This window comes from Lepidochelys olivacea, assembly GCF_965140295.1.
Source record: "Lepidochelys olivacea isolate rLepOli2 genome assembly, chromosome: 19".
In the NCBI taxonomy this organism is placed as follows: domain Eukaryota; kingdom Metazoa; phylum Chordata; order Testudines; family Cheloniidae; genus Lepidochelys; species Lepidochelys olivacea.
The window spans coordinates 11,542,483-11,664,378 of NC_140429.1; the positions used below are offsets into that span (position 1 = coordinate 11,542,483).

The window sequence follows — 121,896 nt, forward strand, 5'->3', positions numbered from 1 at the left end:
ATCCATTGATAAATCCATCATGTTATTTATAGGCCCTCCTTAACCATAGCCTGTGAGCATTCCCCAGCTCCCATTGACTTTCTCTGGAGTCGCAGGTGCTCAGACCGTGTGAAAATCAGGCCAAAGTCTTCTGAGGCAGGTAGGCACCCTAAACCAGTGGCCCCATATGATCACCTGGGCCTTAACCTCTCTGCATCTCCCTTACCTTTCTTGTGAGCTGCCTCCCCACCTTGGAGAAGCCCTCTCAGAGCAACGGGGATGGAGAAGTAGGAGGTGTTACGTTTTGGATCTGCAATATCAAGGGCAGGATTGAAATGACTGGAACTTCCCGGGTGCCAGCTAGCCCCGAGGGGTTGAACTTCTGACCCACCAGAAGTGGAGCCTGCTGATTCCTAGCCCATTTTTCCCCCTTGAAGATTTTTTTTTTTAATGGAAATTATTTACATTGGTTTGTTTAACTTGCTGTCGTCTGTGCAGTAAATTACACGACAATGGGATAAAATTGTATGCACCCTGGCAGGAACCTGAGAGACGCAGCTGCAGTTTTCTAGATCCTAGAACAAACGTCGCTGCCTTTTCCTCCGACCCCACCCCTTGGGGCTAATTCCCAGCTCTTCCCATGACCCTTCAGTCACACATTCCAAAGCCGGACGGGACCATTGTGATCATCTAGTCGTGATGGGGGTCAGAGTGCCCCCACCCCAGCCTGGGAGAGCTCAGCATTGGAGGTGAAGCTGTCGAGCTGCAGCGGTTCTGAAATTCACCATCCGAGCCGTTCTGCCACCCCTGGCCTCTTCGCCACTAACAGGGAGCCCTCTGTGGGCCTCCAACCAGCCAGCGGTTCTCACCCATGCCCCATGCCGCCTTTTTCTTCTAGCAGGCAAACTCCTGAGCTCCCTGCCCCTCAGCCAGCACCCCATCACCTTCTCTTCAGCAACATGGGTGGTGGGTCTGCAGGGCTGGGGCACTGAGATTATTACTCATTCTGACAATCCAGTGTTCCCTTTCCTTGGTGTGAATGCTTCCCTCTCCATTATGTGGACGGACACCCTAAAAGGAGCAGATCCACCAGTGGGGATGGAAAGGGAGCTGTATGCCTCTCCCCGATTTAAGAGATGTGGGGGCAAGGGCAACCCCATAGCCCAGGCATCTGGTGCCCTATAGAGCATGGCAGGATGCCAAGTGTGGCCACACTCCCTCCTGTGATCTAGGTTCAGTTCCTTGTTCTGCCACAGACTCCTTGTGCAGCCTGGAGTAAGTCACTTTATCGCCTTCTGCCTCAGATCCCCCTTCTGTAATATGGGGGTAATAAAGCACCCCTTGTCTATTGGATTGTAAGATCTTCAGGACATGGATTGTCTAAGTGTGTCTGGCACTGAGCACAATGGGGCCCTGATCTCAGTTAGGGGCTTCTGTTAGATCTTCCACTCATGTCATCACACGTGAAACCAACGCAGGGTGTGAGGAAGGTGTAGGGAAGCCACTGAGTTGGGTGACATCCACATGGACTTAAACGATGTTTTCTGAGCCCATCTTGGAGCCGCTGGGAAAAAAATCATATTGATCAGTGCTTGGGAGAGCAGTGATGGGTCAGCCCAGGCTGTTACGCCAGAAACAATTTATGGCCACGGTTGTTAAAAGTGGCACTTTGATTTAGTCAGAGGTTGCATGTTTGACAAAGACAGAATATTTCATCCTCTTCGCCCCCCCCCCCTCCGGAATTTATTGGCTTTAATGAAAATACTCAGAAACTAAGATATAGCAATAATTAATACACCACTCAGGGATTTCAGTCAAGTTCCAGGAGCAACCTCTAAATGTTCATAAGAAGGGAAACATAATGAGAGTTGATTTCTCTCCAAAGATTTCCTTTGCCCTTAATAATTTATCTTAATAACAGTAATAATACTCTGCACTTATAAAGCACCTATTATCTAAGTATATTACTGATGAATGAAGCCTCACATCAGCGCTAGGAAATAGCTATGTAAGCTCATTTACTATATGGGGAAACTGAGGCACCAAGGATTTAAATGACTCTCCCAAGGTCACCCAATAAGTCAGTAACTAAGGTCCTGATCTTACACCCATTGAAATCAATGGGCCAGTTCTCAGATCTGCTGCGTTCCCTTGTCACTGCGTCAGTATGGAGCAAAATGGCCATATGCCAGCATAACTGGCTACCTGGGAATTTCTTTCATCGTAAGGGGAATCCCTGGGGTGATGTAGAGCTGGCATAGAGGGAATAGTCAGTGGGAAAGGGACATGGCCAGCACATCTTTGAGCTCCTGCTTTTGCTGGCTTCCCAGCCATCCCCTGGGGACCCTAGTCAGTGGGGTGGAGCTCAGGGTTGCTGTAATTTACATTGGGTGGCAGGGGACCAAACCAATCCCTGGCTAGCCCAAAAACCAGAGCTGGGTGCAGTCACCTTTATTCCTCACGCCTTCCGATCCTGCTCTGAGGACAGTTCAGCCCCACTCGCAAATCAGGGCCAACGGCAAAGCCCTCACTGATGTCTGTAGTGCAGGAGCAGGCCCCGGGCCGTGGCTAAACCAAACCCAATCCTGACCCACAGGTGCCCATTGCTCAGCCCCTACACAGCTCCCTGGGGATGCGTTGGGAACACTGCTGCGAGATGGGCTCTTTGGGCTCTCTAGGACTGCTCCTCTTTCTGGCTGATGGCTAGAAATCGGCACCCGGAACTAGGAGTCTCCTTGACAGGACCTGAGGGAGGCGGGTACCAGGCAGTCTCAAAGGGGTTGCCCTGGACCAGTGGTTCTCAACCCCCGGGCAGCTTGCGGCCCAATCAGCACACAGCTGCGGCCCATGTGACATCCTCAGGGCCGTACAGGTAGCCTATATGCTGTGTGGCTGCAGCCCACGTAACACATAGAGAGCTGCATATGCGGCCCACGATGGTAAATGGGTTGAGAACCACTGGCCTGGACTAAGCAATTCACACACACACACACACACGGTCCTACCATACTCCAGTTTACTGAGCTTCAATGCAGAGCCCGAGTGCTACCCTGGGCATTTGTCAGGAGGGGCTGGAAGTATGTTGCGGGCTAGGGAGCTGCTGTTTCCGTCAGATGGTTTATTCTTTAATCTCGGTTCTGCAATGTCTGAAACCTGCCCAAGGGCTGCATCGGCTGCATCTTTTCTGTGCTGCTAGGTGCAGAATGTGCTGTAAATACCTCAAGCTGTAGATTGTCCGGTGTATCAACCTGGCACTGACCAGACCATTGCTTCACATTGCATCAGTGAATCAACACCTACTGGGACTCTTAATCAAGGAAGTGATGGGAAGTAGGGCTGGCGACGTTACTTGCCAGGGAGGCAGCCTGCTTTTGACCCAGCTGTAACAATATGCTACAGTAATATATACAGGGGGAGCTGCCGTTTCTTCCACTGGTCTGTGATGCGCTTTGGATTTTTACTGAGAAATACCTCCCTGACTGGACGTAGCTTTTTTAAGAGCGACCCAAAGCCAGTTGGATAGAGTGGCCTTTAAAATAACTGGAAGTTGTCTGGGTAAAGAGAGAGACAAGTGCTATCATCACATGCTCCCTTTACGGTAGGCAAACACATTTTGTCTGCCTGGTGGTTGGTTTCTAAAGCAAATGCCACTCAGACATGAAGCGCAGCATAAGAGATCAAAGCCAGAGAGACTTGAAAGACAGAATCCATGCGCTGCTGAAAAACACAGGGTCGCACTGAGCACAAAGCAAAACAAGCAAAGCAAGAGATGGGCCAGCTTGATAGATGGAAACCTCTAGGGAAGAGCAGGTGGACGGGAGACCCCAGACTGGAGGCTGCTGCAGAAAGTGGTGCTGGTCCGCACAGAACCAGGGCCCCTGCAGGGCGTCAGGGGGTGCGCCGATGCTGGAGGAACTGGGCCTGATTCTCCTTTTGCCCTGCACCTTGTGGAGTGATTTATACCTGTACAAGGTGGGTGTAAAACACGCCCATTTGATGTGGCAGCACTTGACACCCGCTTTGCACAGGTGTGAGATTCAGGCTCCACTTCTTTCCATAAAAGCGAGCTCCTGGTCTCTTACCGCTATGGAGTTTGCTAGCTCCTGGAACGCTGAATGGAGCTTCTCGGGGTCCTACTCTTTGGACTATGGCTCCAGAGCCTCTGGACACCATTTCCCAGCCTGTTTAGGGTTTGGGGCAGGGACAGACTAGTCTGGCAATGCTTCCACAAGCCAGTGGGGAGCTGGATGGAGCGACTTACATAGACAGGTTGCTAGGCCAACGAGGAGCCAGTTCGGAGTGGTGAGAGCAGCAGCACAGGTTGGGGAGTCTGTAATCAACTCTCCCACTCCAAGGGGGACTTCGAATGATGGGGGTGGACAGTTGAGTGTGGGATCGGGGCCAGCCCTGCGGAGACCTGCGATCAGCAAGGCAGAGAACCCACCCAGTGCTGGTTACCTAGAGTCAGCCAAGACCTCCTCAGGACTATACAGCAGGGAGCCAGCAGGGGACCCTGCCCCACTCAGGGGTGAAGACACTGTATGGGATCCCCCTTTTTCTGTGTGTAAGCCAGCCAGCATTCACAGCACTGCAGCTCTCATCACAGGACTTATCCTCAGCATCACTTCCACCTGGAATGGTGTTAGGGAGTAAGCTGGGGCTTGTGTATAGTGGTGAACGCAGGAAGGTCGGGGGGGATTTGTTATAGAATTGTGTTTTAGTGTTTCCGTTGATCTTAACCCTTTCCTTCCAATAGAGCCTTTGTTTCCTGTCCCCAGTAATGTCCCTGGTGTTATACTGCTCTTTCTGAGGATGGCATTTCATTGGTTGGGGTTTGTATTAATGTATTGTGGTGTTGGGGTAGTGGGTTATATTCCTGGTGACCAGAGTAGCTGCATTAGTCATTTTCCCAAGGGACAGCACCTCTTGTGCTCCCAGCACAGAGAGGAGGAGTCACCTTGCGTGGAGGCACCAGGCACCAAAAGAAAGGCCCCAGCCCATGTAAGGAGCACAGAGAAGCCACTTTGATTATCAGGCACTGGGGAGGAAGTTTGAGCCATGTATCAGGGGAGGGCTACACCATTATTCCAGGTCCCAGAGAACTCTTTGCAAGAGTAGGGATGTTAGCCCTGGTCAGAATGCATCTTGTTCGACCTTCTGCCTATGTAGATCCTGCCCTGCATCGCACAGTTTTCTGTTTTGCTCCCTGTGCTAAGCTAGTACTAAGCTTCAGTCAGTCACCTGTAAAAGTCAGGAAGGGAATTTCTTTCCTCTGTGTATTGGGCTTTTTTTGCTCCTTCCTCTGAAGCATCAGAGATGGCCGTGGCTGGAGATGGGACACTGGTCAGGGTGGGCCGGTGCTCTAGGGTGGTGCTGATCATTCTCTTTCTAAGGTGCTTGACTGGTAAGTCTTGCTCAGGGTCTTAGTGATCGCCATGTTTGGGGCTGAGAAGGAATTTCCCCCAGTTCAGATTGGCAGGGACCTTGGGGTTTTTTTGCCTTCCTCATGGGGTGCAGGTCACTTGCCAGGCTCATCTAGGTATATCCCACCAAATCAATGCCCTGCCACTGCAGGGCCTCAGGCATTGGTGCACCTCCATCCCTTCTGTTCTCTGCTGTAACATGTAACAGTCTAGTCTCCTGAGGGCTGTAATACCTTGGTCTAATTCTGGTGGTTGGCTTGGTGTAGGGGTGGCTGGGTGGTGTTTAGTGGCCTGCAATACACAGGAGGTCAGACTAGGTTTCATGGTCCCTTCTGGCCTTAAACTCTATGACTCTGACTAGTGTGTAGCATTTCCATGCTCTGATAAACAGCTGCTGCATTGTGGCTCAGAGGTGACTGCATTTTGGTGGTGGACAGTGTGATTCCTCTACCCGGGGGTCAGTTACACAGTGAAGTCAGTGGAGTTAATTTGGATTTATACCCATGTAATGAAGATTGGAATCTGACTTATGGTCTGTACAGTCAGTAATATTTGTACAATGCTTTGGGCTGTAAAACCATGAGCCCTGCTCACCTGACCATAATGTCAGCTTTTCCCCCTTGACGAGCCTGTTGACTAATATATGCTGGGCCAGCATATCTGTATGGCACATTCCCAGTAAGTATTATCTGCACCACACATATATCAGTATGTATTAAGCATATAATAGCCGTTATATACCCTAAATTGGCCTATGCTTTCCATATAATCCTGCTCACTTATGCTAAATATCCCATAACCTCTTGCATTCACAGAAGCATGTTTTGGCTTGAACAAATAGGGAACTGTCAAGATCAGGACAGATGAGTGCTTTTCCATAGCAACAGAGAGGGAGTTATTCTCACAGGCCAGCACTGGAATGCCCCAAAGGAAGATGACAAGACATATGATTGTTCTACCCTAGTACAGCTTTCACACCCCTGGGTACCTGGAATGCATGTGTCCAGACCAGAAAGATAAGGGGTAGTCCTTGATAACAGGAAAAAAACGGTGGAAAGCTGATTGGTTAAATCAAGTTTCAGATGACGTACACTGTGCCTCTTAATTGTAAATAGGTCGGGTATAAAAAGATAGCTTGAGGAGTGGAGCTTTGGGAGCACACCTTCTTTGTCAGGTGCATGCGACCACACGGCATGAGGCAGCTTCCCAGAGACTGGTATCATATTGAAACTTTTCCTTGTACTATATTCATATTGGCTCTTAGCAATAAGTTTGACTGATGCTGGTTCTTTGGTCTCTTGACTATATTTCATAATGAACCAAAGCGTGGTCAAGCAACTGATGATACAACTTACCAACCGACCCCAGGGACATGGCCTCTTTGGGGCCTCTGACATGACATTGGGTTGTATCATGATGACATTGCATGACCTTCCCACGAGCGCACCGGGTTGCGGAACAGGTCCCGGTTTGCCAGACGGTGGGGCAGGACGTGCAAGCTCTCAGTCACACCAGTGAGCCCTTTACTCCCACAAGTAGTCTCACAGGGCTGGATCCTCAGCTGGTGTAAACTTGTGTAGCTCCATTGGCTTCGATGGCCTTTTCACCAGCTGATGACCCGGTCCCTTCGATGGGACAACTCATATGAGGAAGAGCTTGGCCATGTGCCCAAATCAGACTCTCATACCCTGAATGTGAACCTGATTCGATGCTTCTTCAGGCTTTTCCAAGCCACCTGCCAGCCCCATCTCCTTGAGGACGGGTGACATCCCTCCCATGGTCCCAGTCCTGCCATCTTTAGACAGATCTCTGGAGGCCCAAGCAGCAAATGTGGGCCCGATCTCTTTGTCTTGTGTAACCTCTTAATCAAATCATGTGCCTTTCGGTAATGTGTATTCATTAGGACATCAGCAAGGATGTGAAACACATCTTGCTACAGCCTTTGTCTCAGGCTCTTCACAGGCAATCCCATTTGCCTGCGAATGGACCGTGTTGTGTTTTGTAACGATGCCCTTGTTGGACATAGCGGAGTGCAGCTGCCTGGTTGCATTGGGAGAATGGGGAAGGCGGCGTGGGGGGATAACCTCATTGTGGCAGTAAGTGAATGTAAAAAATAACAAGCCACTTGGGAAGCTTGCTGAATCTTTAATCCTCCCCCTGCAGAGAAAGGAGCTTTATTTGAGTGCATTTCCTTCCTCCAGCAAACACATCTTCTCTTGTGAGGAAGGAGTCAAATGTGGCACCCACAAGAAAGCTGTATGTCAAACCCGCCAGTTCTTTCCCCTTCAGGTCATAGGAATCCATCTCTCCTGATGGGTCCTTCAACCTATCATTAGGTTCTGTAAGGAAAGGCCATAAATAGAAGTAAGCATAATAAGCAAACATGACAGTGGAAGAGACAGGAGGAGAGTTTGGTCAAATGAGAAGACAGACTGGGTAATTAAGGCAGAAAGCAACCTATGCACAAAGGAACAGGCTAGAAAAACTCCAGTGATGTTCTGGGATGTTTCAAAGCATCACTCCCAGGATCGGCCATAGGAGAATGTGGAGATTTCCAGACTGGATCAGACCAATGGCCCATCTAGTCCAGGATCCTGTCTCCAAGAGGGGCCGGCATCACATGCCACAGTGGAAGATGCAAGGTGGTGGGCTAACCTATCCCTCCTCCCCTCCAGGGAATGTCTCTTCCCGCCCTTTCTCCCTTTCTTTTCCTTAATTGCATTGCCATAAACATCACCTCTTCCCTTGGACCTGGGACCTTCTTCATGTCTCACCCAAGAGGCCCCGTTGCACAGGGTGCATCAGAAAGCAAAGGATAGACTCTGCGTGTGCTGATGCAGCACCCTGTGCAACGTGCCTTAAAGTCCGTGGGCTCAGTCCTGCAGTCCTTGTTCTAGCAGCGGGATTGCACCAGGCGCTTTGCCTGATCCAGGGCTGATTTACACCAGGGGAGGAGCTGAGCCAGCTGGGAACTTTGTTTCTATGTTTCCAGTCTTCCCCAGGGGGTGAAATTGTAGCGGGTGCAGTTTGTTTCCCAGCCTGCCCACCTCAAATAAAAACCTCCTGACGTGCTTACATCCCGTGCTTGCTATCGCATCTCTCTCGGGGAGGACAATGACTCCCGTGCAAAATCCTCCTCCGGGCAGAAGTGCAGGCAAGCCATTACTATCATGCCAGCGTCTGCAAGCTGGACATGATCAGAATGAACACCTGGCCTGTTCCCACAGAGGCTGTTATGCTTGTACCCGCTAGCTAGAGCTCACAGTAGCTGGTGGCCATGGCACTGCAGGCTGTGACCTTGTCAGTGCTCGGATGGGGCACAAAAGAGCCCAGGTGCTACAGGAAGTGGGGTGGTGACTCAGTACGTTGCACGCTCCATGCAGGTCGGTGCCTGGGGGCTCCTCGCTGTGGGACATGCTTCCTTCCTGCTAGGGGCTCAAGCTGAAGTCCTGACTTGCTAAAGATCCGGGGGCAGTTCTTGTAAAACAAGGGGTGTTCCTGGGGCCTAGCGGATGAGTCAGGAGAGCTGGGTTCTCTCTGCTCTGCTGGGAGACCATGGGCAAGTCCCTTCATCTGCTTGTGTCTCTGTTTTCCCCCTCACTCTTTTCTCTTATTGTGAGAGCTACAGGACAGTGACAGTCTCTTCCTATGTGTCTGTACAGAGCCTAGCGCAATGCGGCCCTGAGCTCAGTTGGAATCTCTAGGTACTACTGTACTAATTAATAATTACCCAGTGTGGATAAGTGGTCAGTTTGGATGAGCTATTGCCAGCAGGAGAGTGAGTTTGTGTGTGTGTGTGTCCCCGGGGGGGAAAAAAAGGGGAGGGGGGTGAGAAAACCTGGATTTGTGCTGGACATGGCCCACCTTGATTACCATGCACATTGTAGGGAGAGTGGTCACTTTGGATGAGCTATTACCAGCAGGAGAGTGAGTTTGTGTGTGTATGGGGGTGGGGGGGTGAGAAAACCTGGAATTGTGCTGGAAATGGCCCACCTTGATTATCATGCACATTGTAGGGAGAGTGGTCACTTTGGATGAGCTATTACCAGCAGGAGAGTGAGTTTGTGTGTGTGGTTTTTGGAGGGGGGTGAGGGGGTGAGAGAACCTGGATTTGTGCAGGAAATGGCCCGCCTTGATTATCATGCACATTGTGAAGAGTTGTCACTTTGGATGGGCTATTACCAGCAGGAGAGTGAGTTTGTGTGTGGGGGGTGGAGGGTGAGAAAACCTGGATTTGTGCTGGAAATGGCCCAACTTGATGATCACTTTAGATAAGCTATTACCAGCAGGACAGTGGGGTGGGAGGAGGTATTGTTTCATGATCTGTGTGTGTATATGATGTCTGCTGCAGTTTCCACGGTATGCATCCGATGAAGTGAGCTGTAGCTCACGAAAGCTCATGCTCAAATAAATTGGTTAGTCTCTAAGGTGCCACAAGTACTCCTTTTCTTTTTGCGAATACAGACTAACACGGCTGTTACTCTGAAACCTACCCAGTGTGGGTAATTCCCATCTTCCTCCCTGCAGTTTTCTTTGGTTACCTCAAGACTGATTCTGCTCTTAAGCCAGCTGTGCACGGGAGTGATACACTGATGTCACTGAAGTTATCCCTGATTGACATGAGTATTTCTGCTTACTGTCTGTTGAGCAGTGTTGCTGTATACTGTTCAAGGGCTGCAGTGCTTCACCCCAGAGGTGACTGCATTCCAGCAGTGTGTGAAAGTGATCTTTGTCTATGTATAGTTTCACAAAGTGCTTTAGGAAGCCTCTACATTATAAGGTGCAATAGAAATGAAATTCGCTGCTATTATAACCCATCACCAGCATGTCTGTTGTAACTTCAAAGGGAAGGGTGTAGCTAAGTGAATTACACACTTGCCCATTCTGTCCAAGACTCAATTCTGAGTTCAGCTTAAGGTGCTAAATGACACACATTTGATCTTCCCTCTGACAACAGCAGTTCGTGGGATAGCATGGTCCAATGGGTACAGCCCTGACCTGGGTGTTAAGAGACCTGTGTCTTAGTCTCAGCTCTGCCACTGACCTGTTCTGTGCCCTTGGGCAAGTCACTTTGCCTTTGTTCCCCCTTCCATCCTTTTAGGGGAGTGCATGGTCTAGTTAGATTGCTAACTCTCTAGGGCAGGGGTTGCCTGTCTCCCACTGGGTGTACTTGGAGCTCCTAGCGTAACAGGGCCTCAATCTTAGCTGAGGCCTCTAGGCCGACTGTAATAAAAGTCAAAATAAATGAAGAGTTAACTCATCCTCACTAAGGCTCTGATTTTCAGCTCAGTCCTTTTTGCATCAACAGGTTTGCAGGTACAAACCACTGCTAATTTAGGCCACACAGAGATCTAAGGACCTGGGTGCAGGGAGGTGTTTTTAAACACCGGCATGGCTTCAGAATGCCCCCACAAATCATTGCAGGTTGAAATTGGCCCTCAGAATTATTTGCGGGTGCCAAAGGGAAAGCTGGGGCCCTTGAGATCTGCTCCTAAATCCTCTTCCGTCTGCAGACACAGGGCCAAACGCGCCTCTGTAACATCACTGACTTCACTAGTGTTACAGCAGGGATGGGTTTGGCCCATGACCGTTCTGTTACCAACAGGTTCACATGGAAAGCACCAGGCACCTATGGGAGCACCCAGAGGCCCCATCTGGGATCAGAGCCCCATTGCGCCAGGCGCTGTAGGAATAGATGCATAGTGAGAGATGGTCCCTACTCCAGAATGCTCAACCAGACAAAGAGTGGGAAGCAAAGCAACTTGCTCAAGTCACACATTAGGTCGGGAAAAGAACCAGACATATGTCCTAGCCATTAGACCGAGACCACCGCTATTGCCTGCCTGACACCTCTAACTAAACAGAGGGTGACAGCAGGTTAAAATGATGACATGAGAACTAATGCTGAATTGCAGCTGAATTTCCATATAATCCCTAGCCCTTGTTAATGCCATATTAATTCCCTATGATTAATGAAACTCCTGGGAGCACGGTTTAGCATCCAGCCCTTCTCATGGCAGTGCTATAAATCTGCACGTTGACTGCAGGCTATCGAGCAGCCCGGGCTGGTGCTCAGCTCGACAGCAAATTCAGCACCTGCTAAGATACTTGCCGGGACCATAGCAAACTCTTCTAGTCACAACGGGAAGGAAATACCATCCGGCCAGACTTCTCTGGTTCTTTGTACCCAAGCCAGATTCAGGCAAACCAAGACCCTGGGCACAGACCCATAGCCCTGCCCCTGTGCCTTGCCTGGGGGTGTTAGTGGCAGGAGTCACCCACGCAAGAACTGTCTGCTAGGCTGTTGGGGACCCCTCCCTCAATTCCCCATGCTACCATGGCCTTTCCTCGAGCAGAAGGGAGGACTCTTATTCCCCACCCACCTCCTGGGAGGGTGTAGGCAGATAAGAGGGGAAGGCTTGTCCAATGGTAAGGGCTGTAGCTGAGATCTAGGTTCATTTCCCTGCCCTGCTACTGACTCTTTGCATGATCTTGGGCATATCATTTAGACTTTCTGTGCCTCGGTTCCTCTTTTGTGCACTGGGGATAATAGCCCAGCCCTCCCTCCCAGGGGGGCGGTGAGGGTACATACATGGCAGATTGTGAGGTCCTCAAATCCAATGATAAAGGGGGCCAGATAAGTACCTTAGATGGGTGTTGTCCCTTTTATATCTACCTGGCTGGACCCAAGATGCAGGGAAGCTGAATGGAAGTAGAAGGGGTTTTTATTCCCCTACATAGGCCCATCTATAGCCCAAGTCATGGTTTAGCCCTCTGCATGTTTCAAATTCCACACCAGGGAAGGAGAGAGGGGACCGAGGCAGTAGAGATTACATTTGCCTCTCACACAGCATTGTGTGACTAACTCAGCCATTGAAAGGCGGGGTCTGGGCCCCGCATCTGGGGCTTTCTGCTTTGAAATATTGTCCCAAAAAGTTCTGTGGCACCTTGGAGTTCTCTGGCTTCCCAGACCCACCTGGGAACTTGTCGAGCTTGCATCTTCTTATAGGGAATAGCCGAGCCCTGGAGTGTGGTCCTGACTGTTAAAATGCTCCTTTCTGTAGCACATATTCACTCCCCATGGGGAAAACTCCCCACCGGTGCAAATCAGCAAAACTCCTCAGAAGTTAATGGAGCTTCACCCCTGACTCCAGCAGAAAATTTCATGCCATATGTTTTCTGAGTCACAGCTGCCTAGTTTACTGCCAGAGCCCCAAAGGCCCTGCTTAGTCGAGCTGCTAAGCGCCCAGACTTCCTACTGGCATCTGTGTGCTTGGCACCTTCACAACCAGGCCAGAAGGGTTTGGGGCTTTATTCCCCCTTCCGGCCAACTCCTCACACCTGATTTATGGCAGCTGCAGAAGAGGGAGCAGAATTTTAGTCTGTCCCATGCACCATGAGCTGTCAGCTGTGGCTCCAGAATCTTTACTGATGGTGATGGTATATGAATCCGAAAGGACATCCATCTACCCATCAATCATATGGAGCTTGTCATCATGTTGAGCATGCAGCTAAAAAGCTTGGGACAAACTTGAGCAGGAAGTCACAGCTGATTTTTCATACGGTCGGCTTTCTGCTCAGAACCGTTTTAAAGGCAAGAGGCCATTAACGTCTGTGCATTGGTACCTCTCACGATGCTTTAACTCTCTCCGGCCTTGCTTCTCGTTGTGAGACCTGGGTTCAGGCAGGACGGGAACTGCATCACTTACTGCCCAGTTCCTTACACGTCGTTTTGTGTTTCACCGGGAAAGCGAAGGCTTTGGCTGCCATCGCTGTTAGATCTCGGAAGCGATTTCGCAGGGAAGTCCGGCTGCGGTTGGTGGTTCAGAAGGCAGCACATTCTCTCGTGAGTCAGAACGGCCCCAGTGACCAGTGAGGCGCTTTTTCAGCTGCAAAACTCACCTGTGGTCATTAAAGATCCCCCTGGGCCATTTGCAAGAATAGGAATGTCAGTGTCCTCGCTGCATTCCCATATGATTCATTACGTTCCATCTCCCCATTGCCGTACCTGGCAAGGGCATTCGTCACGTCTTTCCCAATCGTTGTGTAGTGTCTGCTGTGCACTGTTGCGTGGCCTGACACAGCCCACCCCAGAGGTGGGTGAAAAGATCCCTATTGTGCTTAGAGGGCAACACCATGGAAGTCCATGGGCCCGATTCTGATTTCCCTTGGCCTGGTGTTAGACCTGTGCAACGTCCCTTGATTTGAGTTACTCCCGATTTATGCCAGTCTCAGTTCGGAATCGGGGCCGGCTGAAATTGCACTGGTAGAACTCCGAGCGGAATTTGTCCCCCACGTTTTGCACCTCTAGAGGGCACTTGGGGGCCGGGCGGTAAATCAGTACGGAAAGGGCTCGATGCTCAGCCGGGGTAAATCAGCTTCCTCGAAGTCAGTGCAGCTCCGCCAGCGTGTACCAGCTTTGGCGCGGGCCCAGTGGCTTTCAAATGAATAATGCGGTTGACTTGTGCGATGCCTTCCTCCTCGCTATTTCCACCATTCTCCTCAGCAAATTTTAAGTGGTTCCTTGCTTTGATTCCTTTCTCTTATTGCCAACAATGCCTGGCCAGTAAATCAGCCTTGAGGATGAAAATAGGCTTATTTTTTATTTTGTTTTCATGCGTCAGATGAATGTTAGAGTTCTCGTCCCTCATGCTGCAGCCACAGCACGAACAATACGTTTCCCACACCGGCGTTACCCTGAAAATAGATTCGACTATCCGTCACCATTATACTTGGCTGAATGGAGGGAATTTTTCAGCTTTATTTCCCCTTTGTTATGTGCTAGAACGCTATCTCTGAGTGGAGTTTAACTAGACATTTGCATAGTGGTGGATGAGATATGTGATCTGACTGGCTTACGATATAACTCAGAAAGTAAATAATAATTAGCCCTTTTCATCCGTAGGGCTCCAGTGCTTTACAAGGGGATACAGTAACATTCCTCATTGTACAGATGGGGAAACTGAGGCCCCAGGGAGGGGAAGTGACTAGACCAAGGTCTCACAATAAGTGAATGACAGATACAATCTAAGGGGTAGTTTTTTAAAGGCACTTTACATGCCGAACTCCCATTGAAATCCATGAGAGTTAGGTACCTAAATACCTTTAAAAATCTGGCCCGACTCTCACCTATGACAAAGGTGATGTGGAAGGAAGTATGTGATACCATTGGCTGGGATTGTGAAAGGAGCCCAGGGGAGTTAGGTACCCAGAATGTCAATGGGGTTTGGGCACCAAAATCTTGTCATTTCACTTGAAAAGCCCAACAGAAAGACAGTTTAGAAGATTAGCTCTCCACTGGTACCTCAGTCTTTCATAGGCTCTGACTCTGCTCCCATGAACATCAATAGGAAGCTGCCATCAGCTCCCAAGGGAACAGGAGCAGGCTGACAAATACATTCCTAATATAAATGTTCTCTATAAGGAAGTTCTGGGCCTGCCACAGGAAAGTTACTCGATCACCAGTGGGAACCAAGGTGGGGCTGCATTATCACCAAGGGGGGAGCCACACAAACACCAGTGGGAGGGGCGGGGTGTTCTCCTTATCTCTGATTGGGCGGGAGAGGTCTATGTGGTCACCAGTGGAAGGGGGAAGAGTTGGGAACTGGGTGATCACCAGTGGGAGAAGAGGTAGGAGATCGGTGATCACCAATGGGCGAAAGGGGGCGGGTCTGGGTGATCACCAGTGGGAGAAGAGGTGGGGGCTGGATGATCACCAGTGGGAGAAGGGGGGGGGGGCTGGGTGATCACCAGTGGGAAAAGAGGTAGGAGATCGGTGATCACCAATGGGCAAAGGCGTGGGGAGTCTGGGTGATCACCAGTGGGAGAAGAGGTGGGGGCTGGATGATCACCAGTGGGAGAAGGGGGGGGCTGGGTGATCACCAATGGCAGGGGAGGTGTCCACAAGAAACTCTCTATAAAGATGTGTTCCACACGACACAATTTGGGACCCCTGTCCTAGGCTGATTCCCCGGGAGTGGTTTTGACCATCAGGTTTCTTACAGTGTAGTTCAGGGTTCTCAAACTGGGGGTCAGAACCCCTCAGGGAGTCGTGAGGTTATTACATGGGGGGTCGCAAGCTGTCAGCCTCCACCCCAAACCCCGCTTTGCATCCAGCATTTATAATGGTGTTAAATATATAAAAAAGTGTTTTTAATTGATAAGGGGGGTCACACTCCGAGGCTTGCTATTTGAAAGGGGTCACCAGTACAAAAGTTTGAGAACGACTGGTGTAGTTGGAGACCAAGGAGATGCAAGAGGCAGGAACATTCCTTTGTAAGGAAAAGATGTGGGTGGTTTGGGTTTTTTTTCTTTCTTTCTTTTTCCCCTTTTCCATTGTCGATGAGCCTGGTGCTCATGACAACGTGGGCCTGACAGCGTTAACTCGAGCCCCAGGCTGAATGTGGGCAGGTGGCTCCCAAGCACGGCTCCAGCTCTGCACCTTGGTCCTGACCCACAACACCCCTCCCACGCCGCTCCGACAGTGCAGCTCCGTCCTTAACTGCAGCCCCCCCCCCGAACCCCTTGCTCCTCTGGTCCTCCCCCAGCACTGCTAACGCCCCTGAAGCCTGACGTACTATTCTACACCCCAGGCGGGTGGCCCTCAGTCCCAGCACACGGCACCCACTGCTGTTCTGGGAGAGGCGCCCACAAAGTATCTCAATCTTAGCACCTCCCTGCTATCCTCTCTCTTGGCCATTCTCAAGCAGGGGCTGCCCGTTATGTGCCGGTCCTGTGATGTGGGCTGCACAGCGGACGTAAGCCCATCAGGCATCAGGACCGAGGGCAGCTTTAGCTGCAGGAGAAGAAAGGATGGTGCATAATTCAACACCCCGCCCCCACTCCATGCCTGACCTACAGTGAGAAAAAATGTCATTGCGACATGGGCCGAGTGCCGGGAATTAGATGTGAAACTGAATCTTTTTATGCTCGCTTATTTATTTATTTATTTATTTAAGACACCCTGGGTTGATTTCTGCTCTTTCTTCTCTTTCCCTCACAATGAGACATTGATTGGACCTTGGCAGAGCTCCTCCAGACCTGGGGGCAGAGAAGAAAGGGGTGATCGGCTGCACCTGGAAGGTGGATTTGGACAAAGGAAGGCTCACATATCACCCCTCCTTGCCCCCACCACACGCAACCCCCACACCCTCTTTGCATCCCTTTCGGAAGCCACATTCCTGCTCTGCAGCTGAGGTGGAAGTCAGAGCACATCATGAGCATTAACAGCCCATGAGTCATCTCGTCAATGAAACAGCTGAAAAAAAGAAATCAACACAATACTGTATATATTTATTCCCGCACAGAGCCGGGCCGGTCGGTAATGGATCAGTGCGGCATACCCTGTACGCAAGGTGGATAGATTCTGCCCTGGTACAAGGGGGTGACCCCAGCGTGGTCAGTGGGCCAAATTGACCCCGGGTGTAAATGCACTGGCTTCAGTAGAAGCAGTGCGGTGCAATGGACCGGAAGAAGGAATGGGCGTCAGGGGACCAGCTCTGCCAGTGCCTCCCAATCTGACCTTGAGCAAGTCACTTTGCCTCGCTGAGTCTGTAAAGTGCTTTGAGTTCCACTGCTGGAAATGACAGGTTTCGGAGTAACAGCCGTGTTAGTCCGTATTCGCAAAAAGAAAAGGAGGACTCGTGGCACCTTAGAGACTAACCAAAATAAATTGGTTAGTCTCTAAGGTGCCACAAGTACTGCTGGAAATGCTACTTCAGTATGCTGAGCATCTCGCTCTTGCTTCCCACGGCTGGCACTGGGCCCTACAATTTCTTCAGGGGGCTTTGGATCATGGGCTTTGCTGCATCGGGGTCTAACTGAGCAAGGCCCAGGCTCATTTCACTGTACTTTGGATCCTTTTCACCTGGACTGAAAGGGTGGAAGCCCTGGAGCCCAGAGCAGGCCATAGGACCAGCTGCAGACTGGCGGAGCCTGGTTGGACGCAGACCGGGCTGGTGGAGAAGGGAGCAGCCCCTGAGTCCGCTTGCTTTCCTCGATGCCTCAGGCCAGTCCTGGTTTTGATTAAGCTGATGCTGTTTATCAGGCAGCACCAGGCACTTTTTTGAGAAAATGCCAAGTCCTCAGGTTGCTGGAATGCCTGATTTATTGCCCTGCTTACATAGCGCCGTGTTTCGCCAGCCAAACAGCAGCTCGGAGATGCCCGTAGTGCCATTTGTTATTCATTTTATTTTTAAATGCCACCATAACTTAAGCTCCGCCAGGAAGAACAGTTTGCGTTTCAGCTGCATACGTGAACTGAAACATGCAGCGCTGGCCTGTGAGCTCACCAGTCTTCGTTCCTCTGCCTATATGTTGTCCGGATCCACACCCTGGCCATCAGACAGGAGAGAGCCAGGGTGATCGAGATTGGATTGGAAAGGAGGGGACCTGGCTTTTATTCCCTGCTCTGGCACTGACCTGCCGTGCGATCGTCAGCACCTCGCTTAACCTCTCTGACCCAGGCTCTCAACAGCAATTTGGCGCCTACATTTGAGCAGCTGAGCCTTCCTCTTGTTTGGTTAGACTGGAAACGCTTCGGGACAGGGACTCTTCATTTATGATGTGTTTGGTCAGCACTTATCACAGAGGGGCTGCGATCTCAGCCGGGGCCTCTGGGCACTAGGATAATTCAAATAATAATAAACGCCTCAGCCCATTAACAGATCTCTTGTTCCGTCTTCTTGAGTCTATTCCCTGTGGAAAGCTTGGTCACAAATGCCCAAACTAGGCAAAACTCGCCTGGATTTGTGTCCTGGGAGAATCCCCCAGATTCAGCAAGGTTTGCGTACTGTGGGCCATTCCGTGATGCTGGAACTGAAAGAGACTCTGGGATAAATAAAAGGAAACACCAGCTGCAGCTCGGCATAACTGTGCCCCTTGCTGGGTCATCCTTAACTGGGATTAAACCTGGGACCTCTGCATGAGCCTTTGCTACTTGAGCTGAAAGATCTAAGCCTGTGGCTGCTTCAGCAGCCTCTAAATGTGGCTCACAGCAGCGCATGGAGTGGGTGTGGGGTTACATTGGCAGCAAACCCTTGTTCCTTCTAACAAGAGAGAGAGACTGATTTAAGATGTCATTCCATCATTTTCAACACACCCTGTTAATATGGACTATTTGTACTGGCACAAATCTAAGGGTATGTCTACACTACAAAATTAGGCCAAATTTATAGAAGTCAGTTTTTTTAGAAATCGGTTTTATATATTCGAGTGTGTGTGTCCCCACACAAAATGCTCTAAGTGCATTAAGTGCATTAACTCGGCGGAGTGCTTCCACAGTATCGAGGCTAGAGTCGACTTCCAGAGCGTTGCACTGTGGGTAGCTATCCCACAGTTCCCGCAGTCTCCGCTGCCCATTGGAATTCTGGGTTGAGATCCCAATGCCTGATGGGGCTAAAACATTGTCGTGGGTGGTTCTGGGTACATGTCATCAGGCCCTCCCTCCCTCCTTTCCTCCATGAAAGCAACGGCAGACAATTGTTTCACGCCTTTTTTCCTGAGTTACCTGTGCAGACGCCATACCACGGCAAGCATGGAGCCCGCTCAGCTCACTGTCACCGTACGTCTCCTGGGTGCTGGCAGATGCGGTACTGCATTGCTACACAGCAGCAGCAACCCATTGCCTTGTGGCAGCAAATGGTGCAATAGGCCTGATAACCATCGTCATCGTGTCCGAGTTGCTCCTGGCCGCCTTGGTAAGGTCAGTCAGGAGCGCCTGGGCAGACATGGGCGCAGGAACTGAAATAGGAGTGACTCGACCAGGTCATTCTCTTTAGTCCTGCCGGCAGTCCTATTGCACCACCTTCTGCCGAGCAGCCAGGAGATGAGGATGGCTTGCAGTCCTACTGCACCATCTGCTGCCAGCCAAAGATGTAAAAGATAGATGGAGAGGATCAAAACAAGAAATACACCAGATTTGTTTTGTATTCATTTGCTCCCCCATCCCTCCCTCCATGAAATCAATGGCTGACAATCATTTTGGTGAGGTATGTTAGGGCACCTTGAAAAGTTTAATGGCGATTCAGTCCTGCCTGGACTAGGGGGAGAGGGATAGCTCAGTGGGTTGAGCATTGGCCTGCTAAACCTAGGGTTTTGAGTTCAATCCTTGAGGGGGCCATTCTGTGTGACAATTGTTTTTGTTTCTCCTTGATGTAAAACCACCCCCTTTGTTGATTTTAATTCCCTGTAAGCCATGTTGTCAGTCGCCCCTCCCTCTGTCAGAGCAATGGCAGACAATCGTTCCGCGCCTTTTTTCTGTGCAGACGCCACAACACGGCAAGCATGGAGCCCGCTCAGATCACTTTGACAATTAGGAGCACATTAAACACCACGCGCATTATCCAGCAGTATATGCAGCACCAGAACCTGGCAAAGCGAAACTGGGCGAGTAGGCAACGTCAGCGCGGTGACGTGAGTGATGAAGACATGGACACAGACTTTTCTCAAAGCATGGGCCCTGGCAATATGGGCATCATGGTGCTAATGGGGCAGGTTCATGAGGTGGAAGGCCGATTCTGGGCCCGGGAAACAAGCACAGACTGGTGGGACCGCATAGTGTTGCAGGTCTGGGATGATTCCCAGTGGCTCCGAAACTTTCGCATGCGTAAGGGCATTTTCATGGAACTTTGTGACTTGCTTTCCCCTGCCCTGAGGTGCAAGAATTCCAAGATGAGAGCAGCTTTCACAGTTGAGAAGCAAGTGGCAATAGCCCTCTGGAAGCTTGCAACACCAGACAGCTACCGGTCAGTCAGGAATCAATTTGGAGTGGGCAAATCTACTGTGGGTGCTGCTGTGATGCAAGTAGCCCACGCAATCAAAGATCTGCTGATATCAAGGGTAGTGACCCTGGGAAATGTGCAGGTCATAGTGGATGGCTTTGCTGCAATGGGTTTCCCTAACTGTGGTGGGGCCACAGACGGAACCCATATCCCTATCTTGGCATCGGAGCACGAAGCCGGCGAGTACATAAACCGCAAGGGGTACTTTTCAATAGTGCTTCAAGCACTGGTGGATCACAAGGGACGTTTCACCAACATCAACTTGGGATGGCTGGGAAAGGTACATGACACTCACGTCTTCAGGAACTCTGGTCTGTTTCAAAAGCTGCAGAAAGGGACTTTATTCCCAGACCAGAAAATAACCGTTGGGGATGTTGAAATGTCTATAATTATCCTTGGGGATCCAGCCTACCCCTTAATGCCATGGCTTATGAAGCCGTACACAGGCAGCCTGGACAGTAGTCAGGAGCTGTTCAGCTACAGGCTGAGCAAGTGCAGAATGGTGGTAGAATGTGCATTTGGACATTTAAAAGCGCGCTGGCGCAGTTTACTGACTTGCTTAGACTTCAGCATATTCCCATTGTTATTACTGCTTGCTGTGCGCTCCACAATATCTGTGAGAGTAAGGGGGAGATGTTTATGGCAGGGTGGGAGGTTGAGGCAAATTGCCTGGCCGTTGGTTACGCGCAGCCAGACACCAGGGCGGTTAGAAGAGCACAGGAGTGCGTGGCGTGCATCAGAGAAGCTTTGAAGACCAGTTTCATGACTGGCCAGGCTACGGTGTGAAAGTTCTGTTTTGTTTCTCCTTGATGGAAACCCCCCACCCCTTGGTTCACTCTACTTCTCTGTAAGCTAACCACCCTCCCCTCCCCCCTTAGATCACCACTTGCAGAGGCAATACAGTCATTGTTGCTTCACATTCATGCATTCTTTATTAATTCATCACACAAATAACTGCCAAGGTAGCCTGGGAGGGATGGTGGAGGAGGGAAGGACAAGGCCCACACAGCACTTTAAAAGTTTAAAACTTTAAAACTTATTGAATGCCAGCCTTCTGTTGCCTGGGCAATCCTCTGGGGTGGAGTGGCTGGGTGGCCGGAGGTGCCCCCACCGCGTTCTTGGGTGTCTGGGTGAGGAGGCTATGGAACTTGGGGAGGAGGGCGGTTGGTTACACAGGGGCTGTAGCGGTGGTCTGTGCTTTTGCTTTTCCTGCAGCTCAACCATACGCTGGAGCATATTAGTTTGATCCTCCAGCAGCCTCATCATTGAATCCTGCCTCCTCTCATCATGCTGCTGCCACCTATCATCTTCAGCCCTCTCTTCAGCCTGCCACCTGTCCTCCCGGTCATTTTGTGCTTTCCTGCACTCTGACATTGTCTGCCTCCATGCATTCATCTGTGCTCTGTCAGTGTGGGAGGACAGCATGAGCTCAGAGAACATTTCATCGCGAATGCGTTTTTTTCGTCTACTAATCTTCGCTAGCCTCTGGGAAGGAGAAGATCCTGTGATCCTTGAAACACTTGCAGCTGGTGGAGAAAAAAAGGGACAGTGGTATTTAAAAAGACACATTTTATAGAACAATGGGCACACTCTTTCAGGGTAAACCTTGCTGTTAACATTACATATATAGCACATGTGCTTTCGTTACAAGGTCGCATTTTGCCTCCCCCCACCACGTGGCTAGCCCCTCCCTCCTCCCCATGGCTAACAGCGGGGAACACTTCTGTTCAGCCACAGGCAAACAGCCCAGCAGGAATGGACACCTCTGAATGTCCCCTTAAGAAAAGTATCGTATTTCAACCAGGTGACCATGAATGATATCACTCTCCTGAGGATAACACAGAGAGATAAAGAACAGATGTTGTTTGAACACCAGCAAACATACACTGCAATGCTTTATTCTGCAATGATTCCCGAGTACGTGCTACTGGCCTGGCGTGGTAAAATGTCCTACCATGGTGGACGGAATAAAGCAGCCCTCCCCAGAAATCTTTTGCAAAGGCTTTGGGAGTACATCCAGGAGAGCTTTATGGAGATGTCCCTGGAGGATTTCCGTTCCATCCCCAGACACGTTAACAGACTTTTCCAGTAGCTGTACTGGCCGCGAATGCCAGGGCAAATTAATCATTAAACACGCTTGCTTTTAAACCATGTATACTATTTAAAAAGGTACACTCACCAGAGGTCCCTTCTCCTCCTGGCAGGTCCGGGAGGCAGCCTTGGGTGGGTTCAGGGGGTACTGGCTCCAGGTCCTGGGTGAGAAACAGTTCCTGGCTGTCGGGAAAACTGGTTTCTCCGCTTGCTTGCTGTGAGCTATCTAGAACCTCATCATCATCATCTTCCTCTTTCCCCAAACCTGCTTCCATGTTGCCTCCCTCTCCGTTGAAGGAGTCAAAGCACACGGTTGGGGTAGTGGTGGCTGAACCCCCTAAAATGGCATGCAGCTCATCATAGAAGCAGCATGTTTGGGGCTCTGACCCGAAGCGGCCGCTTGCCTCTCTGGTTTTCTGGTAGGCTTGCCTCAGCGCCTTAAGTTTCATGTGGCACTGTTTCGGGTCCCTCTTATGGCCTCTGTCCTTCATGCCCTGGGAGATTTTGACAAATATTTTGGCATTTCGAAAATTGGAACGGAGTTCTGATAGCACGGATTCCTCTCCCCATACAGCGATCAGATCCCATACCTCCCATTAGGTCCGTGCTGGAGCTCTTTTGCGATTCTGGGACTCCATCATGGTCACCTCTGCTGATGAGCTCTGCACTCACCTGCAGCTTGCCACGCTGGCCAAACAGGAAATGAAATTCAAAAGTTCGCGGGCCTTTTCCTGTCTACCTGGCCAGTGCATCTGAGTTGAGAGTGCTGTCCAGAGCAGTCACAATGGAGCGCTCCGGGATAGCTCCCCCCAGAGGCCAATACTGTCTAATTGTGTCCACAGTCCCCAAATTTGACCCGGCAAGGCCGATTTCAGCGTTAATCCCCTTGTTGGGGGTGGAGTAAAGAAATCGATTTTAAGAGCCCTTTAAGTTGAAAAAAAGGGCTTCGTCATATGGACGGGTGCAGGGTTAAATCAATTTAACGCTATTAAAGTCAACCTCAACTCCTAGTGTAGACCAGGGCTAAGAGCTCTTCCTCCACCGTTGAATTGGAAGATGCAGGAGGAAGGGATGGGGAATGTTGAAAAGCTTTGTTCCCCCTCTTTACACCATTAAAAACAGGTTGTAAGTCAATTCCTGACTCCTTAAGATGCTATGGGATTCGTGGGTGAAATTCAGCCATCGTATGCTTCCTTGTGCAAGCCCTGTGGCGAAGGGTGGGACACAGGAGCTCTAGGTTCAATTCGCAGAGCTGCCATAAACTTCTTGTGTGACCTTGGGCAAATCTTTAGCCAGACTTTTATGAGAGCTGAGCAACGCTGGGATCTTGAGCTCTTCAGAGAAGCCTGCCCTTAGTTAGGTGCCTGCACAGAAAAGGTGAACAAAGCTGGTGGAATTGTTTTCATTCAAAATCAAAAACAGACATTTCCTCTTCTTCCCCCCCACCAAGTTTTGGTTGAAAAAAACAAAACAAACAAACAAAAAAAACCCCACTGTAATGGGGTGACTGCCCCACTCCCGGAGAGCAGGGGTTAAAAGCAGCCCTTGGAGAGGGCTGTGGCTGGGACCCAATTAAGAGCAGCTGAGGGAGGCTGGCTGCGTAGCTGGTCACAGGTGTGGCCGGCTCAGTCAGGGCACAGCTGGCCCTGATAAGAGGGGCTGTGAGCTAGGAGACAGGCAGTCTCACCCCTGACTTGGCATGGGAAGGACCAAGCTGTCTGGGAGTACAGGGTACCTGAAGCAGAGCAGAGCAGAGCAGTGCAGTGCAGTGCTGGGGAAGGGAGGCAGAGCTGGGGAGCTCTGGCCAGGTGTGTCCCCAGGTTAAGGCTTTGCTGAAGGCCAAAGGAGGTACTGGGGTTGCAGGGAGTTGGGTTGGGCCAGGCCAGCCCCCTTGCCAATGATGAGTGGCAATTTCAGACCACAGTCTGAAAGGGGGCTAGATGATGACTGGCAGTAGCCATTGGGGCAAGGGGGACATAGTGGGTTGGAGGTTCCCCTGGTAGGGGAGACTCAGAGAGTGGGGGTACTGCTGTGGGCAGAACACCAAGGTGAAGGGCACTGGGGTTTGGGAGGGACATGGGGGACCTGAGGCAGAAGAGACACTGCCCAACAGGGGGTGCTCTAAGTGCTGGAATGGAGCTAATTCCCAGATGACCAGCAGGAGGCGCTGTGGCAGTGAGTGTGTAATCGGCTCCACCCACCCCCAAAGCAACGCTTTTGGCAACTGAAAAACAATTTTATTAAAACCCCAAAACTTTGGAGGAAAACTTTCCTGGGCTTGCTGAAAATTTTCATGGGAACAGATCTGATTTCCCAACCAGCTCCGGAGTTGAGATCTTCTGAAAAATCAGATTTCAGGGGAAGGTGCTGGCCACTTGACGGTCTAGGCCTGCGTGACTTGGAAATTGTATTCCTCTCTGCCCTAGACTCCTGCCTGCAAATTGGGGCTAAGAAGACATCCCTGCCTCACTGGGGTGTTGTCATACATTAATGTAACACTTGTCAGCGACTGTAGTGATGGGAGCCATAGCAAAGCTAAGACATATATTTAGAGCTAAGATCATAGGTTTTTCTTTGTCACAGAAACCACTCTAAGCGGAAGGACTCACACTATGGTTAATTCTCTTAGTCACTCACTTCACTGAGGACAAGGATCACCCACGCATTTTTAAGGATATTGAAATATGAGGCCCCATTTCCAGCAGTATCCGCACCAGGTGCTTCTGTACAAAAATGGATTTGCTGCTGAGTCATCCTGTTATCAGATGCTTGAAGTATCAGCACTGAGTCATAGCAGCTGGTGGATTCTGTTCACTCCAGCCAGGCTATTAAGCGGTCAGGGTGTTTCTCGAGACCAGAGGGAATTATGATCTGGACCATGCATGGGAAAACTTTAGGAAGAGCTAAATTGGGAGGAAGTTTAGGCTGAAGTTTCTGTTGCGCCGTTATCAGAGTGACCAAGAGGGTAAGTTTGGACTGTAGAGAGTATGCACTCTGTTCAGAGCAATGTGGGTTCCTTACCTGTGAATGTACCCAGATCCACCCTTGCTCCCCAAAACCAGCGGCCAGAGTACATACGGTGCCTTTCAGGAGCAAAGGAGAGAGACTGCCACCTTTCTGCCTCCTGATTCTGGGCTGCTCTGGGGGTCAGTGTGACTCCTGGTGTAAGTCAGGGTATGTCTTCACTGCAGAGTTAACCTGAGGTCTTACATGGGTGTTGCCCCAAGAAGCGTGTAACCTGCCTGCTGTCCACACCCAAAGCCCTCTCACCCGAGTGTGGGGGAGCTTTGAACCCAGGCTAGCTGGCCCAGCTGGGGTGGGTTATTGGAGCCTGGGTGTTGCTTTCACTGTGAGGACACAGGCTAAATCACTCGAGAGCTGAGTGTCCTCCAGTGCCTTCCCACAATTCCCCCCGTGCGCCCAGAAGGACAGACAAGTTCTCTTACAACTCACTGGAGAAGAATCATAAATTGGCTCAGCTCAGTGCAGCCCTGAGCACTATGGGAGGTGCCCCACAAACGGGGGCGCAGCACCAGTGCGGGCCCAGTAACTCAGGCAGGGCTGTGCAGTGTGGCTGCTCTCATTCAGCCCAGGCTAACCTGGGTGCCAATCACCTGGGCTAACTCGGCAGCGTAGACATAGCCTTAGAGCAGAGGTGGGCAAACTATGGCTTGCCGGCCACATCCCGCCCCCAGGACCGTCCTGCCCAGCCCATGAGCCCCTGGCCGGGGAGGGTTGCCCCCAGCCTCTCCCCCGCAGCCTCAACTCGCTGCGCTGCCAGCGCTCTGGTCCGATGCTCCTGCTGGGCAGCGCGGCTGGCTCTGGCCATGCAGCAAGGCTGCGAGCTCCTGCTGCTCTGAGCAGCATGGTAAGGGGATGGGGGGGAGTTGGATAAGGGGCAGGAGCTCTTGGGGGGCAGTCAGGGAACAGGGAGCAGGAATGGGGCTGAGGTTCCTGGGAGGGGGGGCGGTTGGGACAGGGAGCAGGGGGTTTGGATAGGGGCAGGAGTGTGGATAGGGGTTGGGGCAGTGAGGGGACAGGGAGCGGGGGGTGGGGGGTCCTGGGGCAGGGGTCCTGGGAGGGAGTGATCAGGGGACAAGGAGCAGGGGCTGGTAGGATGGGTTGGGAGTTCTGAGGGGAGGCAATCAGGGGCGGGAAGTGGGAGGGGGCAGCTAGGGGGCAGGGTCCAGGCTGTTTGGGGAGGCACAGCCTTTCCGGCCCTCCATAAAGTTTGGCAACCGTGCTGTGGTCAAAAAGTTTGCCCACCCATGCCTTCGAGCTACCTAGGGGCTGCTCTAACTTATGGCAGCCTCCTCACAGCTGCCTATGGGCTGCTCTGCAACTCAGAATGGCAGAGGATTCCAATTATTCCCTCATCCTTCCCCGCACCCACCCCGAATGTTCCCATATCCGAAGGGGGCAATGTAGTGTCATGAACATCCCTGCACCTGGGAACACTGTAGGGACCACTTCACCCTTTTGCAGTGCTGGGGTTGTGTCCAGGGGCTGCAGTGGTTGTGTGAGGGGGAATCTGTCTATTTTCCTGCCATCAAGCCAGGGGGCTTTTGCGGGGAAGCAGCCATCAGTACATGCTGCCCATTTGAATATCGTCTAACCACTCCCTGCCAAAACACATAGTTTTCCTGAGGATCACACTATGGGTGCTGTGAGAAAGCAGGGAATCCATCCTGATCTCATTTGTCTGACTGATGCTCATTATAGCTCCCAACAAAGAGGAGAAACAGTTCATCCCTCTTTTTCTCCTCTTGTTCTTTGGTCCATTGCCTTTGCTCCCCCACCTCCTGTGTGACAGTCTCTGGTCCCCTTCTGCCCAGGGAGGGCTGTGTAGAGAACATCTGGTGCATAAATATCCACTTATCCATGTGGCAGCCTTGCAGAAGCCACCTCCCATCCTTGCAGTGCAGGCGGCGGGGTTAACAAGCTGCTCAGAACCATCACGCTCTGCCTGCGCGGGGCCAATCCTCATGGCCTGGCTCCCTTTGCATCCAGGCCTGCAAACCTCCCCCGGAGGTCAGGGCCCCTGGGTAGCCATCTCACAGGGCTTAAAGCCATGCAAATGACCTGGCAGGGGGGAGAGAGGGGCTTCAGTGGTGGTGTAGCCGTGTTGGTCCCAGGATATTAGAAGACAAAGTGGAGGAGGTTCTGATGAAGAGCTCTGCGTAGCTCGAAAGCTTAGAATCATAGAATATCAGGGTTGGAAGGGACCTCAGGAGGTCATCTAGTCCAACCCCCTGCTCAAAGCAGGACCAATCCCCAACTAAATCATCCCAGCCAGGGCTTTGTCAAGCCTGACCTTAAAAATATCTAAGGAAGGAGATTCTACCACCTCCCTAGGTAATGCATTCCAGTGTTTCGTCACTCTCCTAGAGAAAAAGTTTTTCCTAATATCCAACCTAAACCTCCCCCACTGCAACTTGAGACCATTACTCCTTGTTCTGTCATCTGCTACCACTGAGAACAGTCTAGATCCATCCTCTTTGGAACCCCCGTTCAGGTAGTTGAAAGCAGCTATCAAATCCCCCCTCATTCTTCTCTTCTGCAGACTAAATCCCAGTTCCCTCAGCCTCTCCTCATAAGTCATGTGTTCCAGTCCCCTAATCATTTTTGTTGCCCTCTGCTGGACTCTTTCCAATTTTTCCACATCCTTCTTGTACTGTGGGGCCCAAAACTGGACACAGTACTCCAGGTGAGGCCTCACCAATGTCGAATAGAGGGGAACGAGCTTCTCTATCTTTCCAGCAGAAGTTGGTGCAGTAACAGATATGACCTCACCCTCCCTGTCTCTGTGGCGGGGTCAGCAGTCCCACTCCTGACTGGGGCACTGTGGTCCAGATACTCAATTCCCCTGTCCCTGTGTTTGGGGCAGGAACAGAGCTGGGGTCTCTGAGGCCGGCAAAGGACGCTTTAAGTCACTGGCCGTATTCAGAGACAGCTGGAGTGGCTGCTCGATTCTATGTCCCATAACTCTGACCACGTCTCTTCCTTGCCCCAGACCTCAGGGCTGGGAGAGGGACTGATGTAGCCCTGCCTGGGGTATTTTCAGGGGCATTGCTTTATGCTGTCTGAGAATTGTCCCCCGGGTGGGCACTAGGCAGCACAGGCTATGGTAGAGCCCTCGAGAGAGGCACGGGGTCCAGTAGCATAGCTGGGGGGGAGCAGGGCAGTGGCCGCTCCCCCACAGAGCACAAGTGGTGCCGTTTTCATGTATTGGAGCTCTGGGTCTTCGGCAGCCGGTCACGCGGCACTCTGGGGTCCGCCTGCATCCAACAGCCTCAATAAAGAATTCCCTTTATGTCATTACAGCAGACTCCCCTCTCTTTCTTACTACGTGAGACACCACGGGTATGTCTACAGGGCATTGTGGAGCCCGCCGGAGTGAGCCTCCCAGCCCAGGTCTGCACGCTCGGGGTAGCAGGGCTCACGCTAGCAGTAGCTGTAGAGACAGGCTTTGAATTTGTGGCTTGCACTGAAGCTTGGGGTTTGAAGCTTAAGTTTGCATGCCTATCTGTGCCTCAATCACACCTCAACCTGCAGCATGGCCATACCCTCTGGGGTATGAAACTCATCCCTGCTGGGGAGGAGCATGTCTCAGGGGGTATTTCTACCAGCAGTCAGGAGGTCTGATCGCAGCACACATGGGCAGAGCTGAGCTAGCTTTGATTTAGAATACAGGCGGTGGCATAGGCTAGCCACGACCTACACCGCCTGCTGCATTCACTCCTCCTGATCGCTGTGTCCACAATCCTCAGAGGCAGTGCTCCTCCCCAGCAGGGGTGCATTTACCCAGCCTTCCAGAGAAGCCTCTGTATGCCGAGGGTGGTTCATGCATGAACCAGATTCTGGAAGGGGGACAGAAGTTGCGTTTTGAACCATATTCAAAAGAGACCTAGCCCAGCATTAAAAGCGTAAAGCGGCTCTAGCGAGAGGCCCAGCAATTTATACAATTAGCACGAAGCCTTGAATGCCAGAGACCTGATTCCTGCTCTGAGCAAAAGTCTGTGGCTCCAGGCAGGCTGGAATTAATGCCCCATCATCCACTCTCTGGGGTGAGTCAAAGCCGTTAGGAGCCGGTATCCTCACGTGAGGCACTGAAATGCCGCACCATGAACTATCGGAGACTCCAGGCCTGGAGAGCCTCCCCAACGAATCACATCGCTCCTTTTCTCCAGCCTCATTTATCCTCCTGGTTTTTTTCTTTGTTTGTTTTTGGTTTGCAAAACCAGTCAGGATTTACCCTAAAAGTGTAAGTTTTTCAGTGAAATGATCTTTTCTTTAAAAGGGGAATAAACGCAAACCTAACCGCCTCCCCACCGCACCCCGGGCCTACTTTCCAGTCGCACTGGGCCTGATCTTCAGCGACACTGGTTGGATGTTCACACGGACATCTGGGGAGCTGTGGAAAAGCACTGCTTCCAAGGATACCACGCGGGTGGGCATGTTACTGCTTATTGATCTAGTGTCGATTTGTTGTTGCTATGTTTTCTCGCGTGGATGCTGCGTCCCCTTTTCCCTCCATCCCTTCTTTCGGACACTAGTAAGTGGGGAAGTATTGCCTAGTAAGGGCAACCAGGGAAGATATTTCGTTTGCCCAGGTTTCTGACCCGCCGACCTGCCGCCAGCAGCGGCCGGAGCAGCAGCCTTGTGCTTCCATATCCAGAGTTGGGAACGTGAAGCCCCAGTGAGTCCCCTCGTGGAGAGCAGCTGTCAGCACCGAGCATGCTGGCTCCTAGAAGCCTGTGCGACAGCCCTGCCCTGCTGCTGGTGTCACACTCTGTCCCTCCACATGGCCTAGCCTCATGCGATCTGATGCCTGTGCCAGGTGGGTGTCCCATCAGACGTGGATAAAGCTTGGGGGCTGGTTTCCCCAGCAAGCATCTTGCCTCTTGCTTGGACATCAACCCTGCTGCTGCTGCAGCTCCGGTTACTTCCCCACGCGCTGGGGACTCGAGCCCTGAGTAGGGCTCGCCAGGCTGATGGCAGATCCAGGACAACTCCCCATCGCCACGGTGACATAGCAACTGGAATGGTCCTGCTACGGCTCTTCCTTGTGGGTACCCCCACCCCTCGCTCCTGGGGCCCTCAGAGCCACTTGGCGGCTTTGAGAGCCAGAATCAGTGCCGGATTCTGCAGCGCTCCAGAGAATGGCCAGATACCTCTGTGAGTGGGTATGGCTCAATATGCCCCCCTCCGCCCTCTCCCATCTCCTCTTTGGGATTCAGGAGCGGGACAGCAGCTTCCCTTCTTGTTCACGTAGCACAGAGAAGTGAAGTCCTGTCTTCTGTCTCCCTCTAGGCAGCATGGGCGGTGATGGAGAGCCAGAGAGAACCCCAGCCTCCATCTGTGTCCCGCAGCCTCAAGAATGAATCCCCTTTGCATTCAGTATCACAGAATCCTGCCCGCTCTCCTTGCACCCCATTCAGCAAGAGGCGATCCTGGCTGGTGGGCTGGGCCTCAGGGCTGGCCCTTTTACCGCTCCTGCTGGGCTCTGGTTTCTTGGGTAAATACCTGGTAGGAGCAGCACCTGGGCAGGAGAGAGACCCCCAGCGCTTGGGCTGCCCCTTTCTCACGTAGCCCTCACCTCTTGTGCTCAGCACTGGGGCTTAAGTTAAGCCTTGCCCAAAGCGCAGGTGTTTCCACCGGTGGCCGAACCAGCCCCTAATCCTGGCCTGTCGCTGACAGAAGCGCAGCAACCTCCTGCCATATTGTTGGCAAATAGGGTCGCCTCGGGGGTGCTGCCCTCCTAAAGACGCCCAGATGGTGCCACCTTCTTGGGATCAGCGCCTGTCCTCCCTCTCTGCTCATCCTGCAGGGCGACCGGCTCCGAGTGGGGCAGTGGTGCCTTTGCTGGGGCAGGGACAGTCTTTCATTTGGGCTTCAGAAGAGTCCAGAGAACACACACAACTCAGCAATAAAGTAACGTTTAGCTCAGTACAGCATCCTGCAGGCTCCCCTGGGGAGAAGCAATATATGCTGTAGAGGGGGTGTAATCCGGAGGTTGGAGCAGCAGGCTGGGAGTCAGGACTCGTGGTTTCTGTATGCAGCTGTGGGAGGGGAAGGTGACCTAGTGGCTACAGCAATGGACTGTGGGAGGGAGTGGGCAGAAGTCAGGGCTCGTGCACTAAATTTCTAGCTCTGCCACTGACTTGCTGTTTCACCTTGAGAATGATCTGTAGGGTCTGAGGCCTGGACTACACCAGATAATTATATTGCCATAGCAATGTCAGTCAAGGGTGTGAAAGAACCACATCCCCCAGTGCTGTAGCTATGTGTCCAGATTAACCAGAGGGATTGAACAGGGTTTAACTCTTTCCGCGCTGGGCCGGAATAGAGGCTTTGAACTGTCATGATCAGGCACCATTGTGCTAGGAGCTGTCCAAACATAGGCCCAGTGCCAAAGAGCTGACAGTTTACCCAGATAAAAGGTAGGAGGGGAAACAGAGGCACAGAGAGAGGACATGACACATCCAGCAACTCCGTGGTAGAAACAGGAGCCGAACTCAGCTCTACTTACGTCCAGCCCAATGTCCCACTCGCTAGCCCATGCTGCTGCTGCAGACCACCCGCCCTCCCACGGGACATCAGCTCTGCAGCCCCTGATCCTGCAATGGCACACACGCAGCTCTGTGGGTGCAGGGGTCCACCCACGTGGATGCAGTACAGGGTCGGGGCCAGTTTGTGGCGTAAGGGGACGCTGTTCAGCTAGCCACCCCCTCCCAAGGGCTGGTGTCTGCTGCCCAGATCCTTAACAGCTCATCAGAGGATTGGTAAGATCTTAATGAGGAGCCCTGCTGGGCCATTGTTTGCGGGGGTGGCTTGTGTTTGAATGCTGGCTGCTTTTGAGGCTTTCCGTGCTGGAGCTCCTACTCGCTCCCTTCTCCATCTGTGTCCCGTAAGGCTTCCAAGGTGTTTAATGGGGCCCCGTGTTTTTCATTTTAACAATCCCAGCAAGCTTCAATCTGCGTGGCCCGGAGTGGTCCCTCTCCCACCATTGTTGCATCTGGGGTTGCAAAGGTTCAGCTCTTACTCTCCGCAGTCCTGGGCCCCTGTGGGGAAGGTGCTTGTCCTAGACCACTCAGTGGACCCTGAGGTCTATTCATGCCCAGAGGCGTTTGGCTTCCAGTGCAGGATGAGACATGCCCAGCCCAGCGACGGGAATCAATTTGCAGTATTGTGAGCAGCCGTAAAGAACGTTCTCCTGGCATTTCCCTGTTTGTGTCTTCACTCCGCTAGCTCAGGACAGCTCCCCGTGGGGGAATAACAACCCTGAGAGCTCTACCCCAGTCTGGGCAACTCCTAGCTAGCAACCTGATCCAACATCCCTTGAAAGGTTCCAAAGGGGATGGAGCTCGGCTGTTCTCAGGGGTGGCAGATGACAGAACAGGGAGAAATGGTCTCAAGTTGCAGTGAGGGGAGGTCTAGGTTGGATATTAGGAAAAACTGTTTCACTAGGAGGGTGGTGAAGCACTGGAATGGGTTTCCTAGGGAGGTGGTGGAATCTCCATCCTTAGAGGTTTTTAAGGCCTGGCTTGACAAAGCCCTGGCTGGGATGATTTAGTTGGGGTTGGTCCTGCTTTGAGCAGGGGGTTGGACTAGATGACCACCTGAGGTCTCTTTCATAGAAGATTAGGGTTGGAAGTCTCTCACTGACAGCACTGGGCACTGAATCAGACCCTGGGAATGCAGCCACAGAAGGACCCACCTAATCATATTCCAGGTCCATTGCAAAGTTATCTTTAAAGCCTAAAGGGGATAGGGGTCAGCGAGCTCAGAGACCACATATCTCCATGCCCTGCTCAGCAGGACATTGGGGCAGATGTGGCTCAGGTTTCAACTCCTAAAGGTTGGGACAGGTTGGAATCATAAAGTCCGGAAGGCACAGAATCCTCATGCCAGTCTCTGGCTATTAGCATGAAACTTTCATGGGGACAGATTATCCCACATCAACCTGTGTGTGGTTCTGGTGCTTTCCTCTGAGACATCTGGTGCTGGCCGCTGATGGAGGTAGTATACTGGGCTAGATAGAGCTTGGCTGTGATCCAGTCTGTATATTCCTCTGGACAGGGTGTTCTCTGGCCATCATCTCCCTTGGGCAGAGTCACACACCTGCCTCCCTCCCTTATGGGGGGTTTTCCAGGCTGCAGTTCCTGGCCTTCACTGTAATGTCCCCAGCAAGCCAGACTGTCTAGACAGGTCAGCATCTGCGTTTTGCGTTCTATTCAGAGGGTTTAACCATCTGTAGTTGCCAGCAGTCACAAGTTACCATACAGCCCTTTCTAAGCAAGAGTGGCAAAGAGTCCTGTGGCACAGATCCAGACTAACATGGCTACCCCTCTGAAGCTTTCTAAGCAAGCACATTTATTCTTAAGGTCAAAGCATGACAGAGAAAACATATCAAAACAATACAAGAAGCTACATGCATGCTAATAAGCTTAGCAGAGATCACCCCCAACTCCAACAGGGGCCCCAGTAGGAGTCAGCCCTACACGGGATTTTTCTGCAGCGATAGGGTGACCAGACAGCAAGTATGAAAAATCAGGACAGAGTGTGGGGGGTAATAGGTGCCCAAATAATAAAAAGCCCCGAATATCAGGACTGTCCCTATAAAATCGGGACATCTGGTCACCCTATGCAGTGATGAGTTCCTTACAGCCTTAGCTGAGAAGTAGCACCCCCTGAATGAGTCACTTTCCTTTATACAGCTTGAGCCTTTGTTCTTGAGATGCTGGGAACAGGTCATCAGCAGACAGTGCTCCTCTCCTTGGGGTGTAGCTTCCAAAGGCTGGATTTTGCATAACCGCAGGTGGGGAATTTGCATTTGAGGGGTGACATGCAAGCCCGGCCCACCATAATACATAAACCTTTCATGTAATACAATGGACTCCAAAGCTACTTAAACCTAACTCAATGTGGTCTCCCAAGGATATGGTAGGAAATTGTCCTATCTCTCCCAAAGGCCATAGAGAGCAAAACCCACCGGTTTCTACAGGTGTTTCCCCTTTGTGATGTTGCACTCTATATGATTTTATAAAAATATGCTAATGAGTGAATATAATATAACTGGAATATGCTTCATGCAAAAGGACTCTTGTAAGGTATCATTACAAAGATTATAATCTACTGAGTGTGGACATCCTAGTTATATAAATATATCTCTCTTGTATCTGAAACTAGAAATATGAAATATAACTCTAAGGGCCTATTGTAATTATGCAGAGTGTGGGCCATTAATGGTGGTTTGGAATCCTGATGGCTCCCATGAGCCAGGACAATTGACTGTGAATGGCTGTTTGCTTGCAGGCCTTCCTGTGAGTCAAGCTGGAAGGAATGAAGGCTTGGGAGTCTTACAGTGACATCACTCCTTCCTTAGAAGTTTTTAAGGTCAGGCTTGACAAAGCCCTGGCTGGGATGATTTAATTGGGGATTAGTCCTGCTTTGAGCAGGGGGTTGGACTAGATGACCTCCTGAGGTCCCTTCCAACCCTGATATTCTATGATCATGTCACCTGAATGGGAATCCATCCATCTGGTGCTTTTCCATTGAGAAGGAGGGGTGGGAACCCAGAGGGACAAAGGATTCCTGCCTTATGCAAAAGATACATAAGTGGGTGGAACAGAAAAAAGGAGGCAAGCATCATGAGAAATCCCCAAGCTACCACCTGAGCTGGAACAAGGGCTATACCAGGGGAAAGGATTGGACCCAGTCTAGGAAGGCGTCCAGTCTGTGAAAGAAACTTATTGAAACATCTCTGAGGGTGAGATTTTATCTGTATTCAGTTTTATAACTGTACTAGACTTAAACTTGCGTGTTTTATTATATTTTGCTTGGTAATTCACTTTGTTCTGTCTGTTACTACCTGGAACCACTTAAATCCTACTTTCTGTAGTTAATAAAATCATTTTTTACTTATTAATTAACCCAGAGTATGTATTAATACCAGGGGAGGGGGCAAACAGCTGTGCATGTCTCTCTATCAGTGTTATAGAGGGCAAACAATTTATGAGTTTACCCTGTATAAGCTTTATACAGGGTAAAACGGATTTATTCAGGGTTTGGACCCCATTGGGAGTTGGGCATCTGAGTGTCAAAGACAGGAATGCTTCTTAAGTTGCTTTCAGCTAAGTCTGCAGCTTTGGGGTACGCGGCTCAGACCCTGGGTCTGTGTTGGAGCAGACGGGCGTGTCTGGCTCGGCCAGACAGGGTGCTGGAGTCCCAGGCTGGCAGGGAAAGCAGGGGCAGAAGTAGTCTTGGCACATCAGGTGGCAGCTTCCAAGGGGGTTTCTGTGACCCAACCCATCACAGTCTTGATGCTGCTCACCTGAATGCCAAAGATTAGTGTCTGGTTAGCATGTGTGTGGCTCAAAGAGTTTATAATCAAAGGCAGACAAAGGGATAGGGGGGAAAACTGGCACCGAGAGGTGGAGGGATGTGCCCAAGGTCACACAACAGGTCAGTGGTAAAGCCAGGAGTAGACCTCAAGGTTCGTGAATCCCAATTCACTGCCCTACCCACTGGGCCTGACTGCCGCATCTGCAGTGGGAAAATTTTGCCCCAAACTCTAAGCAGTTTGGAGTCACGGCGTCGGCAGGTGATTTTGGATCTGGTTCAGCCTGGATCTGCGACAGCTCCAACACCTTTTAAAGTGGGCTAGAAAAGTTTGGGGTCAATTTCCCCGGTGCAGACCAGGTCTGTAAGAAGCCGATCAAGAGCATCCATGGCTGGGATTCCTTCCTCCCTCACCATCAGGAGAGAGGCTTTGCCCCAGGGCATCTGTTCAAGGAAGATTGATTGGGCTCTCTGGGAGCAAAGCCATCGTTTTTTTTATTTTCATTAGTCTCAGAATCCCATCATGCAAGATCCAGAACAAACAGAAATGCAGGCTTGAGGCCAGGTCTCATTTACAACTGTGGGAATCCAGAGTAAAGCCAATGTGTTTACTTGGGATTTGTGCTGACTGACAGCAGAATCCAGCCCACGTCCTTTGTATTAGGTTTTTAATTTCTTATGCTGCTAAACCTATAAAGCTATGGGTAAGTACAGCTTCCCCCCATGTAGTTGTGGGGGAAGGGATAGCTCAGTGGTTTGAGCATTGGCCTGCTAAACCCAGGGTTGTGAATTCAATCATTGAGGGGGACATTTAGGGATCTGGGCAAAAATTGGGGATTGGTCCTGCTTTGAGCAGGGGGTGGGACTAGATGACCTCCTGAGGTCCCTTCCAACCCTGATATTCTGTGATTCTTATGCAGCTCCCATTACAGTGGGGGGGACCTGTGAATGAACAGTGCTTCATTGACCTCATCCTGAGAGGTGCAGATGATCCCAAATGCCCATTGATTCCAGCATCTCCCAGGCTGAGATTCTGCTCTAGGACCATCCCTTTCTGGAGCATTGAGCATGCAGCAAGTAAGTGAAAGGCAAATGAATTAAAATGGGTGTGAACCTCAAGTGACAATGGAGTCACTCCAGATTTAGATTTCCCCCAATGATGGCTTCCCCCCAGTATAAAAGCTCTTCTTGAAAGCCAGCCACAGATACTGTCCCTGAGTCTAATTCTTCTCTCACTTATACTAGTGTCACACTGACTGAGTTCAATGCAGCTACTCCAGATTTACCTTGCTATGAGTGAGAGGAGAATCAAGCCCGTTGTGTTTACACATCTCCTTCCTCTCTTCTGTTCAGATTCAATGGGCCAGGTTCTGATTTCATGTGTGCTATTCTAGATCTGTAGGTGCCAGATCCTCAACCCGTGTAAACGAGGGCAGCACCATTCAAGTCAATGAAACAGCACCAGTTTACACTAGCTGATGATCCAGCCTATTGACTTCACTGGTGTTCTGAATTTACACAGCATTTGGCCCAGTGTGAAAACAACTCACCGCAAATGCTCCCTTCCCAGCAGTATCTACAACCAAGCCTTTGCACATGGGACAATGGGTCAGCGTCGAACACAGCCCACTTCAAAATCACCCATGCTGCAGACTCATTAGTACAAGGACCCTCCTGGCATGACTCTACTGTGTGCAGCTCCATCTGCCTGGTAATAAAGTGCTTGCAATGTGGCATAGATTGCACGTTATTAGATAATACAGAGCAGGAGCGAATAAACTGAGGGATTTAATAAAAGCCTCCTCCCGACACAAGTGAACTGAGTCGCCATTATCCAACCACGAAAACAGCCGGAGGAAATTGGGTTGCTTGGAAAAAATAATAAAAAGCAAGAGATGTCGTAAGGCTCAAAAAGGATTTCTCTCCTGTCTGCTCAGGGGAAGTAAATTTGGGTTTGGTGCTTCTGTTTAATGGTGAGCTGAGAAGGTTTCTCTTCTAAGCCTCATGAAGTCCCCTCGCCCTCCGACTTCAGCCAGGCACGTGTGCAGGTCCGTCCTTAGGATTTATGGTGCCCTAGGCGGGATTATTAAACTTGTGCCCCCATGCCTGACTTGCTCTTAGCAACAACAACATAAGCTTACAGTACTGGAAAACTTGCCACATGCACTTTATTAAAAACAGTTTAACTCAATTAAGCTCACTGCAATACTGATGGACTAGCACTAAAGAAGTAGCACTATAGAAAAAATTCTGATTTATTGACAGAATGATGCAAATAATATATTTTTTTAAATTTGTCAACATTTCATTGGAAATTTCTCAGAAGAAGTATTGAAACAAGGATTTGTTTTTAATTAAAAGCGATCTTTCTGGCTTTTTTTGGCTGCAAAATCAGTAATGATGTCATCGTATGACAAAGACAAAGTGATGTCTTGTTCAACTGCAAGAACAGCAAGACCAGTCAATCGTTCCTGACTCATTGGAGAATGGAGATAGTTTTTAATGAGCTTTAGTTTTGAGAAACTCCGTTCTCCTGATGCTACTGTTACAGGAATTGTCAGTAGAATACGAGCGGCAATGTACACAGTAGGATATATGTCAACAAGTTTGCTAATATGAATAACTGTACAATGTCTGTCACTGATTTTGCATGTGGCAACATTGATGACAATGTACTCAATTCTTCGTCCAGTTCAAGTCCATTTAAATCAACACTATCACTGTCTTCAGGAGGCTCTCTAGGTTCTTGCACTTCGTCATTTGCTGCTCTTGTTTTCCTATTTTGTTGAATTTAGTTATGTCATACAAAAATCCAAACTGTTCATGGCATACTTGCAAGGTATTAAACCTTTCATCAACGGCAGATATTGCTTTATCCATCACAACATTAAAAAATTCTACCTCACATTTCTTTTCTGGATCGTCTATGGGCTCAATGCTCACCGTTTTTCCCTTGAAACTTGTTTCACGTTTGGACATGGAAATTTTGGTTCTACACCGACTGCCTATGCAAGCTTTCTTGCTGTAACCTGTGCTTCTTTGAATCCGTTTTCTCTGTATTTCACTAAAAAGTCTCGTGTCGTTTAGTAAGGTAAATGTTGAATCAAGCTGCATCGCTGGACTCTGCAGTATTTTGCTTACACTTGAGATTTTTAACAAGAATGTCATAGCAGATTATGACAGATGTTAGAAACTTGAAGCTGGATATTTCAGAGGCCAATGACTGTGCTTCACTTTTAGCTTTTGGATCTCTGGCTTCTTCCAAAATAGCAACCAGTGCTTCGTAAACTTCCTCAGATTGATATCTCAATGTTTTTGCACTTTCTGCTCTGCTTTCCCAGAGTGTCTCAGATAGAGGCTTAACAGTAATACCATTGACATGTGCTTTGAATATTTGCCATCAGTGAGTGGAAGCTGAAAAGAGTATGTAAATGCTTTGCAGCAAACCAAAAAAAGAAATGGCTTCTACAGAACACTTGGCCATATCACACAAAATCAAATTAAGGCTGTGACATGCACACGGAACAAAAAAGGCTCGTGGATTTTCTGCCAGCAATCTAGCTTGCACGCCAGAAATGCATCCTCTCATATTGGCACCATTATCATAGCCTTGTCCTCTAATGTTCATTACGGACAATCCCATTCGATTTAGTTCATCAAGGAGAGCTTGAAGAAGTCCAAAACCTGTAGTGTCCTCTACTTCTAAAAATGTGATAAATGATTCCTTAACTGTAATTTGTGCTGAATCACTAATGTCGACAAATCTCACTACTAACGCCATCTGTTCTTGATGACTTATGTCCGGAGTGCAATCTAGAATTACGGCAAAATATTTTGCCAAAGTAACCAATGAAACAATTTTGTCTCTCACTTTATCACTCATTAGCATGATCAGTTCATTTTGAATTCTTGGTCATAAATAGTGGTCATGTATTTCATTTTCAGTTACTCTTCGGAGATGTTCACTCATCACTGTGTCAAATTTTCCCAGCAGTTGTACAAGGCCCAAAAATTTGCCATTTTTGGCCTGGAATAATGTCTCAACGCTTCCTCTAAAAGCAAGATTGTTTGTTGATAGTTATTCAACAATAGATAATAGACGTTCAAGAACACAACGCTAATGCTGCTTCTCTGACTCCAGCAATCTTTGATTTTGGACATCAATACTTGTCTGATTTTTTAACCTTACACTCAGCTCAAACCATCTGTGCAAACTTTCAGTGTGGTGTTGTGTCTTTTCATTTTGCAATAATATGTGACTGAGATTTTTCCAATCATTAACACCCATGGTTGCTATCTTAAAATTGCAACTACTGAAAAGCTTGCAGGGGAAACAAAGTATAGCATCCTTGCATTTAGAGTACACAAGCCACCATTTGTTGACAATTTCACCATAAGAAAGTCTTTTGTACTAATTGTTTTCTGTGAATTTCCTAACTCTAATGTCTTTAGGATATTCAAGATCTTTTATTCTCCCAGGGCCTTTCTCAAGTATAATGGCACGGAATTCGTTGTTTAAAGATTGCGGCCATGTGCCAATGTCATCTATATCCCATGCTAATACGGTTTCAACGGTTGTAATTTCTTGTTTTGTGTCTGCATCTGTTTCAGATGATTGTTCTGTGTGTTGTTGCATTTCTTGAGCTTCGTCTGCATAAAAATTTTCTTCGGCAGTTACTTGATGATCTTGATCAACTTCGTTGTTTTCATGACATACAAACTTAAGTATAGAACCCTTCTGTGCTTGTACAGCTAATCCTATTTCATCTTTCCATTTTCTTTTTTGTGACCTGGAAAATTGTTTTCGATACGACATAACTTATAAGGGTATTTTTTTAAAGAAATAACTGTTTAAATGATCAGATTATCAGAAATATTATTTAAAATAACGAATATAGGATGGTCGTGAGTCTGTGACCTTGAGCTAGAGTGAAGACCCCTCACAAGGCGCTCCGCCCTGACTGAGACACAGCAGAGTTGGAAACCCATGTCATTTTTACAAAGCCACATTTTAGTTTTAAATGTAGGGTGGGCATCAGTCTTAATGTTAGTTACAACTCTCTATCCACCTTACACTGTAACTAGAGCAATGGCATTACCCAGTTTAATAAGCTGGGTTTCTAAACAGTGGCAAAATAGAACATTAGTTTTACTCCTAGGTAAAGCACAAAGTGACCAAAATGAAGTCAGCACAGAATCCTCTCATCTAGGTTAAGGCAGCACAGAAATGCTACAGAAGTCCTGTTGTGCCTTGTTTTTGTTTGGCAAGTGTCAAGGTTCCTCCCCCACTCTGAACTCTAGGGTACAGATGTGGGGACCTGCATGAAAAACCTCCTAAGCTTATCTTTACCAGCTTAGGTCAAAACTTCCCCAAGGTAACAAATATTACCCCCGTTATCCTTGGAATGGCCGCTACCACCACCAAACTAATACTGGTTACTGGGGAAGAGCTGTTTGGACGCGTCCTTCCCCCCAAAATACTTCCCAAAACCTTGCACCCCACTTCCTGGACAAGGTTTGGTAAAAAGCCTCACCAATTTGCCTAGGTGACTACAGACCCAGACCCTTGGATCTTAAGAACAATGAACAATCCTCCCAACACTTGCACCCCCCCCTTTCCTGGGAAATGTTGGATAAAAAGCCTCACCAATTTGCATAGGTGACCACAAACCCAAACCCTTGGATCTGAGAACAATGAAAAAGCATTCAGTGTTTTACAAGAAGACTTTTAATAAAAAATAGAAGTAAATAGAAATAAAGAAATTCCCCCTGTAAAATCAGGATGGTATATATCTTACAGGGTAATTAGATTAAAAAAACATAGAGAACCCCTCTAGGCAAAACCTTAAGTTACAAAAAAGATACACAGACAGAAATAGTTATTCTATTCAGCACAATTCTTTTCTCAGCCATTTAAAGAAATCATAATCTAACACATACCTAGCTAGATTACTTACTAAAAGTTCTAAGACTCCATTCCTGTTCTGTCCCCGGCCAAGACGACTACAGACAGACACACAAACCCTTTGTTTCTCTCCCTCCTCCCAGCTTTTGAAAGTATCTTGTCTCCTCATTGGTCATTTTGGTCAGGTGCCAGCGAGGTTACCTTTAGCTTCTTAACCCTTTACAGGTGAGAGGAGCTTTCCCCTGGCCAGGAGGGATTTCAAAGGGGTTTACCCTTCCCTTTATATTTATGACACGCCCCCCAAATCTCAGCTAGGGTGAAACACTGGCTGGGATTTCTTCCTGGAGCTCTAGGAAAACAGAGTTAATAAGACACATGCATCTCTAAATATACTACCAAGTACATAAAGACTAACAATATTTTCCACATCTCAAGGACGATTTTAACCAGTTGATTCTGGGAAACTTTCACGGGAGAGTGCATCAGCCACTTTGTTAGAAGCTCCTGAGATGTGTTGGATGTCGAAATCAAAATCTTGGAGAGCTAAACTCCACCGAAGAAGTTTTTTGTTAGTTTCTTTGACGGTGTGAAGCCACTTTAGTGCAGCATGGTCGGTTTGCAGGTGGAAACGCCGTCCCCAAACATATGGGCGTAGCTTTTCCAGAGCGTAGACAATGGCATAACATTCTTTTTCAGTGACTGACCAGTTGCTTTCCCTCTCAGACAGTTTTTTGCTGAGAAACACTACAGGGTGGAATTCTTGATCAGGTCCTTTCTGCATTAAAACTGCTCCCACACCACGCTCGGATGCATCTGTGGTTACTAGGAACGGTTTGTCAAAGTCTGGGGCCCTTAGTACAGGGTCAGACATGAGTGTCGCTTTAAGCTTGTTAAAGGCCTTCTGACACTTTCCGGTCCACTGAACAGCATTTGGCTGTTTCTTTTTGGTTAGGTCTGTCAGTGGGGCAGCGATTTGGCTGTAGTGCGGTACAAATCGTCTGTAATAACCGGCCAAGCCTAAGAAGGATTGAACCTGTTTCTTTGACTTTGGGACAGGCCACTTTTGGATAGCATCCACTTTGGCCTGTAGGGGGCTGATAGTTCCTTGACCCACCTGGTGTCCAAGGTAAGTCACTCTGTTTAGGCCTATTTGACACTTCTTAGCCTTAACAGTTAGTCCTGCCTCCCTTATGCGCTCAAGGACTTTTTGTAGATGTTCCAGGTGGTCTGCCCAGGAATCCGAAAATATGGCCACATCGTCAAGGTAGGCGACTGCATATTCTCCTAATCCCGCTAGGAGACCATCTACAAGTCTTTGGAAAGTGGCGGGTGCATTTCGCAGCCCGAAAGGGAGTACATTAAATTCATACAGCCCGAGATGTGTGATGAAGGCTGACCTTTCCTTGGCAGATTCATCTAGCGGTACCTGCCAGTACCCCTTGGTTAAGTCCAAGGTAGAGATGAACTGGGCCCGTCCCAGTTTCTCTAATAGTTCATCTGTGCGTGGCATGGGATAGTTGTCTGGGCGAGTTACAGCATTTAGCTTACAGTAGTCCACGCAAAAACGTATTTCCCCATCTGGTTTGGGAACTAGAACCACTGGAGATGCCCATGCACTTTCAGAGGGGCGGATTACACCCATCTGTAACATATCCTGGATCTCCCGTTCTATAGCAGTTTTAGCTTGAGGAGACACCCGGTAAGGTTGGACCCTAATTGGGTGAGCATTACCTGTGTCAATGGAGTGGTATGCCCGTTCAGTCAGTCCTGGGGTGGCTGAGAACGTTGGCGCGTAGCTAGTGCACAGCTCCTGGATCTGCTGTCGCTGCATACGCCCAAGGGTCATGGAGAGGTTCACCTCTTCCACACCACCAGCACATTTCCCTTCGTAGTAGACACCTTCAGGCCACTCAGCGTCGTCTCCTCCCTGGGCTGTAAACTGACAAACCTTTAATTCTCTGGAATAAAAGGGCTTTAGAGAATTAATATGATACACCTTAGGCTTTCGGTTGGAGGTGGGGAATGCTATGAGATAATTAACAGCTCCCAGGCGCTCCTGGACCACGAATGGCCCTTCCCACGATGCTTCCATTTTATGGGCCTGGAGCGCCTTTAAGACCATGACCTGGTCTCCTACTTTGAAGGAACGCTCTCTGGCATGTTTATCATACCAGGCTTTTTGCTCTTTTTGAGCATCCTGTAAGTTTTCTCTAGCAAGGGCTAAAGAGGTTCGGAGGGTGTTTTGTAGGTTGGTTACAAAGTCCAGAATGTTAGTTCCTGGAGAAGGTGTAAATCCCTCCCATTGCTGCTTCACCAACTGCAATGGCCCCTTAACCTCACGGCCATATACAAGTTCAAATGGGGAAAACCCTAAACTGGGATGTGGTACAGCTCTGTAGGCAAAGAGCAACTGCTGCAATACTAGGTCCCAATCATTGGAGTGCTCATTTACGAATTTACGTATCATGGCCCCCAAAGTTCCATTAAACTTCTCCACCATGCCATTTGTTTGATGATGGTAAGGAGTGGCAACCAAGTGATTTACCCCATGAGCTTCCCAAAGGTTTTTCATAGTTCCTGCCAGGAAATTAGTCCCTGCATCTGTGAGGATGTCGGAGGGCCAACCTACCCTGGCAAAAATGTCTGCTAGTGCCTGGCACACACTTTTAGCCCTGGTGTTGCTTAGAGCTACTGCTTCCGGCCATCGGGTGGCAAAATCCATGAAAGTCAGTATGTACTGCTTTCCTCTGGGTGTCTTTTTCGGAAAAGGACCCAGAATATCCACAGCTACTCGCTGAAATGGAACTTTAATGATGGGGAGTGGCTGGAGAGGAGCTTTGACCTGGTCTTGGGGTTTTCCCACTCTTTGGCACACCTCACAAGACTGGACATAGGTAGAAACATCCTTGCCCATTCCCTCCCAGTGGAATGACCCCCCCAAACGGTCTTTGGTCCTGTTCACCCCAGCATGGCCACTAGGGTGATCATGGGCTAAGCTCAAGAGCTTGGCCCGGTATTTAGTTGGAACTACCAACTGTCTCTGAGGATGCCAGTCTTCCTGGTGTCCCCCAGAAAGAGTTTCCTTGTATAAAAGTCCTCTTTCTACAACAAACCTGGATCGATTAGAAGAGCTGAGAGGCGGTGGGTTGCTCCGTGCCGCCGTCCAAGCTCTCTGGAGGCTTTCATCTGCTTCCTGTTCGGTCTGGAACTGTTCCCTTGATGCTGGAGACATCAGTTCCTCATGGGATTGTGGACCTAGGCTTGGTCCCTCTGGAAGCGATATAGGGGATGGAGCTGGTTCTGTTGACTGTGAACCGCTCTCCGCTGGTGCACTATGTTGGGATTCAGGCTCCGGCTGAGCCTCTTGTGTAGGGTTATCGGCTGCTGCCAGTTCAGGTTCGGTGGGGCCCTCTGGTGTTGAGGTTGCAAGTACTGGATTCAGTGCTGACACGGGGTCTGGTGTTGGTTGTTCGGCTGGTTCCGGTTCTGGGACTGGTTCCGTCTGGGTCTCTGGGACTGGATCCACTACTGCTGTTGCAGACATTGGCCTGGGGTCCAGGTCCATCACCTCTGACTGGGTCCTGATAGAAGTTTCCGGAACAGAGCTAGGCCTCACGGCTTGTTTAGCCTGGTTGCGGGTGACCGTTCCCACCCTCTTGGCCTGCTTCACATGATTGGCCAAGTCTTCCCCCAACAGCATGGGGATGGGATAATCATCATAGACTGCAAAAGTCCACATTCCTGACCAGCCCTTGTACTGGACAGGCAACTTGGCTGTAGGCAAATTGAAAGAGTTGGACTTGAAGGGTTGAATCGTCACTTGGATCTCTGGGTTGATTAAATTGGGGTCCACTAAGGAAGCATGGATAGCTGACACTTGTGCTCCGGTGTCCCTCCACGCGGTGACCTTCTTCCCGCCCACACTCACAGTTTCCCTCCGCTCCAAGGGTATCTGGGAGGTATCTGGGCCTGTGGACCTCTGGTGTGATTCCGGTGCAATGAACTGTAATCTGTTGGGGTTCTTGGGGCAGTTGGCCTTTACATGCCCCAGCTCGTTACACTTAAAACATCGTCCAGCTGACGGGTCACTGGGGCGAGGAGGGTTGCTGGAGAACGGGGTGGTGGGACGATAAGGGGTCTGGAGGGTTCTTTGGGAGGTAGGTGGGGCTTTGGGCGGCCCCCGGTAATAGGGTGTGGTCTGGGGTGGTCCCTTCTGGTCTCCGCTCCAACTGCGACCAGTTTTCTTCTTCTCTGCCACCTCCACCCATCTGGCTCCAATCTCTCCTGCCTCAATTACAGTTTTGGGTTTCCCATCTAGGATGTATCTTTCTATTTCCTCAGGAACACCCTCTAAGAATTGTTCCATTTGCATTAGGAAGGGCAAATTTACTGGAGATTCAACACTTGCTCCTGATATCCAGGCATCCCAATGTTTTACAATGTGGTAGGCATGTCGGGTAAATGACATGTCTGGTTTCCACCTTAGGGCTCTGAACCTCCGACGAGACTGCTCGGGTGTTATCCCCATTCTGACTCTCGCCTTGGATTTAAACAGTTCATACTTGTTCATGTGTTCTTTAGGCATTTCAGCTGCCACCTCAGCTAAGGGTCCACTGAGCTGCGGCCTCAGCTCTACCATGTATTGGTCAGTAGAGATGTTGTACCCAAGGCAGGCCCTTTCGAAGTTTTCTAAGAAGGCCTCAGTATCATCACCTGCCTTGTAGGTGGGGAACTTTCTGGGATGGGAAGTGGTACCTGGAGAAGGATTGCTAGGGTTTGTTGGTATATTCTGCTGGGCCTTTATCCTCTCCATCTCCTCCACATGCTTCCTCTCTTTTTCCTTCTCCTCCTCCTTCAGCCGCATGAGTTCTATCTGTCTTTCATGTTCCCTTTGTTTTTCCTCAGCCTGCAATTTGGCTAATTCCAGCTGTAGTCGAGCTGAGGATTTGGCCATTCTAACCTCTCTGTTTTTAACTAACTTTACACCCGAGGTTTAGAAATAAACAAACAAAACTTGGCTGTAAAATTTTGCTGTGCTGGAATAGAATACCTATTCTCTGATAGTGATTGTCAGCCTACAGAAAAAGACAATTCCCTTGTCTCTGCTCTGGGCCCAAATTAAAGCAAAAAACCTCCAACTACTTGGAAAACTGCTTACCCAGCCCAAAGAAAAAAAAAATTTCTTTTCAAACCTGTGCTCCTTGTAAAACAAAAAAAAAATCAAAATCCTAAAAAAACCCTGCCACTTTTGTCTCCAGGCAAATGGGTAGAGCACACACCCCCTATTTACTTTTAGGAAGAAAAGAAAAAAAAAAAAACCTCTGGGTTGGAAGACTGTGAATTTCCCTGCAGGAGTTAAGTACCCTGCCTCCAGGCAAAGAAAACCTGCAATTCACAAGATAATCCCCTTTTGTCTCTGCTTGGCCACAAAGCAGAGAGAAACCAAGCTGCTTTCAGTTTCAAAGCTGCCTTCTGGACTTCCTAAAAATTCCTTTTTAAAATCTGTATTTCTAGTTCAAAAAATCTCAACTGGATCTCAAAATGATTTCAGGTTAATCCCACCACTGTGCCACCATGTCAAGGTTCCTCCCCCACTCTGAACTCTAGGGTACAGATGTGGGGACCTGCATGAAAAACCTCCTAAGCTTATCTTTACCAGCTTAGGTCAAAACTTCCCCAAGGTAACAAATATTACCCCCGTTATCCTTGGAATGGCCGCTACCACCACCAAACTAATACTGGTTACTGGGGAAGAGCTGTTTGGACGCGTCCTTCCCCCCAAAATACTTCCCAAAACCTTGCACCCCACTTCCTGGACAAGGTTTGGTAAAAAGCCTCACCAATTTGCCTAGGTGACTACAGACCCAGACCCTTGGATCTTAAGAACAATGAACAATCCTCCCAACACTTGCACCCCCCCCTTTCCTGGGAAATGTTGGATAAAAAGCCTCACCAATTTGCATAGGTGACCACAAACCCAAACCCTTGGATCTGAGAACAATGAAAAAGCATTCAGTGTTTTACAAGAAGACTTTTAATAAAAAATAGAAGTAAATAGAAATAAAGAAATTCCCCCTGTAAAATCAGGATGGTATATATCTTACAGGGTAATTAGATTAAAAAAACATAGAGAACCCCTCTAGGCAAAACCTTAAGTTACAAAAAAGATACACAGACAGAAATAGTTATTCTATTCAGCACAATTCTTTTCTCAGCCATTTAAAGAAATCATAATCTAACACATACCTAGCTAGATTACTTACTAAAAGTTCTAAGACTCCATTCCTGTTCTGTCCCCGGCCAAGACGACTACAGACAGACACACAAACCCTTTGTTTCTCTCCCTCCTCCCAGCTTTTGAAAGTATCTTGTCTCCTCATTGGTCATTTTGGTCAGGTGCCAGCGAGGTTACCTTTAGCTTCTTAACCCTTTACAGGTGAGAGGAGCTTTCCCCTGGCCAGGAGGGATTTCAAAGGGGTTTACCCTTCCCTTTATATTTATGACAGCAAGACATTAGCAATAGCAGCCCATTTGGGGCCCGGCCAGAAATACATGATAAATCACTGCCTCTAAAGTTCATCAAAACCAGACATTTTCACAGCTCTAGCATGATCTGCTGCACAGATTCTTCACAAGGACGTGTCCTTGGCCTTTTTAACTCCTATTAACCGTGTATTTACTTTATGAAAGTTGGACAAAACACTGTGAAAACGTAAGACATTGGCTGCCCAACCTCTGGGCTGGCAAAAGCTAAAGTGACTCACGGGAAAAAAAAGCAAGAGAATCTTCGTACAACATACAGTCACTCTATACACGAGTCAGGAGATGGGCATATTCCAGTTGTTGGAGGGCTCTATTTAGCAGTAACAGGGCTTTCGGAAAGCCAGTCAACATTGTTTGTTTCTCTGATGAAAACTGGCCCACTCCCTGCCCCCAACCAAACTTGTCACAAATAATTGTCAACAACTTAATTTTCTGCTTTTGGCTAAGATATTGATTTTTTTTAAAAAAAAAAAAAAAGATTGAAATTGGATTCAGGATTGTTAGCAAGGATTTTTGGCAAACAAAGTTGTTAAATGACAATCTAAATGGCAACACAGTCCTGCTTTCATGCTTGGCTCACTCACCCCCCCAGCCTGCTGGTCCAACAGCTGCAATAGAGGAGAAGATAGGTGGAAAACTGCAGGACCCCCAAATCCACCTCTTGGGGTGCAGCGTGGCAACAGCAGCAGCAAACCCTCAGGTCCGATCACACGCCACTGGGCACCACCACCTGCCCCACGGGCCATGATGAAGTTAGCCCAGCATCTGATCTCAGGGACAGGGCACCCACGGAGCCACAGCAGCTCATCCTGCCCTGCGCAGCTCCCCCTGGATGAGATGGATCGCTGCCAATCCGGGGGAGAGACGCGCTGCCCTGCTAGGGTGACCAGATGCCCTGATTTTATAGGGCCAGTCCCGATATTTGGGGCTTTGTCTTATATAGGCACCAATTACCCCCACCTAGGGTGACCAGACAGCAAGTGTGAGAAATCAGGACCCGGGGGTGGGGGGTAATAGGAGCCTATATAAGAAAAAGACCCAAAAATTGGGACTGTCCCTATAAAAGTGGGACATCTGGTCACCCTACCCCAACTCCCATCCTGATTGCTCACACATGCTATCTGGCCCAGCCAGTTGCGTGTGACCATTCCAATCATAGAATCATAGAATATCAGGGTTGGAAGGGACCCCTGAAGGTCATCTAGTCCAACCCCCTGCTCGAAGCAGGACCAATTCCCAGTTAAATCATCCCAGCCAGGGCTTTGTCAAGCCTGACCTTAAAAACCTCTAAGGAAGGAGATTCTACCACCTCCCTAGGTAACGCATTCCAGTGTTTCACCACCCTCTTAGTGAAAAAGTTTTTCCTAATATCCAACCTAAACCTCCCCCACTGCAACTTGAGACCATTACTCCTCGTTCTGTCATCTGCTACCATTGAGAACAGTCTAGAGCCATCCTCTTTGGAACCCCCTTTCAGGTAGTTGAAAGCAGCTATCAAATCCCCCCTCATTCTTCTCTTCTGCAGGCTAAACAATCCCAGCTCCCTCAGCCTCTCCTCATAAGTCATGTGTTCTAGACCCCTAATCATTTTTGTTGCCCTTCGCTGGACTCTCTCCAATTTATCCACATCCTTCTTGTAGTGTGGGGCCCAAAACTGGACACAGTACTCCAGATGAGGCCTCACCAATGTCGAATAGAGGGGAACGATCACGTCCCTCGATCTGCTCGCTATGCCCCTACTTATACATCCCAAAATGCCATTGGCCTTCTTGGCAACAATCCTGGGGGCCGCCGAGGAAGCGAGTCACTTTCACTTTCATTCCTCAGCACGCAGCCAGTTAGCCCCCTGCTTCCCCTCATGCAACGCAGCCCTGCCAGAGGGGAGTGGGGGGGAGAAGAATGGACATTATCGGGGGCGGGCAACAAAGGATACTGCAGCCGCCGAGCCTGCCTCACCTCACACCGGGGGAGAGAGTCACACTCACAGGTGAGTGCCTCCTTCCCCCACCCCAACCCCTCCCCTTCCCAGAGAGCCCAGCCGCCAAGCTCCTCCCTCAGACTGTGCTGCGTTCGGCTCTCTCTAGGACCCAGCAGCCCTGCCCTAGGCAGAGGGGTGCCCTACGCGGCTGCCTATTCCGCCTATGGCTAAGGACAGCCCTGCACCTGTGATTAGGCGGCTGGCGCCGTCAGTGGGTCAATGCCTCACGCCTCTAACCATACACGTGACTGAGTTCCAATCCCCGACCCAACGGACTTCCTGTTTGACCTGGGGCAACTCACGAGGGGCTACAGTTTTCCAAAGGCCTCCACGGCTGCAGTTAGGGTCAAAAAATGTTAAACTCTGGCTAGGCAGCAGTTCTGCGGAAAAGGACCTAGGGGTGACAGTGGACGAGAAGCTGGATATGAGTCAGCAGTGTGCCCTTGTTGCCAAGAAGGCCAATGGCATTTTGGGATGTATAAGTAGGGGCATAGCGAGCAGATCGAGGGACGTGATCGTTCCCCTCTATTCGACATTGGTGAGGCCTCATCTGGAGTACTGTGTCCAGTTTTGGGCCCCACACTTCAAGAAGGATGTGGATAAATTGGAGAGAGTCCAGCGAAGGGCAACAAAAATGATTAGGGGACTGGAACACATGAGTTATGAGAAGAGGCTGAGGGAGCTGGGATTGTTTAGCCTGCAGAAGAGAAGAATGAGGGGGGATTTGATAGCTGCTTTCAACTACCTGAAAGGGGGTTCCAAAGAGGATGGATCTAGACTGTTCTCAATGGTAGCAGATGACAGAACGAGGAGTAATGGTCTCAAGTTGCAGTGGGAGAGGTTTAGATTGGATATTAGGAAAAACTTTTTCACTAAGAGGGGGGTGAAACACTGGAATGCGTTACCTAGGGAGGTGGTAGAATCTCCTTCCTTAGAGGTTTTTAAGGTCAGGCTTGACAAAGCCCTGGCTGGGATGATTTAACTGGGAATTGGTCCTGCTTCGAGCAGGGGGTTGGACTAGATGACCTTCTGGGGTCCCTTCCAACCCTGATATTCTATGATTCTATGATTCTGATAATCTGACCATCACATTTGGTGCCTAAATCAGTGGGAGCTGAGCTCGTTGGGAATCAGACCCTGAACCTCCTTGCCACAGTCCCCCTTTGTAAAATAGAGATAACGACCCTCCCTGTCTCCCACCCTTTGTCTGTTTAGACTGTAAACGCCTTAAAGCAGGGACTGTCTCTCACTGTGTTTTTACAGCCCGTAGTACAATGCAGCTTTGATCTCAGTTGTGACCTCTAGCTGCAATGGTGATGCTGATAATATATAACAACAACAGGGGGTATTTTGTATCATTGTCATTATTTATATTGCAGTGACACCCAGAGGCCCCACTCAGGATCGGGGCCACTTTGTGCCAGGGGCTGTACAAATAGAAAATAACCCCTGCCCCAAAGAGTTTGTAAGTTACTGGTGCTTTTTCTTCTTGAGATATGGGCCCAGATCTGTTCCAGCTACGAATGGCACAAGCCTGGTTATCCTAGATTGGGCCTCAGGATATAAAGTACCATTTTGTTCTGACTGCACCATAGGAATCTTTATTGCAGAGCACTGGAATTACTGGCTCTGCAGAGACGCATGAGCATGTCCAGGATGGGTAGAGCGGAGAGAGGGCTGGAGTTCGGGAATGAGATCGTGCATTGGCAGAGCTGGGTGGGGTCTCAGGAATGGAACAGCTGGGGATGCTGTAGGTCAGCGTGTGACTCATCAGCTGAGCTGAGTCGAGGGCGAGGACATGCCTAGCCCCTGTTCTCACTAGCCTTAGCCCTTGTCAGTGTCACCAGATTTCTGTTTCCCTGAATCAAGGTGGGCCATTTCCAGCACAAATCCAGGGTTTAACAAGAACGTCAGAGGAACTGTGGGGCGGGGGGGGGGAGCACCTTGATTATCATACGCATTGTAAGGAGAGTGATCACTTTAGATAAGCTATTACTAGCAGGAGAGTAGGGTGGGGGGGAGAGAAAACCTTTTGTAGTGATAAACATCCATTTTTTCATGGTTTGTGTGTATAAAAACATCTTCTGTATTTTCCACAGTATGCATCCGATGAAGTGAGCTGTAGCTCACGAAAGCTTATGCTCAAATAAATTGGTTAGTCTCTAAGGTGCCACTAGTACTCCTTTTCTTTTAACAATTAAGATGTAGTCTCCTGTCTATCAAGGAAAAGCTGTCCAGAGAGGGAGGTTTAATAGGACGCTGCTGATTTAGTTTGAATACAAAAATTTGAGCTACCTTCAAATATTCTGACCAGGCAGCGAAAATAAAAGATCCCTGGGAAATTTGAAAACACAGTTCCTGTTGTTTTTATACAATATTCCCCAGGGGATGTTTTATTTTCTTGTCTGCCCTCTGCTGGCTAAACAGGAGCAGTTAGTTACTAAACAATTGCCAATGTTGCTAGTCAAGGGTAAATTCTGTTCTCACACAGGTGTGCGCAACACTCATTGGGCTGAGATCCCATGGTGATGAGGACAGCACCAATTAGGATTGAGTCCTTTAATTCTCTCCTTAAAACACACCCTTGTCACGATGATCACAAAACACAGACAAGGGGTTCACCAGCTGGAGCGCTGTGACCTCTGCTTATTCCATTAATCAAAGTTGTCTCATGATCTCGTGCTTAGATTGTAAACTCTTTGGGGCAAGGAGCATCGTTTTGTTATGATGCACAATGGGGTCCTGATCCCGGCTTGGTGGTCTCTAGGCATTACCACAGTTCAAATAATAATAAAAGAATCAGACAAATGCAGGGCTGGAAGGGACCTCGAGAGGTCATCAAGTCCAACCCCCTGCACTTAGGCAGGACCAAGTAAACCTAAACCGTCCCTGGCAGGTGTTTGTCTAATCTGGACTCTCTCTAATTTATCAACATCTAGGTGTGGCACCCAGAATTGGACACAGTACTTCATTTGAGACCTCACCAGAGCTGAATAGACTGGGACGTGTCTTCCATAGGACACTTCTGTTAATATACCCCAGAATATTAACCTTTTTCACAACTGTCATCACATTGTTGACCCAAAGTCGATTTGTGATCCACTAGAACCCCCAGATCTTTTCCAGCAGGATTTTCCTAGCCCTTTTGGAGCATTTCATTTTTTCCTTCCTCGGTGTAGTACTTTGCACTTGTCTTTATTGAATTTCATCTTGTCGAGTTCAGACCAAGTCTCCCATTTGTCAAGGTCGTTTTGAATTCTAATCCTTGTCCTCCAAAGTGCTGGCAACCCACCCCTCCCATCTTGGTGTTATCCACAAATTTCATAAGCACACTGTCCATTCTATTAGCCAAGTCATTACAAGAAATATTGAACAGTACGGCCCCAGGACTGATCCTTGTGGGGCCCACTAGATCCACCCTCCCAGTTTGACAGCGAACCATGGGTGATTACTCTTTGAGTATGTTCTTTCAACCAGCTGTGCACCCACCTTATAGTAATTTCATCGAGACCGCATTTCCCTAGTTTGTTTATGAGGTCACATGAGTCTGTGTCAAAAGCCTTACTAAAGTCAAGATAGACCATATCTACTGCTTCCCACAGCCTCTAGGCCAGGAACCCCATCAAGGAATGGGGCCAAAGAATGTAATAGCTTGCTCTTATCTAGCACTTTTGTCAGTAGATCTGAAAGCACTTTACAGAACAGGTCAGTATCATTATCCCCATTTTACAGATGGGGGAAACTGAGGCACAAGACAGGGAAATGACTTACCTAAGGTCACCCAGCAGGCAGGGGCAGAGCTGTGAATTCACCCAGCTGTGAGTTCCAGTCCAGTGCTGTTTCCAGATTTTGGCGTAGGTACAACCAGTAAGGATCGCAGAGTGGTGTTATCTGAGAAGCTGTTTGGGGGAAAGGGTGAAGAAAATGATTAGGAAGCTGGAAATGAAGTAGTTAGAATAGGGAAGGGTTTAATATTGAAGGGAAAAATGCCATTTTTTTCCACCAGGGGAGTATCAGAGGTACATTTTGGCGGAAGTTTAAGCACCTACTCCTCCAGTTGCCACTGGCCCCTGGGATCAGCGTCTCTGGGCTTTGGCTGCACCCGCCAGTTTCAGTCATGAATCATTGCTTTCCAGACTATTGCACTTGGTTCATATTAGTGATCTCTGTTGTTCCAGTCCTGCCTCACTCAGCTAGCTCTGCCAGGGCACCTCGGTCCCGTCCTGCAGCACCCGCTGCTATTCCAGCCTTGGGATCCTCCAACCCCAGCTCTGCCAGGGCACCTCGGTCCCGTCCTGCAGCACCCACTGCTATTCCAGCCTTGGGATCCTCCAACCCCAGCTCTGCCAGGGCACCTCGGTCCCGTCCTGCAGCACCCGCTGCTATTCCAGCCTTGGGATCCTCCAACCCCAGCTCTGCCAGGGCACCTCGGTCCCGTCCTGCAGCACCCACTGCTATTCCAGCCTTGGGATCCTCCAACCCCAGCTCTGCCAGGGCACCTCGGTCCCGTCCTGCAGCACCCGCTGCTATTTCAGCCTTGGGATCCTCCAACCCCAGCTCTGCCAGGGCACCTCGGTCCCGTCCTGCAGCACCCACTGCTATTCCAGCCTTGGGATCCTCCAACCCCAGCTCTGCCAGGGCACCTCGGTCCCGTCCTGCAGCACCCGCTGCTATTCCAGCCTTGGGATCCTCCAACCCCAGCTCTGCCAGGGCACCTTGGTCCCGTCCTGCAGCACCCGCTGCTATTCCAGCCTTGGGATCCTCCAACCCCAGCTCTGCCAGGGCACCTCGGTCCCGTCCTGCAGTACCCGCTGTGACTCCAGCCCTTGGCATCCCACACAGCTCTGCTAAAGCACTCCAGACACCTCCTGCTGAGAGAGACCCAGTCATAGCAACCCAGCCACTCACGTTGGCTGAAGCACTTGTTATGCAGGCAAATGCCCACTCGGGACGAAGATGCGCAAGCCCCGAACTCGCTTTCATTTGGCCAAGTCTGATCCCTGGACTGCACAGCTCATGCATCGCACCAGCTGAGCCTCAACCCCCCCTGTGGGTTTCTTTCTCAGTCTAATCAGAGGTACTCATGATATTTTCCCCCCGCCTCTGAGCAATCCCTGTGTAGTGTTCTTGAGAGAGAGAACCAGGCTTTATTGATGAAATCGCTGCTCAGACATGGCATGCCCCTCCCTCCCCCCATCCCATCCCTGCCTTGGTAGCATTAGCGAGGAGCCTGCTGGATGGGGGCAGGGAAATATGGGCCATGTTACGCAGCGGCCTGTGGTGATCACGGCGAAGCATGTGAAGGGGCTTGGTGGCAGCTCTGGCTGCTGCCTCTCATGCTGTAGCTGGTGTTGCTGCGTGAGCGAGTGGTGAAAGAATCCTAAGGTTTAAACAGTCATTAAAAATAACAAGCCTCCTGGAAAACGAAGCTCTCTCTCCCGAAAGCTCTTGTGCTCCCAGCCCCAGAACGTGCAAGAGCTTGGGCAGCAGGCCAGGCCAAACTGAGTCACAGGTGCAATCAGGGGATGGTGGCGCCCTGTGTGATCTGCCCAGTGCCACGCTCACCTGCCGCCTCTGAGCTTGCCCCGCTGAGAGTCCCTTGGATTTCTGCCGGGGAGGGGGCTGGGGAATCGGACCCCCAAGGTGCTTTGGTTAAAGCCCACTCAGCACATTGTGCAAGGGAGACTTGCCTTGGGTAGCTGCTGGCTATGGAAAGGGGCCCTTGGTTTGGCGTGGGTCGTACCAAGCCCATGCCTCGGCGTGATTCAGCTCTGGGTAAGTAGGGAACAGAGCGTCAGCTCCAGAAACAACCCAGAGAGGCTAAGAGATCGGGGGCGTTTGGGCTTTAAAATAAGAGTGAAGACTGGATATCGCTGTACTGCCCTGGTAGATGCAGAGGGGACCCCCTCCCACCCAGATGGAAACAGAAGCAGCGAAGGGAAGAAAGAGAAAGAAAATACACTGAGCTTCTAGGGCCAGGAGAAGGTTTAAAGGCTTGGAAAACAGGCCTGACCGTGAGAGACTCAAAGAGCTCAATCTGTTGAGCTTAACAGAGAGAAGGATAAGATCTGACTTGAGCCCAGTCTATAAGTACCTATGTGGGAAACGGGAATTGGATAATCGCGAGCCCTCCAATCCAGCAGACAGAGGTACAACAAGATCTAAGGGGAAGCTGGACAAATTCAGGCTACGGAGAAGATGCAAATTTTTAACAGCCCCTCCACCTGCCATCAGCTGGCTCAGCCCCAACGCCCCCATATTCCCAGGGGCTTAGGACACAGGGGAAAAGGCTTGCAAACCTGAGCTTGCAAGGATGAGCCACCCCTGCTTTGACCCGCCCCAGGCAATAGCTCATTGCCTTGGCCTAGCCCTTTTAGGCCAAGAGTCTTGGGAAATCTCAGTTCAGACTCTCAGGATGAGGAAGACCAATTTTACTAGCCCGGGATTAAAAGAGATGAGGAAACTGGAGCACAAAGAGGCAAAGTGACTTGTCCATGGTCACCCTGTGAGTCACTAGAGCAGCGTGGGGATGAGCACCCTGGAGTCTTGGTGTCCAGGCTGCTGCTCTAACCACTAGGCCATGCTCCCTGCATGAAAAAAGGGCAGCACCGTTCAATCCCAAATGGTCTCGCTGAGGCTTTATTAACACAAATGAACACACACACGCACACAGCCAGCTCCTCAGTTGGTGTCAATCTGCGTAGCACCATCAAAGTTAATGGCGTGATGCTGATTTCCACCAGTGTAGGCACTGGCCCCACTGGCCGGCAGGGAGGGGAAAGATGTTTGCAGCATGCTGTGCTGTGAGACAATAACAGCTAATGATCGTCTCGTATTTGCCCATCTCCTTATTACCATATTTCAGCGCTTCAAAGGGCTGCCCTTCTCTCCCCTGTTCTTCTTTTTTATCATCGCTCCAGAAAGTCTAAGCAAGTCAATTTGAGAAGGTGATGGCTTCTCCCCCTCCCCCTCTTTTCCTTCCTTTTTTCTCTGAAAGACATAAAAATAAACTCACGCGCATTCAATGGGTAGAAATTAAGTGTGAGCAGCCGGAGCCTCTGGCTAGCTGTTAAAAATCTTTAATAAGTGCGTCTCTCTGTCATCGAGAATATAAAAGGGAATTGAAAGGGGAGATTAAACACAGAGAGTTATGTATTCGGCCTTCTGCTAAATCCAGAGAGGCTTGTGTTTCTTTTCTTTTCCCCCCACTACCTCTGATCTGCCTCTAGTGTAGCTTTTAATGATGCCTGGATAGGAAGGGAAGAAAAGCTTATGGGACACATTTTGGGAATAGGCTCAACTGATCATCAGATAGCGCGGTAGATCCCAGCAGGGGGAGGATGGCTGGCTTGGGAATGCACTAGAATGCTATTTTCTCCTCCAGGTTAGTGGTTGTTCCAGGAGCCTAGTTCAGTTCCTTGTAGAGATGGCTCTAAAGAAATCCCCCACCCCGCTGGGATTTCTGGGGGAGCTCGGTTCAGAGACTAACATGCCCCTGATTCCAGGTTGGGACGAAAGCCAGAAAGGGCCAGTGGCCAGTTTGTAGTAGTAGGATTTTATGTTTGCATTTTATATCATTTAAAATAAAAAGTGAAAAATAATAAAATAATAATGTAGCATATATTAAATGTATTGGTGTATGATTTCATCATATCCTGCCAGCCACCCTTTTTGAATAGCAGAAAGAAATGGCCTAATGGGCCATTTGGTAAAGATGCATCAGCTGGATTCTGTGTCTGCGCTGAGTTCAAGGCAGTAACAGACATTTTAAGGTCACTATTTTGTTGTAGGTTTAGCATTTTAAAATATGTAAAAGAACGCCATGATTGTTTTCTTGTAAATTGCAACTTGATGTTCCTGTTCAAAATGTTCTGTGTAAATTAATTCTGTTTTGTGTGTAAATGAGGAATGTGGGTGTAAAGAGGTAAGTGTGAAGGTCATTGGTGAACCAGATGTACGAGGGAGGAACCAGAAACAGATGCAAGGGCACCAGGAGGCTGCATCACGCCCCTATTGAAATGTCAGAGGAGGGCAGATTGACGACTCTAAAGATGAGACAGGCACCTATCAATGGCAACAAGATAGCTGTGATCAAAACCAGCTTGGGATAACTCCCTGAGAGACTTGATGAAAAAACAAGATAAAGGATGAGAAGGACAATTTAAGAAAACAAGCACTTGTCAAACAACAATTAATAACAGCATAACGGTGCAAAACTCATTGGTCCCAAGCAAGGAAAATCACTATATAAACATGGGGCCTTGCCATGAAACTTTGGGTTCGTCATACCAAAACTTCCCCCGAGCATCGTGTCACAACTGACGGGACCCAGCTCCTCCCTACCGGTGATCAACCTAGCTGGCCACTAGGTTGATCCGGACTCTAAACTGGTAACTATAACATCAACTCGCGGGACAATGTGTGTGTGGTGTGATTGAATGCTAATTGTTCTATCTTCAGTAAATGCAGCCTATTGCCTTTCCCCCTGAAAAAGATCCTGTGTGCTTCTTTTAAGCATAACAAGTTTTTGGGGGGAAATGTCACAGTGATGTCTGATTTCTGCCACTGTGAGAGCTGAGTGTCTGAAATCGAAACCCACATCCCAGAAAGCTAGAGTAAAACTCATTCAGGTGCATCAGCCCGAGCTGCAGTCACGCCCGGCGACTGCAGTCTAGACACCCCTTAATCATCAGTGGGAGGGAGCTTGGTAGTCTTGGTAGGCTTGGTAGGTCAGAGTTAAGGACTGAAGAGCCTGGCTTCTAGCCCTGGCCATGCGACTGACTCCTTATGTGACCTCGGCAAAGCCATTCCCAGCCTGGTGGAACCTTGGCAAAGTCCCTCGATTTCCCTGCGTGCCCCTAAGCAGCGTCACTTCTGGTGCATGTATGGAGGCTGCCTTCTAGGCTGTGACACCAGGGATTGAATCGGGGCCCTGCAGAACTAAACCGCCCAGGTTCCCTAGCTGCGGGTGCAAAAGCCTCATGCCCTTGGTGGATCAGGCACGGAGGGGCACCTGCCACACACACTCACCAGTGGGTTACACCTCAGTCAACCCAGCTGGTGCATGGAGCAATGCCAGCCACCTCCCTGGAGCTGAGGGCTGCATCTGAGTGGAACTCCCCTGCAGAAATGACGTACACACAAAGTTGCCCTGGGAACACAATCAGGACTCTCCTTAGGATAGGAGTAGCCCCCAGCATGGGCACTCTTGGAACCTGGGCCCTGGCAGTGTCAGTAGTTGCTGCCCCAGGGCCCAAGGAATCCAGCAGACAGCCCCCCGCCCTTCTTTACCACCTGGCAGCTGCTTTCATCTGTGTCAGATACCGAGGGTTTTTCATCTTCGCACTAGCAAAGACCTGTGAGACTGGCGGGTACGGCTGAGAGCGACCAGGCAGCTGGGAAGAGAGAGAGAGAGTGACTAACAGAGACTGGAGAGAAAACAAGGCCAGTTTCCAGCATGTAACCCTTTGCACACAGGGCAGGATTGTTCTGCCAGGCAGGGTGGAATGAGCCCCCCATGAGGGCCTCTGCTTTGCTGTGGGGGGGCGGGGGGCGAGACTGCACCAGGCAATACTGGCCCCGCTTCCCAGCTGGAATAATTTGGTGCATTGATTGCACCAGTTCACGCTGGTGGCGAATGTGGCTCAGACCTCCACCGTGTGAGTCACTTTCTGAGAAGGGCAGATTCCTGGAACATGTGCGGAAAAATGAGAAATCCCTGCTCTGATCCTGTATGCCCCTTTCCCTTGTGTCCTCAGCCAAGGGTCCCTTAGGGCCAGGCCTCCTTTTTTCCTGTCCATTCTTTCCTCAATCCTCCTCTCCCTTGTCCCCGTGACCTTCTTTCCCCTTACGCCAGCTCTCCCCTTTGCAGGGGCACCTGCTATGCTGCATGGCTGGCTGTCCTCTTTGCACTGCCTCCTGGGGGTGACACCTGGCTTCTCTCTGCAGCACGCCCCCTTCCTGGGCAGGCAGCGAGGTGGGTAGTGCCGATGGGGGGAGAAGTGGCTAAAAGCAGCAGCGGTGGCCAGTTCTCTTCACTCCCCCCTCTTGGACAAATCTAGCTCCCCTGCCCCACAGAATGTGGGGGAAACACAGCCTTATGCTCATCCCAGGTCACCATTAACCCAGTTCTGCACCCAGCGAGGAGCCCTGGTCTGAAGAACATGCACACTCCAACCAAGGGTGTCATTTGCAAAGGAGCAAGAGGGGGAACAGACTTTGCATCAGTCAATATGCTCCATTATGTCTTACACTCTTTACCTGCCCTCCCCCAATGTTCTAGGGGCTGACACAACTTTGCCCCTACCTCTGAATTGCCTCTGTTCTACCCCTCTCCTCTGTTTCTCGTCAGCGCTCCTCTCAGCTGGAATACCCACCTGTGGGATGCTCAGTCTCCCTCCCGCCCCCGGCAAGGTCTGCCAGGGCTCCAAGATGGAGTCTGAGACAAGAACCCTCATCCCCCATCACTTGTAGCCTAGCAACGAGAAGGTACCTGACTACAGAGGCTGGAGAGGGAAGTCGGACTGCGTTGGAGAGGCAGCAATCTCAGTGCTATTCCTCCTGGACGCTACCTGCTTTGTTTCTTTTCCCCAGCTCACTTTCTTTAGGGGCTCCTTGACAGGCCTTGTGTTTTCTCTGGCTCGGTAGCCTGTTTATGGATGTTCTTTGGGGCGGGCGGGGGGCGGGGGGGGGAGGCTGAATGGGGCATAATCACAGCCCTGCACTTAAATAGCTGCAATGAACTCACCCACCGGCCAGCTTGGTGGGCAGCCCAGAGACTGTGTCGGGTTTTAAGACAGAAGTGGCGGGGGAGTGGAAGAGTCTCGTTTCTCAGTATGACACTGAAGAACAGAAAGGCAAGGAAAGAGCCTTGGATGTGACATACAGGATTAATTCATGCGTTCATGTGAAGTGCTCTGCAGTTGCCAAGGGCTGACTTGCTAGTTTGTATCATGACCATTGTTCATGATGATGATGTGTTTTAGCCCTACCTGCTCTATTGAACAGACACAAAGCACACGGCAACAGCCGCACATCGCAACGCTCCTGAGGAACACAGACACACCGCTATGTGCTGAGAGACACGCAAAAGTCACACACCTGCACAAAGGCGCACACAGGTATGCCCACAAATGCATGCAGTGCAGTCACCCAACAACACACACGGAGGTGTGTGCGTGCACACACGCCTGCATATACACACAGTCAAGAGCACACACACACTCCTGCATATACACACGCACATCACATTATACCTTCTCACACACAACTACATTCACCCCGAGAGTTAGAATCATAGAATATCAGGGTTGGAAGGGACCCCAGAAGGTCATCTAGTCCAACCCCCTGCTCGAAGCAGGACCAATTCCCAGTTAAATCATCCAAGCCAGGGCTTTGTCAAGCCTGACCTTAAAAACCTCTAAGGAAGCAGATTCTACCACCTCCTTAGGTAACGCATTCCAGTGTTTCACCACCCTCTTAGTGAAAAAGTTTTTTCTAATATCCAATCTAAACCTCCCCCACTGCAACTTGAGACCATTACTCCTCGTTCTGTCATCTGCTACCATTGAGAACAGTCTAGAGCCATCCTCTTTGGAACCCCCTTTCAGGTAGTTGAAAGCAGCTATCAAATCCCCCCTCATTCTTCTCTTCTGCAGGCTAAACAATCCCAGCTCCCTCAGCCTCTCCTCATAAGTCATGTGTTCCAGTCCCCTAATCATTTTTGTTGCCCTTCGCTGGACTCTCTCCAATTTATCCACATCCTTTACACAGAAACACACACAGAAATAGAGACTAAGCCAGCGACACTCACAGACACACCCAGCACTAACTCACACGCATCCCCCCCTTCACTTTCGCTCTCTCTGACACCCCCCCCCGAGTTTAAACTCCAGCCTTTCATTTCCACTGCAAGCGCCCTCCCACTTTGTGCTCCGCAAAGGCTCCGGGCGTGGCACTTGCAACGCCCTTCAGGGAAGAAAGCAGATGAAATGGCCAGCAAGTGGGAAGAGGGCAGAGATGGACAACAGAAATGCTGAACCACGGCCATGTGCCAAAAGGCGACACTTTATTTTTCTCCGCCGGGGCTGGTTTGGAAGCTGTGTGCCGTCGGCCCCAGAAGGCAGCTGCTGGAGGCCCCTTGGCCGCCTGCGCTGAGAGGATTTGAAGCCGTTACAGGGGTGTACGGGTGGACTATTCAGCAGTGTTCAGCATTGGCCAGTCTCTGCACCCATTGCAGGCAGCAGGAGCTTCACCATTGAGTCCAATGGGAGCAGCAAGAGGCCGAGTGCCTTTCAAAATCCCACCCCGATTTGGATCTATGGGTAGGGTAGATCCATACTGCAATCATCGGTGTGACTGCAGTGCATGGAGACTTACCCAAGCTATGAAGCTGCCGCGGCATGGGCTAACCACTCGAGTACATCCCCAGGGTCCCGCAGTGACCCATGTTGCCATGGCTTCACTGCTAGTGTTACTGACGCTCGCTTGCTCCAGTCACCCCCTCTGGTTGTGCTGTAGACGTGCCCTGTGAATGTTCAACACGTGTCAGGGCCAGGATGTCTCTTCTCGTCATGCTCAGGAGAGCGTGGATGAAATGCTCTGCCTGTGTTCCATGGGTGATCAGACTAGATGGTCTAATAGTTCCGTCTAGCCTTCAAAATCTATGAAAGTGCCAGAAAGAGCTCAGTGCCCAGTATGACACCCTGTGACAGTCTGTACACCTATATTCACCCCTTTTACAGGACTATGGTAAATTTTGTACAAAGTATGCCTTGGGAGGTATCATTTGAAAACTCATAATTTGCTGATCATTATTGTCCTGGTAAAATATGTGTGACACTATTGTACGTAAAGTTATAAGATTCCTCTGAATGGTATTACTGAGATGTGTTGCAAGTCTGGGGAGCATTGTAGTGGGGGAGGGATCCTGACTGAAAGAAATTCAGCCAGTAAGACTGCTAGAACATGTGGCAAGAGAGAGAGACTTTGATTTGAATTCACTTAGCTTGTTAAGTGAGGCATTAGTTGTGTTTTACTTTTATTTCCTTGTAACTAATTCTAACTTTTATGCCTCATTACTTGTAGTCACTTAAAATCTATCCTTCCATAGTTAATAAACATGTTTTATTGTTTTATCTAAACCACTGTGTTTGGATCAAAGTGTTTGGGAAACTCCATTTGGCATAACAGGATTTGTGCATATCATTTTCTATCAATAAAATGATGGACTTTATATGAGCCTGTATTGTCCAGGAGAGAGCTGGGCAGTAAAAGACAGACATTTCTGAGGAAAGTTACGGACTGGGAATTTGCTGTGGTTGTTCTGCAGTATAATTCAAGAGTGGCTGGCTGCAGCATTCATACAATATAACTAGGAGTAACGTGCATGCTGTGGGCTGCGGGAGAGCAGACCAGGAGCTCTCACAACGGAGCAGTGTAAAAGGCTGGAGAACTGAGGGGATGCAGCTGTTCATTGGTGCAGCTTGAGCCCTGGGTAATGTCACACACCTATAGGCAGATATTCAGAGGAACTCTGCACCCAGCATGCCTCCAATGGGCTGAGCTCTTTGGAAAATCTGCTGCTGTGACTGTGGACTGGCTTTGAGCTGAGGGTGAAATAGACCCCCCGCCCCGTCCCTTGCCTCTTTTCACCTCCTACCTTCCCTATGACCTCCTCTCTGCTAGTACTTCTGTATCTGCTCCTCCCTTCAGCCTCTCCACGCCTCTTCTATGCTGCCCCTGTGCCTGGAACGCACTCCCGGAGGTAGATCCTGGGACTCCATTGACCCCTATGCGCTCAGGCCCTGGTTGGTAACGCCACTAAGCCTCTCAAAACCCTCCTTAAAGATCCACTCCTGCCATGATGTCTACACGGAGCCAGCTGAACCCAGCTGGATTGTAGGGATTTGGGGGTAACCTATCGGACAAGAAGAAAAGAATTCATTGCACTTGTCACAGCCCTGGTCTAGCTCCCCCTGCTGGATGTTCACCATGGGCCACTAGACCCATGTGCTTTTAATCTTCCCTTGGTCAGGGTATTCTCCAGCACTGTCTCTTTCTTTGGCTTCTCTGGTGCATTTCCTGAGCACTGACTCTCTGTTTGATTCCCCTTCACAGACGTGGGACCTCATGATCCAGCTGGCCTAGGGCCCCCAGAACTTGTGCTGACCTGCCCAAGACACCTCCCATAGCCCAAGCACACCATTCCCAGGGCTCCAGCCTCATGGCACTCCGGTTTACAGCTTGCCTCTTCGTGGGCATGTGATAGTTAAAGCACAAACCAGACAGGCTTTGCAAAAGGGATTCTAAAACAATCACTCTTTACTTTAAACAGCACAAAGAACATAAAGATCTAGACAAAACAATAAACACCTGTACGCAGTTCCCTGCTTCAGTTTCCTCACCACTCTTGAGCAGTCTTTGGGACTTAGTCAGAATCCCCCAGTGTGTCTAGCATTCTCCTCCTGCACAGCCTTGCTTTCTGCTTCTGGTCTCTTCTCCCTCTCGCAAATAGTTGCTCAGAGAGGTTGTCCTAGAAAGCTGGTGTTCCACTTGGTCAGTGACCTCCAGATCAGCTTTGTCAGGTGTTTAAAGTCCCCTACCAGGTGACCAGTGCTTCATTTGTAATGAAAGAGGTGCTGGGGCTAAAGCAATCCCAGCTAAAGTGATTTTTTTACTTTCATAACTGACATGGCAAGCCTATGAACTGCCAGACCCAGAGGTGCCAGGGCTCAGCCCCAGCACAAATTAAGCACTGCCTGTTACTTAGTTACCAGCCTATCTGAGTAGACTGGTTTTCTTGGTTTGGCCACTTTGTCCAAGGGGGCATCCATTGGAATAGAGGACCATCAAAGTGTAACAACCCTCCATAGCTAGCCCTGAGCCGCCATCCCTTGGAATTTCCTTGCAAGATAGAGGTACCATTATGTGAGCAAAAGCAGGCCAGCCTTACCATCAAAATGGTATTTGAGATGGATGCACATGGCAAGCTCATCATCTCAAACTGGGATTTGTAAATTTCCTCACAGTAATAGTCAAGATTTCCATTGCCCTGGCCAGTTACCACCTTGACTACTTTACTCCTCTATTGTACGCCTTCCCTTTTCATTGCCGAGTTATCTTCTAAACAATCTTGGGCAGGGGTCCTGCCTTATGTTGTGTTTGCAAAGTGCCCGGCACCTTGCGTGGAGACTGCCAAAAACAAATAATAATCAGTCTCCTGAGACATCCACTCCCCTTTTTTTAATGCCTGGTTTGTGGGGCTTCCCAAATTCTTATTCCAATAGCATCTAGAGAACCCAATCTTCATCAGGACCCCATTGTGCCAGGTGCTGTACTGAAACATGGTGTGAGAGAGAGAGACCCTGCCCTGAAGAATTACAATCTAAGTAGACAGAAAGGAAGTACTCTTAGCCCATTTCACAGATGGGGAACTGAGCAGCAGAGAGATTAAATGAGTGGACAAAGGTCATACAGGGAGTCTGTTGCAGAGCTGGCTCGTGCTGTCCTTCTCCCCACAGCCCCTGCCTGGAATTGGAGCTTTAAAGTATGTGCACTTGAACGCCACATCCCAATGCAGGCAATGGATAACTATTGCCAGGATACCAACATGATGCCTATTATGGGAACATCACTAACATGTCATATTCTCAGCTTGTCACAAGTCATATTGTCCCTGAGGAGCAATGACTCATGCTGGCAACAGTCATTGCTGCTGTGTGGAAGAGGTTCCACTTAAAGCCGCTTGAAGTGACTCTGATTTTTGCCCCGGTCCTGCCGTGCAGCGTCTTGAATACGGGCCTTGGCACTGGCCACGCCTCTGGTTTGGAAGACCACACCCACACCTTTTTCTACTGCCCACACACACGAACACCGGGCAAGCCACGCAATGCTCCCATTGCACGCCCTGGGTTGATCCACCGCTGCCCTGCACCTGCTGGAGCGGTTTACGCCAGTGCAAGGCGGGAGAGCTTCGCACGCCGCTAAACGACCATATAAGATGCTGCACAACAGGGAACCAGGCCCAGAAGAGCCATCAGATAGCTTCCCCTTTGGAAGAGGGGTGCGCACAGGGGATGCAGGATCACATGTTTTAAGAGAGGGGGCTGGAGGCAATTTGCAAATATCCACCATGCCCCAGCGGGGAGCACAGCAATCGCCCCTTACAGAGCATTTCCCTGCCGCCTGGTGCTCTTTTAAATCCAGAGGGCACAATCCAAACTATCACTCTTTGTATGAATACAATAATATAATAAAATGAAGATAGAGACTGCAGGGTCCTTTCTGGCCAAGGGTAGCCAGGACCGGCTGCAATGACTATAGAGGGGGTTCTTTATTGATGTTTCTGGACACCAAAGGACCCTGTGGTTCTCTTGGGCTTTCATCTATCACAGCGTGTGTTGTCTGATGTATCCTCCAGGGTCTCCTAAATCCTGGCCTGGATTCGGCAGTTATGGCAGGGACTGGTGGGTAGAGAGGGTTGGGAATTTTTTGGCAAACAGTTGTAATAGCAAGAGAGAGCCTGAAACACGGGGCCTGGTATGAGACATGCGGCTTGAACAAAAATCAGCAAGAGTCAGGCCCCGCGACAAAGCAAATGCCTGCTTACAACGTCCCTGTAAATATGGCAGAAATATGGCTGGCATTGCTAAAACACAGGCGCTCCTAAGAATGCGGCACTAGGTATTCACGGAAACACGTTCCAGAGGTGTAGTACCACAACACCCCAAATAAACCAGTGCTGGCCAAACTTTTCCTGTTGCACCCCCTCATTGTCAGTCATGGAATCTGTCCATACTCCCTCTCCATTGCTACATTGTTGGCTCAGCAGAGGAGCTTGAGCTGAGGCGGGGCTGGGGTTCAACGGTGGCTGAAGGAGGAGCTGGCCTGGGGACAGAGAGGGAATGAAGGGAGGGAAGAGCTGGGCTGGGGCTGGGCTGCAGAGCGGGGCTGGGTGGCACTCCCCCCGTGGGGCTGGCCCGGCCCCACTGTGTGCCCCCTGAATGTTCCTCTTTGGCCCCCACAGTTTGGGGGCCACTGGTATAAACACACTCCCCAAAGATGGTACAGGGACACATTGACCCCTTCCACGGTAAGGTCAGGATGACAGGGTAATGGATGGAGATGTACAGGATGTCGGATAGTAGCTAACCACATCAGACGGGTAATACGTAACTTGATTGTACCCATGTATTAAAGAGGGGGGTCACAGAAGGGACGTCCTTGTCTGGCCTAGGGGGCAGTGGAAAGTCCCCCACTGACTGAGCTGGCCCATTTTCATGGGCATACATGTTTTAGTGTCCTGTAGAGTCCTTTGTTGGCATTAAACCTGGCCAAGAGCCTTTGCCACTGACCCGAGTCCGTGGTTTTTCTGGGTAATTCTTTCAAGGTCTACCTGGAGAGAGCTGGGACAGCATACAGAGAGAACAAACACACAGCCAACAACTGTGACAACAGTTTTCCCATTGAAAAAATGTTGATTTGTGAAAACCAAACCTGGTTGTGGGAAAGGGTGGGGTTCGGCGCATGTCTCGACTCCAAACATGGTCAAAAAGCAAAAAGCAAAAATGTTCAAAATGATTGAAGTAAATTGTTTTTCCTGCACCGAGATCATTTGTGTTTTGTCAGTTCATGAAAATGGTTGAGATTTTGATTCCCCCCCCCCCCCCCAAATGTTTGAAATCTGCAATATTTCCCTAGGACAGGAAAGCCAGTTCCCTCCCAGCTCTTCTGCTGAGGACAGAGCAAGGAGAGTGGGAGTATGGTTACATTGCAAAACAGACCCTTATTTTCATTTTCTGGAGTTTCCAGCACTTTATAAAAATTGCAAATGATGCCCCAGTGGGCAGAAGGAGGCATGTTTTTGCTAAAACATTGTTGATTTACTATTTCCCCTGCTTTCTCTCTCTCCCCCAAGCCCAGCGGCATTCTTCTTTAAAAGGGTTGTGTTTCTCCCCATCTCCATTGTGTTGCTCCAAGAGTGTTGGTTCTGACGCAAACAGCGAGTGTGTCCTGTACACACTGCAAACCTGAAAGGCCACTGACTGTTCCAAGCTCCGTGGATCCATAGCCCTCTCTCCTGAAAGACATGGCCCCGTAAGCTGCTGCCGCTGGCTGTCTCAGTGGCGTAGCTGCCACCTGGAATGGAGTGTCATGTCTAGAATGAGCAAACGGGCAGCAGCTGAGTGCTTAATGGATTTGGAACGAAAGGGTGAATTTACTGCCTGGGGGCTAGATCCTTGGGGTAATCAGTGTAGCTGGAGTGTAGCTGGGGAGGGGAAGTGTATGTCTGGAAGGCTATCCTCACCGACGCTAACGTCACCCGACATTGCAGGAGGAAATAATGCCCTTTGTAGTTTCTCCTGTACTTGTGATGGCGATCGGGGTGGTCTCAACAACATCCTAGATTCCTTAACTGGGGGAAAGTTCAGAGCCAGATCTTAAAGTCCTAGCCGCAGTTCTCTGCTGCTGGTGGACTGTTGGTTCCCAAACCTTCCTTGCCATATTGACAGAACTCATGTCAGAGACAGGGTGAACTGATGTGGTACCTGGTGTTTTAGGGGTCATGTGGGTGCAGGGATTTGGAAACTCCATTTCCGGTTGTGGAATGGGAATTGGGGTGTCACTGTGCTATAGAAGAGATATGAGACTAGGGCTTTTACAGAGGGCTCTATCCTGGTAGATGATGGGCACGGTGCTTCAACAGGGAGAAATTAACAACAGTCAGAGAAGGAAATGCACTTGGTGCAATTCAGCTAAATCCTAAAAGCAGCCAGAAAATAGATTCAAACGTCCATGCTTGATGATGATACCTGAAATTGACAACACCGGTGCTACTGCAGCATTCAGAAGTTGGTAGGGATTGGGTACTGAATTCGGCAGGGAGACTTGCAGGTGAGGGGAGAGATGAAAGCAAGACTCAGCATTGCGTGTGTGTACCGCCCTCTAGTGGTGCTGCAGGTCAGGACTGAGGTCCACAGGCCAAACGGCCTGTGGGGTTAGAGCAGAGGTCCCCAAACTGTGGGGTGTGCCCCCCCGAAGGAGGCGTGGAGGAATGTTCCGTGGGGTGGAGGGGGCGGCACGGCCCAGGCCAGCCCTCATGGGGGGCAGGGCGGGAGTGCCACCCAGCCCCGCCCTGCCCCCAGGTCTGCTCCAGCCCCGCTGCCAGCCATGGCCCCCAGCCGGGGCTCTGCTTGTGTTGGGGACCACTGCGTTAGGGTCTCAGACATGGAATATTAGAGGCTGTTGTGGGTTAGAATTGAGGTGCATTGGCAGAGCTACGGGGTGGGGGGTGTGTGTCCCAGCAGGGGGTGACGCTGCTCAGGCTTGAGGGCTAATTGGCTTAATTGGGAGGGAGTCAAGCAGGCCTAGAACTGTTTTTAGGTGGGCCAGACAGGCCTGAGGTACATTGGCAGTCAGAGCTGGTGTGAGGGAACCAAGCACTGCAGCTGGCTTTCGCTAGGTCCATTTGCTCCCTCCTTTTTTCTCAACTCTGAATTCCATCCTCAAGCTAAAACCCAGTCGGAGGGAACTGGTGGGCTGCATGATCAGCGGAGTGAACGGCAGGGAGCGGGAAGCTCCGGAGACACTGGATCTTAGAGTTGCAAGCTACACGAGTTTTCCTTTTTCACTGCATGCTGTGTAGCGACCTACCCAGCATTAAATCCCCGAGCTCCTTGGCCTGACGCCTCACCACTCTCCACAGATTGTTTACTCTACACTTCTTGGGTTGTTTTCTCCTCCTCACCCTTAGGCAGCTGCCAGGCTGGAGAAATAAGCAAAGAGCCTGAAACTGATTGATAGCCCAGGGACTCTATCGGGGACTGGATTCTCCTCTTCTCCAGCGTGAGCATCTAGAGCAGGGCTGGCCCAAGTGAGTCCCCACAATGGGGTGGCGTAGGTGACCTGCTGGGGGTAGGAGAGAGAGATTGGGGGTGGGATGGAGGGCAGAGTGAGTTGGGGATATTGCCCTGGTAGAAATACTCTCCTGGTGGGGTGCTGGTTGTGGTTGGAGGGAGGGAGAGGTTCAAAGTCTGGGCTCGTAACACAGCCAAGCCAAAAATAAAAAAGAGGCTGAAATGTAACAGTTAAAAGTAATGAATAAGAAAAGTTCTCAGGTGCACACAAAAGACGGGAGAAATCAAGATGCCCAGAAAGGCTCAGCACGCACAGTCAGGACCATGTTCACTAAAGAGATTAGCTTTTATTTAGGAACCTAATTTAGGGCCAGGTTTTCCAAGGACCTGAGCACCCAATGGGCTGACCTGTGGAAAATCCTGTAGGCCCTCAACTGGCAAACACTTACTCGCATGAGTAACTTGAAGCACATGGGTATGTACGGCATTATGCACATGCATGAGTATGCAGGACTGATTTCAATGGAGTTACGGGCCTAAACCCCTTTGGGGATCTGGTTTGTGGCCTTTTTTTGGAGCCTAAATAGGAGCTGAATGCTCTTGAAAATCTGACCCAAGGAAACAGAGAACTTCCTGACTACAGATCAATAGAACCATCGTATTGAGATGGGGCAGGTTATCAGTGTCATTTAAACAAACATGTATCAGAAAGAGAACAGACAGTACAGGGCTGGTAAGGTGCCCGCTTTCCTCCATCTGTGAGCTCCTCTTTAATTTAACAGCAGGGACCTGAGAGTCTGATAACAGCAACCTTTACAGTTCCTTCAGGGTCAGCGTAAGGTTGTCGGAGCAAGCGGGATTTTTACTGCATTGCACGTGTAGAGCTGGAAAAAAATTGCCAAGACGCTAACGTTTCGGGCGATAGAGCTGCAGAAACCAACAGCTGTCACCCGCAGCCTGCAGTTTGGCTGACAGGCCTGGAAATGCCAATGTTATGACAAAGAAATGAATGACTAATAATCGTAGTAATACGATCCGCTTACATTTGCAGCGTGACTTTCAAAGTAACCCTAGGGGAAAACCCCACAGCACAACACTGTCCTGGCAAAGGCGTAGTGATCCCAATGCATGCAGTCACTAGGGCAGGCTGACAGCTGTTTGACACGCTGCCGGATTTTTTTTACACCGGAAATTTTTGCACTTTCCATGAAAAAAATGGTCACAGTTTTTCAAGCAGCTCGAAACATGGACTTTTATCCGCCAAAAAAATATTCCCTGCGTAAGTCTGATGCAAGCAAAAACGCTTTTGTGTTTAAGGTGCAGGTAGCAAAGCTGGGTTCCGCTCCTGCCTGTGCGATGGATGCTCTTGGTGAGATCTTCCACCCCCATCTGGCCCCTTTGTCCCAAGTAAAAGGAGGGCAGCAGTATAATGAAGTCCTATAAGCCCTGTTTCTGGATGGAGAGTATTTTCCCCTCCCCCAAGCAGGTACGACAGAAGCCAGCCGTCAGACTGCCTTCTAAAGAATGGGTGCACCTGGGAAAGGCATAAGATCTCTTTGTGCCTTATCTCCCTCTTTTCCAGATGTGGATAAGAACCCTGCCATACCCCTTTGGGCTGTTACAAATCCAGCCAATGGCTGCAAGTTGCTCAGATGCTGTGGTAATGGAGGTCCTGTAAATGCATAGATCTTAATTAACCTTTATGCAGTTTTCTGGGACAAAGTAATTGGCTAATATTTTTCATGTATCCAATTTACCTGTTGGGACGAGAATAATTTGTGGCCTCATAAAACAAATAAGCTTTTGTTATTGCAGGAGGGAAAAAATATAACTGCATTACTTTGTAATGGCCTGAAATGTTCCTGGGATAAAGCGTCCCATTTCTCTGCTAAGCGAGCGTCTCTGTGTGTTCCACCTGTAAACGGCAAGCACTGCTAAATTAATAATTTTCCCTCCATGGTGCCCGTTCAGCCAAAGCACGCACACCAGGCACTGAGGCTGGCAGTGCTGAGGCTGGTGTGGGTGGATGCAGATGGGATGCTTTTCTGGCTGTAGCTATGCTCTCTAACTCTGAAGCAGAGAATTTCTATCTATGTACTCGTACGCCCTTCATCACTGTAGTATCTGAGTGCCTGTCGGTCCATAATGAATTTTCTACTCACATCACCCGAGTTGAGCTGGGAAATATTATCCTCATTTGTAAAACCGAGGCGCACCAATTCAGCGACTTGCCCAAAACTGACGCATGAAATTTACGACAGAGACATGCGTCAAACCCATGTTCTCTAGAATAGATCCCAGTTCAGGGCCATCTCCTCCAGCCCGTCCTTCTTCCCCTCTTGGCTAGCGGATCAAAAAGAAGATCAAGGGGTGACTTGATTACAGTTTTAATAATTTTATTTGAGGTAATGTTGAAATAAGGAACGGTACAGAGTTCAAGCATAGGAGTTTCTGGTCGTCAGGGGATAAGGTACAGATTATCAAGGGGTGCAGAATTCGATTTAGGCGCTGGTGGAGCAAGGATCACATAATAATCTGCAAATTCCCCGACTGGGGGAAAAGTTTAACCGGTCAGAGTACAGACATCGGGATATGGGGTAAGTTATCCACACAACAGCTACGTTCGGTATGCTGGGTATAGTGAGTGAATACGGGGGTGGGGATGGGTCTACCCTCATTTGGTGGGGTTTAATGTTCAGCGGGCTTGCGGTTCCAGTTCATACGGTCCGATGGGGAAGGCCTCTCAGTCTCTTTCCCACAGTGTGTGCACAGTGTCGTACCGGCTCACTCCTCCTGGTACTGTCGGTGGCCGGTGATGTGCTCGATATAGATGTCCCTGGACCATCGGATGGTGTCCGAGACCATGAGGCGCCGCATGAGCCGTGCGTAGCATCTACCGATCCCGCAGGTCCGCAGCACACGCTCGTTGCAGGGGTCCCAAGCGCCCAGGGCTCCGACAATCAGGGCGTCCAGCTGCACCTCGTAGCCCTTTGCTCTCAGGGTGTCGGCCAGAGGGGCGTATTTTTCCAGTTTCCGAGCTCGAGCTTCTCGGAAGGCCGGGGTCCTGTTCTCGAAAGGGACCGTAATGTCGACGAGGATGATCTTTTTCTGGGTTTCGTTGGTGACAACCACGTCGGGTCGTAGCGGGCTGTCGGTACCGGAGATGGCGCAGTTCACGGCGACCTCCCCCAGGCTAGGTGAGATGGCTTTCACCAGGCGGTTCTGGATGGCGTTGTGGCGCAGCTGCCAGGCTCTGGAGTGGGGCTTGCAACTGCACAGGACGTGGGGCAGGGTCTCGTTGGAGTAGCCGCACTTCCTGCAACGCTTGTCTCGGTTCCCGTGGCGGACGGCTCCGTTGAGCGGGACGCAGTTGAGCCGGGCGCGGTGGATGAACCGCCAGTCGGCGAAGCGGGTGAAGCCGCCCCCGGCGAGGAAGTGGTTGCTGGCGTCCCACTTGCTGGTCAGTTCGAAGGCTTTTCCCTGGTCCGGCTTGCGCTTCAGGGCTTCTACGTACAGCGAGTGGGTGGCTGCCTTCAGGGTCCTTTCCAGCAGGCCCCTGGCGCTCGGGGTGACTATGGTGTTGCCCTCGGACCCGATCTGTGGCACCAGGACACCCAGCTCCTGGCACTCCTCACACCACTGCCAGCGGCAGCCGATGCGTTTCCCCAGGCGGCGCGTGGCATTGCGGGCGCGGGACCACAGCGAAGCGATGTCGCCCCCATCTCGGCCGAATTCACCGTCCAGGGAACCGCTCAGGAAGCTGGCAGTGTCTTGGCTGGACGGGGCTCTACCGATCCGCTTTTGCGTTACGTCGTGGAGGGCTTTCGCTGCGATGCTCTTTACCGTGGCGTCGGGGCACGTCAGCAGGCGGAAGGCGTGGGTGATCACTGCGATGTCACCCAGGTCACCCATGCGGGGGACATTGGCACCGCCATGCCTGTGGGTGATATAGACCAGCTCGTTGCTGGCTCTCTGGGGAAGGAATAACCACTTCTTTACCAGCTGCCGGATGACCTTGTCCGCCTTGTTGAGGGGTACCTTTGCCACGGCGGAGCCCCTCAGGACGAACGAGATGCGGGGGATCAGGAAGGTGTTCAGGGCGTTTATAGCTTCCGAAAACATTGGGTACTAAAGAGCTCTCTAATTTAGCGGGAAAAGGCAGAACAAGAACCCATGGCTGGAAGTTAAAGCCAGAAAAATTCAAATGAGAAATGAGGCCAAAAACATGTTAACAAGGTGATTAGCCACTGCAGCCAACTCCCAAGGGAAGTGACAGACTGTCCATCTTTTGAAGTCTTCCAATCATTAGATGCCTTTCTGATTGGTATGTTTTAGTCAAACAGAAGTTATTCTTCGGCTCATTAGAGGAATAACTGGCTGAAATTCTCTGGCCTGAGGAAGTCAGATGATGATCTAATGGTCTTGTCTGAACTTAAAAATCTATGTAGAATGTCACGGATTTTGGCTTGCTATAATAAAAAAAGAAAGGGGCAAATATTTGGCTTCAGTTGTTTATTTATTAGTATTCCTCCAGTGCATCTTAGAGCAAGAAGGAATGCAATTCAGGTGAAATTGTGTATAGCAAATCGCTGTTAATGAAACAATAATACTTTGCATTTCTATAGCCCAGGTCTCACAGCCCTTCACTGGGTTACACTTCACAACCTTTTCTGCAAGATAGAAAGTATGACTATCCCTATTTTACAGACAGAGAAACTGAGGCAGAGAGTGGGGAAGGCCAATGTTTTCAAAAGGGGCCAGTGATTCAGAGTGCCTCAATTTTTGGATGTTCAGTGTGGAATACACATGGTCTGATGTGCAAAAGGCCTCCACATCAGTTGGGAGCTCCATGGTGAAAATTAGGCCGCACCGGTCAAGCTGAGCATCCGAAAATAGTCACGCCCGAAATACATAGCTGGGCTGTGATTTGCCCAACATCACACAAGAGGTCAGGGATAGAGATGGGAAGAGGAAACCCCCAAATCCTGGCTATGCTTTAATCACACAACCAACCTTTCACCGCTTGCTACAACCGTGTGTCAACAGGTGGCCAATTAAATAGTCGTATGTTAGATATTAGACAGGAGGTATACACCTGGACCCTTAATCTCAAAATTAGATGTCAAATTCATAGAGTAAAATGTGTGCATGCATGGGGGAGGGGTGTGGAGTGTGGATCTGCTCTATAGCTGGTCTGTGCACCGGTTTTTTGCACCACTTTGCATCAGTTTAAAAACGGATATAGTTAAACTAATGAACACCTAAGTTCTACCGGTGTAAAGGTGCTTTTATTGGCATAGTTTATTCCTGTAAACCCCTGGGTTTATCTCAACCAGCCAGTGAATACATTTTCTAACATGATGCATCTACCACTGTCGATGAGCCATAATGGACAGCCCTGGATCTGGCCAGCGTGAAGCCACTTTTCATCCCTGAGAACTCCATCACCTTCTCTGATGGATATTTGAGCCGACATGGATAGCAGCTCACGTCCAGTCCAGGCAATGATGATCACCTGTGGAGTTTTCTTTGATTCAGTCAAGGTTCTGAGTGCCGTGCCTGAGGCAGAGTGACCCGTAATCACTGTGGGTCTGTTTGCACAACTTTTGCTGCGCACGCAGACCCTTTGTGTGGCTTCCATGCTGGCTAATGTAGAGATATAAGTTTGCTGGAACTAACCTTCCTTGAGAAAACTGGGAGAAAGCAAGGATGTCTCTGTGCTTGCCAAGAAGTTAGGGTGTTCATCTTGCAGTTTGTCTCCTTTATTATCATGAGCCATCGGGTCTAACAGATCACTGCCTTTTGTCCATCTCAAGGCAGTCACTGCTTTTGATAGACTGTACCCCAGCATTCCCCCCTTGCACACTGTTATAATAATCTCTGTACAAAATATGCCTTGTGAGATTGTGAAATTCCTCTCTGGTGTTATCTGGACCAGGGATCTGCTAGGTCACTCCAATCCTCGACTCTGAGAGCCAGCCTTACCCTACTCTGCTGTGAGAGCCCCTACTCCTGGGCTGTTCACGCACAGCCTCTGGCATGTAAGCTGCTCCTTGGATTTTACAACCGAATGATACTAGCCAATATCTCCGGTCCCAGACAAAACCCTAGGAATCTCCATCTTGCAGTGTCCAGTTATGCCCGCTGAACACTGCAAGCTTATATGAGTTTGTCAATTTAACAAAGAAATTGATATGTACCAGGCTTGTTATCCCAAGGGGAGTCTCTGACATGCTTCAAACCAAACGCACGGCTTCAGGTAGAATAAACAGACAGAGTTATTAACCAGAAAGATAGATTTTAAGTGATTGTAAGTCAAAACATAACAAGTCAGATTTGGTCAAATGAAATAAAAGCAAAATGCATTCTAAGCTGATCTTGACACTTTCAGTGCCCTTACAAACCTAGATACTTCTCACCACAGCCTGGTTGCCCTTCAGCCAGGCTCTCCCCTTTGATCAGCGCTTCAGTCACTTGGTGTGGTGCATGTAGATGTAGGTGGACGAGAGAGAGCATGGCAAATGTCTCTCCCTTTTATCGTGTTCTTTCTTCCCTCTCGGCTTTGCCCCCCCCTTCAGAGTCAGGTGAGCATTACCTCATGGCAGTCCCAGACTGACCAAAGGAAGGGCGGGTGACTCACTAGAGAGTCCAACAGATCCTTTTGTTGCTGCCTAGGGCAGCGTCCTATGTTCCTGTGAAGCTGGGCTGGGTGTGTCCCATACATGCCCTGATGAGGTGTGAACTGCGCCTCTGCTCTTGGAGAGTTTTTGCCTGGGTTTATTTTAAGCCATGAAGACAGATTTTCAGCCTCATAACTATATACATGAAATTATAACCTATAACTTTACTATAACTTTACTGTAACAACAATTACTATAACATCACTATGACAACAATGCTCAGCGCATCATGAGCCTTCCGAAGACACCCAACATGACAAACTTTGCATTAGATACCACACCATTGTTGGTGACCCTGGGCACTACTCCAGGTAACTCGGGAGGGTGGAAGGCCACGAGTGTCGATGAAGCCCCCTTGCTCTAGGTCCAGGCAAACTGAGGCCCCTCCGCTCCTTGAACTTTCTGTAACCCTGCACAACGATGAGGAAGCTAGCACACAAACAGGCAGGTTTGCACACGGCTCGCTAGCCAAGGCCAGCTTCGGCCTAAAAAACATATAAATAAGGTAAAAATGTTTAGCAAAAACCAATAACAAATAGACCCAAATAAGGTAAGACTCGGGCAATGCTACTAAAAAAAGACACAACTGGCTGCTGTAGCTAATTGGCTACGTATTGTACGGGGCAACAGGTAATTAGTTGCATAAGCTTATATAATAAAGTAGGCAAAGGTATAAAATGTATACTGGAATCTGCATGCGGGGCTGCAGGATTTAAGACAGTTCAGTCTCCCGGCACCCTATCTAAAGCTTCAAATAAATCTCTCTGCTTCTCCACCCCGTTGTGGTCATTGGCGCGACGCATACCGGGCAACGAACCCAACTGTTGCTTGCCTCGGGCACTCTGTGCCGGCAACACCATCATATTATAAGGATTAACATGGGGGACTAGGGTGTTCCCACAAGGTACAGAACATCACAGAGGTATCATATGAAAACTCATAATTTGCTGGTCAATATTGTCCAGATAAAATATATGTGGCAACATTGTATATAAATGTAGGCCCCCCTTTACTGGAGGGGCCTCTGAACTTACCTGGGAGTGCTCCAGTGGGGAAGATGCTGAGGGCTGCAATCCACCAGTGGAGACTACACCTCCCAGGATGCCTGCAGGGGAAGCGAGAGAGACTTTCACTTGCAGGAATGCAGGGAGACCATGTGCTGGGGTCCATTTTGGAGAGGAGCGGAGGTTGTTGGAGCTCTGTCCATGCTAGGAGCTGCTGCTGGGAGCCTGCTGGGGCTTTGATGGTGCAGGGAGCCTTGGGGGTTGTTGGTGGCTTCACTGGCACCAGGGTAGAGGCTGTTACTGTGCCCAGAGCTGACTGAGGTGGGCCTGCAGTGAAGGAAGGGTGAATAACCCCCACCCTTGTTTGGGAAAGTGCCTGCAAGGAGGGGGATGGGGGGAGCAAAGTGACTGCAAGGGGTTGTCTGAGTCTGAGAAGAGGTGGAGTGCTCTTGTCCTTGAACCAGGACTCAGGGTTGCTGGCATATGGTTAAAATAACTCCACTCTTTAGAGGGATGGTGCAGTTTGGGATGATCCCAAATTAGAATTGTTCGGCCCCTGGTTGCCCTGGACTGATTCACTGGACCAACAGCGCGCTGGCCCCAGCTTCACGCGCTCCCATGCAAGCGTTTGTAACTCTGAAATCCAGAGCAGTGCACGCTCAGGGATGGGGTAACTGGACGCAGTGTAAATGCAAGTTAGATAAGCTTCATTTACTACCGTGCACTGGATTTGTTACTTGATTTATTGAACTGCCCCCTACTGGTTTAAATGACTGGTGACTGACTGACTTTTAATCACAGTCTGTTATGTCATGTTTTCTTAAATTGGCAAGGTGTATTAGCTCCACTCTAAGTGTATATTGGGTGTGTATTGATTCTGACTTCGTCTCATTGCACAGATTATTTCAGGTTTATTGCTGGAGGCTCCCAAGGGACCACAGTGAGTGCAGGGCCCAGCCAGGCAGAGGCACCCCTGGTTTTACTTTCCTTTACAAGTAAAAGGACTGCAGCAGAGGGGTGGATCAAGGATTCCCCCCATCCAACATCACCACTGGGATACTCAGCTTTACTGTCAACAACATCAGGGGCCCAGGCACACAGGTGAGTGTTGCCTGCTCCCAAGTACCCCAGGGTGGAAACGCGAGGTTTCTTAGAGTTATAGGATTCCACTGTCTGGTGCTGTTAACACAAGTTCCAAACCAGAGTCCCCTGACCACACAGAAGTTGACAAACAGGGTCTGGCTCAAACAACAGAATGTGCTCTGCTTAATTGACATGTAAATGGAGTCATCAACCAGAAGGGGAACAAAGGAAACAGTAGCAAACATCATTTCTCATTAGACTTTATGTCTTCTGAGCCCATGCTGGAAACGTTTCTCAAAGGCGGGACAGAACTATAAAAAGGGGGGAGATCCCTCCCCCCTTCCATCTCTCTCCCCAGGGCTTTCCCAGCACCCAAAGGACAAAGAAAGCAGGTTGAACTGGGGGAGGGATCCTGACTGAAGAAACATGGGGAGAAAGCCTTGCTTTGAATTTAACATAGTTTGTTAGGTTAGGCATTAACTTGTGCTTTTATCTTTATTTTTCTGGTCACTATTTCTGGCATTCATGCCTCATGACACGTCCTCCCGACAAATCTCTCTCTTTGTAGTTCATAAACTAGTTTTATTGTTTTCTCTATTCCGGTGTGTCTAGATTGACGTGTTTGGGGCAACTCCATTAGAGGTAACCACAATCTGGGTCTCCCCTCCCAGGGAACCCCCTCCCCCTATGCCCACCTTGCCACAGTGGCTACTGCCAGTCATCATCTAGCCCCCTTTCTCTGGGGTAAACTGCAGTCTGTAATGGCCCCTCATCATTGGCAAGGGGGTTGGACCTGCTGCCTTTCTAGCCCAGCTGTCTCCCTGCAGCCCCAGTACCTCCTCAGGCCTTTCTGCCAGGACTCAGTCGGGGGACATGCCAGGCCTGAGCTCCCCAGCTCTGCCTGCCCTTCCCCAGCACTGCTCTGCCGAAGGTGCCCTGTTTCTCCCAGGCAGCTCGGTCCTTCCCACTCCAGGGCTGGAGCGAGACTTTCGCAGCTCCTTACTCACAGTCCTCTCATCAGGGCCAGCTGTGGCCAGCTCCCCAGCCAACCTCCCTCAGCTGCTCTCACTCCTTCTCTCCCAGGAGCGGGGTAACCGCCCGCTACAGGGAGATACTGTGGCCTGCTTCTTATTTACAATGTCACCTGAAAGTGAGAACAGGCGTTCGCATGGCACTTTTGTAACCGGCCTTGCAAGGTATTTACATGCCAGATATGCTAAACATTTGTATGCCCCTTCACGCTTCAACCACCATTCCAGAGGACATGCTTCCATGTTGATGATGCTCGTTGAACAAAATCATGCATTAATGAAATTTGTGAATGAACTCCTTGTGGGAGAATTGTATGTTGCCTTCTCTGTGTTACCAGCATTCTGCCATATACACCGTCTACATAGCATGAATTCGCATATAACGCGGTCGCGACCATGACTTCCAAATATAATTACTTTAATTGGAATTAATTTTAATGTGGTCCCTGCGTTAACACAATACTGCGCATGGATCCAAAATTCTGCGTTCTAGCGAGGGTCCGGTGTATTTCATGTTATGGCAGTCTCAGATGATGACCCAGCATATGTTCGTTTCAAGAACATCTCTTCTTTCATTGCAGATTTGACAAAACACAAAGAAGGTACTAATGTGAGATTTCTAAAGATAGCTACTGCACTTGACCCAAGGTTTAAGAATCTGAAGTGCCGTCCAAAATCTGAGAGGGACGAGGTGTGGATCATGCTTTCAGAAGTCTTAAAAGAGCAACACTCCAATGCGGAAACTACAGAACCCGAACCACCAATAAATAAATAAATCAACCTTCTGCTGGTGGCATCTGACTCAGATGATGAAAATGAACATGCGTAGGTCTGCACTGCTTTGGATCGTTGTCGAGCAGAACCCATCAGCCAGAGTACAGGCTTTCCAGGTCTGAACATTTGAGGACAGTGAATTTTAATTCCTTGCTCACTAGAAACTGATGGTTTGTTTTGACGAGGTGAATATTTTTTCGATAAGTATTTGCCTGCTCATCCAGTCAGAGAATGAAGACAATACCATGTGACGTATCTGACTCAAATTCCAAGGCCAGATGGCCCCATTGTGATCCTCTAGTCTGACTCTCTGGATAACACAGGCCACAGAACTTCCCCACAATAATTCCTAGAGCAGAGCTTTAAAAACAAAGTGTTCAGTCTTGATTTAAAAATTGTCAGTGATGGAAAATCCACCATGACCCGCGATAAGTTTCAATGGTTAATTACTCTCACCATTAAAATGTATGCCTTATTTCTCGTTTGAATGTGTCTAGCTTCAATTTCCAGCCATCAGATTGTGTTGGACCTTTCTCTGTTAGATTAAGGGGCCCATTATTAAATATTTGTTCCTCATGTAGCTTCCTATAGATGGTAACCAAGTCGCCCCTTAACCTTCTCTTTGTTAAGCAAATTGAGCTCCTTGAGTCATCACCATAAGGCAAGTTTTCCAGTCTTTTAATCATTCTTGTGGCTCTTCTCTGACCCCTCTCCACTGGTTCAACATACTTTAATTGTGGGCACCAGAACTGGACACAGGATATCCAACAGCAGTGCCAAACAGAGTGATGAAATAGCCTCTCTACTCCTATTCCTGATTCCACTTGCAACTAACCCCTGCTGTTCTAATAGGAACCACGTTTACAGGCAGCCCACGGGGTTAAAATAAATTGCACAAAACAAGATGTGGTGAGTTCTTTTGATTAATAAAATAAATGCAGAGAAATCGTGACCACCTCATGGATATTCCACAAGCAGAAAGAGGCAAAACACACCTACGAAACTAATTGCTTAGTTCTAGATACGTCAAACTTAGGAATGTGTTTATTTCTATAGGGATGGAAGACACATTTACCTGTAAAAAGAAAAGGAGTACTTGTGGCACCTTAGAGACTAACCAATTTATTTGAGCATGAGCTTTCGTGAGCTATAGCTCACTTCATCGGATGCATGCCGTGGAAACTGTAGCAGACTTTATATATACACAGAGAATATGAAAAAATACCTCCTCCCACCCCACTGTCCAGCTGGTAATAGCTTATCTAAAGTGATCACCAGGTGGGCCATTTCCAGCACAAATCCAGGTTTTCTCACCCTCCACCCGCCCCACACAGATTCACTCTCCTGCTGGTGATAGCCCATCCAAAGTGACAACTCTTTACACAATGTGCATGATAATAAAGTTGGGCCATTTCCTGCACAAATCCAGGTTCTCTCACCCCCTCACCCCCCTCCCAAAAACCAGACACACAAACTCACTATCCTGCTGGTAATAGCTCATCCAAAGTGACCATTCTCCCTATAATGTGCATAATTAAGGTGGGCCATTTCCAGCACAAATCCAGGTTTTCTCACATCCCCCCCACCCCCATACACACACAAACTCACTCTCCTGCTGGTAAAACCCCTTCAAAACTGACCACTCTCCAAGTTTAAATCCAAGTTAAACCAGAACATCTGGGAGGGGGGGGGTAGGAAAAAACAAGAGGAAATAGGCTACCTTGCATAATGACTTAGCCACTCCCAGTCTCTATTTAAGCCTAAATTAATAGTATCCAATTTGCAAATGAATTCCAATTCAGCAGTTTCTCGCTGGAGTCTGGATTTGAAGTTTTTTTGTTTTAAGATAGCGACCTTCATGTCTGTGATTGCGTGACCAGAGAGATTGAAGTGTTCTCCGACTGGTTTATGAATGTTATAATTCTTGACATCTGATTTGTGTCCATTTATTCTTTTACGTAGAGACTGTCCAGTTTGACCAATGTACATGGCAGAGGGGCATTGCTGGCACATGATGGCATATATCACATTGGTGGATGTGCAGGTGAACGAGCCTCTGATAGTGTGGCTGATGTTATTAGGCCCTGTGATGGTGTCCCCTGAATAGATATGTGGGCACAATTGGCAACGGGCTTTGTTGCAAGGATAAGTTCCTGGGTTAGTGGTTCTGTTGTGTGGTATGTGGTTGTTGGTGAGTATTTGCTTCAGGTTGCGGGGCTGTCTGTAGGCAAGGACTGGCCTGTCTCCCAAGATTTGTGAGAGTGTTGGGTCATCCTTTAGGATAGGTTGTAGATCCTTAATAATGCGTTGGAGGGGTTTTAATTGGGGGCTGAAGGTGACGGCTAGTCACGAAAGCTCATGCTCAAATAAATTGGTTAGTCTCTAAGGTGCCACAAGTACTCCTTTTCTTTTTGCGAATACAGACTAACACGGCTGTTACTCTGAAACCTGACATTTACCTGTGCAAGGAGAGAAACATTGCAATTTGAAGGACACTCAACATTGCTGCCTTGCTCACGATTCCAGTCCTGGGCTCCCCACACCCAGCTCTGTTAATGCCCCTCAATCCTGATTTACAACTGCAGCCCTGGAAGTCACACAGCTCTGCCTCTACCCCTGTGCAGCAATCCATTCTTTTCACACTTCAAAAGATTAAGACCATTTAACAGTGAACAAAACAAGCACTGAAGACCAGGAAAGAGACAGATTGTTCTCTTCACACTCTGGCAAATCAGGAGTGATGCTGAGGAAGATGCCCAGGGAAAACAAGGTGAGGAATGAAGCACTTGGGACTGAAGGCCTGATTCAGCAAAGTCTTTAAGCATGTGTTTAGGAAGGGACGTAGATATGTTTTTAAAGTTAGTCAGCAAAGTTGGTCAATGGGACTTGAGCACGTGCTTAATAAAATTCTACTTCACTCTTTTCATCAGTAGATTTCAAAGCACTTTACAAAGGAATCGGTATCATTACCCCCATTTTATAAATGGGGAAACTGAAGCACAGAAGTGACTTGCCCAAGGTCACCCACCAAGCCAGTAGCAGAACCATGAATGGAATCCAGGTCTCCTGAGTCCCGGTCCAGTGCTCTAGCCACTAGGTCATATAGGTAGAGTGGTATAGCCACTCCTAGAGTAGATGCAGTTACAGTGGTATAGCTGTGGGAGGGAGAATAAGATGCATCTGGTATAGCTGTGCCCACACGAAGGGTTGTACAGATATAACTATTCCAGTTTTTAAACAAATTACATCCTAACTCCAATAATTACACCAGTACAAAATCTGTGTTTTGTGCTGCTATAAAGACAGGTCTACACCTAAAATGCTGTGTCGGCTGCTGTAGCACTTAAGTGAAGACGTTCCTACGCCAGTGGGAGAGCTTCTCCCTTCAGCGTAGTTAATCCACCTCCCCGAGAGGCGGTAGCCCGAGGAGATGCTCTCCCGTTGACATCGTTCTGTCTACACGGGGGGTTAGGTTGGTATAACTCTGGATTTTTCACACCCTTCAGCGACACTGTTATAGGGCTGCAATGGGGAGCTGGCCTAAGTAGGGATGGACTCTAGTGGGGGTGGGAGAGTTCAAAGGCCAAGCAAGAGGGTAGTGAGGTGTCCCACTCCCATTGAAAGCCAATGAGGGTTGGGTGCTTTGCTGCCACTGACGTCTTAGAAAATCTGCCTGGACTGAGGCCTGATGGACTCCCACGGACTTAGTCTGAATTTACACGGGTGAGAACAGAATCTAGCCGGTAATCTGCGTTATGCCCTCTGTGAGTTTGAGTCACTCTCGGAGACCAGTGATGCAAGCGCCCTAGTGGTTCAAATGAATAGCTTATGAATTAGGGGGTCCACACTCCAGTCATTGCACCTGACTCTTGACCGGTAGCCCCACTCCCCAGCTATTCCAGAGCCTGGTTCCCCCCAGCACACCTGAAATCAATCAGCGGCCCCCACCTGCTGTTTCAGGCCTCTCAGTCACTTCTGCTCAGTCACTCTCAATCCGGGCCCGCAGCAGTCACTGCTGACCCAGTCGTCCTGCCCCCACGTGGCCTGGGGTAGAGGCAGTCTTCCTGCCGAAGAATGAGTGAATGCTGGCTTGTGTTTGTTTGAAGGCTTCGAGCCAAGCCCTGTGGATTCAAATGCTGGGGGACCTGGAGGCCGTTTTCCAGGTAGCAAGCTTGAGATCAGGGGGTCTGAAACAACCAGGCTGCCATTGGGGCAGGACGAGCAGGAGAAGAGGAGTTTTCTAGTTGCAAATTAAGCTCTAGAGAAGCCTTAGATTCTTCCTTCCGAGGAAATCTCTAACCCAGCAAAGAACAAGGCCTCCTCTTGCTCTTTGCAGACGTCGCTCACTGGTGCAGCTGTGAACTCACCAGATGGGCGAGGAGAAAGGCCGGTCTCAAAGGAATCAGCATTTCTCTGAACAACGTCCTCTCCTCAAGCTGGGTCTGCGTTAAAGGGGGCTCTGCTTTGCGGAGGGACGAAATGCTGCCAGTGATCAGTAACCTGCGAGGTGCCCAGCTCTGAAATGCTGCCTGATCAGCACATGCCTCTTCCTTCCCGCGAATGGATACCTCCGGCTGCCTGCCCTGAGCTGTCCCCAAGCGCTGGATTAGTAATGCAGAGGAGAGCTAGTCAGAATGGATGCGTGTGAATCTGGGGCGCGATCCACACGGACACCATGGTCTTTGCAGCCAAAGGGCCCCACCTCCTACCAGCTCTGGATCCTCTCCCAGCCATCTGCTCCAACTGGCGACAATGCACCCACCCCTATCCCCCATCTCCAACAGTATACCGACCACTCCCTGGGCTGGAACCCCCACCCAATACTGTTCAGCAGCAATACCTTCCTGAAATATGCAACCCCCCTTAGCTCTCCCCCAAACAATGCACCCACTCAACCAGCTGCAAGACCCTCCCCATTCTCCCTGCCCCCAGGTGCTCCCCTCCTAGTCTCTCAGCTATGCGGGCAAATTATTGATTATTAAACACTCATATTGTAGTAGTGTCTTAGAGGCCAACTAAGTTGGGTCCCCTTATGCGCTAGGTGCTGTACAGACCTATAGCAAATGTTAGACCCTATCGCAAAGAGCTTACAGCCTAAAGGTCTGGTCCGGCAAAGATTCTCACATGTGAATAGCTGTGCATGTGGTAAGTAGACTCACTTTACCAATGAGGACGACAATGCCACCCATAATGGTAGAGTGCTTGGAGATTTACAGACAAGCAGGGCTATGAAAGAGGCAGGTATATATTATGATATGCTATTAAGGTTGCATTACCATTATGGGAGTCATGGAATCCGTTCTGGCAGGGAGATGGGTTTTTGTAAAGATCCTTGTTTCCTCCCAATGGGTGGTGGTAACTGGCTGAATCAGTTTCACTGAGGACCTCAACAGCTGCCAAGTTCCAACCAGGGCTGCACTGGGAAGCCACAAGGGAGCAGGAAATCCTGTAATTAGAGCTAGTGGCTTGCTGCACTGTCCCCAGCTGGGACAGTGTCATTTGTACAGTCTCTGGGAGTGGGGAAGCCCAAGCTTATAGAGGCTGCTTATGAGGCATCTCTGCAGGGCTCCCACAGCCTTTCCAGAGTCTGAGAAGGAAGGGAGTCTATTTCCCTCCTGCCATAGTGCTGCTGGGAGTCTGATCCAACAGGCCACTGGGGTAGCAGGCTGAAGCTCTGGGTGAAATACTGACCCCAAAGAAATCAGCAGGAGTTTTGCCATCAGCTTCAGTGGGGCCAGGACTTCAACCTGTGTGTTTACTGCAGTCACATTACCCATTTTGAAATTTCTTTTTGTTAAAAATCTATATATGTTTCTTTTTTAAATCCCTCGCATCCGTCAGCTGGATCGTGCTGTTTATACAACCTGGGCAACATGCTGGAAGACAGTCAGCTGCAGAAAGACAGCTCTCTCCTAAACAAGCTGGTCCAGATGGTGCATTAGGTGATGGGCCAGGTGTGGGTTCCTAGTTATTGCTACAGTGGATGCATCGTGTGGGGAAGGAGCTCCCAGAACAGAACACTGGCGGCATCCGTGTCCTTGAATAAATGCTCATTAGCGTGAGCTCCATTTATCTGGCAGACAGAGCGGGGCAATTAGCTTGGATGCTGAAGGACAAACAGGCAACCTTGATGGAATATTAATACAGAACCAATCCCACGGAGCAGCAACCTCCATCAAAGCCACCGCGTTAATTACAGCCCGGAGAGGGAAGGGCGTATGCTGTACAGGATTGAAGCAATGCCCTTGTTTCCAGGGAAGTTTGGGAAAAGAGGCTCTAGAAATGAGACTCGCCGGTTAAGGCATCCCCCTTCCCCCGCCCCCATAGCTGGGTATGGGGTAGCCGGGCCTTCTCTGATGCCCCTTGCCGACAGTCACTCCAGGCCGACAATGATCATCTGCTTCTTGTGACTGGGCCTTCTGGCCAGGTCTTCCTCTAGGGTAATAGAGTCCAACACAATTATCCAGTAGCCTCATGCTGGGTCTTCAGCCCCATTTCAGACTCAAGAGATTTTTCACCCCTTGTCTCAGGGGTCTTCACACCACAGTGGGCCTGTCGCAGAACCCAGGCACTCCCTCTACTCTGGGGTCCAGCCCGGGCATCCTGCAGCAAGCAGCTAAGGTCTGTCTGCTCAGACCCCCTGCTTCTTCCCTGGGCTACCTCCCACCTCAGCCTGTCTCCAGGTGCTTCTGATAGCTCCTTCCAGGGATCCACAGAGCCAAAGAAGGAAACAGGTTAGTCACAGAGAACAAGCAGATGTGAAATTCCCCCTGCAGGCCTACCTGCCCCTGGAGACACTGTCACCTAACAGCCTCAAGGAAGATCCTGGGCCCACATGGACCTTGACTTCGGCAGTCTCTGGGTAGGGCCATGGCTTCTTTCCAAGGATAAACACAAGAGGTTCACTCCTTCCCCTGGGTTTTTCCCCTTTTCACTCCCTCCGTCGAGGCTTGACACCTCTCACAGGTGCAACAGGACTGGCTGACCAAGCCCACGGGTGAGTGTGGGGCCTACATATCCCATCACAATGGGTTGCCCCCTGGGGTTTAATTCACGCAGTTGTGGGTTTGGAGGCATGGACACTGCTAGCACCAGCTGGGTGGAGAAGGAGAAAGGCCAAGTTTCCATTGGTTGCTGCTGTTCCAAGAAGCTGATTAGTCAGTGATTGTTTGGCCTGTTTTATGTGAAACAAGCATCTGCTGTTGGGACACCTTCAGCTGGAAGTGGGAAGAGGGGGCAGCATCTGTTCCGAACCATTTCCCATGGACACGAACATCTGAGCAGTTCCACGAGCGATAATGTCACCCAAACCCACTCAGTGTGATACTCTGTCCTGCTGTTGCAATGGCTGGACCACATCGAGAGACAGGGGAGCTTGTTACAGCCTTGGTTAACAGATCTGGGCCTTGTAGCGAAGGCTGGGGCAGGCAGCCTGAGTAAGTACCCCGGGTCCCGGGCAGGTTGGATAGCCCCTGCAGAAGCCTGAGAGCTGCAGCAGTTTCACTGGTATTTAGATGAAAGCTAGCTCAGGAATGTCTACACATGCTGCAGTCACCCCTCCGATTGCAGAGTGGACATACCATTATGTGGCCCAGCCGCCAAGCAGTGGAGGGCAAAGTGCTGCACTGACCAGGGGGTGGGTTACACGTAGCAAGTGGGGGAGCTCTAGTGTAGACAAGGCAGTGGTGTTCTTACCATCTTGTCATGTGGATCTTCTCTGAGCAGGTTGAGAGAACACAGTAGTTAAAGCACTTGGGGCCACCTGTCGTTTTTCCCTGAACAGTTCAGGCATAATCCAGCCAGTTCCTCATAGGCCCATAAATCCTCATCATTCACTATCACGTCTGGCTTATATCACTCACCCAATCTTAACTCTGCCCCTTGTTTTGTTCTGTGCAAGAAGTAGGCTATTGAATCTACACTATCGAGAGGAAGGGTGGCCGTGGGAGACCTTGATGACCGTTGGATCACTTGATGATCCAATCACTGCTTTGTCACCAACTATTCTGTGGCTTAAGGCCAGACTTGTATAAGTATTTAGGTGTCTAAAGATGTAGATAGACATGTAGGGTGCGACTGACAAAGCTATTTAGGTGCCTAAACCCCACTGAATACTATCGAGAGGAAGGGTGGTCTAGGGAATTAGTCACCTAAATGCCTTTGTGAATCCTACCCCCATGGAATTTTCAAAAGTGCCTAGGAACTTAACTCCCATTCGTTTCCATAGGGCTTGGTGATTTCAGTGGGAGTTAGGTGTCTATCTGCATCTTTAGGAACTGAAATACCTTTGAAAATCTGGCCCTTGGCCTCTTTGTCTCTCAATTCCCCATATACAAAATGATGACGTTAAAGACTGTGAGGCACTTGCGTGCTATGGAATGAGGGCTACAGCAGTACCTTAGTTCAACAGATTTCACGTGTTGTTTATTAAGTAATAAATATTTCAAAAGAAATATAATTCCAGGGCACATTAAACCACGCCAGTGGGTTGTACATTTCCCTTTGCAGGAGGTGTTGCTTGTGCAGAAGAGTATTTTTATGAATAGAATTGGAACGAGACGTGTCAGGGTGGAGAAGGTGTAAGTTTGATTTTTAACTGTATTAACCATATTCATGTAGCCACTGTGGTGAGTAGTGTTACGTCATATGTTAGTGATAGTACACAGAAACTATCTAAAACTAGAAATAGTGTACACACACACACACAATCTCTCTCTCGCTCAGCAAAGTTTTTCACGTACATCAGATGCAAGAGGCCTGCCAAACAATCGGTGAGGTTACTGGATGAGCGAGGTGCTAAAGGAGCACTCCAGGAAGACAAGGCCCTTGTGGAGAAGCTAAATGAATTCTTTGCTTAAGCCTTCGATGCAGAGGACGTGAGGGACATTTCTCCACCTGAGCCAGATTTTTTAGGGGATAAAGCTGAGGAACGGTCCCAGATTGAGGTGTCGAAAGAGGAGGTTTGGAGCAAATTGGTAAATTAAACAGTAATAAGTCGCCGGGACCAGATGGGATTCACCCAGGAGTTCTGATGGAACTCCAATATGAAATTGCAGAACTATTAACTGAGGTCATGTAACTGCAATAGGGTGCAAGGAGGGCTGGGCAGCCCAGTGGTTAGTGCACCTGATTTCCAGCCCCTTGCTTGCCTGGCAGAGGTGCCTGCTTCCTGACCTTAGGCTAGGAACTTGCTGCCCTCCACTTGCATCTGGGACTCAGCCCTTAAGGGGATGTGGTAGGGGGACCCAGGCTTTCCCCCTCCACTGGGCCCTGTGGGAAGCAACATTGGCAGGGTCACCCTGCAAATAGTCTAAGTCCGCTGCCCTGGGCTACTTCTCACCTGTGTCCCTCCAGTTTGGGATGTGGCCTTATAGTCCAAACAGCCCACAGGGGCTTGCCTGGAGTAGCACCCCCTTGTGGAACTTTTGCAGCCTCCTGCTGCAGCCTCAGGTCCCTCGGGGTGGATGTAAGGGTAGAGAGGGCCTAGCCCCACAATGTCCTTACAGTCTAATAGCAAAGTTCACTCACTTCTGGGTGCTCCTCAGTCTCCTCAACAGTCTCTCTCACCCAGGGACACAGCGCTGCTCCCCCGGTGGCTGTCCCAGCTTGCAGTGATGCTCCCCTCACTTGGAGAGGCAGAGCTACCTCCTGCCTCTTCGCCAGTCAGCCCTCAACTGAGCCATGCACTCTCCTGTTCTTCCCCTTCCAGGCCTGGCACTGGCTACAGGTATGCCAGTCCAGGGCTAGCTGGGCCCATAGGCTCTCTCTCTGTAACGCTTTTTCTGCTAGTGTGAGGTTTCTTGGTTCCATCACACTAACCTATCGCTTAAATCAGCCTCGGTACCAAAAGAAAATGCTTTTTAGGGTAGGAGGAGTACAGAAATGAGGTGGACTCCCCTGAAACACACTTTCAACACATTTTCACTTGGATTCTTTGTTTACAACTTTTTTTGTTTAGGAATTTCCCTGGTTTTCATGGCTGCCTAATATTTAAGTTCACACAATGCACAGTCAACCTGTAGAACTCCTTGCCAGTAGATGTTGTGAAGGCCAAAACTATAACAGGGTTCAAAAAAGAACTAGATAAGTTCATGGAGGCTAGGTCCATCAATGGCTATTCGCCAGAATGGGCAGGGATGGTGTCCCTAGCCTCTGTTTGCCAGAAGCTGGGAACGGGCAACAGGGGTTGGATCACTTGATGATAATCTGTTCTGTTCATTCACTCTGGGGCACCTGGCATTGGCCACTGTCGGAAGACAGGATACTGGGCTAGATGGACCTTTGGTCAGACCCAGTGTGGCCGTTCTTATGGTGTATAAGGTCTGTAGGAGTTTTGATGTCACTGGGAATTTTTCTTGGATAGTCACTGCAGAATTGGGTTGTTAAAGCTGTGACAGTGCATTGGCACTAATCAGCAAAGCATGCAGAGACATTCAGACTCCTGGTAAGGGGGCAGGCTTTGGTGATCATTATATTGTTTTGGGGGATGCTGCAAAGCAGCTGATCCACTAACATCATTTCCCCAAACAATAACAGATCAAGAAAATTGCTCAGATTGCAGCTAAACCCCTGAGTTTTATGGAAGTCTGGGCAGCTCAGCGTTTTCATTTTCATCTTTACTCTGCATTGTTTGTAATGCCCACTTGCAATGCTGAAAACAGCATTTTCTTCCCCTTCCAGACTTGCACTTGGCAAACAATTGAGTCTTCTGCCCCCTGTAGTTCAGATCCTCAGCTGCTCCAAATCAACACAGCTCCGCTGGTGAAAATGAAGCTACCCCAGTTTGCACCAGTGCAAGATTCAGCCTTGTTTCCAATGGTATCTGAAATTAACCATTGATTTATTGATGTATTTTCCTCACCAGCGTCATCAGTGAAGTCAGCACAGCTCTGGGAAGAGTCTCAGGACTAAGATAAATTACCTGACTTTGCAGGGCCAACACAGGGACAAAGGGTGTGATTTTCAAAAGGATCTCGGTGAGCTGGGGTACAAAAATCTATCTCGTTATGCTGGTGCACACACTTAATACCAACACACTTAACTGCTTCATTTCTCGGTTAAGCTTAATTTGGTAAATTAGTGCAGTGTTTTCTGATCTAGACAAGTCCCATGGTCGTCGTCTCCATGTAGGACAGCTACACTTCCCCTTCGTTGGCACACATTTATCTTACCAGGTCACCGCTGTATAACTGGTAACGTTAGGCCTTTGGGCCAGTATTTTCAGACAGGCTTAGCATCCAGCAGCTCTGATTGAGGACAATGGAAAATCTCTGCCCACACGGAGAACGGTGGCAGACGCTGGGTGAGGAGGTCTTTAAGAAACCTACCCTCTGAGAGGCAGTGTTGTCCAGTGAGTAGAGACTGGGAGTCAGGGGACCTGGGTTTTATTCCTCGGTTGGCTACTGAGCTTGTGCAAGTCATTTCACCTTGGTGTCTCCTCCTAAACTGTGTCCAGTACTATTCAACATACTCATAAACGATCTGCAAAAAGGGGTAAACAGTGAGGTGGCAAAATTTGCATGTAAGCAGTGTCAGGATGAGCTCCACCCTGACACCTGGTGGTGAGGTGTGGCAAGTTGTGGAAAAGAACTTCAGGGGCTGATCTCATTTGCATAGGCACACCCACCCCGCCTAGAATGAGGCCATAGCTGCCCAAATGGTCACTTTGGCTGCTGTGGGATCCCCAGTGTCTCTGTTATTGGGGCAGGAAGAATAAATTGTTATTACCCTGATTATGGGAACTGTGCTTGGAACTGTACGTGGCCTTTTGTTATGATGGAGGGATTCACCATCAACTAAGTAGCACTCGCTAGGCAAGGGTCATGGGTTCCAAAACTGTGTGAATGGAGAGAGGCTGGGGACAAGTATTAATACTTGGTGGCATGGGCCCCTTGGTGAGGGCCTTACATGCTGATTGCACTTCCTCCTCTCTCCACTGTGGAATATCAGAGCTAATTTTGATTTCATTAGAAGTCTAGTTATAGGCTGCTGAGCTCACTTTGGGCTGACAGTGCACCAGCACTGGGGCTCCCCTACTATAAGCTGAATTCACCTAAGAGCTGAAATCACTGAGTGTTGTGTTAAGTAGTGGGGGAGCCTGAAGATATATTATGGAGCAGGTTGCGGTACGGCTGGAGTCCCTTGTGGACAGGCTGGTGGAGCAGTTCGTGGGACGGCGGGAGCTGCTTGTGGGATGCGTAGCGGAACAGTTCGTGGACAGGCTGGAGGAGCAGTTCGTGGGACGGCGGGAGCTGCTTGTGGGATGTGTAGCGGAACAGTTCGTGGACAGGCTGGAGGAGCAGTTCGTGGGACGGCGGGAGCTGCTTGTGGGATGCGTAGCGGAACAGTTCGTGGACAGGCTGGAGGAGCAGTTCGTGGGACGGCGGGAGCTGCTTGTGGGATGCGTAGCGGAACAGTTCGTGGACCGGCTGGAGGAGCAGTTCGTGGGACGGCGGGAGCTGCTTGTGGGATGCGGAGCGGAACAGTTCGTGGACCGGCTGGAGGAGCAGTTCGTGGGACGGCGGGAGCTGCTTGTGGGATGCGTAGCGGAACAGTTCGTGGACCGGCTGGAGGAGCAGTTCGTGGGACGGCTGGAGTCCCTTGTGGACAGGCTGGTGGAGCCGTTCGTGGGATGGCTGGAGTCCCTTGTGGACAGGCTGGTGGAGCAGTTCGTGGGACGGCGGGAGCTGCTTGTGGGATGCATAGCGGAACAGTTCGTGGACCGGCTGGTGGAGCAGTTCGTGGGATGGCTGGAGTCCCTTGTGGACAGGCTGGTGGAGCAGTTCGTGGGACGGCGGGAGCTGCTTGTGGGCGCAGAGCCGAGCGGAACAGTTCGTGGACCGGCTGGAGGAGCAGTTCGTGGGATGGCGGGAGCTGCTTGTGGGCACAGAGCCGAGCGAAGCAGTTTGTGGGGCGGCTGGTGGAGCGGAGCGAAGGGCTGTGGGGCGGTCAGCTTCAGATCATGTAAGGTGCCCCTTACCTCTCTCTCCCCCCGCCCCCATCTCCACCCAGGTTGGGAGGTAAAGCTCTGTAGATAAACTTTCGAACTCTGGGGCTGCCCTGACCAGGGACAGAGACTTTTGGGTCATTGGACTTTTGGGACTTTGGGTGATTTAGGGTTGCTGGACTCAAGAACCAAAGGGAAAGGGCAATTTGCTTGGGGTTTGTTTTTTGCGCATGGGTTGTGTTATGAATCCTGTTGGTGGTGTTTCCCCAACATAATGCCACATTGTTTCTCTCTGTTATTAAAAGGCTTCTTGCTACACTCAGACTATGTGCTTGCGAGAGGGGAAGTATTGCCTCTTGGAGGCACCCAGCGGGGGTGGTATATATTTGACTCAGGTTACTGGGTGGGGGCTCGAGCCGGTTTGCATTGTGTTATTGGAATGGATCCCCTAGATATTGAACTCAGCCCTTGTTGCTGCCAACTCTGACGGGCAGAAGGGTTACATGCAGATGATACAAAACTTCTCAAGATAGTTAAGTCCAAAGTAGACTGCGAAGCATTACAAAGGGATCTCACAAAACTGGGTGACTGGGCAACAAAATGGCAGATGAAATTCAATGTTGATAAATGTAAAGTAATGCACACTGGAAAACAGAATCCCAACTATACATGTAAAATGATGGTCTAAATTAGCTGTTACTACTCGAGAGAGATCCTGGAGTCATGGTCAATAGTTCTCTGAAAACATCCACTCATTGTGCAGCCGCTGTTAAAAAAGTGAACAGAATGTTGGGAATCATTAAGGGATCAATGAAAAGATAGAAAATATCATATTGCCTCTATATAAATCCATGGTACGCCCACATCTGGAATACTGCGTACCCATCTGGTTGCCCCATCTCAAAAAAGATATATTGGAATTGGAAAAGGTACAGAAAAGGGCAACAAAAATGATTTGGGGTATGGAACAGCTTCCGTAAGAGGAGAGATTAATAAGACTGAGACTTTTCGGCTTGGAAAAGAGACGACCAAGGGGGAATATGATTGAGGTCTATAAAATCATGACTGGGGTGGAGAAAGTAAATAATGAAGTGTTATTTACTCCTTCTCATAACACAAGAACTAGGGGTCACCAAATGAAATTAACAGGCAGCAGGTTTAAAACAAACAAAAGGAAGTTTTTCTTCACACAACGCACAGTCAACCTGTGGAACTCTTTGCCAGAGGATGTTGTTATAGTCTTGGCCTTCACAGGTTTCAACAAAGAACTAGATAAATTCATGGAGGATAGATCCATCAATGGCTGTTAGCCAAGGATGGTGTCCCGAGCCTCTGTTTGCCAGAAGCTGGGAATGGGTGACAGGGGTTGGATCACTTGATGATTCCCTGTTCTGTTCATTCCCTCTGGGGCACCTGGCATTGGCCACTGTCAGAAGACAGGATACTGGGCTAGATGGACCTTTGCTCTGACCCAGTGTGGCCGTTCTTACATCTGGTCTAGTTAGACTGTAAGCTCGTTGAAGCAGGGACTCTCTGTTACAAGACGTATGCCCTGATCTTGGTTTGGACCTGTAGGCTCAACTATAAGATACTGAACAATGCCCAGTCTGGCTCCCCTAGGAGGCTGTGTGTTTCCTGCAAGCTGAGCTCAACTCCTGGACTCTATTTATTTTATCCTTAATGAATTCACCTTCATTTAATTTATCTCGCACTCTGAAACAGGCCCAGGGGCGCTGCAGTGAAATTGCCCTCGCAGAGTCAGCAATGAATCCCCCCCGCATCCAGAAATCCAGCTGCACAGCCCTTGCTCCCTAATTCATGCTTCTTCCGTGGCTGTTTCTCTCCCCTGCTCCTCACCGTTTACCCTGTCTGTTTCTGTCTTTTAGATTGTTGTCTCTTTTTGTTTTAGTTCCCAGCTGTACGGGAGACAAAGGAAAAGCAAGAGAGGGGGACAGCCAGGATGATGGAACAAAGGAACATCTGGTGAATGTCGTATCTGTAACGAAGCTGGGACCAGAGGCAGCCCTGTGCCATTTGCAGAGTTTTAATAATACAAGTGATTATGTGCATTGGGGTAACATCTCGGAGTCTCAGTCACAGGTTGTGCTGGGCGCTGTACCAACAAAGAACAAGAGATGGCCCCTACCTCAAAGAGCTTACAATCTAAGTAATTGGGCCTTCAGTTTAAAATGGCTTAACGGGTCTGTGGGCTACATCTTAACACTCTAGCCTTTCGTGCAGGCCGCTGTAACATTGGGGAGCATTTTACACAATGTAGTGATTGTGAACTCTTCAGGACAGGGACTCTAGCCCAGATTGTCAACATCAATGGGAGTTAAGCACCTCGATACCACTGAGGATCTAAGCCCTTCTCAATATGTTTCCGTACAGTGCCCAACTGTGGGGCCTTGATCTTCGTTTGGGCTATTGTCATAATAACAATTCAGTGTTCTCTGCTAGACTAGGCAAACACTGACTTGAAGATCATTACCATAGGAGTGCCTAGAGCTCCCAGCTAAGACTGGAGCCCCATTGTACAAGGCGCTGTACAAATCTAGTGAGAATGCCCCTGCCTTAAAGGGCTCGCATTCAGAGCGGACAATGGGGAGAGGGAACGCCTGGCTACAGTCTCTCAGCAGAGCCAGGAATAAAATACAGGGGTCTTGAGATCCTATGTCATGTTCTACCCACTAGACTGCCTGCCCCCAAGCAGAGGGTGATCCTGAACCCATTGACATGAGTTGTGTTCCTGGCAGTGAGGCGGGGTTAGAATCATAGAATATCAGGGTTGGAAGGGACCTCAGGAGGTCATCTAGTCCAACCCCCTGCTCAAAGCAGGACCAATCCCCAATTAAATCATCCCAGCCAGGGCTTTGTCAAGCCTGACCTTAGAAACTTCTAAGGAAGGAGATTCTACCACCTCCCTAGGTAACGCATTCCAGTGTTTCACCACCCTCCTAGAGAAAAAGTTTTTCCTAATATCCAACCTAAACCTCCCCCACTGCAACTTGAGACCATTACTCCTTGTCCTGTCCTCTTCTACCACTGAGAATAGTCTAGAACCATCCTCTCTGGAACCACCTCTCAGGTAGTTGAAAGCAGCTATCAAATCCCCCCTCATTCTTCTCTTCTGCAGACTAAACATTCCCAGTTCCCTCAGCCTCTCCTCATAAGTCATGTGTTCCAGACCCCTAATCATGTTTGTTGCCCTTCGCTGGACTCTCTCCAATTTATCCACATCCTTCTTGTAGTGTGGGGCTCAAAACTGGACACAGTACTCCAGATGAGGCCTCACCAATGTCGAATAGAGGGGGACGATCACGTCCCTTGGTCTGCTCGATCTGGTTGTTTCTTGGGAGAAGCGCATTGGATGGATCGGAGTCAGCACAGAAGTGGATTGGACTCCAGGCAATACAATAGTGCCTGGCTCATCTATAGTACTTTTCATCAGTAGATCTCGAAGTGCTTTACAATGGAGGTCAGGATCATTATCCTCATTTGACAAATGGGGAAACTGAGGCACAAGGAGGGGCACACCCATGGAAAAAAAGTTAGTGGGTACTTGGGCACCCAGCCACTGCCCCCTCTCTCCCAGCTCCTCCTGCCCGCTGGCGGCCCCACCGATCAACTCCTCTCGCTCCCGCCCACCATGCATCAACTGTTCTGCGGCGTGCAGGAGGCGCTGGGGGGAGGGGGAGGAGAGGGGACAGGGAACGCTCATGGGGAGGGGGCAGAAATGGGTGGAGTGGGGGTTGAGCACCCTCGGGGAAAGGAAGAAGCCAGCGGCTGATAGCATTCTGCAGCACAATGTACCATGGGCTAAGATGCTCTGTGTGTCACTTCTAGTGACATGTGGGAGACCTTGTCTGTCCTTCTAACACATGGGGGGATATTGTGGGAAGGCATTGGAGGACTATCAGCTCTCAAGTGATTTAGCCTGTGTCCGCACTGCAAAGTGAAAGCAGCCCCCAGGCTCTAACCCACCTGCAGCTGGGCCAGCTAGCCTGGGTTGTAAGCGCTGCCAAACTTGGGTAAGAGAGTTATGGGTGTGGACGGGAGAGAGGTTAGAGGCAACACCTTAGTAAGAGCCTAGGTTAACTCCACAGCGAAGATGGACCGGCAATGTGGTTAACACACGTTTTGTTCTTGAGGTGTAGATAGGACCGAATCTTGCATAAACCCAAAGCTGCAGCATGGTCCAGGATCCCATCCAACACGAGGACAGATCGCCAGCTGGCACAATCAGCTTTACTGACTTTCACAGAGTTCATGTCAACCCATGGATGCCAACTGGGCCTCTGGGCCTGGCTCTGCTACAAGACCAAACTTTGCGATTATTATTATTATTTATTTGCATCACTTTAGCACCCAGAGACTTCCCTCAAAATTGAGGTTTCATTGGCCTAGCATTAGGGAGGTTGAACCAGGCATCTCCAGAGCTAAAAGCCAAATCTGCCGTAGCCCGAGCTACAGAGCCAGGACACTATAGCTTGTATCCTGTCCAGAGTGGGACCCATAATACACACCAGCATGTCTTCACTTTTACAGACATCTAGCAAGAGAGTCCTTGCCACCAAAGAGTTTACCAACTAACTAGATGAGAGAGAGAGAGAAAAGGTGGGAGGGAAGGGGTCTGTCCTAGCTCATATTGCAGGTCAATGGCAGAGCCAAGGCTAGAATCCGGAAATGAAATCCAGGCCCCATTGAAAACCCCGCCACTGAATTCAACAGGGCGAGGCTATCAAGCCCCATCCCCTGAGTCCCAGTGCATGTTGAACCAGTAGACCACGCTGCATTTGCGTTGATGAAGTGCTCAGCATAACCTGGTCCCCCGAGGCGGAGGGTCCGATCGCAGATGTAGGATTTGTGGTCCCTGCTCACACATAAGTTAATTATTGCTTAGTGTAACTGGGACACGGCCAGCAGCTTCACCCTACATGGTACAGTCAGTTTGGAATGAGGCCACAGATCACCTAGAGGGGTGAAAAAGCTCGTGCGGCTGTTATAAAAAAAAAATGCAAAATGGGTGGGGGTTTTTTTGACAATGTTGTTTCACGGGACTGACATTTTTCCCTTCCATTCCGATGCGGAACAAAACCGCAGTTGAGAATGTCTGGATTTCCCAGCGGATGGAAAGTCCGTGTTTCAAGCAGATCTGCTGGCACTGTGCATGAGTGGAGGAACAATTTTATCCCATTAAAGCAAAGTGAGCCCCACCCTAGGAAGAAGGATCATTTCATTGGGACCGTGCGACCTTGCCATTTCTTTCTGCCCTTCTGCACATTAGCGGGTCAGTCGTGGAGAAGACTTCATTCCCAAAGGCTCATGGCTGCTAATTCAGCTGCTGTTAGGAGTCTAATCCCCCACTCCACAGGCATAACCTCGCTGCATAACAGGCAGCTCACGGAAGCTACTAGATCGCATGCCCTGATTCTCATGGGTGACTTTAATTTTCCCGATATCTGCTGGGAGAGCAATACAGCGGTGCATAGACAATCCAGGAAGTTTTTGGAAAGCGTAGGGGACAATTTCCTGGCGCAAGTGCTAGAGGAGCCAACTAGGGGGGGTGCTTTTCTTGACCTGCTGCTTACAAACCGAGTAGAATTAGTGGGGGAAGCAAAAGTGGATGGGAATCTGGGAGGCAGTGACCATGAGTTGGTTGAGTTCAGGATCCTGACGCAGGGAACAAAGGTAAGCAGCAGGATACGGACCCTGGACTTCAGGAAAGCAGACTTCGACTCCCTCAGGGAACGGATGGCCAGGATCCCCTGGGGGACTAACTTGAAGGGGAAAGGAGTCCAGGAGAGCTGGCTGTATTTCAAGGAATCCCTGTTGAGGTTACAGGGACAAACCATCCCGATGAGTCGAAAGAATAGTAAATATGGCAGGCGACCAACTTGGCTTAATGGTGAAATCCTAGCGGATCTTAAACATAAAAAAGAAGCTTACAAGAAGTGGAAGGTTGGACATATGACCAGGGAAGAGTATAAAAATATTGCTCGGGCATGTAGGAATGTTATCAGGAGGGCCAAATCGCACCTGGAGCTGCAGCTAGCCAGAGATGTCAAGAGTAACAAGAAGGGTTTCTTCAGGTATGTTGGCAACAAGAAGAAAGCCAAGGAATGTGTGGGCCCCTTACTGAATGAGGGAGGCAACCTAGTGACAGAGGATGTGGAAAAAGCTAATGTACTCAATGCTTTTTTTGCCTCTGTTTTCACTAACAAGGTCAGCTCCCAGACTGCTGCGCTGGGCATCACAAAATGCGGAAGAGATGGCCAGCCCTCTGTGGAGATAGAGGCGGTTAGGGACTATTTAGAAAAGCTGGACGTGCACAAGTCCATGGGGCCGGACGAGTTGCATCCGAGAGTGCTGAAGGAATTGGCGGCTGTGATTGCAGAGCCACTGGCCATTATCTTTGAAAACTCGTGGCGAACCGGGGAAGTCCCGGATGACTGGAAAAAGGCTAATGTAGTGCCAATCTTTAAAAAAGGGAAGAAGGAAGATCCTGGGAACTACAGGCCAGTCAGCCTCACCTCAGTCCCTGGAAAAATCATGGAGCAGGTCCTCAAAGAATCAATCCTGAAGCACTTGCATGAGAGGAAAGTGATCAGGAACAGCCAGCATGGATTCACCAAGGGAAGGTCATGCCTGACTAATCTAATCGCCTTTTATGATGAGATTACTGGTTCTGTGGATGAAGGGAAAGCAGTGGATGTATTGTTTCTTGACTTTAGCAAAGCTTTTGACACGGTCTCCCATAGTATTCTTGTCAGCAAGTTAAGGAAGTATGGGCTGGATGAATGCACTATAAGGTGGGTAGAAAGCTGGCTAAATTGTCGGGCTCAACGGGTAGTGATCAATGGCTCCATGTCTAGTTGGCAGCCGGTATCAAGTGGAGTGCCCCAAGGGTCGGTCCTGGGGCCGGTTTTATTCAATATCTTCATAAATGATCTGGAGGATGGTGTGGATTGCACTCTCAGCAAATTTGCGGATGATACTAAACTGGGAGGAGTGGTAGATACGCTGGAGGGGAGGGATAGGATACAGAAGGACCTAGACCAATTGGAAGATTGGGCCAAAAGGAATCTGATGAGGTTCAATAAGGATAAGTGCAGGGTCCTGCACTTAGGACGGAAGAACCCAATGCACAGCTACAGACTAGGGACCGAATGGCTAGGCAGCAGTTCTGCAGAAAAGGACCTAGGGGTGACAGTGGACGAGAAGCTGGATATGAGTCAGCAGTGTGCCCTTGTTGCCAAGAAGGCCAATGGCATTTTGGGATGTATAAGTAGGGGCATAGCGAGCAGATCGAGGGACGTGATCGTTCCCCTCTATTCGACATTGGTGAGGCCTCATCTGGAGTACTGTGTCCAGTTTTGGGCCCCACACTTCAAGAAGGATGTGGATAAATTGGAGAGAGTCCAGCGAAGGGCAACAAAAATGATTAGGGGACTGGAACACATGAGTTATGAGGAGAGGCTGAGGGAGCTGGGATTGTTTAGCCTGCAGAAGAGAAGAATGAGGGGGGATTTGATAGCTGCTTTCAACTACCTGAAAGGGGGTTCCAAAGAGGATGGCTCTAGACTGTTCTCAATGGTAGCAGATGACAGAACGAGGAGTAATGGTCTAAAGTTGCAGTGGGGGAGGTTTAGATTGGATATTAGGAAAAACTTTTTCACTAAGAGGGTGGTGAAACACTGGAATGCGTTACCTAGGGAGGTGGTAGAATCTCCTTCCTTAGAGGTTTTTAAGGTCAGGCTTGACAAAGCCCTGGCTGGGATGATTTAACTGGGAATTGGTCCTGCTTTGAGCAGGGGGTTGGACTAGATGACCTTCTGGGGTCCCTTCCAACCCTGATATTCTATGATTCTATGATTCTATGCTGAGCCCATCAGTCACCCCACTAGCTGAGCACTGTGCTTCCCCCTTGTCTCTGAGCCCTCCTCATTCTTTGGGTCACATCAGCAAATTCAGGCGCTGCCTCGTAAAACCAGCATTTCACTTGTGTTATTCCAGTAGCCTGAGGCAAGGGTCCCTCTCTTGTAATCCACCGTGCAGTCTTGGGGTGCCCGTCATCTGTCGGTCGCTGCTTTGAATCCAGCGCAGGATGTTAGGCACTAGAAGTGGGCGCTATGGGACGACCCCCATGAAAAGCGTTGGTAGGTCTCCGTGCACTGGGGAAAAGCCCCAGTTAAAAGCCAGCTCTCCTGAGTCCTCATCTAGCAGCCTAGCCACTAGGCCATGCAGCAACCCAGAGCACAAGCCTGAAGGACTCTCCTGCCCGTGCAGGCATGGGAGGCAGAGCTGAGGACAATGGCAGAGCAGTGGGGGAGGGAGTGTCTGCCCTACTGCTATCCTGCAGGACCTGCCCTATGGCAAGAGGGCTTCATACTCCATATCTGCCACTGTCTCCTTGCACCAGCACTCGCTTCACTATTTTAAAATTTTAAAAAAACAGCCTCAATCCTTGATTGCAGGTAGGTTTCACCCTCTGTCCCATTGATCTCCCCCTCACTTATTAAAGGGATCTTGCAAGCCTTAAATTAATCCTGCTTTAAAGTCCTTAGGGCAGATCCTCAGCTGGGCTGGATGGAACTTATGCCGATTGACATCAATGGAGCTACAGCGATTGACTCCAGCGGAGGATCTGGCCTATGAGCCGGAGGGGAGCGTCCTGTGGGATCTAAACATCTAGTTGCCTGTCTATAAATCACCACCCCGATGAAAAAGTGAAAGAAAATCCCTGTAATGGGGCTCAGACTCACCACCGCTGGTGCCTCCTGCTGGTTGCTCCGAGAATGAGCTCAGTCCAGGCATGGAGCTCCTCCTGCTGGCTGGTGTCTCGCCCATTGTCTGCTCTGCTATGTTGTTTCCACCACTGGGACACACATCGCTCTCTGGACCACAGTGTTCTCTTCAGGACACTGCCCTCCGGCAGTGCCCACTACTCCATTCTCCCTTCTTCCAGGGGTACATCAGCAATTCTAGTCCACACCTGTCTTCGTGGCCACCTGCCACCCCAAAGTCTAGTCCCTTATCTCAGGGACAAGGTGCAGTCCATGGGCCATGCTCCCTCATGGCAAGGTGCGGTGCAAGGGGGGAGAGGGAGACCCAGGCCCACCCACTACTCTGGACCCCAGCCCAGGGACCCTTGAGCAGCAGCTCCTGCTTGCTGCCTTCCTACGCTCCCCATCACTGCCTGCCTTCCCTGGGCCACTTCCCTGTAGCCCTAGCACCCACTCAGGCCTTGTTTCAAGGCCTGCAGTATGGCCAGGTCAGCCAGAGCTCCCTCTGCCCTGCCCAGCATTGCTCTGTCCAGGGTGCCGCTCCTTCTACCAGGAGCCAATCCTCCTCCCTTGCTGGCCAGGAGGAGACTGCTCTCTCTGCTCTGCTGCAGCCTTTATATAGGGCTTAGCCTGGCCCTGATTGGCTGCCTCTTTCTTGGCCCCAATTGGCTCCCCACAGGCCCTTGCTGATTGGCTGCCAGTCTGTACAGCCTCTCTGGCCCGTTCCAGCCCATTTTCTCATGGAGTGGGGCAGCCACCCCACTACAATCCCAAAAGACCAAGGCAGAAAATCAAGTGTTTTCCAAAAGCGCAGGTCAAAAACGTTCAGACTTGGGGGGGATGGGGGGGGGAGTAGACTTGAGCAAGTGGCTGACTTGTCCATTCAGTGACCGAAATGTGACATCCAACCAGAAACACGTGGTTTGGGGTTCGGCGTTTCCCTTTGTTTTTTTCTGAATAAATCTTGCTGCATTTCTAAGCGAAGCGTCGTTTCGAACCGAGAAGTTGTAACATTGCTTTTGAAAAAAGCGTCAAAACCAGAAACCAGCCTGAGCAGCAGCATGCAAGCAGCTAGCCCGAGCTCGTTTGCATTGAGTTAGGACCCAGGGCTATTTGGACCCAACTGTGCCCCTGTAGTTTCTTCCTATTATTTGTGTTGTGCCAAGAAGGGCAGACACGACACCAGGCGTCACACTTTTTGTGGTGTAGCACCACGCTCCCTAGCTATACCTCGCTTGGTTGATCTCAAAGCTCGAGCCATCATGTCCATTGTATGTGGGGGAAACTGACACGCAAAGAGATGCTGAGATTTACTCAAGTCACCCAGCCAGCCAGTGCTGGGAAGAAAACCCAGGCCTCCTGAATCCCAGGCTAGTGAGCGATCCATCAGACACCAGCGCCTCCCCTCTGCGCTGCTGGACAGAAGCCTTCTCTGTAGTTGATTGGAAAAAACCCAAAGGAGACGGTTGACAAATATCCCATCATTTTCCTTGGGGAGCTGCAACTCCAAGGCTGGCTCTGTGCACCTGGGAGAGCAGCCAGCCGGCCACACCAGAAGAGGCATCGCATCCAGTTCTAGAGCAATGCCAAAGGAAAAACCGTTACCATCAGTGTGCATAAATCAATACCACGTCGTCAGGAGGGCAAATGTGTAGTCTGAGAAGGACCGAGTCAGTATAACAGAAGACAGGCAAGGAACAGCAGGCAAGGGAGTGTGGGGATCACTCCACTGAAAGGAGAGAGGTTTGGCCAAAGACCGACTCAAAAGCTGTATAGCGAGTGGCCAGCATCAATCCAGTTGCTCATTACATTTCCAGCTACCAGAAAGGGAAAGAGTGCATCCGACAGGTGGGGTATTGGACTAGATCTCAGGAGATACAGGTTCAATTTGCAGATCAGCTATCACCCTGGGCAAGTCACACTCTATGCTGTGCCTCAGTTTCCCCACCTGTAAAATGGGGAATGGCCGTTCCCTGCCCCCCAGCGGGGTTGTGAGACTCCAGTCCGTGAACGACTGCGAGGTGCTCATGCATCCCACTGGTGAGTGTGCGGGCAAAGAGAGGGACCTGTAGCAACCTGCAGAGGGTGAGAATCTGTTACAGCCCCAGCTAAGGAGCCTTGGGCCATATAAGCACCGATATGGGCAGACAGCTTGCCAGGGCCTTGTCCCACCCCACTGGGAGTCTGGCCATCGACTTCAGCGAGAGCTCGATTGGAGGTCTGATGAGGATTGTCGGCTCTCTCCCTGCAATGATCCCAAAGCCGAAGGAAGCTGCCGCTCTGCTCTGGGCTCCCTTTGCAGGACCGGGATCCACAAGTTCGTTTGGAGCAGACCTCGTTAGGTTGATGCCAAGCGACAGCAGCGTACGCGGGGCTAACTCGCAAACCACCTGCCGTTGCTTCAGACCCTTCCCTGGGGCATGCTGTGGTCTAAGACGCTTCTCTCCACAAGCGCCCGTCGCTCGTCTGACTTTAAAGGCCCGTGCCTCACAGGACGGGCTCTTCCACAACCTGATCGTTTTGTACCCTTCCGGGAAGGGGGTAGCAGCCCCACCCCATTGCCCAGGAGCTCCTACAATGGACCAAGATTTCACCAATGCTGTTTTAAAACGGGTTTTGCTTGAGTAGCTTGCGCACACACCCCGGGGCCAAGGGCAGAGCCTCCGTGCACAGAATTACCACTGAAGTTCAATATCCTGGCACCAACAGCACTGCAGTGACCAAGGTCAGGCCGAGAGACTAGGAAGTGGCTCAGAGTCCTAGGGCCATTGCCCTGCACCTGATGCAGCCGTTTCCTTCAAATCAGAGCGGTAACAGGTTACACTGGTGTCAATTACTGCACAGGCTACAGGGGAATGGAGCATCAGACCCTAGCCCTGCCCAGTGCCTTAACCACAGGACCAACCTTCCTTTCTGACCACAGATGCTGCCTTTCCAAAGTGCCGGGGGCGATGCTCGTCCCCTGGCTCTAGCCCAGGCCCCGCCCCTACTCCACCCCTTCCCCCAAGGCTCCATCCCCACCCCGCCTCTTCCCGCCCAGTTCTGCCCCCTCCCCCGAGTGCACCGCGTCCTCGCTCCTCCCCCTCCCTCCCAGCCTCCTGCACACCGCAAAACAGCGGATTGTGGCGGGTGGGAGGCGTGGGGAGGTGCTGATTTGTGGGGCCTGCTGGCAGGTGGGAAACACTGGGGAGGTGGGGGGGAGCTGACAGGGGGGCCGCCAGTGAATGCTCAGCACCCACCATTTTCCCCCCATCGGTGCCTATGTCTCCGGCTGATCATTAGTCGCTATTTGTATACAGCCCAGTGGGGATATGTGGTGCTTTATAGAGAGACTGGTGGCCTGGGGGCTGGGGCCTCATGCTGAGCTTGCTCACGCCATAGAGAGAGAGTAAATCCCTGGAAGTCAATGGAGTTAAACTGCTGTTAGTGAGTGAAAAGACCGGCTCACCAAGCTTACAACCTATGAAGGTACTGAGATTCCCCCGGCCCCATTGCCAGACTAGCAATTTGCAGCATAGCAGGGAAGCGAACTGGCCTCCCCCGGGTCTTACACTGGTACAAGAACCATCCTCCCTCCGTAGGATGGGGGTTAACCACATTCACAACCACCTCTTCCTTATAGATCACTCTCACAAGCCCCTGCGAGGCAGGGGACTGCTGTTATCCCCATTGTACAGATGGAGAACAGAGGCACAGAAGAAAGACTAAGTGACTTGACCAAGGCCACACAAGGAGTCTGAGGCAGAGCAAGGAAGTGAAGCCATGTCACCCAGATCCAAAGCTAGTGCCATAACCCTTAGACCATCCTTTTTGTCTACATGAGGAACTCCACACACACTTGGACACATTCAGCATCCCTGATTTAAGTGACAATGCCATTCGAACTACAGCCTCACACAGTGCAATGACCATTACTCTAGGATAAGGAAGCTTTTGTTTTTAATTAAAGAATAAGGTAGCAATTGATTGGATTGAAATGCTTTTTTGGATCTGAAGCTCAAAGCAGAGAGCTCACGAACAACCAGAATGCCTAACCAAGCCATTTGTTGTGCTGGACAGCACAGAATTGGTCATAAAAAGCCAAGAGATAGGGTTGTTTTCTGCAGCTTGCACCCAATTAAGGGATGGGGGGGTTATTTATTTTTGCAATTAGGGACCCTATTTAGCAGGGAAATTGTTTAGCAAGGAACTGACGTGAAGTGTAACATCAAACTTATCACTCATCTTGAAGAGGGAAATCAGACCCAATTCATCCTGTGAAGTGTGACACAATCATTTTCCTCCGAGACCTGATTAAAACTTCCAGCCAGATCCATCGCTATTAGATGCTTTCATGTTTTATCAAATTTCTCTCTGCCCGAGGACACATTGTTATTTAAAAGGAGAGAAGCAGTTTTCTCCCTCTCTCGTCTGGAACGATCAGATGGTAACTCATTCAAACGGAGAGATTTACCAGAAGCGATGACACTGAAATCATTTCCTGCCTTCACGAATATGTTTATATAAACAGTTTTATCCGTCCCTCTTTCTCAAGTGCAATTTTGGCGAGCATTATCAGCCACAATCTCAAGTTTTCAGAACCTTGCATGCAATTTCTTCCCTCCCTCCCCCACCAAATGCATTACATTTTCCTTTAAAGTATTCAAAAAACATTCTAGATTGGAGCCAGATCTGCTTGCTGTTTCGGAGATACTAATCAGTCCCATTCAGATTTTGTCATCCACCCTTTACGTTCTCTGACCTCTGCATAAATCAGCATTTTTCCCTCCCCATACTTTGGAAACGGGGAGATCGCTTTTTGATTTTGCTACTACAATGTTCAGGTATTTCTGCCATAAGCCTCCACTGTGGAGAAAGATTTGACTTTGGATGCTGTTGTCTTCTTGCAGTCAAAGAGTGGATCAGGCAGCTGCTATTTAAAGAGGACGGGCACGTGGTTAAGGCACTTGCCTCCGACACAGGAGAGCTGGCTTCAATTCCCACCTTGAACATGTTACTTAAGTGATTTAGCAGCTTGAGTCCCATGTTCAAAAGTGACTTAAGTCCTGTCAACTTTCACTGAGAGTAAAGTCACTTTTGAAAATTTTTCCCCAAGTGATTTAGGTGCCTAAGTACCTGGGCCGCTTCTGAAAATGGGACTTAGGTGCTTTTGGACATTTTATCTTTACTCTGCGCCATAGTTCCCAGTCTGCAAAATGGTGATAACACCACTACCATTCCTCCAACTATTGTCCAATGAGACTGTCATTCTTTGGAGCTTAGTCTGTGCCTGGACAACATCTAGCACAATCCTGCATCACGTTTGAAGGCCTCTTGGTATTCCTGTAACACAAGTAATGAGATCAAAGTTCAGTTCCAAAGCAAACGGTGGAAGCCCCATTGTTCGGGACTCAAACACCATAAGGAACAACCTTGCTTTGATCAGGAGATGGACTGGGTGACCTTATAGGATCAGAAGTCATAGATGGAAAAAGACCTAAAAGGTGTCTGTTGTGTCCCTTGAAAAAGAGAAGAGACAGGGCTGAGCTGTAATGAATATACAGGGGGTTCTGTATCGAGACTGATGGTCACAGAGAGATCTTATGGTTCTTTCTATCTCCCATACTGTCCCAGCCTGGTGTCACCACAAAGGGTCTCCTTAAGTCCTGTCCTGTCCTTGGGGAAAGGACTGTAGACCACACTACACCGTTCCCGTCTTGTAACCTTCATATGACTGGAAGCCTCTACAGAGATGCCAGGGCTCGCGTCAGCATGAAAATGGAACTTTGTCCCAGAGGCAGCTCCTTGGTGTCAGGCTTGAGGCATATGAGCAGGGCAAAGCAAGGGGAAGCTTCAGTGGGTGTTGTTTGTGCTTGTTCTGTGGCTAGATAGAGGTCTCCAGTGCTGTCAGGCAGGTGTCTTTCACGAGCATTAGTCATTTCTTGAAAAATATACATTTGAAATTCAAACCTGTCAGGAACATTTTTCTGCATTTTCTTCCCTGTCACTGCTGCCTGTGAAGGAATGAGTGCAAAATTAGCCCCGCTCCCCGGGAACCAGCCTTCTGCTCCATCAGCTGAAGGCTGCCAGAGTCTGTTGCTTGTGGCATCATAATAATCCACTCTTCTGGATACAGAACCTGGGCTCACAGGCCACAGATAATGACGTCACTGTGCATCACCCTTTATAGCACAGTCGTGCTAAGAGGCCCCCATTGTGGTAAGGGCAGTGACTGTATATGGACTGCTCCACGGCATTTATAATCTGAATGGACGAGACAGATTAGGAAGCAGCATGCTCCCCATAAGGAGAGATGGAAGATGGTAGATTCAGTGACTTGTCACAGTCACAGAGGAAGCCTATGGCATAGCTGAGATCTGAATCCAGATCTCGCAAAAGTGGTGTGTTGCCATAACCACGAGACCATCCTGCCTCTAGCAGGTAGCGTGTAGTGTCTGGAATGAGATTTAGGGCCTGAATTTCAGAGGTGTTGAGTCCCTGCCTTCAAGTGGAGTGGGAGGCATTCAGCCCTTCTGGGAAAGGGGTGCAGGGAATCAGGCCTTTAATTTAATCTGGAGGTGAATTAGAAAAAGGCCAACTGCTTTATGAAGACACTCCGTTCAATTAGATGAGCAGGGATGCTGTCTCAGCAGCGTGATCAATTCACACTCTTTTTCCCCCAGAACTCCAATCACACCCCTCTCCAGGATATCGAGTCACATTATATCCAGCCAGAGAAACATGTGGTCATCAGAGCAGCTGACACTACCTGACCTAGCAACTACCGAGGTTTCATTCACTGCTGCATGGATGATCTCCCTTACCGTACACCAGTGCAAATCCACAGTAACTCCATTAATGTCAGTGGCGTTACACAGGTGCACCAGAGAGCAGAGTCCGGCCCACTGAATGCAGCGGTCCTCAGAAAGACAAGGCTGCTCAGGAAGGAGAACGGGTCTGGCAAGTTAATGTTCGCTATTGATTTAAGGTCTGACTGAGAGTCACAGGAGTTTTTTGACAGCCTTTCCAATTATCTATTGATTTTTGGCTGGAAAATTCACACACAACAATAGTTTACAGGCCAGAGTCTCAGCTGATGTAAATCAGCGTAGCTCCATGACTTCAATGGAGCTATGACAACTTACACTGACAGAGGATGCGACCCAAGGAATTTAGAATGGCTGAAGACGACTGAACACAGCCTCGCTCGCCACAGGGGTGGAGCAGCACCAGCAGCAGAGCAAGCGTTCCATCTATAACACCCACCAATGGTGTGCCTCAGACACGCCCTCCAGACACCACTTCTAGAGGCAAGTTCAGTCTCCAGGGAGCATTCAGCCCTTGGGCTCTCTGCTGAGAGAGCAGCAGTTAGTGCCAGCTGACATGCCAGTGGGTTTTGCCATGTCCTAGATTGGACGGAGACCGCCAAGTCCTGTCATACAGGACCCTTGCAATTAAATACTCCCGGGGAGAATTCTGCGCCACTGCGCAACGCAGAATTGTGCAGAAATGAATGTTGTGTGCGCAGAATTTCTTTTCCCCCACAGAAATGGGCTGCAGTGCTGCTAGCCGCCACTAGGGATCACTGGACCTGGCAGAGCCCAGCTTGCACATAGAAAACACTGCTGCGGGGAGGGGGAAGGGAAAGCTAGAGGGTTCCCAGCAGCTGCAGGTCCCAGCATGCCCTGAGGGAAGGAGAGAGCGGCGCGCAGGAAACTCCGTGCAAGCTGGGACCAAGCATCAGGCTGTTTCTCCCTCTGGATCCCTGGGCTCTGGGCAGGGAGCGGGTGTGGGTATCTGTGCCTGGGGGGCCCCCGTGGCTGGGCTCTGGGGGGAGGGGTTGTAAGTGTCTGGCCCCCTGGCTGGGCTTGAGGAGTAGGAGGGGGCAGAGAAACAGGAGCTGGGTTGTCATAGGGGTTTCTTTACTCTCTACTCCTGGGGAAATTTTTGTGTGTGTGTCTGTATTGTTACAGATATACTTGCTGACAGGCATTTTGAAATAAATTACTGAAATCATTGAAACTGGCGAGATTATGTAGTGATAAATTGACAAATAAAATCTGCAGAATTTTAAAACATTGTGTGCAGAATTTTTTATTTTTTGGTGCAGAATGCCCCCAGGAGTGAATTAAAATAGAAGCTGCAGCACAGAGTTCGTGGGGGGGAGAGGGAGGGAATCAGTGATCCATTTAGGGGCAAAAGGGCCCGATTCTGATCTCACACTGCTTTTACACCCGTGTGACTCCACTGATTTCACTGGAATTACTCCTGATTTTCACCAGTGGAAGTGAGACCAGAACTGGGCCCAAATGAGGTGGAAAAGGTGGTGGTGTGGGGATTTTTAAGCTTAGATTGCGATCCATTCCTCTCCTGCAAACAACCTTTAATGCATGTAAATCCAGGTCTGAAAGGAGCCTCAGCTTTGCTTAGGGAAGCATCGCATTTTCGGGAAGAAAACCAAAAGCATTGTGCCTCGCTCCCCCTCATGACAAGTTGTGCCTTCTGCTCAGATCCCGAGCAAAATCCCCGATGAAAGGCAGGCTCCAAGCTGCCAAGCGTAAAAGGCTCTGGCTTTCTCTCTGCATCCCATGCTGATGCTTGTGCTTATATCACAGGCTCCTAACGAAATGTCTAAAGCCCAAACCTCTTCCTATTCAGTGTCAATTATTTTTTGGCAGGTCGTTTCCCAACTTTTGAAGAAAAAAGTTTTTCTACCATAGTAAAAAAAAATAAACCCCGGAGGAAGCCAACACCCAGATACATCTGTTCAGCTTCTGACTTAGGGCAGCTGCGAATGGGGATGGATCACTTGATGAGTCCCTGTTCTGTTCTCTGAAGCACCTGGCATTGGCCGCTGTCGGAGGCAGGATACCAGGCTAGATGGACCTTTGGTCTGATCCAATATGGCCACTTTTATGTTACGTTCTTACAAAACGGGGTCATACTCATTAGCCTGTGCTAGGATGATCAAATGGCCTCTTCTGGCCTTAAAAAAAAATATTTATGAACTTTGAGGAAACTCTAGCTTCAAGTTTCACTGGGCTAGCCCCATCAGTGGCACATGGGATGCGAGGCTGGATTTGAGAGAGATCAGGGCCACATTTCCAACTGCTCAGCACCCACAACTGAGGCCAGGTTTTCAAGAGGTAAGTACCTAACATGCCGACTGCTTTAAAGGTGAACACTTGTTTCGGTGCCCCACTGGGAGCTGAGCTCTCCGGGGCTCTTTTGAAAGTTCTGGCCCGGCAGATTTATTATTACACCGCAGAATAAAAGAGAGATGGCTCAATGGGAGCGAGTCTGTGTCTGCACGTGATTCCAACTGAGAGGGCTTATTTGGGGCGTGCACCCAAAAAATCAACCTCGAGATTAGTAACCTAACCAAGCAGGCTGTGCAGCTTTAGCCCAAGCTAAGGGAGCTGCTGCCTCTCACCTCCCCCACCAGCTGTGACTCAGTGTCGTGCAAGCTGAGTAATCCGCAAGGTGTAAGGAACATCTCAGTAACACCCAGCTGCCTGTCACAAAGGGGATCCTGCTTAGCTGGTTTTCACTTGGAACGGAAGTCCCAGTGACTGGATCAGACAGCAGGCTTGCAGAGCATGGGAATTTGCCAGCTTCAATCTTACCATTGCTCTTTTGAGGCAATTCAAATTTGCGTTGGATGAAAGTTACTTTGCAGGAGTTTCTGCCCAGCTGCTTTGCCTTAAAGTAAAGGGACAGGGACACATGCATTCGAGACCTTGCTGTTGGTGTTATACCCTGCGGTAAGGTCTCCCCTGTGACTCTGGCATCCTCTTCCTGCCACTTTGTCATTAGGGAGTCAATGCAAGAGTCTCTCTGGGGAAGTCTCCAAGAAGATACAGCAGCAGTCAAAGGGTTAACAGCAGTGTCACATTATACCTGTTATATGTTTATGAGACTGGTCCTAAGAGGTGCTGAGCACCTCCCACTGCCATGGCAATGAATGGGAGCTGCAGGTGCTCAGTACTCCTTAGGTGCTGGGCAGAGGCTGGGGACAGGGATGCATCCTGCCCCAACCCCACAGAGCAGATGGGGAGCCGCTCCATGGAAGCACCAGCCCCATAACGGCAGTCCTGAACTGGAGCCTTGACAGTCTTCCAGGAAAGGAGTCTGTTTACAGGGAGGTTTCAGAGTAACAGCCGTGTTAGTCTGTATTCGCAAAAAGAAAAGGAGGACTTGTGGCACCTTAGAGACTAACCAATTTATTTGAGCATGAGCTTTTGTGAGCTACAGCTCACTTCATCAGATGCATGCCGTGGAAACTGCAGCAGACTCAGACAGGGACTCAATGTGATTCAATGGCATTCACCCTGAAAGACAGGAAATCACTCCAGGATTGTAACCATGTACTCCAATGATATGGCTCTGTTGCTCAGGGGGAAGAAGACCCCCCACTTTACCCCCAAAATGCTGCTATGCAGGAATGCCTCTGTGGAGCAGCTCTCTGCACAACACAAAAGGTGTCACCCATCATTCCTCTCCCTCCCCCCCTCCATCCGGCCCCTTCCCTTGAGCCGCACTGACTGGCAGAGCCACCTTTACTGCTGAAATGGAGCCTGGCCTGCCCCTAGCTGCAGAATGATGGAGCAATGGGCATGGCATTGCATTGCCGTCTAATGGCTGCCTGCATCTAAATGCGTATTGGGGTCACTTGGACTGTGCATCCCTTGGTGTTTGCTGGCAGGATGGCCCAAAGGAGCAGGGAATCAGTACATGAAGGAAGGTGCATTTCAGCAGGCAGGGGACGTAACTCTGAGCTCGTCACCTCCAGATTACACTGGGCCGATGATCATGTGTGCATTTATCCATGAACTGGATTGGGGGGCGGGGGACACATAATCTGTGATTGTAACAGGCTGGCAGTGTCTGCCTGAAACTCACAACCTGGTTGGCAGGCATTAACCCTGCTGACAGAACAGGTAGATGGTTACCTAGGCTGGATACAAAAGACATGTGATGGACTCTCTGCAGAGAGAACGAGGAGTCCTTGTGGCACCTTAGAGACTAGCAAATTTATTTGAGCATAAGCTTTTGTGGGCTAAAACCCACTTCATCGGATGCATGCAGTGGAAAATACAATAGGAAGATATATATATACACATAGAAAACATGAAAAGATGGGTGTTGCCATACCCACTATAACGAGAGTGATCAGTTAAGGTGAGCTATTATCAGCAGGAGGAAAAAAAAAACCCTTTTGTAGTGAGCGACAGGGTCAGGCCAGATGGCTACAGGAGAGTGGTTGAAGGTAGATACATTAGCTCCAGGTTAAGCAGGTCCCTTTTTCCTGGGTAAGATAACAGGGACTATTCCAGAACACTCAGGAACTTTCTAGAACTAATTAGGGCAGGTAGGCTAATTAGGACACCTGTAGCCAATTGGGAAGTTGCTAGAATTAATTAAGGCTAATCAGGACACCTGGTTTAAAAAGGCTGTCACTCCAGTTAGTGAGATGCACGTAAGGAGCTGGGAGTTAGAGGACTGCTGCTGGAGGACTGAGGAGTACAAGTGTTAACAGACACCAGGAGGAAGGTCCTGTGGTGAGGACAAAGAAGGTGTTGGGAGGAGGCCATGGGGAAGTAGCCCAGGGAATTGTAGCTGTCTTGCAGCTGTTCCAGGAGGCACTCCAGACAGCTGCATTCCACAGGGCCCTGGGCCGGAACCCGGACTGGAGGGCGGACCTGGGTTCCCCCCAAACCTCCCAACTCCAGACCCAACACGACGCATCTTTCCTTCATCTTTCTCTTGTTCCTAAAGTAATTAAAGAGCCTCCTCTTATGTCCCTTACTCTGTGTAACTCAGTTTGTGTTGTAGCCTTTCGGATTTTGTCCCTACACACTTGTGCTGTTCTTTTGTACTTCTCCCAAGCAATTTGTCCATGTTTTCACTTTTTGCAGGGTTCCTTTCTGATTTTCAGGACATTAAAGAGCTCCCAATTGGAAGAATAGTAAGAGGCCAATCCACCTCTCTTTTCTTCACACCGGGAGAGTCTGCAGTTGTGCCTTTAATATTGTCTTCTTGAGAAACTGCCACCTTGCCTGAACTATACTTTGCCTTAGATTTTCTTAGAGCCAAGCATGGCCCCTGTAACATCAGTCAGTGAAATCTTTGGAGACGCAAAAGGGGAAGGAGACAGCCTAAAAGGTGATGCCTCTTTCATGTCAGCTTTACACTTGCATGACTCTCCTTAGGTTCTAGGGAAATGGTCGGATTTACATCAGCATAAGGTTCTTGAAGTCTAAACACCACCTGCTTCCTGCAGATCTCCATTGAAACCAGCCCGTCTCCCAGTGGAGTTGATCCTAAGGGGACTGGCCACGTCCTTCCTCGTGTTCTTGTTTGCCAAGAGGAGCTGTCACCTACCCACTGCAGGAGAAACAAGCACTGGCTGTTATGTGCTAACATCAGGGCTCAGGAGATCAGTCGGGGCTGGCTTGGAGACGTCCAAGATTTAGAAGAGAGGACACTGGTTTGTTCCAAGAAAGAACAGGAGTACTTGTGGCACTTTAGAGACTATGCTCAATTAAATTAGTTAAGCTTTCGTGGGCTACAGCCCACTTCATCAGATGCATAGAATGGAATGCATAGAATGGAACATATAGTAAGAAGATATATATACATTCTGTATGTGCATATATATCTTCTTACTATAAGTTCCATTCTATGCATCCGATGAAGTGGGCTGTAGCCCACGAAGGCTTGTGCTCAATTAAATTTGTTAGTCTCTAAGGTGCCACAAGTACTCCTGTTCTTTTTGCAGATACAGACTAACATGGTTGCTACTCTGAAACCTGGTTTGTTCAGTGGAGTTTGTGAAATTCTTTTGCTGGCTTCTACTTTTGCGTAACTTTTATGCCTATTGTGGAGACCCCTGGGGGCTAGGTCATAAGCAGGATTTGAACCCAGAACCCTTACATCTAAAAAGCCCAGGCCTCTACTGCCAGAGTTAAAAAAAACTAAGTGTAAAAGCCTGGCTCCACTGAAGCCAAAACTCCCATTAGCTTCAATAGGGTCAGGATTTCCTCTTAAACCTGCTAGTGTGAAGCACCAGCAGACTCATAGACACAGTTATTGAGTTAACGAACAGAGAGCTCAATCTTCTTTCCACCCCCCCACCCCTTACTAACTCAAATGTAACCTTCTGCTTCGGTGCTAGAGATGCGGTGTGCTAGGGTGACACCTATCTGCAGAACCGAGTACCAAAGAGACACCCGCACCTGCCTGCCACCTGGGCTTCTTTCAGCTACATCATAAAGAGACCCAGAAATAGCCAGGATGGAATGCCTCAATTCACCATGAGCATGACAACCAGGTGTGTACTCCTGGCTAGCTGTACACAGGTGCCTGCAGTCCTGTCTAGACCCAACTTGTGCTCCCCACACCCACCCTAGCCATAGACATTGCAAGATATAGTACACCACAAACACCAATAAAGAGTCTATACACCCTGTACACACACACAATTACGGCTTATGGTTTCTTCGCAGGACTACACGGTATCTGAATTTCCAGCCTTCAGCTCAACGCTGGCTTTGTCCAAGTGTCCGTCATGCTTATGCAGAGATCAAGGTCTGCAGGAGATCTATTTGATGGTCCGAGAATGAGAGCAAGCCGAAATAAAGACAGCGCGCACATGGTGGGCGGGTGTCTTTGTTTGCATCAGGCTGCAGCCACAATACGGCACCTGTCCGTGCAGCAAGGAGGGGGCACTTCTCTACGTTCACAGGTGCTGACCTTTGGTTTTGAGGGTGGGTGCCCCACTGCGGCTCCACCCCCTCCCCTGAGGCCCAAGGCCCCACCTCCCACTCCACCTCTCCCTGACCCAAATCCGCCCCCTCTCCCGAGACCCCCCCTTCCCTGAGCACCTCCCGCCCGCTGTTGCTCGCGCCTTTCTTCCCCCTCCTGCCCTAAGGGCAGTGAGCAGGGGAAGGGGCAGAGGGGAGTGAATGGAGGGTCTAGCCCTGCTCAACAGCTGATCAGTTGGCGCAGGGCCAGCTGCTAAACAGCTGATTGATAGCCAGCCCCAGTGCTGCCACAGCAGCCGCCCCAGCCAGCCCCCTGGGTACTGAGCACCCCCGGATCCCTCACGGAGTCTGCACCTATGTCTACATTGAAAGATGGAGCACAGAAGACATAACTGATGCAAGTTCCATGCACTGCATTTAGCTAATCTGTCTGTTAGTCACCAGAGTGGGTGCCAGGGACCTCTCCTGACTTCTCTCTGTACATTCACCTGCACTTCAATGAGTACTTCAAGGGAAACATATTAGTTATTCACAGAGTGGAGAAGGCCTTTGCATACTTATTAGCGCTCCTTCGAGGGAACAGAGTTGCTGAAAGAGTGGGAGGTACAAAGGCACAGATCTCTGTTGAATGGCTCCAGCAAGCACTCTGTCAGCCCTCCGAGCTGAGGTGGTACCAGTCTGAGCTTGGAGGGAGGCTGGGCCCCTCCTGTGGGATCCTGGCCCAGATGAGTGTGCCTACATGACATCAGCATCCTTGCACACTCATGGGCTTAAACATGGTGTTTGGTAGTGTAACAACAACTGCTACGGGGTGTCAGCAGGGATTGAACCCCGGGAACTTCGGCCCCACAACACAGCCCTCTCTAATTTGTGCTAAAGGAGTAACTCCATTAGCTAGTAGCAATAGTCGGCGCCTATCTTCGCTCACGCCCAGCCACTAGAGCAGTGGTTGGCTACCCTTGGCATGCGGCCCATCAGGGTAATTCGCTGGAGGGCTGAAAGACATTTTGTTTATGCTGACTGTCCGTAGGCACCCTCCCACCGCGTAGCTCCCAGTGGCTGCTTCAGGACACAATCATTTTTTTAAAGCCAAATCCTCAGCTGGTGTAGATGGACACAGCTCCATTGAAGCCAAGGCTGCTATACCGATTTACAACAACTGATTATATTATCTAGATAAATATCAGGGGTCCCTATCCACACTGGTCAGAGAAACTGAGCTGGTACCCTGACAGCAGCAGGGCTTGTACATTAGAGAGGGTCCTATATACCTGAGCCTCCCTAAGGTAACTGTGGATGCTCTCATTAACCTTACCCCTCCTCTCTCTGGAAAGTCTCCATCTCATTACAGCCAATAGTTTGTACTATGTGCAAACTGTCCAACTGAATGCACCAGAGCTTCAGGGATGCCCACGGCACCGAACCCCTGGAGGTCTGGCTGACTTGCCAGCCTTGCAAAACTCAGCAGTGAGAGGTGAGCCAACAGCTACCGAAGTGATGCTGAGCCAAGCTAGCAAAAGCACTTATCATTACTGCCTACGAGGACCAAATTCACAGACACCAACCGGACCAAGCAAATTCTTGTTGGGCCAGATCCTCGGCTGGTGTAAGTTAGCATAGCTCCACTGAAACCCGTGCAGCTACACTGGTTTATATCAGCTGAGGATCTGGCCCAGTGAGCCCCATTCTCCTCTTACTTTAAACTCATTTTAACGCCATCATGGTCTGATTTTTCCTTTCTTGGGGCTGCACCATGGGAGTTTTGTTATTAACTGAGATGGGAGCAGGATTAGGTTCTTACAGAAGTGTAAGTCCGGAGTAACTGAACTCAGTGGCGTTACCCTAGTGTCAAATAAAGTGCGACATTAGAATCAGGCCCATTGACTTCAATGGGATTATTTCGGATTGACACTGGTGTCAGTGAACAGGGAATCAGGTTGAAAAGGTGAAACTGACTGGTCTAGTTTCACTGTCAAAGCGGAGCGAAGGGCGAACTTTAAACAAGCCAGCACCAATGGTGACAAGTATCTTATAAACCAGATCTTCAGCTGGTGTAAATCAGCACATCTCCCTTGGAGTCAATGGTACTTTGCTGACTTACAGCATGTCAGGATCAGGTGGGCTGTGTTTACATGCTCTAACATCACATACCAGACATTCATTTAAATAGGTGCCCAGGGTATAGCAAAATATACATCAGCCTTGGTAATCATTACACTTTTGTTTTCATACAACGCATGGGACAAACTTCTGCTCCAAATGAGGTGGATTTAAATCCAGAGTGACTCCTCTGACTTCAGGGGAGTTACACCAATGCATTTGAAGTAATAGAGAAGAATCTGACCCATTAAATTCATCCATAGTTGAATACATACAGAGTAGGTGAAATTTACTCTGTGCTTTTACCCCAACCCATCACCTTCTATGCATCACTTAAATCTCACTCCAGGATTATTTTTGAGAGTTGCCCTAAATGGTCCAGTGGTCTTTTGCTGGCCCTCTGTCACCTAATAAGATCTGGGAAACACACGCTGACACAGATCAAAGGTATTTAGGCTCCTATATTCCACTGAAATCAATGGGCATTAGGAACCCAAGTCCCCTTGTGGATACAGACCTTTGTTTGAACTCAACACTCCTCTGTTGAATTTATTAGCCTCTCTTTAATGTGCTGAATGTTTCTCCCGCGGTCACAGAAAAGGGTCGGCTCCCTCAGGGGATGAAAAAGACTCCTAATAATTAGGACAAACAATCATTATTACTAGCAGAGCCTAGGAACCACAGACATGGACCAGGAGCCCACTGTGCTGTGCAGGCAGCAAAGAGCAAAAAGTTGGCCCCTGCCCCAAAGAGCTTACAATGTCCATTAAGTGAGTAGAGGTTCTCAAGCTCTGACCTACTGAGTCCTTCAGGGTGCGGCACTGAATGAAAGACTCGGAAAACCAAACAGTGGGGAGGGAAGTTGGAGGGCGGGGGTGTCTAGACCTGGAGAGGATCTCCCTCTTGAGAAGTGGTTGGCCGGAGTTCCAATTGCTGTATCTGGCCTACAGTTACACTGCCTTGCATTTATCTAGCATCTTTCCTCCCAAAAATAGATCCCAGCTTTCTTTGGCATTTTGAACCCACCTGTTTCCAGTGTCCATCATCCACTCAGATCTGGGGGACAGGGTCAGCCTTTTGTCTTTGGGCTGGTGGGCACCTTTACCCTCCTGAGACTCATCCAAGGGATGTTCTCATCTCCAAGGCCACCTGATCCTACTGACCACCCTCTTCCCCCCGCAGATGTCTGTTCCCATCTCTCGGGCTGCCCCTGCCTTTCACTCACCACGCTATAACCAGCCCATGCAGGCAGTTCTCCTGTGCACATGCACACAATATTTAGTGCCTGATCCAAGGCTCACTGAAGTCAGCAGAGACTCCTGTTGACTTCCATCAGCATGGGATGGAGCCCCTCGTGCCCACTTCCCCAAGCACTAATATCTCCGTTCTAGAATCAGTCTAGCACCTAATGCACTGGACTGGACGAATTGTGTTCTAGTCCTGGCTCTGCCACTCACCTGCTATGCAGCCTTGGGTATGTCACTTTCTTTCTCTGAGCCTCTGTTTACCCTCCTACCCATCTTTTCTATTTAAACTGCCAGCGCTTCAGAGCAGGAACGGTCTTCCACCGTGGGCGTGTCGACACTGCAGTTGTGCTGGGTGTGTGATTGCAGCACGTGCTCCTCAGGTACGCCTGCTTTAATCTAGCTAACCCAGGCATGGACAGCTCAGCAGGGCAGGCAGGACAAGCCTGCCCGGTACTTACTTGGGTGGCTAAACCCATATTGAAGTTCATGCTCCTGAGGCTTCACTGCTGTTGGTACTCGAGCTAGCTAAACTAAAGCTAGCTTGGGTGTGTCTACACTGCAACTTGCAACAGCTGTCCGTCTCCTGCCTCAACAGGGCCCTGATCCTGGTTGCAGCTGTCACGGAGCGCACAGGCTCGGTGCCCTATTGGAACCACTCCGAATGGAGTTCAGACAGGACCCTCGTGCAGTGTGTCAACCCCCTCAGGGCACACTCTCCCTAGGGCAAGCCTCCTTGAGTCTGACCTTGAACGTTCAGCACCCCTGTTTACACCATGAGTGCCCCACAGTGAGTCCGCCTGAATGGGACACCTGAGGCAGGAGGGCTGGAACAATTTTTATAGTGGGGGTGCTGAAAGCCATTGAAGCAAACTGCAAACTCTGTATATCATGGAAACCACTTCAAGCCAGGGAGTTCTGCAGCTTCTAATTCCAGCACCTATGCTGTCCCCAAAGGGCCCTGCACCCCAACTTCGCAGTCAGCAGTCACTCTCAGCCAGCAACGTAGAACAGAAGGGTTTATTAATCGTCTGCAACACAGTGTAGAATAGATCTTGCTAGCACAGAAAGTAGGGAAACTCAGCAAAGTCCATCTTGGGGGGATCCAGAGCCCAGAGCTCTCCCCGAGTCCCAAAACAGAAGACTGACTTGCTTTCTGTGCTGCCCAGTTGCCTCTCATCCTTCCTTTGTCTCTTTCCCAGGCAAAGAAATCACTTGGCCTCCAGCTCTGCCTTTGTTCTCCAACACCTCTTGGAGGGGTGCAGAGAATGGATTCCCGACAACAATTGCCAGGATACAGAGTGTCAGCCATTGTCTGTGCCCAGGCAGCCAGACGGCAGTCACACCTGCCCACTAGGGCAGTGGTCCCCAACCTTTCTGTGGGAATAGCATATTCCTATTCCCAGAAGACTGTGGCGGACACCAGACACCCCACCGCCGAAATGCCGCCGAGAAACGGCAACGCGGTGTCCTGCAGGCGCACACAACTGCCCCGGTGGGCACCACTGCACCCGCAGGCACCGTGTTGGGGACCCCTGCTCTAGGGGGTCTCTGCAACGATCTCACATCGTTGTCCCACCATCTAGATACTTGAGTAAACACATGGGGAAACTGAGTCACACACACTATTCAGACAAAACATTAAGAACATTCCCACTTCGTCACAGGGGCCTCTAAGCACTCCTGCAATATAAATAACACATAGGTTCCTCTAAAGCACCCATCACCATGGTGTCTGAGCACCATATTTTCCAGAGCAGTGGCTGAAGCTTCAGGTCTCTATTAAATAAATCCCAGCTTGGGTATGGCAAGATAATAGAATAGATAATGGAAAGCAAATCTATGGGATGAAACTTGAGGCGCAAATCCTGAAACATGCTGAATTGAAATTTACCGCCCATACCTGACAAGTCCCTAAAACAACTCTCACATGGAGGATAATCATTTCCATGAATGTGTTATTTCAGCGTCTGAGTTAAGGACCATGATAAAGTTTAATGGTTAATTTAGGGAGGATTTTTTTTTTTAATAATTATGAGGCTATGAATACCAGATCATTAAATTTATACCTGAGTATTTCATCCACATGGCGAGGCTCCAGGCAAATTCAGAATGACTGCAGCTTGGTGAGTAAGATACAGTTGATAACAAAGAACTGTATATCCCTGCTCCTGGCCTCTTCTTTATGCTTGGAAAACCAGCACCATGTAGGCGATGTCCTTGATTTCTCCACATCATCCATCCAGTAGCACAGTTAATGTGTATTTAATGCAAACTGTGTCTATTATTCTCTGCACTAGGTGCAAGGAGGGGCTCAGAAACAGCTGCAGAGAATTTCACACAAGGAAACAATACTCGGAGGTGCAGATTCAGGTTTTAACACCAGCTGCAGCTTTTAGTGCTGTCGCAGTAACAGAAAATGCATCGAATTTGAAATGGCTCCTCAGTGCGTGTGTGAGAATCTGTCACATGTAGGCCATGGGGTGTTTTGTAAGCATAAAGGGGTTAAACTAATGTAACAAAGCATCCAGCTTGAGCATTTATTTGCTGCAAAAAACTTTTGTGCTTTTGTTTAAAATCTAACAGAAAAAAATACATGCCTGG

The 121,896-nt window shown here is 49.6% G+C and overlaps 1 long non-coding RNA gene across 2 annotated transcripts; it reads right to left on the minus strand.

Moving 5' to 3' along the window:
- Positions 1–21,136: 21,136 nt before the first annotated feature.
- On the minus strand, positions 21,137–121,672 carry LOC311533199. Of its 2 annotated transcripts, none has more exons than XR_014714525.1 (5): positions 121,362–121,672; positions 77,614–77,684; positions 53,815–53,942; positions 22,362–23,637; positions 21,137–21,708 (listed from the first exon to the last, which is right to left on the minus strand). It is a non-coding gene; the product is annotated as an uncharacterized lncRNA (long non-coding RNA). The 2 variants fall into 2 exon arrangements; XR_014714526.1 differs by lacking the exon at positions 121,362–121,672 and adding an exon at positions 102,183–102,767.
- Between the last annotated feature and the right edge of the window lie 224 nt (positions 121,673–121,896).